The following is a 106,016-nucleotide window of genomic DNA, read 5'->3' on the forward strand; positions in this document are numbered from 1 at the left end:
AATTTGTTTCTCTTCTCTTTTTCACAGTAGCTGAGCCCTTTGGCAACCTCATTAACTGTGCGTGAATGCCCCAGTTTTCCTGCCAGGACCCAATACTGCCAGCTGGAAGTAACCATTCTAGTCACTATGCAATTCTTACATCCTCAGAGTTGTTTGCATGATCCAAGGTCATACAGATTTTTCTTCCATTTCTTCTTTTATAGCCTTGTTCTTAAATGTGTTCACCACTCCATGACTATATAATGTACTGTGATCACAATCCCTCCCAATTCTCTTCTCACTGAACCGCATCTTTTCCACAAGTCCCTCCTACTTTCAAGTGTGCTCAACTCCATGTATGTATGAGGGGGCCAGAGGTTGACTTTGGGTATCATCCTCTATCCTATCTTTTTTTTTTTTCTTTTTTAAGACAGCGTTTCTTTGTGTAGCTTTGGAGCCCGTCCTGGTACTCGTTTTGTAGACCAGGCAGGCCTTGAACTCAGAGATCCGCTTGTCTCTGCCTCCTGAGTGCTGAGACCAAAGGCATGCACCACCACCACCCAGCTTCCCTCATCATTTTTATTCCTAATTTTTTAAGACAGCATTCTCTGTGTGGCTTTGCCTGTCCTTGAACTGCCTGCCCAGTACTGGGACTGAAGACATGTGCCATCATGCCTGGCTCCCACATTATTTCTTGAGACATTTCTTACTGAACCTGGAGTTTGTCACTGTTTCAGCTGGAGGGGCTGGCCAGCCAGTCCATGAGGCCCTCCCATCTCTGGCTCCTGTGGGGGCTGCAGGCACTCACTGCCATGCCAGCTTTTATGTGGGTGCTGGGGATCACACCCAGGTTCTTGTGACACTGCAGCCATTTCCCTTGCCCTTCTTAAGTAACTTTCAAATAGAGACAACTGTCATCTGTTTTTTTTTTTTCAACCTACAATTTTAAACATGTCCCCTAGAAAGCTGCCTTTAGCTTCTAAAATAATTTCAATATATTTGTAGAACTGCAGCATCAGCCAATTGCCCCCAAACAGCAGCCCGCAATTTATAAAGTACTTCCACATATATCAATGCAGAGCCCTTCTCTTCTTTCTGCATTTCCACATTTCGTGTCTCTTTCAGAAAAATGTATCATCTGCTTACCGGGTTTCTGGTCTAGGAGTTAATATGAAGAAGCCTCTGACAGAGTTCACAGTTAATACACCAGGAAGGTACACAGAAATACAAAATAAAAGGTCTAAGTAATACAGTACAGTGGACTCAGTGGGAACACTGGCATGCTCTGGAGGCCACATTCAGTCTGAACATTATTTGGGAAGATGTTGGCAAAAGCTGAGTAAGTATCAATGCTGGATTTGTTGTTGTTATTGTTATTTTTTAAAGGCAGGTTTCTAGATACTGAAGAAGTCAAAAACCACTGAGCCCAAAGGAGGACTAAGCAAGGTGTGTTGGGAGTCACTGCAGCCTCCTATTGCTAATACACAGGGGCAGTTGGGGAGTGACAGGAAATGAGGCTGGAGAGGTGAGCAGATCCTGGGTTTTAAAAATCCGCATAGCATTTTACAAAATGAATATATTTGAAAATCTTGCAAGTAAAACCTCACACTCAGGAGGCTGAGGCAGAGGACTGCCATGAATTTGAGGTCAGCCTATGTTGTGAGACCCTGTCTTGAAAAAAGGAATGGCAGTCCTGTAAGAATGCATAAAAACTGAATATATTTCTCACCACTTCCCTTTCCTAGGACAATTTTTTCTTCCCTATTATTTGGGGCTTGGCATTAGAGCATATCTCCATAGTAAGTAAGGATCTGTGAGAGCTAGCATTCTAGTTGCTTTTCTTCAATGACTCTAGCTGAGGCACAGCCCAACCATGGGTCAGAACAAGGCCAGAAGCAGTGCAGGAGGTACCCAGGGCCACTAAGCAGTACTCCATCTGAGAGTGGACTCCTGTTGGTCTGGGTATGAGATGGAGAATAAAGGACAAGCAAAGAAGGGAATGGAAGGAAGACTCCACTATGATGTGAAGATGGGTGGAGAGAGGCAATGACTCCAGTAGGTGAAGAGAAAGACAGGAAAGAGGGTGAGGAAGCAAGGAGTAGGGAAGGCCAGAGGCAAGAGAAAAGAACAGATAAGCTTGGTGGAGTGATGATCTCTTGCCAAGAAACTCACGAAGTATATCAATTAATATGGAAACATCTCTGCAAGGTAAGTTCATTCCCTTTTTTATTTGAAGAAACTGGGGCTCTTGTCAGTTAATGTAAAATCTAACCAGTCTAGCAGATTGGTTATGTATCTTTTACTTCAAAATCTGCCACTTACCCAGTGTGGCATCCCACCTTCCAGTTTGAAATAAAAAACACCTGGACTTTGGACTTAAATCAAGCCCTCTTTTGTGCCTCTAGGCATGTTAGCCACCTAGTCTGAACCTTAGTTTCCACTACTTAAGGACACTCCCCTCCCTCTTTGGTGGTACAGGAAGTATTGAACACAGAACATCATCTGCAGGAGCACAGATAAAGGACTGCTGATTAAGCAGAAGCCCCAGCTGTGCTGTTTGTTTTTGGTTGTTGTTTTTTGAGACAGGGTCTTATTATGTACCCCTGACTGTCCTGGAACTTGCTCTGTAGCCCAGGCTGGCCTCGAACTCAGAGATCCGCCTGGCTGTCTCTTGAGTGCTGGGGTCAAAGGCGTGCACCACCCACCTGGTTGTGCTGGTGTTGTTATCTTCATTGCTAGGGCTGAAGAGAGTTCAAAGACGAAGCCCACAGACTACCTGAAACTACTCAGAGCAGCTGCCAAGGCTCCTGGTGTTCCAGAGTGTCTTTGGTACAAAGTCTGGCAGACCACTTCCACTTGAATCCTTCTTTAGGGACCGTGAGGCCATCCCAGTGTTGGCTGAGATGGCATGCTAGCCATTGCTTCACTAGGTCACTCTGCTGCCTATGGAATACTGTTTGTGTGGTAATATTGTGTTCCCCAAAATATTGTGCACCCTAATAAACTTATTTGGGGTCAGAGAACAGAACAGCCACTAGACAGACATAGAGACCAGAAAATGGTGGCACACACACACCTTTAATCTTATCACTTGGGAGGCAGAGATCCATCTGGATCTCTGTGAGTTTAAAGCCACACTGGAAATAGCCAGGCATGGTGACTCATGCCTTTAACCCCAGGAAGTGAGCCTTTAATCCCAGGAAGTGATGGCAGAAAGCAGAAAGGTTTATGAGGTGTGAAAACTAGGAACTAGGCTGGTTAAGCTTTTAGGCTTTGGAGCAGCAGTTCAGCTGAGATTCATTCTGGATGAGGACTCAAGTGGCTTCCAGCTGGGCGGTGGTGGCGCACGCCTTTAATCCCAGCACTCGGGAGGCAGAGCCAGGCGGATCTCTGTGAGTTCGAGGCCAGCCTGGGCTACCAAGTGAGCTCCAGGAAAGGCGCAAAGCTACACAGAGAAACCCTGTCTCGAAAAACCAAAAAAAAAAAAAAAAAAGAGAGGCTTCCAGTCTGAGGAAACAGGATCAGCTGATCAGCTGAGGAATTGGCAAGGTGAGGTGCTGTGGCTTGTTCTGCTTCTCTGATCTTCCAGCGTTCATCCCAATACCTGGCTTTGGGTTTGATTTTATTAATAAGACCATTTAAGATTCGTGTTACATTTCTGCACTACTGCAAGGCTTGCAGCAGCACGCTCCCTCTGCACATCTTACCTGAATTAGAGGATGTAAGAAAGCTGGAGACTACTTCAAAATTCTCAAAGATGCTCCAAGGGAGTGAAGGGCTGAGGTAACTTCCATGGAGCCAAACAAAATGAGCACGAAATAGTCAAGTCTCTGTTTTCCTTACTTACCCCAACAGCTTGCCAGATGCCAAAAGAATATTATCAACTTCCAGATTATTTGCTACAGAATCATGCCTCACCCAGCTTATGAATTTACTTCAAGAGTGTACAAAGATTACAAGGCCATCAAATAAGCAGTACTGCAGAATTCATTAAAGGAAGAGGGTCTGACAACAAGCCTGCAATCCTTCAGTGTTTCCTAAATCCATTCCTCTCACGCTATTAACTGCTTACTCATAGATCCCCACTCCCCGCAGGGGAGAGCTTCTACAGCAGCCATGTTTTGGGAAAACCAGTGCCTAAGATTCTTAGTCAAAGCAGCTTCTTTTTGAAGTGGGCAGCAGTCGATGCAGACTCATAACTGTCCAAGTCCTGGGAATAAGTGACTGTCTGGTGCTCAGCCCTAAATGGGTCATCTGTATCAACCACTGGCAATACTCAGGGGATCGCATGGAAGAGGGGTGTAAGAGCTAGAGGGTAGGGAGGAATCTGGTGAATGGTCTTCTGTTATGGTCATTGCACTCATGAACTCCAAGCAGCTATGGTACCACCCCCACCATCCTGCACACTCACACAAGATCAGGTCAGTTAACGTTCCAGCATGGATAAGGTGGGGCTTGAGGTGACATCCCTACTTGATTGAGGAGGTACCAGCACTTGACATCTGCTGGGGGAGGAAGCAATCATTTTTCTTCAGGGCTGTAACCTCTGCCCAAGCTCCCATTGATGGCTGCATAGCTATGTATCTTCAGGGAACACTAACTGGACTCAACCGGTTTTAAGAAAGAAAAGAGGAGCAGTAAGGTTAGAAAGAAGGGCAGGAGCTGATATGATCAAAAGACACAGTATACATGTGAAGCTGTCAAATAGAAAATACTATTTAAAATCTTTTAAAAACAAAACAAAGGGCTGGAGAGATGGCTCAGCAGTTAAGAATACTGGCTGCTCTTGCAGAGGACCAGGGTTTGGTTCCTGGCACCTGATATTCCTTTTGGCCTCCATGGGCACCAAGCATGCACACAGTGCACATACATACATGAGGCAAACATTCATACACACTAAAAATAAATCCTTTTTTTAAAAAAAATTTCATTATCAATAGTGAAAATTTGAGGCTCAAAACCTAGCTCTTATTACTTTCGCTTTTGATTATCTCAATGCACTGATTGTAAAGACAAAATGAAATACGTACTTAGCACAACATCTGGCATGTGGCTCCCTCTGTGGCAATTCCCCAGAACTTCCAAACTGAAGATGACCTGAATGGAAACTGATACTCATTTTGAATTTGGGGAGGAGGGTCTGTTTGCAATAAACATCTAAATTGAGTGTTATATCTGGATGCATTACAGAATCTTCAGAGATATGATTTAGGCAAGGTACAGTTTGTCTTTCAACAAATACAAATTGCTTCAACTAAAGTGATTCTGGATTGTGTCTGCATGCTGAAGCCTAGATCTGTCACTTAGGTATCCCTGTCTTGAAAAACAAAACGAAACAAAAATTAATAGAAAAAAAATGTATTATATCAAACTGATAATGTAAAGTCACACTGACTACTTGAAAATTCTGGCTTAAATGGGTAGCAGACAAACTCATGTGCACACAAAGGCAAAGCATTAAAAATGAAACCTACCCAGTAGTCTGCCTTGGAGAAGGGCTAGCTGTACATCATGCAGACAATTAAGATCTCATGTTAAACACTACAAATCTCCCCTAAATTCTGATTGAGTTTTATAAATTCCTGTTAGAACTGAGAGAGTAATATATCTTTTTTCTAAAGCAACACTCCAATACTTTGCATTTCATACATTTTAATAGTTTTATTTGGCAAAGAGAAGCCTATGAATTTTTTTAAAAAACATTTCCAGAGGGAACACCTTTTACCATAAAATAAACTGTGATTTGGGAGGACAAATCTCAAATGTATATATTTTGACTCTGCCAATCTTAGAATTAGTACAAAAAAGATAATTTGTTGAAATTCTTTAAAAATGTAAAAACCAGTCCAGGCAACATAGCTATACAATCTTGCTGTAAAAGTACTTATATCAAATTCTGCCCAAAATATTTTTGCAATATACTAAACTTAGTTTCTCAAGTCACTCTTCACTGACGGCTGGCTTTTCCATTTTCTGTTGTCTCCATCCTGAAAAGTTTAGAAGGGGGAAAATGAGATGATAAGTTAAAACATTTACTAGAAATCTGTATTTTTACCTACTTTTACCCATTGGAACTAAAATCTAACCTATTCACAACAGGAGAATGTGAGCACTTTAAGAAAGGGATTGAAGTTCGGGGTCCTCCAGTCAGTCCGACCTCCTCACTGTGCACATGAGAGAGAGCAGAGCCTGTGAAGATCAGGGAACTTCCCTAAGATTCCTCCCCATACCACCCTCCATTCTCCAAGCAAAGAGAAGGGAACTCTCCTCTATTTAGTCAAAGATTTCTACACAAGAAATTATTTTAACAATATACTGTAGGAGTATTTCTTCTTAAACTGATTAAAAAATACTCATGTCTGAAATTTACTCTAACACTTAACATTACATATATTCAGCATGTGATTTTCCCCCTGAAAACAGTGCTATAAGCAATAGATAGTTACATAATTACAATCAATAAACTGGACCTTTTATGAGCACCAAAGGTCTAACAGGTTAATCACTTTCTCCTTAGAGGCAGTAGGTATTAGCTCATAATAGCAGTTAAAAAACAAAAAACAAAACAAAACAAAAAACTGCTGACCACAAGCAAGCAATTTTCATTTCGGGACTAACAATCAACAAATCAGTTTCCACAGGAAATTACACAAACCCATTTTCCTCCTTAAGGTGTTGATATAACTCAGCTCTGTTATTGACAGAGTTCAGACGTCCAGCAAACTCCTGGTGCTTTCTGGAATTGGCAGTGTTGATTCTGTTACTCCACAAGGATAATAAGGACACTGGCCCTGGTGTTAGAGCAGAAAGAAGAGAAAAACTAAATGTAACAAACTTAACTCTCACTTCCGTTGTTCATGTTATACTACTCAGGCACTGTACCCTGCCAGGAAAGCTCAACCGTTTCAGCAAATGCACAGGGCACTTAGAAGAACTAGCCTTAAGGGCAGTGTGTTCACCAGGCACACAATTGGCTGGGAGGATGGAGAGGGAGAAGTCTTCTCCAGAACAGATCAAACAGGAATGCTGCTGGTCACAAGACACAGAGGTTTAGGTTGTAACGTAAAATGGAAGACATGAAGGTGGGAGAGGGAAATATAGGGGCGGAGGGCAGCAGGAATTGGTCGTATGATTCAGATACACTTTTTATATATGTATGAAATTGCAAAGAATAAAAAAAATTCTTTCAAGTATACCCAAATTTCTCATTTTAATCCACATGTGAAGTAGACAATGATTTAAATCCTATCATTTCTAACTCAGGCAATAGCCTGAGAAGTGGATGTAGGAGGACTTTTCTTTCTTGCTAGCCAGTTCCCAAATAACCACACAAAAACTTATTAATTATAAATGATGGACCAATAGCTCAGGCTTGTTACTAGCATCTTACATTTTAAATTAACCTATACTTCTTATCTATGCCTTGCCATGTTGCTTGGTACCTTTTCTCAGTACAGCGAGTTCATCTCCTTCAATCCATGTCTCCTCGAGATTCTGAGACTAATCTAAGTCCAATGGGAACAGTTCCTGTGATGATTCCAGCACAAAGCAAGGATGGGTCTATAGCACAGAACTCTGTATCTCTTTTCTATTTCCCATGGTTTGTTTCTTTTCTTTCTATATCAAAACTTAATTCTAGTCTACATTTTGTTAACAGCAGCCCATACACACACAACATATACATATGCATATGAAGAAGTTAATAAGAAACTCTCACAACCCATGGTGGGTGCCTCTTTTTTTTTCCGTCAGCCAGTTCTCAAATAACCACACAAAAACTTATTAATTATAAATGCTCAGCCAATAGCTCAGGCTTCTTACTAGCTAACTCTTGTATGTTAAATTAACTCATATTTCTTAATTTATGTGCTACCACATGGCTCATGGCTTGTTACCTCATTTTCTACATGTCCTGCTTCCTCTACATCTGGTTAGCGATGGCACCCTTCTTCCCAGTGTTCTCTCAGTCTGGCTTTCCTGTCTGATTTCTTCCTGCCTAGCTATTGGCCAGCTAGCTCTTTAGTAAACCAATGAGAGTAACACATCTTCACAGTGTATAAAAGGATTATCCCACAGCAAGTGGACACCAGAAGACCACCTCAAGGCGACCTCTGATTGCCCAACTGCAAGGAGATTAGGGAATTGAAGCATCAGTGTGTCCCAATATACTGACAGAGCTCTGAGGAGCAAACCAGCATGCCTGCTCCAAGGATGACCAGCCAACTGCAAGCAAGGCTGCCCTGCTCTTGCTATCTAGGAGACACACAGGTACTAGGCACCAGATAGTCTGATGATTTCCCATGGTCCCTAAGAGGACTGAGCCCAGGTAACTTTCAAGGACACTAAGGCCCAGAATGACATCAGGAACTTGAGTCCAAGCCCCATCTTTTAGACCTAGAATTACTTCAAGAAGAAATTAAGTTTCTCAGCCTATAAATAAGATTAATGATTTTATGGTAAAAAATATGGTTTATAGCAATATCTTCACTTAAGCTTGGTCAGGCCACATCTTAATTTACTACTAAATAAGTATCACTACATTCTTCCCTGGATACTATGAGTTGGGTGGAGGGAGAACAGCACATATCTTTTTTTCTCACATGTAGAATCCACACTTTTATGTGATGTACATACATACATGAAAGTAGAGGGGGGCTACTTAGGAGAAGAGAGGACTGTTGAGGGGAGAGCAGGGACAAGACAGTGTTGTATGTGGAGGGAAACTATGAGCAACACACTATAATGTACATAATACAAATGTCAGAATTAAAACAATGACTTTGTTCATTAACTGAAAAAATGAGTAACGATAAAGGGGCTTAGGAAAAAGTCTGTCTCCATAAGCAGCACCTGGCAGTTTCAGGACACAAGCAGATTTCACCTTCTAGTTATAATTTCTTTTGTACAGACTTTACATGAAGCACTTCTTTTTTTAAAAAGTCTTCATTATATGAATGTACTGCTACTATTTTTCTTATTTATTTATTTTTTGAAATGTTGAATGATGTCTGTGAACAGACTCTCCTATCTGATATCCAGACATGAGGAGCTCTTCCTCATAGACACAGTGTGAAGTAATACTGCACAAACAAGAGCTGTGCTGAAAACTGCCCCGGCTCCCAGGGCTGTCCTCACCTTTAGACTTTTCCATGTGTGGTGTCTCGTCCATTTCAACAAGAGGTTTTTTGTTTGGAGGTTCTGGGGAGTCAGGTGAGTCCTTTATAACCTCTGCTTCGGCCAACTCTTCTTTTCCTCGTTCTAAAATCCCCTTCAACCTTGCAGAGGGACAGATAATGAAGCCAAGTTTAATTTACAAGTCTATAAATGGCCCAGTAAGTACACTATCTATGTATATCAGTTTTCACAAAATATTTGATCTCACAAAAGAATCTAAAATATCATATTAAAGGATTTAATGAGTTCAACACAACTTTACTTCCCTTTTTAGCAGTAACAGTTCAGGGATTGGTCAGATAAATGGGAAAACCAAACCAGAAGAGAACTTAAGTTAATAGTTAAAAGTTAGAAACAATGTAATGCCCAGAAGACATTTCACATTTTAAAAATAAAGAAAAAAAATCTACTCAAATTACAAATAAGATTATGACCTTATTGTCATGTGTGGTGCGGTCTATGTAATGGGGAATATGAAAGATAAGATCCAACAAATGCAAAAGGATCTTCAGACTCAGAAACAGCTTGATACCTCTCAACAGTGGATCACTAATAGTCTGATATGGAAATAGATACAACCCTTTTTATCCCCTCTTTTCTTCCTTTTCTTAGCCCTACTACTAATTGTACCTGGCTCCCAGGGCTGTCCTCACCTTTAGACTTTTCTATTATGAACCTCTTTGCTAGTTTTCTTCAGCAACAGATCCAAAATATTTCTAATCAAACTCTGAACTAGTTAATATTACAGGATTACCAGCCCCTATCAACAAAGCCAGAGATGTGCAGAACCTGGTTACATCCTGAGGAAGAAGAGCACGATTGTCCCAAGAACCTCAACGCCCCAATTCAGCAGGAAGCAATCTAATGATGACTTCACCCTCTTTCCAACCCCCAGCTGTTTATTACTAAACAAAAAAAGTGGGGCAATGTAGGGAAAAGGGGCTGGCTAAAGAAACCCACCCTGACCCTAGAGCCCAGAACTAGGAAAAAATGGCTCAGATCAGGGCAGAAAGAAACACAGTTTGGCTCAGTCAGATCAGAGCCATCTCTGCCCCTGGCCAACTGACTTGTGAAACCAACCAATCACAGAGCAGGACAGTAGAACCCTGGGCCCCAAGTCAACCCCTGGTTGACTCCACCCCCAAGACATTCTGTGTAAATGCCCTGCTTGGTCAGTTAAAAAAAAAAAAAAAAGGCTGTTCTCTCCACCCTGGTAAAGGCAGCTACTCTCCTGGACCCCTCCTTCCCAAATAAATCTTTCTCAAATGAGTTTTGGGTGTGAAGATCTTCACTCACTGGCGCAGGGAAGATCCTTGCTGAGATGTCCCTCAGTGGACAAAACAAGGGAGAACTGAAAGAGCAGAGCAAGGAGGAGCTGAACAGAAGATCTTTGCTTAGACTTCCCTCAAGGAAAGTACAAGACAGAGCAAGAGAGAGCTAAAAAGTAACACTTCTTTCTGGAGCCAGAGGAGATTGCTACATTTCTGCAGGGGTTTCCCCTTTTGCAGAGTGAAGCAAAAGAAGCAACATCTTAGGCTGGAGACGCAGAGCTCTGCTACAAAGGCCCCTTAAGTGGGGGCTGAGCAAAGCTCAGCTGAAGCAGCTCTCCAGGAGAGGAGCAGGATTGCTATATCCTGCAGGGAGACCATCCTCCACCACACCAGGTATACCCTGACTTTCCCGAACAGTCAGGATACCCTTCCCTGCTGAAGTTCCAGTCCTGACTTTTCTGAGAAGTCAGAAAAATTTCCCTTTCAGGGTTGGGCTGTTTCTTTGCAGTTCCAGCTGTCAGAGCTGTGCTAAACAGCTCCAGATGTCCGGGACACCTTCAGGGCAGAGCTATTGTTCTGAGCAGCTCAAGGAGTCTGGGATATCTTGCCCTCCAGGGCTGAACTGTCTCCTTGCAGTTCCAGCCGTCAGAGCTGCTCAAGGTGTTGCCTGACTCTCCAGGTAGTCAGGACACCTTTCCCCAGAGTTGTTGCAACAAATTTACTCACATTGTTGGTGCCAAAACCCGGGACCAAACCCACAGAGTTACAACCAATTTACGTACAGAATGTATTTAGGTTTGATTACTTGGAAGCCTCTAAGGTTTTTTTCTTGAGATGGGGTCTCATTATATAGCTCTGGCTGGCCTGAAACTCATTACACAGACCAGGCTGACCTCAAACTCACAGAGATCCAGTTGCCTCTTTTTCCCAAGTGCTGTGATTAAAGGCCCTACTCTAAGCTTTTATTAGGCTTCTCCAGCAAGAGAAAAACTTCTCACATATGCACAAGGCTGTACACTGAAGGTCAGTTGGGGCTAAAGTAGTTCTTTCCTCTTCTGACAATTGGCAGGAAAAAGTGCACTTCTTAAACTGCTGAGACACAAAGTGTTCTACCTACCTAGAAATGAACAGGATCTCCAAACTGCTCTATTTCTACAGAGCAGTGGTGAAGGTAGTAGATGTGGAAACATGTATGTGCAAGGAGATCTGTCATGAATTAGTAATTGTGAAGGCAGGGGCTATTTGTTATACAGTTGTGTGTGTTTGAAATTTTCTATAATGAAAAGTTCTGCTGTTTTTAGGGACATGTCCCAGTGCCACTAACAGTACTCAACTAGCTGTCTTGCCTGATTTGTAGCAAGAAGGTAGAAGATAATACATTTACAATATTCATTAAATTTTAAAACTTTTAAAATGAGGTTGGAGGTGGGGGGCCAATATATGCACAATGGCATGTGTGTGAAGGTCAGAGGACACCATTCCAGGGTTAATCCTCCTTTACCATGTTGGTCCTAGGGATCCAACTCAGGCAGTCAAGGACGGCCTCAAGTACTTTTATTCCATGAGACATCTTGCTGGCTCACAATGTAACATTTTATTACTTTTTATAGTTTTTATAAATCAACCTTGATGTCACTAAGAGCAGACATCATGCTGCTCAGAAATGTCAGAATTAGGATTGTTCCAAAGGGCAGCTTGCATTAATTCATATAAGATAGTGCCTTCCACACTTTGCTGTGGTCACTGAAGTGTGGCCTGCCTCTAATATAAGGCAGAATGTTCTTTTAGAATGGGATCTTGTGACAAATGCCTGGCAAATCACTCACTGAACATAACATTATGTTTTCGAAATTTACAATATTCAAAGTGCATACTGGCATCATATGTCATAATAATAACAAAAAACTAGTTATGAAAAATTAACACAGTTTTTTTTTTTACCCTAATGGTAAAAGCTTGCACCTTTTTACAGCAAAGAAAGACACTGTAACTGAAGTGCAGTTAAAGAATGGACAAGCTCTTATGAGATGGAGTGCTACCAGCAAAGCACAGGCACAGGCGCCTGCAAACAAAACAAGTCACCTGTCTGAGTCTGGCCGGGGCTTTTCTGGTCCGTGCTCCTTCACTGCTTGCTCTGACTTGTCCTCCCTGTCCTCTCTCTTCCTCCCTCGCTTCTTCCGCTCTTCTTCTTCCGGGGGCTTGCTCCGACAGGCCATCAGACACTCCAAGACTCTCTGATGCTTCTCTGAGTTGCTGACATGGGCTCTGACAAGAGTCTCTAATTCATTCCACATGATACGGTACTGTTCATCTCTGGAGTAAAGGTCAAACGCATTCTCAGAAATGCTCCTTATGTTTAAACATCTAAACATTAAGTGCTGCTGACCTCACTTGCAATGGCAAAGGAAACAGAAGTAGAGATATTTTTCTTTCCTTTTACTGCATAGTTAATGGCAGAAACCAAGTTACACTGTAGCAGTGCCTACTATCGTGTGTCTCCCTCATACCTACAAATACATACATATACACCCCCTCAGATAATTTATACATGAAGAATTATCTTACAAAATCACATCCATTAAGTAAACATGACATGTGAAAAAGTAAAGAAAACAGCACTACCTCTTAGGGCCCTTTCCTCTGGTACCAACTGTAGAAATAGGAAGAGGGTCATTTTTCCTTTCCATATCAACCAAGTTATATATAGTTTTCTGACAGTTTAACACGTCTTCTTCTGTCAAAGATTCTTTCACAATAACACTGGCTAATGGTACTACCTGTTAGGTTAAAAAATGAAAGAAAAAAAAAGAGAAGGAAAAGAAAATCTGTCTTGAAAACCAAGCATCACAGCATTAAGAACAAAGTTGATTTAAAACTGGCTTAACGAAGGGCACAGGGAGGAGCATGTAACTGCTGTTTCTCTCCTCAGTCACTAATTCTTCAACCGCAACAAACTCATGTTTCCTTTCTTGAGAAATGGCACCAATTACAAACTTTTCAAATTTTTTCTACAAATATGTTTATAAGCACACACTAATCAAAAAAAAAAAGTAAAATGAGACTCACCGCTTGCATGTTGAAAATGGTGGTTTGTGAAATAATCATGGGCCAGTAACGGGTGTGCTTTTCTAACTGATCCTTTGCACGTTCCAACGGGATCTCTAGACTTGCATCGATTTTATATCTGGGGTCTAGAAAAGGAGTTAACCTGTTTTCCCTCATAAATTCACCAAAATCCTAATGATAACCAGATAAGACACAATTAGAAATAGTCTAGTGTTGCGGCACGGGTTACATCTGACAGTCATCCCTCATGTCCTGTCCTGTGACTGTCGGTCAGCACAGCCCTTCTCTAACAGTGCCCCATCTCAGTGCTTGCCCCGCCTCCCTTCAGGTTGACGCCTATCAACATTTACACCATGGAAGTGAAGCATGGTTTAACCGTTTTCTTTCAGGTGTGTGTGAGTTAATCACATTGCAAGTCCAGCTTGCTTATGAAAAAGATGCTTTGACAGAACATCAAAATGATGAGTGTTAATCTCTGGATAATGGAATTACAGGTAAATCAGGGTTTTTGTTTTGTTGGTTTTTAGATGTTTGTACATTCTCAGTTTTCCATAATGAATACTGACTGACTTTCAGCCCCTTAAAAATAATTACTCAAAAAGCCTAATAAAATATTTAAGTTATATAATACTTGGTAGTTTATCAAGTATAGTTATATACATAAATCCACATTTAAGTTCCACAACCATCACAAAACAAGTGGCCCTGAAATATCAATATATGCAAAGGAAAGCACTCATTTCATCTTTTCTGTAACTCCAGTGTTTCAGAACCCAGACACCTCCTAGTAACTCACTACATCACATGACAGAGATGACACAGTGATGTTGGTTACGGAAACAACCGTCAGCTTCGTTGAGACCACTTTCCCCATAACCTTAACATAGAACAAACAACTCTTGCTAAGTGACTCGAAACAAAATCTACAGATAATAAAGCTTTATGCCAGGGCTGGAGAGATGCTCAGTGGTTAAGAGCACTGGCTGTTCTTGCAGAGGACCCAAGTTAGATTCCCAGCACCCACACAGTGACTAACAACTGTCTGGAACTCCAGTTCTAGAGGACCCAAAATCCTCTTCTGGCCTCCAAAGGTACCCACCATGCACACAGTGCACAACCATACACAGAAGCAAAACATACACATAAAATAAACATCTTTTTAAAAGTCTCACTGTAATCCGGTAGTCTGTAACTCTTCCTCCACAGCCTTCACTAATCGAAGGCGGATCTTCTAGAATGGATCGAGAACTGCTAAGGACATGCAAAAAGATCTCTCCTCCATGGCTGCTAAGCATGTGACTGATGACTTTGGAACCTGACTTTCGTGGCTGTTCCAACAACACAGATCGACCTGTCAGAAGCCAGATCAAGTTGTTAGTAACAGAACTCAAACAATCATATTTTAATCGGCACAGCTAAGCTAGTGTATCTACACGTTCCTAACACTTAGTTTCTCTCAGACTCTTTAAAGTTTACATAGTTATATGGCTAGTTTCCCAAAAACAATTATAATGGCATGTTTGTATGCTGTACTCAATTTCCTCATAGACATTTAAAATGAAAATTAAACTACCAAGAAATTCTCAGGTTATTAAGCTATAAAGTATTTGAGGAAAAGCACAGTCTCAATCCTTCCACAATACTACTTTGGTAGCACAGCTGTTGTAAGTTCACATGCCAAATGCTATGAATTTGGATTTTATATATTCTGATAATCAAACTATACTTAATATAACAATGAAAAGAAACTTACAAAAAAGACAGATTTTTTTTTTTAGATCAATAGCTCCAAAACTTAAGATTATCCTGTTACCAGAAGAGCTTGGAAAATTTAGAGGATAGAAATCAATAATTGAGATGTAAAATAAGTAAAATAAACCATAAATTTTAGGTCTGGGTAAGAATCATATGGTGAGATGCTGGAAATATAATATTTATATACAATAAGGGTGAATTATTCAAAGAAAACTCATCCACATATACTATTTAATTCAGTGGGCCAAGATGAAGGTCTGCTATTCTAGCTTCCAAATAAGTGTCAACTCACACTTTAAAGATCAAAATTTTAACAAAAATTCTTAAAACTATGTTGGATAAAACTTACTTAGATGTAATAATAGCCTGGAAATCAGAAAGAAAGTCATTTTCTGACCCTCAGCAAAACTGTCAAAGGCTACTTCCAACTATGGTGACAATAAAGACTCCACTCAACAGTAGCTGCAGTTAAGATGTTAAATTAGGAAAATTACCATTGAGGAGAAAATTAGTGAGGCAGGAAGAAGGTCTACTATTTACATCTACTGGTGAAATCCGATAAGCTCCAGTGCAATAGTGTAATTCTGAAACAAAAGAAAACACTGATTTGAAGGAATATAATGAAATATCCTACAGTTAAAAGAAATTCATGGTCTGGCATCAGTCAGAAGACCTCTGGCGTGCTCTGGCCCCCAGTCCCGTCTACTCACCAATGCTGTTGGTCCTGGGTGTGCACCACTTCAGGGTCACTGTCTCTTTAAATGGGCCTTCTCTACTGCTGCCGCCTGAGTGGCTGTCACCTTCAGAAAGTTCACAGAAACACTAATTGTACTAAAGAGTCACCAGCTTCAAAGTAATAGCTATTTAATTTTTCAAAGTAAGCTTAAGCTCTGGAAGAGAGAAGAGCTCTATGAGAACACTCTTTTTACAGAGTCTGGAAAAAAAGACCAAGTAGAGGATAGATTTAAAACTATATTAACATCAGTAAGTAATTTCCCTTCAAATTTTTCATTTTATTTTTTCATTCACTAATTTAATTTAGGTTGCTGCTTTAATAGTCAAAAATAAAATTTTTACAAACCTCAAACATCGTAACTGTCTCTCCCTGCCTATGCCAATAAATGATGGACAGTCAATACTCAGAAGGTTTAAAAGTCTAAAATGCACAACTAAACCCGAGCGTGCTTCTTCAGAAGATGTGTAAAGGTTCTGGAGTAAACATGTAAGAAGGCAGAGCAGCACCTTTCCCTTCATGGAACCTGCAGTACCGTGGACAGACCTGTCAAGCTGACAGTGGTGAAGAAGCTACTACACAGGGCTAGGACGGCCTCCAACAGGGAGCTACACAGCCTCCAACAGGGAGCTACACAGCCTCCAACAGGGAGCTCTGACCGATGCTAAGACATGGAAAAAGCCTCTTTCAGATACGAAGATTGGCTTAAGTTCTCAGAGGATGGTGAAGAAATTAAAGAAACGGAGGAAAAGCACCCAGGCAGAGAGAACAGCGGACGTCAAGACCGTATGACAGCAGGGCGGCAGAGCAGAGGATCGAGCACTGTGGCCTGTTAGACACCAGAGCCATGAGAACATGGTGGATACATTCTCAGTTCACTGTCTTCCTTGAATGCTAGGTAAGAAAACAATGGGCTTCACTCAGGAAGTGGTTAATGGTAGCAAAGATACAGATATGGTTGTATTTGAGAGACACAAGATGAAATCAAGGATAATAAATTTGATATAAAAAGTGTCAGAAATACAGAGATTGTGGGAGTGGCCAATCAATGACTGGTCCAGCCTGAGACCAATGCCACGAGAGAGGGCCCACCCCTGACACTGCTTGGAGCTCCAAGACCCAGAGGCTGGGTGGTCCAGAGACATAGGATAGAACCAAACAGGACTGAAGTAAAACTAAATGTCAACGTAATGATGCTTAATGATATTCTGCTATATTCATAGCTCAGTGCCTAGCCCAAGAGTCATCAGAGAGGCTTCATTCGGCAACAGGTAGAAACAGATGCAGAGACCCACTGTCAAACATTGGGGAACCCTGCAGAAGAGAGGGAGGAAGGATTGTAGGAACCACAGGGGCCAAGTATATCACAAGAAAACCCACAGATCTACTACCCAGGGCTCATAGAGACTGAACCAACAACCACTGCATGGAGCCGACCTAGGTCCTCTGCATGTATGTGACAGTTGTGTAGCTTTGTCTATTTTTGGGACTCCTAACAGTGGAAACAAGGGCTGTCTCCGGTTCCTTTACTGGCTTTTGGGATCCTATTCCTCATATTGGGTCGCCTTGCCAAGCCTTAATTACAGGGAGAGGTGCTTAGTCTTACTGCAACTTGATATGTCATGTTTTGTTGCTATCAATGGGAGGCCTGCCCTTTTCTGAACAGAAACAGAGGAGAAGAGGATGGGGGGTGGGGCACACAGGGAGGAGGTAGGGGGTGGGACTAGGAGGAAAAGAAGGAAGGGAAACTGCCATGGGGATGTCAAATTAAATAAATAAATAAATAAACAATATGTCAGAGAGGCACCTCAAAGATGATCTTGGGGCCGGGCGGTGGTGGCACACGCCTTTAATCCCAGCACTCGGGAGGCAGAGCCAGGCGGATCTCTGTGAGTTCGAGGCCAGCCTGGGCTACCAAGTGAGTTCCAGGAAAGGCGCAAAGCTACACAGAGAAACCCTGTCTCGAAAAAAACCAAAAAAAAAACCAAAAAAAAAAAAAAAAAGATGATCTTGGAAGTCTGTCTAATGGAAATGGAAAAACAATTAGACTATCCACTGAAAGTGCCAAGTGTCAGCCACAGAGGAATGCTGAGTTTGAGATGGAGTGCTGACGTGAGGCAGTAGAATATAGATATGGAGCTTTAAGGGAGATGCCTGGGCTAAAATACAATCTGACTACTAATTGAGATCCCACTCAGTCCCTCCTCAGTGAGGCTTACCAAACCTCATGCAGCCTCCTAGTGCTACAGGAGTATAAAGATCTTATTTACTTATGCACACATGTGTGTAATGTATAGGGATGAGGGTGGCTAGTGACTCCTGGGACCCACCTGTCTCTGCTCCAAACTGTGGCTTTACAGGCTTCTCATAGGTGTTGGAGATTGACCTTGGGTCCTTCTGCTTTCACAGCAAATGCTCTTACTCACCAAGCCCTCTCCACAGGAAGAAATACTTTCATACCCAAGGCTATTTTATACAGTCTTCTGAGTTTTAAAAAAGAAAAACCTTACAAACTGGAATCACCTCTTGGGTTCTTAGCAATCTCCATGAGTTACACTTTCAAAAACACGTTCTCTACATTCCCTTACTAAACATTAGTAGATACATTTATCATAATAGTTTCTCTCCTGGTAGTAATTCAGTCAGTGAATATGAAGACACACAACCATCGCCCCAGCTGGCTCACAATTATGCTTCAGAATGAATGTGCACAACATGCTCAACATCAGTCATGTAATTCTATCAGCATCAATTTACAAAGAAGAACCTCCGGAATTTAAATGGTCTTCAAACCTTAAAATGTCACTTAATTTTAGGAGTGAACAGAATATTACAATTCATGCTGCTACAGCATCTGCAATTTTTAAACAAATAAAGTGAAGCATAGAAACACAAAAATTTTCTAAAGAAAGCTCTTCCCTCCTACCCCAAAGCATGAGGGTCCAGTGATGGAAACCACAGCTTGGAGATGAAAGTCAACTTTCATCTTTCATCACAGACTATTAGTTCATGGACACTGTCTTAGCTTGCTGTCCGTTGCTGTGATAAACACTGTGACCAAAAGCAAGTAAAGAGCTTACTTCAGCTTGTAAGTTAGAGTCCATCATCATGGGAAGCCAAAGCAGGAACTCGTCAAGAATCTGAAGGCAGGAACTGAAGAAGAAGCCATGGAGGAATGCTATTTCCCTGGGCCTCCTCAGCTACCTTTCTCAGATATACCCCAGATCTACCTGCCCAGGGATGGCACCACCCACAGCAGGCTGGGCCCTCCTACATCAATTAGCAATTAGGAAAATGCCCCACAAACATGCTGTGGTGGTTTGACTGTAACTGACCCCATAAGCTTAGGGAGAGACATTATTTGGAGGTGTGGCCTTGTTAGAGGAAGTGTGTCACTGTGGAGGTGGGCTCTGAGGTCTCCTATGCTCAAGCTATGCCTAGTTTAGTTCACTTCCTGTAGCCTGTAGATCACGATATAGGATTCTTAGCTCCTTCTCCAGCACCATGTCTGCCTGCATGCCACCATGTCCTGTCATGATGAGAATGGACTAAGCCTCTGAACTGTAAGCCACCTCAATGAAATGTTTTCCTCTATAAGAGTTGCCATGGTCATGGTGTCTCACCACAGTGATAGAAACCCTGAGGCGTGCCTACAGGCCAATCTGAGGAAAGCAATTTTCCAGTTGAGAGTCCCTCTTCCCAGGTGGATCTAATTTGTGTCAAGTTGACACAAACTATGATGGTGACATTGCAGTTTGGCCAAGGAGGAGCTCAGTCTGTGTGTTTGGCTTGGTCAGGCCTCTTACCACTTCTCAGGAAATCTACATGTGCATCTTTGTGGTGAAGTAGCTCCACGTCATAGTTGGCCGATGTGTTGGCATGCTGCTCTTCCTTTAAGCAAAGTTTAAGACATTTTAGTAACTTGGGTTTGCTTTCAAAATAATGAAACAAATTACTCACTTTGCTTTTTACTTAAAGTGAGGTCAAATACAATCTGTCATAGTTCATAGTTAGCTAAATAAGAGGATGGTTTGCCCAATCATTTATTTAAAGATGCAACACTTTCCAGCAGTGTAGTGAACTCTACTTTAGAACTATTAGTGGAACATAGGCACTGAGGTAATGACGTTCTCATGTCAGAAGTAACATAAATGACTCTTCTAGAAATTTTGAGTTTGTTTAACTACAAATGTATTTTCTTGTCAATAGTTTTTATACCCAAATACAATATCATTGAAATAGGTATGTAAGTTGAACTTAAAATAGATGTTAAAAATAGGCAATAGCATCTTTAAATACTTGCAGTGAGTTAATGAACACAATTATTTAAAGTGGCAAACACTAATAAACAAGCTTAGTAGCTTGTTTTGGGCATTATCTACTAACAGAGAGAACAGACTACAGTGTCAGGTCCAAGAAGCCAGCTGCCTGCTGCCTTCCCACCAAGTCTCTCACTTACAACTCAGGTATAAACTAGAGTTTGTTACACTATTTTACTTGTTCACTGCCTCTCATCAAGTCATTGTAAATGGTCTCCTGGAACTCCTAGTAAAGAATCAGCCAATGAAGTTGGGAGGACATGAAAAATGAAAAGCTAAGATTTCTTATGCAATTTAGTATCCATGGGATAATGGCAAAAGAACTGAAAACAAGGCTGGGTAATATGAGTCACATCTGTGATCCTAGCATTAGGGAGGCTGAGGCAGGAGGATCACATGTTTCAAATCAGTATGGACTATAAAGTGAAACCCTGTCTCAAAAATAAGGAGCAAAAAAGAAGAAATTGAAACTGGATTCCAAGAAAGTCACCATGAATTTTAGGTAAGAGTAGTCACTGTACAGACTCAATTTTAGTAACAATTCATTTAAAGCTTGTTATGACCAGGCGTTTTGCTGGTCCTGACAACTTAATGACAATATGAATAGAGTGACAGATTCCTAAGAAAATCCACTGCTGAAACTATATATTCTCATCCATGGCTCTTTCCCTGAAGAGTACTAAATTAACTGGAAGCCATGAGATATTTTCCATTAGTCAGACCTACTACCTATCAACATCTTCACATTTAGGTGGGTAAGAATGAAAGTATGGAAATAAAAGATCCACTCAAATATACAAAGTAAAATCTAATAACACAGCTCTCAGGAAAAGAATCACAGATAAATAATTTAAAATACAGATTTTGATAAAAATAATAAGAACATAGTTCTTAAAAACCTCACATGACATGTTCTTATTAGAAATAGTAACAATACAAACATTTGTTCTGTGATCCTTTCTTTTTGATTCTCAGTATTTACTAACCTGTTCAAAGACACTGAATGTGGGCTAGCAAGACAAAATATGATACAGGGAGAAAAAGTAAAGGTTCAATTAAAGCGAATAAGGAATATCAAGCAAATAATTAAAAAGTACAGAAGAGCTCTCAGAACTGCATACCTTCATAGGAATATTTGTGATGGTTGTTGAAGCCAAGTCAAAATGTTGCTGGACTAGAACATTCAACTTGGTAGCAAGATGCCGCCCAGCTCGGACACTGTGGACTTCACTCGTCAAAACCGGGGACAACTGCAGGAAAGTACCCAAGAGAGATAACCCACAGAACATTACTTTTAGTACTGAGTGGCTTTTTACAATGTGTGTGTGTGGGGTGGGGGTGTAAAAGCTAGCCAGGGTAATTATTTCATCAGTGAAGGTTCATCTGTAACATATATAATCTGATTACTATACTACAAGCCAGGAACTATGTAAGCCATTGGTACGGCCACAGTACAGACAGTCACTGCCCTCTGAAAACCTAGACTGGAACCATTCACTAAATATAAATGCATATTTTTTAACTTCTGCTTATTGATATGCAAATAGAGTTGAAATGACATAGCGCTACTGTAAGAAAAATAATTCAATCTATAGAGAACAAAACCCACAGATAAAAATTAAGAAGGATCATGGAAATCACCACAAATATCTGGCTTCATTACCAGTAAGAGGTAAGGCAGCAAAAAGTATTGGTAAACTAAAGCAGGGCATGGTGATGCACTCCTTTAATCCCAGCACCCAATAGGCAGAGGCAGGCAGATAGGATACACAGAGAAACCCTGTCTCAAAAAAAAAAAACAAAAAAACAAAAAAAACCAAAGTATAATAAACTAACAAAATTTTATACATTCCAAGGCAATAATAATACAATTAATTTTTTTAGTTACTAAAAAGGAAAACCAACATATTATATCATTAAGAGGCATAAAATAATCAAGAAACCATCTAAAGTATGACAAGAGTCAACAACTTGAAAGTATCACTTAAATAATTCAAAGACTAAAGTAATAGTGGACATGGTTAAATTAAAAATACAAAATAGAACATTAGCAGATACTACTATACATTTACTATAATTACATAAATGGATAGATTTACATTTCTAAATACAGACTACCAATAAAGGTGTGATATGAATACACTTACTAACCAACAAAATTATCTTTTCATTTAAAATGTCTTTATTTCTTTTTTAAAGTAAAAGTTGGAAAGTAGGTTTTCCCTGAACATATAGGTTGGTTTCTTTGTTATCAGAGATTATTTTATTAGAATGTACTGTTTTCTCAAAATGGGTAAAAATTAAAGTTACTGAGTAGTTAAAATTCACAGATCAGAATAAAGTTTATGGACTTGCAACACATTATACTAGATTAATGCCAATGATGAAGCAAAACAGGAGACACTTATATGTCCGACATAGAGGTTTGTTTTCAGACATTCAAATACTTTCTTGGCAGAAAGACACAGCAATGTGATCAGTAGCTGCTGTCATTTTCAGCACTGCTTAACCCTAACTCAGCCGTCTCTGCCTGCAGTGCTTCTACACTTACTTCTTTTTTAGGACGGTCAGACACAAGGCTATCTTCACCAACGGGGTAGGTGTGAATCAAGACCAACTCACAGTTTTGAATCTGCATGAGACTTAAAAAAAACTTTCACTTAAAATATTAGAACAGACATTGTAAAGAATTCAGGCAAGCAAACTACTTCAATCTCATCATAATAAACAGCGTATGACTCTAGACAGATAATGTATGACCATGACCAGACACTACTGCTAACACTCTGAGCTAAGCAGTTACATGGTATACAATTGTTGTGTTTGTATAAATACTTATCGATTACACAAGTTTAAATGAAATGTGAAACTTTTCTCTGTGTAGTTAAATAATACAAACACTGACGGTGGGTGCCAGAGCCATGTACCAGGGCCCTGCTTTCAACCGAAGTCACTGAGGCAATTCTGCTACTGCTGCCACTACCAGAACCGAGTTCAGAAAAAGCCTTTCTGTGGAGTAAGAAACTGTACAAAGCAGAGAGGTACCCAATTATGTGACAATCTTTGCATAATAAAAATCTGTTTAAAACTGAGAAATAACAATAAAGATAAAGACCTTATAATTTTCTACAATTATCACAAAGAAAATGAGTATCTGTATATTGAATTTCTTTCCTTTTTTTTTTAAGGACAAAAATCAGGCAATACTAATCATTACCTATAAATGATTACTTCTAAGAATATAAGACTAAAAAATTTCTGCTATGTTTTAAAACTGTATTTTTTCTTATTTATGGGAGGGAGCACATTGTGCACATGTGAAGGCCAGAGAGTAACTTCCTGGGAAGTGTCTCCTTCTACCATCTAGGTTCTGAATTCATACTGTCAGACTTGGAACCTATTCTGCCATCCTTTAGGAAGTAAAGAGAGGCCAGAAAATAAATAACCAGTCATGTCTATGTGACAACTTCATAAAAGTCCCAGAGATAAAGGGCTCAAGGACTGTCTTAGGTTTCCATAGCTGTGAAGAGACACCATGACCATGGCAACTCTTATAAAGAAAACATTGAACTGGGGTGGCTTGCTTAGTTTCAGAGGTTCAGTCCATTATCATCATGACAGGGAGCATGGCAGCATACAGGCAGACATGATGGTGGCTATATCTTGGCTTGTACTGATGTGAACTGAGATACTGGGTGGTATCCTGAGCATAGTAAATCCCAAAGCCTGCCCCCACAGTGACACGCTTCCTCAAACAAGGACATGCACACTCCAACAAAACCACACCTCCTAATAGTGCCACTCCCTATGAGATAATGGGGGCCACTTACATTCAAACTACCACAGGGATCTTCTGTAACATGAACATATCCACACACTGTGAAGACAGCACATTAATCTCTCAGGAGTAAAAACGCCTGCACTCAGGACTTTCCCTGCTTCATCGGTATCCTACATAACACACCAGCACTCCCCGTGTTCACAGCAAACTGTCAAACATGGGGCTGCGGGAACACCTGTTAACCAGTTAGCAAGTCAGCCTGACACTGGCTTCTGAGAGGGTAGGAGAGGTATGTGATTCTGAGGAACTGAGCTCTTCATCTGTAGGGGCTGTAATAACCCCACAGAGCTGATGTCTTAACTGCAGGACACCCAGATGCTATCCATACAGTGCCAGGACTGTTTGGTGCAGGAAAAAAAAATCCAACACTTTTGATCATCCCTAAATACTACTATGAGTATAAAGCAAGAATGTTTTCTTTCTCAACTGTTATTATTTAAAAATAAATTCACACAATGCAATGAGCTGCTACATTTTGAACTGGTAAATAATGAGTAATGACATCCACAATCAAAACAAATATGCATTATAAATTTATGTATTATTTTATCATTCTGAGCACCTTTCTTGTGAGAAGAAAGTAATATTCTAAAATGTAAGGAAAATGAAAAAAATTCTGATCAAACTTATAGTTTTAAGCTAATTTATTAAGTAAGAAAAATCAAGGAAATGCTACCAAACACAAAAAATTACTGCAAATAAATATGAAATATACATCATGTGAAGTTAAAGACAGTTATTTCATCTACAAATTATACTCACTGATCTGAATTTGCAGCAAGCTTGTTATGCTCATGAATTGTTTCCTGGACACAGTCTTCGAGCATCCGTACGTGACTATCACTATGTTATTAAAGAGAGAAAAAGGAACAAGCAGTAAGAAAACGTCAAAGCCACTATTCAGCTGCGGTATGCTGACACTGGCATTTAAAATTACTTCAGCAGGCCTGGAGGGAGTGCTCGGAGGTTAAGTGCAAGTACCACTCTTGCAGATGGCCTCAGTTTGGTCCCCAGCACCCAACCAAATCTAGCAGCTCACAACCGCCTGTAACTTGCCTTCTAGCCTCTGTGGCACCTGTACTCATGTGCACAAGACCCACGTACAGACACATACGTACACATAATTTTAAAAATTTACTTCAGCAAAGACTATCTTGAGCATAATATCAAACTATTAGATTAAAAAAAATCAGTGAAGAAAAAAAGTCTCATCAATTTACATAATAATCTAAACAATTTTCACCAAGATGATTTTTTGTGAGACAGTTTTGCGCTGTAGCCCTGGCCGGCCTAGAACTCATTCATTACCTTGGCTACATTGGCCTCAAACTCAGAGTGATCTTCTGACCCCTGCCGCCCAAGTACTAGGATTACAGGTATGCATGAACATATGCAGCTCATCAAGATGAATTTTCATTTAGAAGTGAATAAGCCCAATCTCAATATTAAAGGCAAATAATAATAATAAAAAAAAACAGAGAAATCCACTTGCATATTCTTACATCTTTATAGGCTACTCACACTTTGTAAAATAAAAACATAATCACTGTGATTAACAACCCACCTTTTTGCATTTGTAATGCAGATTATCCGTCCTCTATTCCCAACTCGTTCTGCATTCTCCATGAGTAAAGTGCGCGCCTCATGTTGGTACTCAGTAATTTTGCAAAGGGTCTCCACTGCTGCAACAAGCCCATGCAGAATGCTACAGCACTCTGGATCTGCCCGAGGGTTAGGGGGGCCCACAGTAGCCAGTGCTGCCATGAGCTAAGCAAAGGGAGAAACAACCATGTTGACAATATGACACATTAGACAAAAACATACCGAGAAAACTACTTAAAAAGCTTCTTTAAAAGGGGCTGGAGAGATGGCTCAGCAATTATGAGCACTGGCTGCTCTCCCAAAGGACCCAGGTTCAATTCCCAACACCCACATAACAGCTCACAACTGTCTGGAACTCCAGTTCCAAGGGATCCAACACGCTCACACAGACATACATGGCAGAGCACCAATGTACATAAAATAAAAATAAATAATTTACATATATACATATGGATACAAACTCCCATAACAAAATACTAGCAAGCCAAATCTAACAACATGCACACACAAAATCATACACCATGACAATGGAAGATTTCTATCAAGAATGAAAGTTAATTTAGTATCAAATGGGGAAGGGGAGGGGACAGAGGTTGTGAGAGAGAATACAGGCAGGGAGAGACAGAATTACAGCATATTTTCAGGGTAATATAACCCAATACAGTAGAAAACTTTCTAAAATATAGACATATATGAAGGAGATCTAAGTGAAATCTCCGAATAATGGGGAAGACAGAGTCTCAAGTGGCCATCTCTTGTCACCAAATAAAGCTTCCAGTACCAGGACTGAGTTACATCTAATTGTCTGCCAAAGGGGCCCCATGGGAATCCCCAAACAACCCAGGCTGTTGCCAAGACTATAGGTTACTACTGTCCACAAACTGATGACGAGGCCCCATTGCTGAAGACAACACCTACACAACTCACTGAACATGGGTATGTCGAGCTGGTGCCTACAGAGCCTTCACCCCTACATTCTAACACCTTTAGTGCAGGAAGGTACTCTGCATGTTCTCAAAACACCAAGATCCTTTATCTACAGTGTTGTCCTACCTGCAAAATAGGCTAGGATAATGGTGGCACAAAGCTTGCAGAAATCTATAACTGATTTGACTTAAGGCCCATTCCATGAGCTGGAACCCTTAGCTGATATTGCTTATGTGACCAAGAACCTGAGACTAGAAAAATCAGGGACCTAGGGTAAAACCAAATAGTGGTCTAGAAATATGTAGTGATAAATGACTCATAATGGTATTCTGCTATACTCATAGATTAATGCCTTGTTCATCCATCATCAAAGAAGCTTCCTCTGGATAGATAGGAACAAATACAGAGACCCACAGGCAGACACTGCACAGGAAATGAAAGACCTTGGAACACTGTGGTGGTTTGAATAAAAATGGCCACTACAGGCCCATAGGGAGTGGCACTTTTAGGAGGTGTGGCCTTGTTGAAAGAAGTGTGTCACTGGGGGAGGTGGGCTTTGAGGTTTCAGAAACTCAATCCAGGTCTAGTGTCTCACTGTCTCTTCCTGTTGCCTGTGAATCCAGAGGTAAAACCCTCAGCTACCTCTCCAGCACTTGCATGCCACCATGCTTCCCACCATGGCAATAATGGACTAAACCTCTGAACTGTAAGCCAACCCCAATTAAAGATTTTGCTTTATAAGAGTTGTCATGGTCATGGCATCTAGTCACAATAATAAAACCCTAAGACACACACTCAGTCCTAAATGGGATGTCTTTAACTATTCCCCTCAGAGGTCAGGGAACCCCTTGAAAAAGGAGGTAGAAAGAGTGTAAGATCCAGAGGGGATAGAGGACACCAGGGAAACAAGACCCCCTAACTCAACATGAGCAAAGCTCATATGAACTCACAGAGACTGAGGCAGCATGCACAGGGCCTGCATGAGTCTGCACCAGGTCCTCTGTGTTTATATTTTAGTTTCCAGATTAGTGTTTTTATGAGATTCCTGAATGAGTGAACAAGTAGGTCCCTGATTTTTGTGCGTTCTCTTGGTCTCTTTTCCTTCTGATGGTTTGTCTTATCCAACTTCAATGTAATAGGTTTTTAAAAATCTTATTACATTTCATTTTGTTATATATTAAAAAAAATCAATCAACAAATGAAAACCTAGTCACTAGTGTAAAGGTTAACAATTGAACTGTCATTTATACATGCTTAGAGAGGGAAAATCAGTTTTCTCCAATGGAGTGACACTAGATATATCAACCATTCCAGGACATTCCTCATGATCAGGAGTAACTAGTTGACCAACATATAATGGACTCCACAGTTTTTTGTGTGCTTTTATTTGGTTGCTGTTTGGTGGTTTGTTATTGTTGTTGCTTGTTTTGGGTGGTATTTTATTTTACTTTATTGGTTTTGGGGAGGGTTTGCTGTTGTATTGGGTTTTTGTTTGTTTTTTGAGAAAGAAATAAAAGTTGGGTGGGTATTGAGGGGGAGAGGATCTGGAAGGACTTGGGGTAGAAAGAATAGGATCAACATATATTTAAATTTAAAAATTGTTTTATTTTATTATTATTATTATTATTATTTTTTTTTTTTTTTTTTGGTTTTTCGAGACAGGGTTTCTCTGTGTAGCTTTGCGCCTTTCCTGGAACTCACTTGGTAGCCCAGGCTGGCCTCGAACTCACAGAGATCCACCTGGCTCTGCCTCCCGAGTGCTGGGATTAAAAGCGTGTGCCACCACCGCCCGGCTTAAAAATTGTTTTAAATAATAAAAAATAAAATAAAAGGGAAAAGAAAGTTAACTTAGCATAAAAACAAAGCTAACGTAAGACACATTACCAATAAAATCAAACCCCCATTCACTGCTGGAAGGAGGTAAAAGGTGCAGCTTGACTGTCAAACAGCTTGATACAGGTTACCAAATCACCAACCAATTCCACTCTTGAGTGTGTATCAAAAACAAAAAATGAGAAAGGGGTCATCATTTTCACATGAAAACCATATACAGGTGTCGCAGCAGGATTATTCATAACAGATGCAAATGTCCAATGCCTGACAGATAAACAAAATGAGGTACACATCTACCCAATACTGGTTAAAAAAAAAAAAAAAGAATGAAGAGAGCTAGAAAGAAGGTTCAGTACTTTTGCTACCTAATGAATCAAGCATGACAACCTGGGTTCAATGCAGAACCATGTAAAGATGGAGAGAAAGGACTCCATAAAGCTGTCCTGAGTTCCACATAAATACACAAACACACATCATGCACACACACAATTAAAAAAAAGTATAAACATCACCATGGATGTCTTCAGGCAAGCTTTATTTCCTAGATATTTCCAATATATCACCACAAAGTGGTTTTGGACTAAAAAGAATGTTAAACATTGTTACCGGATTTGAACATTACACAAGGTACACATGTGCTAAACATCGCTTTGTACTGCGTTTGCACACGTCATTTTTATGTCACATAGAAACCTTCACAGGGTTCAAGGGAGCCAGAGCGATTCAGCTTTAGCATAAAAATAAGAAAGGAGGGCTGCTAAATGGCTCAGTAGGGAAAGGAGCTTTCTGCTAAGCCTGACAATTTGAGTTCGATCCCCGGGACCCACATAGTAGAAGGAAAAGGAGAACTGCTTCATAAGGTAATTTTACATACATAAAGACAATATACTGTACATACTTTTTAAAGCTAAGATAGTTTATTTATTTGTTCATTTGTTTGTTTATTTAGGTCTCAGGGAACCCAAGCTAGGCTCAAACTCTATGCAGCTGAGGACAACCTTGACATCAGAACCTGCTGCCTTCAACTCCTGCGCTAAGATTGCAGGCATTCTCCCCACACTGGGCTTTATGCTGTGCTACAGATGTGAATGCCGGGCTTCAGCCTACTATGGAAGTGGAGCTGTTCAGAAGGACACTGGCTCAGCTCTCTTCAACTACTACAAACAGGTTTTAGCACCACTAATCCAGAGAGGAAATGAAAAGTGGGCAGTGCTTTAACAAACGACTTGTACTTATTATGGTTTAGGTCAAAACAGCCGCCCAGGCTCTTATGTCTGAACACTTGGACCCCAGCTGGTGGCACCTTTTTCAAGGCTGTGAATCATTTGGGTCTAGGTGCCCACAAAGCAAATGTAAGCCACTTAACACGGGGCTTTGAGGGGTACTGCCTGGCCCTGCTTCTGGTCTCCCTCTCAGCCTCCTGATCTGCCAACCTCACATTCCCACACAAACAGCTCCAAACAGGGCTGCCCCACCACTGTGCCTCCTCTGAAACTGAAGCAAAGGAAAGCCTGCCTCCCTCCCGATGCTGCTCCTGACTGGTATTTTGTCACAGCCCTGAACAGGAAAAGTAATGCACAAGCTTATGAAGCACATGTAAGGTGCACATGTACGGAATCAGATGGAAAAATTAATTAGATGGACAATGTCTATTTAAAAAAGCTCAGTGGTAGAGCACTTGCCTAGCAAGTGCAAGGCCCTGGGTTCAGTCCTCAGCTCTGGAAGAAAAAAAAAAAGAAAAGAAAAGAAAAAAGTAACCAAAAGAAAGAAAAGTATATTTATAAACTACTATATAGCCCAGTAATATAGGAAAAGCTTAACAAGTATTGGTTTATAAGAGGGGATGATATATTTCCTTGAGAATGCAGCAGAAATAAAACTCTGGAGTCAGATATGGATTGAAATTCTGTTCAGCCTTTTATTAACTATGTGACCCTGGTCAATCTCTTCTGGCCCTTTTCCTCACCTAACCTGAAAATAAAAATAATAATAGAACCTGTTCCACAACAGTGGCACTCTCAAGCTTTATTTAACAGACAACAATAAGACCCAAATTCCTGCAGTGTGACCATTTTTTTTTTTTTCTGTAAAAACCACATATACAGGCTAGAGATGTGTGCCACAATGGAAAGACTGTAGGTCTTGGGCTCTGTGCCTGCATGGGGAAGGAATTATAGCAGAGAATGTCTAAAGTCCCTCCAACCTAAATATTTACAACCAGCTGACTTTACTCCCTATTCATGAGGATTTCTGACAACTACTTGTGATAAGAAGAACCAAAGCACAATGTACTACATCCACTTTATACAAAAACATCTTGAACATCAGTGATTTGCTAGAGTTGCCCTCATAGTAGTTTCTTCCTGATATACTCACAACTTCAGAGTGTTGAAGGAGGTACTAAAGAAGGGTTCCTCCCAACACTGGACATTCATGTACTTTTGCTTGACTGGGTATGTTGGGTTTGGTTTTTTTGAGACAGCATCTGTCATAGCCCAGGCTATCCTCAACCTCACTATGTAGTCTAGATTATCTTGAACTCCTGACCCTCCCTGCCTATTCCTCCTGAATGATGGGATTATAGGACTGAGCCATCATGCCCAGCAACTTCTCTTCCGGTCATATACTATGGGATCTACCGCAGAGGTGCAGAAAAGAAGGCCTATGCAAATGTGTGCTCATTTTTATTCACACAGTTAGACAGGCTCCAACGTTTTTTCATGATACTTCCTGAAAGACAGTGAATACTAAAAATATTCTGGAGAGGTAAAAGTATAAAGCCAAGCCAATAAAAACCCTATTTCTTCAGTGACTTATCTCAAAACAATGACAAGTTAGACATGCTTACAGTTTAAACGACTAATCACAAATATTTAAGACCAAACATTGTGATAAGCAATTTTTCTTCTTCCTTCCTTTCTTCTTTTCTTTCTTTGGCTTTCAAGACAAGGTTTCTCTGGGTAGCCCTTGTTGTCCTGGATCTTACTCTGGAGACCAGGCTGGCCTAGTGGCCTAGAACTCACAGAGATCTGCCTGCTTCTGCCTTTCGAAAGCTAGGATTAAAAGCATGCACTACCACTGCCCAGCCAGATAAACACATTTTTTTTTTAAAGTGATCTATTAAACTCACCTTGGAAGGGATTACTTCCATTGAAGAACACCCATTAACAGAAAAAAAAATTTAAATGAATTAATTCAAATGGTGTATTCAAATATTTCACTAATCCCTTTCTCTCATGTTGTTCATATGCATTAGTGAAGGATTTAGTAGACTGACATCTTCTATCCAAACTAAACAATAGCAGGAAACAAAGCTACCAGAAACTCAATGTTCTTAAATAATAGATGATAAACTTAATAAATTTAGCCTAAATTTATCTGTGCTCCCTCCACTAAGACCACAGTAAAGTAACCTTTAAAAAGCATAAATCTACCAGTCCTGATGGGGCAGGCATCTAATACTAGCTAATGGAGGTGAGGCATAAATCCAACATCTGAAACATCTACAAAGGGGATCCAGTTCATGGTACAGTGCTTGTCTAGCATGCAGGAAACCATAGGTTTAATCCCCAAGAACACTCCTATCACCACCACAATAAAAAAAAGCACAAAATCCACAGATAAAAGGAGATAACAGACAAGTAAGAGCAATATGAGAAATGTCAATGAGAATTATAAAAATGAAAAAATGGCAATGAGCAGAACAGGACTGAACAAGCTCAAGTCTAGGTATCTACAGGGGAAAAGACAAGATGATGATACACTCTATAAAACCTGAGAGACATTTCAGAGTAGGAAGCTGCTGTGTAATAATCCCTTTGTACACTGTGAAGATTTGTCGCTGTAATTGGTTTAATAAACAAGCTGAACAAAATAAGGTTAGGCAGGAGAGCCAAAATGAGAATGCTGGGAAGGAGAAGGGCAGAGTCTGGAGTTGCCAGCTAGACACAAAGGGCGCAGGAGATGAAATTGCCATGCTAATAAAGGTACTGCCACATGGCAGAGCATAATAAGGAATATGGGTTAACTTAAAAATGTAAAAGCTAGTTAGTAATAAGCCTGAGCTATTGTCCAACAATTATAGTTAATATAAGCCTCAGTGTGTTTATTTGAGAACGGCTACGGGACAGAAAAACTCTGCCTACAGGAGGCACCAAGCATCACACAAATCAAGGTTGAGGAAGGTGCTGAAAAACGTACACATAGCCTGAACTCAGTACACAGCACACTTTGACTCAGACCCTAACCCATTAATGAATTACCTTTCCCACATCACCACACACAGAGAATCACATGTACCACACATGTACACCACTGAGCATAGCAGAATATAAGGGCAAAGCCCTGAACTAGCACTGCCCAACAGAGCTTTACGAAAGGTTGCATATGTTCCTTGTTTGTCCTATGCCATACAGGAACCACTATCTACCTGCGGCTTACTAAGCATCTACAAAAGACTGGCAAAGACTACAAAAGAACTATAATTTCAATTTTAAGTTACCACACAAAGCCAAAACTATCCTTAGATAACAAAGTACTGGATTAAATGTAGCAAGATTAAACACTCTCAGAGTCCACCTGTGAGTGGCAGAACCTGACAGTGAGGTGCACAGCACACAGGTAAAACAGTGGAGTGCCTTATCTGGAGACCTTGCTTGCAGGGTTATAAAGAGATGATCTGTTGACTGACATTTTGAGGATCCTTAAGAAAAACAACTGCCTTATACCACAGTGAAGCCCAGTCAGGAATATCTATCCACAGCTGAGGATCTTCTAACCCACTGGTCAGTGACTTGCTGATAAACAGGACTGTACAGCCACAGTTCAGCAGGCATTTAGGTAAAGACTCAACATGGAAAGAACTCTGGGAACATAAAGATCAAAACTGATCTTCAAATAAACCCTAACAACCTCCATTTTTAAAATACATATACAACCATAAAACAAGAGAAGACTGACAAAAAGGGCATAATTAGAGAACAAGGATAAGCTCTTGGAAATTAAAATACAGTCAAATAATTTCCAAATAAGAGTTACAAGTTCAAATAGTCAAATAATACAGGTGCTCGATAAGAAAATGACTTTAGGCCGGGCGGTGGTGGCGCACGCCTTTAATCCCAGCACTCGGGAGGCAGAGCCAGGCGGATCTCTGTGAGTTTGAGGCCAGCCTGGTCTATAGAGTGAGTTCCAGGAAAGACACAAAGCTACACAGAGAAACCCTGTCTCGAAAAACCAAAAAAAAAAAAAAAAAAAAATGACTTTAATCTAGGAAGTCCAACACCCTACTAATAGATATTCTAGAAAAACACAGAACACAGACACAAGAACAATATCAAAGATACAACTCAGAATTTTCTCTGAACTAAAGAATGTAAGGTCCAATCTAGCACATGAGAAAGACCCAGTAAGGCGCATCACTGAACACCTTCAGAATATAAATGAGGAAAGAAAAGATTCTGAAAGCGTTCAGAAATTAAATGACACTGGACTTCTACAGCAGCATCAACAGAAGCCTGAACACAGTGGAGTGAGACACAATTCTGAGAAAGTATTACCTCTATATTCAAACTATCGACAAAAAGAACCATGTTACATGAACTGTGGAGGCCACACTCTACCAGAAAAATGATCACAAAGAGGAAACGATGTGATATGGGAAGCAGTAGAGCACGGTGTCATGCAGTCAGTGCAGACTGGGCTTCAGGAAACTGCTGAATTATCTGATACATTTGAGGAAAAAGAAATACAAAGAAGCTTTGAGAGATGTGAGCAACAACAGGTATATAGGGAGGAAAAGGAGATGATAAATTCTACAAATAAATAATCATAAACAATATTTGGCATAGCAGTGAACAACACTTTAATGCAAATGTAGAATTCTAAACAAAAATTCTGATATAACAATTAGAAAAAACAAGGGAAAGGCATGAGTGGGGATGAATCTTAGTAAATCATCACTAACAATCAGGATAAAGTTTAAAACTAAGAACTCAATAAACAAAACGTGTTATATAGAAATTACATTTAACATGTAAATTAAAACCAGGAACTAGAGCTGAGATTTGCTTGGAGTGAGTGGGACAAAGAGCTGTTTTTCTTTTCACATAACTTGGGATTTTAAAACTCTGCAAAGATACAGGAATTTTTTTTTTTTTTTTTTAAGTAATCATTCTTATAAAGTTTTACCACATTTAGATAGTTTTCAAAACCTAAGCATACCTCCTGTAAGTTTTGGTCTTCTTGAGTCCAAGAATTTAAAACATGTGCTCCCGAGTCACTCACAATGAAATTCACCTAATAGATATTAAAGAAACAATTAGTATTCAACTCTAATTTCACTCAGTTGCCATCACATTGTAAAATAACACACAATTCCTAACACTGGCAACTATCTGATTCATTCATTCTGAAAGTGTGAATGTCTAGTACATGTAGCTGCTATTCAGCACTGAGTATAAGGGAATGCAGTAATAGATAAAACAGTTCTGTCACACATGGAGAATGTCTGGGGTAGAAAATGTGGTAAAGCAGTGTAGGAAGAACACAAGCAAATAAATGAAGTGGAAACTTTCAGCGAACAGTACATGCTATGAGAAACAACTTGGTTCACTACTCAAGATCAGGTGGTAAAAGATGGGCTCTCGACAGAGGCAGCAACGGAGAGGACTACAAATCGACTATTGAACCAGTCATAGAGGAAGCCAGGGATAGATGAGTCCAAGTAAGCAACAGAGAATGCAAAGGCCTTTAAATTGAAATGCACACCCAAAAAGGAAAATCCAGAATAAGCAGAGGGTTTGGAGATAAGCCTGAAGAAATAGGCAGAGCACTGAAAGCCATCAAGGCACTGACAGCCAAATAATGGACACGAACTCTATTCTTTTCTTCCCCTCAGTGAAACACAAACTTAAAAAGTACTGTAAGTGATGAAAGTACAGGGCACTAGTGTAACGCTTGCCTAGCAGGCAGTGTTAGGTTGGATCCTAGCACCACAAAACAAAGCCCTATCTGGTAAGATGAAGACCTTTGCCAACAAAGGACCTGACCTGCTGGGTCCCAGCTCAGGCTGCTGCAAATAAAATGGAATACTTGCCATCTACTTGCAGCTAATCCTGAACCATTTAAAATACCGAAACCCAAAGGTAACTCTAATATTTGGAATCTTTGTCAAATGTCAATGTCTCTTCTTACTGATTAAAACAGCAACAACAACAAAATTTTTAGCTTTTTGGAACTCATAAGGTGGCACATGTCTTTAATCCCAGCACTTGACAGGCAGAAGGAGGTGGATCTCTGAGTCTGAGGTCAGCCTGGTCTATGGAGTGAGTTCTTGGACAGCCAGGGCTACAAAATAATAACTCGCAACATTCCTTCCACTTGAGATACCAGTTGTTCTCAAAGTTTAGTGTCTGCTCCATACTTGTTACAAATATTTTATATATAGCCTAGCATGCATAGTACTTACCTCACTGGACTGTTAGATAGACCAGTAAATATAAAGTATAAGTATAACTATAAAGCACTTAGGAACCCACCTAGAACTTATAAGTGCTCAGTATTCTTTAGCCATCATTACTGCTAGCCATAATTAAATACTCTACAATATTAATCATAAAGGGCAATTCTGCATAATTTTTAACTATACAGTTAAAATCTACAGTAAATCCACATAACTTTTTACATAATTAAATACATTCCAAGTCATTATTTTGTTCATAACACTCACCAGCTTTTTGAAAGGAAATATGTCATACATTATTCTACAATATTCCATGGAAGATTCTACTGAGCAAGTCCATAAGGATTTAGAGATGGGAGCCAAAGGGATGATTCCTTGGGTCCTATTCTTCACAAGCATATCAAACTCTACATGCTGTCTGCATGACTCTGCCATGTACGGGCAGTGATCCACAACAAACACCGTCTTATGAGATTCAGAAAAAATCTTCATTTTGTTTTAATCTGTTAAAGGACAAACATACTAGTCAAATGTTGATACATAACATTTATCACTTGGGTGTGTTTTCCTCAAGATTTGGTGGGGAGCCTAAGTTCCAAGAATTCTGTCCAACAAAGGGCAAGGTTATGGTGCCAGTTCAAGGGATGAGCTATATCGAACTATGCAGTCAATTTACCAGACAAAATGAGTCCATAACTTTTTTCTTTCACAAAGTACTTAAAATAGAAGAAAACATCTGTACACATTATCTGTATTTGATTCCTATTACCTATATATCACAGATCAATTCTTCAAATACATTTATGCGCCTCCTTGCTAGGGGCTGAGGGAAAATCCACAGGAAAAGACTGACAGTCAAGTACAACCCCAAATAACACACATCTCTTAAGGCAACCGCACACTGGGTCTTCCCATGAGCCCAAACCCTCATCCTCCTCAGGCAACTTGCAAAACACCTTAGTAATTCACCGTGTATCCCAAAACAAACAGATGCTGAGGAGGAAACACTCCTGAAACTTTTTCTTACAAACACAGAACATGTGGTGCACTCCCCTGCTTCGCTCATAAAATCTTACACAGAACAGACAAAAAAAATCCACATTCTGAAAGCACATGGGAAGCAGAACACGAGTGTGCACGGGAACAACCATCCTAACGGTCCCACTACTATCTCTGCCGCTCTGCAACGCACCGCCCTCCACGCAAAAGTCCCTCTCAGCACCTCCTGCACACCTGGCTGGAGGTGGGGGGGCGGTGCACAAGGGGAGCGGACAGGGAAGCCCTCGGCATCGAGGTTCGCTTACTTTCGAGCCTGGTCCTGCAGTGAACGAACGAAGGCTGAGGGAGAAGGCTGAGGAGGGTGGGTGGGGAGTCGGTGCACAGCCGGAGTCTGGTACCACCACTGGCAGAGGGCTGCCCCGCTCATCTCCCAACACACCGGCTTCCTAAACGCAGGAGCGCGCGCATGCGCGTGCACGCACAAGAGCGCACTCGGGCTGGCGCGTGCGCACGGCGCTCTCGCACGGCCCCGCCATCTTCCCTTCCCCTCCGAGGAGAGGCCGAACCGGAAGAGGGCGGAGCTAGTGAATGGGGGGGGGAAATGCCTTCAAAGATGGTCGCCAGTTGGGACCGTTGGGAAGAATGGCCAGGACGGCCTGAGAGGATCCCCAAAGCAAAACACTAGCCGCGGCCCGGAGCAAGCCGGCCTCGGCTCTGCGGAAGCGGAGCGCAGCCCCTAACCTCTCCTCCGCTTCCAACCCGCCCGTAGTCCCTGGGAAACCACGCGAGAGTTCCGAGCCGCCGAGCAGAAGCTTGAGAGCAGGACGGGGGGCGGAGCGAGGCGGGGCCTGCCCCCGCCCCGCCCCTCTGCCAATCGGCGGCGAGCCGCTAGCCGGGGGTGGGGGAAGAGAACACGGGAGTCGGCGGAAGTCTCGCGAGGCCTGTCGCTCCGCCGCGGCTGCCGGTCGCGGAGGCTCTGGACCGGCGCGGAATGGGGCCGAGGCGCGCGGGCTGCCGCTGCGAGCCGCCGCCGTGTGTGCAGCGCTGTGCGTCTTCTCGCTGAGCGGGCGCGGCGAGGGCGCGGACACTGCCCCTGGGCGCCGGGGTCCCGCGGGTCCTTGTCGCCGCTGACGGCTGAGCGGGGCTGAAGCCGCGGGAGTGGAATAGCACGCGTGGGCGAGTCCCCGAGCCCGGCTCCCTCTCTCCGTGCTCCCGCTGAGCTCCGGTCGGGACCCGAGGTACGGAAGTTCCACGAACACCCCAAGCCCTCACTCACCGCAGGGCACCCCTTCCGGGTTTGTTGTCTTCCGGCCCCGGCCACTCGGGAGCTCCGTGGGCGGTGGCGGGAGGGACTTGTCACTTGAGTTTACCTCCGCACACTGGACCGTGTTTGCGACTCGGACTCAGCCACAGCCCTAAGGGAGCCGCCGGAATTGTTTTAATCCTGCAGTGCCCTTGCAAATTCTGTTCCAAGTTGAAGAACTGGTTTTCTTCAGAAAGGTGTCCGTAAGCTCCGAGTGTGTGCATCCCACCCTTTTTCAAGAACAGTGCAATTCTCTGCTTTCAGGTGATGCGTGTGGACAGGATGCTTGTGTGTATATGTGATCCGCAGACCTTTCTTTATCCCATTCTGAGGTTTTCTTTGAAAGACGCATGTTTTTATATTGCTACTTCCATGGTCAGCCACTAATTAACAAGAGCGAGGACTCTCTCTTTTTTTCCCCGCTTTTCTTCTGTATTCCGACCCTGATCGGCAGTGTCCACGCTCCTTTCCAGACCACGGACCTCAGAATTGTCTGAGGTTCTGTGTTCCACTCACCCCACCCCAGGTTATTTCTTCTTTTACGGTGACGGTTACCCTTCCTCCACCCCAAACGGGTGCCCCTGCCTCCGCCTTCCATACTTACTGTGAAATGCATTATCTCTCTTGAAACTTTTTCAAGTTCTAATTTAAGCATATTGATTCGTCAGGGCCTTTTACCGTACTATCTCAAATCGTATTTTACCTTTTTAGTGTCACCTTGTTTCTGCCCCTAATTCTTGACCATCCACCCATGCCAGGCTGTTGAGTATTTCCTCAGACGTGCCTCCCATTTCCACCACTGTGCCTTTTGTACGACCGTGTAGTCTGTTGGGATGCTTGCTTTTCCTGCTGTTGCACCATCTATCAAAACCCAGTTCATAGATCATTCTTTTTAGACTCCCTTGGGTGGCATTGATAATACAGTGAGCTCCCAGAGCTCTTGATAGTTCTGCAGTATTTATTAGGATGTATTTGTTCAATTATTTGTCTCTCCTGCCAGCTTGAACATGAGTCTGGGATCATGCCTTACTCATCTTTAAAACAAAAGCTAGTTCAGTGTTGGCACATAGCAAGCATTATTTATACATACATATATACATATTTATAATGCAATCATTCTAAAGAATCTGCTGTAAAAATTCTCAGTCCCTTAAAAATAAGGACATTAAAACCCAAAGGGACTTTTTTATTTTAGGGTCAGTGCCCTTAACCTGTTTTGAATATGAGCAGCCCTGTATTCCTAACATACATGTAATTGTACTTTCGCTATTAGTTGATGGGAGATTGTATATAATAACAAATGCATGTGCATGCACACACACATCATGCCTTCAAGTGATTATGCTAGTATCTTTATATTTGACAATTAGGATTTTATATGACACAAATGCTTTTGATAGTGTTCATATATGCATTCATGCAAAGATCCATATGTTAGAAATAACTGGTTTAGGTTAGGTTAGTTCTTCTTTGGATTGTTAATTTGAACATACACACACACAGCCTAGCCACCATTCTAGAGAGCATGTAAATTGGTTTTGATTTGTTCTTTCAAATTTTGTGTTCCTTTTAGATTTTCTTCATAAAGCTCCAAGTACATTCATGTCCATGGAGTAGAAATTATCTGTGCATTCAAATAGTGCATGTGTCAGCACAAGATGCTCATTTTTATATGTCATTTATTGTTATGGGATATTTTTTTTAAAATTTATTTATTATGTACACAGAGGAGATCTCATTACAGATGGTTGTGAGCCACCATGTGGGTGCTGGGAATTGAACTCAGGAACTCTGGAAGAGCAGTCAGTGCTCTTAACCTCTGAGCCATCTCTCCAGCCCCGTTATGGGATATTTGTACACTGTGTGAAGGTGTATTGTTGTGATTGGTGTAATAAAAGCTGAACAGCCAATAGTTAGGAAGGAGGTATAAGCAGGATTTCCTGGGAGAGAAAGGAAGAGGAGGAGAAACTAGCCTAAGCTAAGGCCAAGCTTTCATTAATAAGTCTCTGTGTTATTTGTGAGTTGGTGGCCCAAAGAAAAATCTGACTACAGTTTATGTACATTTGTTTTCTTGTTTTTTGTTTGTTTTTTTGAGATTGAGTCTCTCTACATAGCCCTGGCTGTCCTAGACTCTGTAAACCATGCTGGCCTTGAACTCACTGATAAACCTCTTGCCTCTGCCTCCTGAGTGCTGGGATAAAGGTGTGTGCCACCATACCTGGCTATCTATATACATTCTTAATTTCTTAAAAATATTTCTCTGAGCCGGGCGGTGGTGGCACACGCCTTTAATCCCAGCACTCGAGAGGCAGAGGCAGGCAGATCTCTGTGAGTTCGAGGCCAGCCTGGGCTACCAAGTGAGTTCCAGGAAAGGCGCAAAGCTACACAGAGAAACCCTGACTCGAAAAACAAAAACAAATTTTTTTTTCTCTGAAAGACTTGAAACACATTTTTATTTTGTTATTTCCATGTGCCAGTTAATACAATATTATCTAACTACTAACATTAGAGGTACCTGCCTGAGCAATAAAAATTTTAAACTAAATTTTTGACATTTAAAAACACATCTGTCATATATCACACCTCATTTGTGTATCTCCAGCAATTGAATAATGTGTAAATCGGTTGATAAAAGAAGCAAGAGTTACTTGAATTTCTTTCTATTTTTCTTAACTAAGAGCTAAAAGTAAACAGCTGGCAATTGCTGTTGTGGGTGGGAGATGGTTTCTCCTGAGTCAGCAACAGCACTAAGCCATCTGTCAGAATCGGGCTGCAGATGTCTCAGTGATGGAGTGGGTGAAAATGTGGCTAAAGCAGGAAGCAAAAGAAGAGAGAAACTTGTTTCTTAAAAGCATACCCCTGGAATTTCAGCCCACCTGCATGAAATAATTTAAATATATTATGAGTAGTTAAGACAAGCACTGAGAAAATAGGCAGGTAAATTTGAGAATATTCCTTTTTTAAATTGGAATCTGTGTTTTTTTTTTTTAATTTAAAACAGAATATGGAAAAGAGTATCTCTCCCACATTACTTACTAGCTAAAAAGGGAGAGAAAGCATCTTTCAAAAAGAATGGCAAAGCAAATTCATATTATAAAATATTTTAAGCTTTTTTGAGGTTTTGCAAACAGGAAATGAGTACACAGGTTTTCAGAAGCAGCGTCACTGTTTTTCTGAAATGTTAATAAAATTAGGCATTGAGTTATCTGTTTATGATTCTTTCTGGGTAAATGGATTTTTATACTTCTAAGATGTAAAAATGTAGTTCACTTTGTTAGTTTTTGTGCAGCCTAGAGAACATTTTTAAAGTAGTCCTTTTTTTAAAAACCCACCATGTTCATTGCTTAATTTAATGTATACTTAAAACGATTGCTAGATTTTTATAGTTATTTGAAAAAATTAAAATTTTGTTGTTTTTTAAATTGTTCTTCATATACATCTCCCTTGGCTGACTTGAAAAAATTTAAATCTTTTAGAAGTTCCATTTTGTGGAGTCAGGGAATTTGTTCTTTCCGCCTCAGGATGCTGAGACAGTTTCTACATAGGAAGAAGCAAGTGGGGCCTCGGGACCAGCTTGGCTGTGGAGGTCCAGTCCGGGCCCTCCTGGCTCAGCTCCTGCATTTGGAACCCTTGAGTTTATTTCCTTAGTGGAAAAAAAGGAGTAACATTTCAACAAAATAAGATGGTATTCTTCAGGTCCAGAAAGCTACCATTTTCAATTAACTAGAATTATTGGGCTTGACAACCTGACAACAATGTTGACAACCTGAGTTTGACCCTCAGCCCAGACGGTGGGGGGAGAGAGCCTAGTCCAAGTCGCATTACCTAGCAGTCTGAGTAGGGCTGTGATGGATGTCAGAAATTAAAGGACAGTAAACATCTTTCCATGTGCTCCCCCCCATCTGTGTATCTTTTAGTCTTTTGTGTATATTAAAGTCTTTTGGCCATTTTTAAAATTAGACTTCTTCTTGCTACGTTGACATTTTTTCTAGATGAGTACTTCATCGGATGTATAACCTGGACATGCTTACTCCAGGCCTCCTTTGTCTTCTCCAGACTGGCTTAGCTGGTAGTCAGTTTACCATCTGGATGAAACCTGATTTATCAGTGGTTTGTATGGCTTACATAAAGTTTCATGCTTTCAGTATCACGCCTAAAAAACTTTGACTATCTCCAGATTACAGAAATTTTTCTTTGCCCCTTTTTTTCCCCTTATAATATCACCATTTTTCATTTTATACTAAAATTTGTGCTCCATTTTGAGAAAAGCTTTCTATAAACCATAAAGTTTTATATAAACCAAATAAGAATTGTGCTGTGATTACTTTCCGGCATATAGGTGTCTAGTTCTTCCAATGCCATTTGTTGAAAAAATACTAACCTTTCTTTAAAAAAAAAAAAGTGGGTATGTGTGTACACACATATGCGGGTGCCCTTGACAATCAGAAGAGGGCTTCAGATTGAAACTCGGGTTAGTGACACTTGTGAGCTGCCTGACAAGGGTCTTGGTGTCTAAACTATCGTCTTCATAGCTAAGCGGCCAGCACTGTTTACCACTGAGCATCTTTCTAGCACATAATGCTCTTTGACTTGCCTTCAAACCTTGCTCTTTCATCCTTTGACTTTGTGTAGCCCAAGCTGGCCTTGAATTCACTATGTGGTAGTTCATGCTAGCCCCAAGCTTGCTGTGATATGTTTGTTGGTTTTTCTCCTTTTTTAGGGGGCGGGGGCTGCCACCCAGGTCCCAAATTAATTACACATGGAGGCTTAGTCTTAATTATAAATGCCCGGCCTTAGTTTGTCTTGTTTCTTACTAGCTTTTCTAACTTTAAGTTATCCTGTATATCTTTTGCCTCTGGGCCTTTACCTTTCTTATTTCTGTAATCTTACTTTCACTATTACTCCATGGGTAGCTGGCCTGATGTCCTCCTTCTCTGGCTACTTCTTTTCTCCTCTCAGATTTCTCTCTCTGTGTATTCTCTGCCTGCCAGCTCCGGCTATCCTTTCTCCTGACTCTATTGGCTGTTCAGCTCTTTATTAGACCATCAGGTGTTTTACACAGGCACAGTAACACAGCTTCACAGAGTTAAACAAATGCATCATAAACAGAAGTAACACACCTTAATATAATATTCCCCAGTAGTGATCTTCCTGCCTCAGCCTTCTCAATGCTTGAATTACAGGAGTGTGAGCATCACACCCAGCTCCCTTTGCACATTTTCAGAAATAAATGGGTCACCCTTCTGTGGGCCTGTTTCTGGGTCTCTGTTCTGTCTCAGACTATCAGAGCAGTCTTGTTGCTATGCTTTATGCAAAGTGAGCCTTAAATCATACACTTGGATATCTCTGCAAGATGGTTTTGGTGATTTGGGTTTCCTTGCTTTTTATAGGAGTTAAAAATCACCTTGTCAGTTTCTAGATGCATTAGACTGATAGTTGAAAACCTATTGAGTCTTTAAATCCTTGAGCACAGTATTTTCTCCACATATTTAGATCCCACTTCGTTTTCTGCTAGCATTTTGTAGTTGCCAGCATATAGATCCTGTATATATTTTGGGTATGCCTAAGAATTTCATTTATCTATTATATCAATTATAATGTATATATAATTATGAATGTAGCTTTTTAAATGGTTCTAGGAACATTATTATATCTTCATTTCTTCTTGTGACATTTTGTCATTGGTGGGTTCTCAGGAATTAATTCATTTAATATACATTACCTAATTTTTGTATATTTAAACCTGTTTCCAAATTGTCATTGCTAGCTTATAGAAGAACAGTTGGTTCTTGTATACAATGGACATGCTAAAATCATAGATTGTAGGAATTTTATGTTTTACATTTTTAGTCTTTGAAAATTTCATAGACTGTATTTTGATTATATTCATCCCCCAATTCCTCTCAGGTCTTCCCCACCTCCCTCCCCACCCAAGTTTGTGTTCTCTGTGTACCTCACTTGACTCCTGTCTCTTTTTAAACACATTGAGAGATGTTGTTTTTATTCTTTGGGATTTTCATTGTAGCAGCATGGACTACAAATCAGAGCAGTTTTCTTGTATGCACCCCAGTTGATACTTTCCCCCTATCCTTATTGCCCTAGCAACAAGATCGGTATTTAGAACATCCTTAGCTTGTTATAATTTTAGTGGGGAAAGTATTTAGTCTTTATACTATATTCATGAGAAATTTTATTCTGTGGGGGTTTTTTGTTGTTGTTGTTGTTTTTGTTTTACTTTTTGGGTTTGCTTTTTGTTTTTGTCGGAGCTGAGGCCTGAACCCAGGGCCTTGCGCTTGCTAGGCAAACGCTCTACCACTGAGCTAAATCCCCAACCCCTATTTTGTTTTTCTCCTAGTCTTTTTGTATGGTTTTGGTGTCAGAATAATGTTGAGATCTTTTAAATGCTGAATTGGTTTATGAATCTGAAAGTATTTTTTCTTTTCTTTCCTTTTATTTTCATTATTTATTTGTTTGTTTGTTTGTTTGTTTATTTGAGATAGGGTCTTTCCTTGTAGATCAGGCTGCCCTGAAGCTCATAGAGATCCATCTGCCTCTGCTTCTGGAGTGCTGAGATTAAAGGTGTGTGCCACCATTCCCCACCATATAAGTGTTCAGTTTCCTTAAAGAAATTGTATAATACTGTTTGCTTTGTTTTGTTTTCTAAGATATGCCTATATTGACCTGCCTGACCCTTGAACAAGACATGATTTTATTTCTTTTGATGTTTTGTTTTTTAATAAATTTTTAGATTTATTTGTTTTATTTTGTATGTATGAGCCTTTTGCCTGCATGTATGTATGTGCTCCAGGTGCATGCCTAGTGCCCATGGACTTCATAATAGGGTCTCGGTCAGGTCCCCTGGAACTAGAGTTAGGAATGGTTGTGAGCCACTCATGGGTACTCACTCTACAAGAGCAGCAGTGCAGTTGACTGCTGAGCCATGTCTCCAGCTCTTGGTGTATTGTAGGACTTGCCACTGAAGCTCTCTGGATGTGGAGCCTCTTTTGCAGGATATTTTTAAACTCCAATTTCTTTACTATTTAAACTTATTAGAAAATAGCTATAGGAGTTTGGTTATGTAACTCCAGTGACTATAATAGTTATAGGTGTATTACCAATTATTTGTTTCTTCTTGTATGACTTTTTGTCCTTTGTGATTTTTGAGGAATTAATCTTGTCCTAGTTAGGGTTTTTAATTGCTGTGAAGAGATAACATGACCAGGGCAGCTCTTATAAAAGAAACATTTAATTGGGGTGGATCACTTACAGTTTCAGGGTTCAGTCCATTATCATCATGGCAGGGAGCATGACAGCATGCAGGCAGATGTGCTGGAGCTGACAGTCCTTACATCTTGACATCTTGACTTAGAGGCAACAGGAAGTCAACTGACTGTCACACTGAGAGAAGCTTGAGCAAAAGAGACCTCAAAGCCCAACCCCACAGTGACACACTTTCTCCAGTAAGGCCACACCTCCTAGTAGTGCCACTCTCTTTGGGGGCCATTTTCTTTCAAACCACCACAAATCTGTTTAATCTTAATTATCTAATTCATGTATATAAGATGTATTATTCTTTTCACATGTGTTTAGAGTGAATTATGGTTCTACAGTGATTTCTCTTGTTCTTTAAGGGACTGGGAGTTGAGACAGACTGTAACCCAGATTGGACTCCTTCTCTTGATGCCCCTGCCGCAGACTCTTGGGTACTGGGGTTACCAAATTATGGGCCACCACTGCTGGCTCTTCATTTGTTCTTGAGTTGGTTATTCAATCTCTCTTGGGATCTCTCTCTACACATACCCCACCCCCATTACACACTCACACCACCCTCTTTGCTTTAAAGAACCGGCCTTTGGTTTTACTGGGTTTTACCTTCTATTTACTTGGGGTTTGTTCTGCTCTTTTCCTACTTCCTCAAGGTTGGGACTTGGATAATTGATTTTAGAGATCTTAGATTCTAATACAAACATTTTATGTGCTATAAGTTCTGTTGTGAAATATTATTTTAAGATGTGTTATATTTGTTTATGCTGTGGAACATTTGTTTTAATGATGCAAAGATGTGTCGCATTCTTTTATGTTGCATTTGTTTAACTCTGTGAAGCTGTGTTACTTTGCCTGTCTAAAACACCTGATGGTCTGTGAAAGAGCTGAACAGCCAATAGGGAGGCAGGAGGAAGGATAGGTGGGGCTGGCAGGCAGAGAGAATATATAGAAGGAGAAATCTGGGAGAAGAAGGTGCTAGAAAACAAGAAAGAGGAGGATGCTAGGGATAAGACACCCAGCCAGCCACCATGGAGTAAGAGTGAAAGTAAGATATAGAGAAAAGGAAAAAGCCAATAGGCAAAAGGTAGGTGGGATATTTTAAAGTTAAGAAAAGCTGGCAAGAAAAAAGCCAAGCCAAGGCTGTGCATTTATAATTAAGAATAAGCCTCCATGTGTGATTTATTTGGGAGCTGGGTAGTGGGCCCTCAAAAGTCCAAAGAACAAAGAGCCAAAAGAGTAAGTAAAAGAGCAAAAACAACCAACAACAAAATTTATCTTAAACCATTTTATTGACTTCTTCTTAGATTCTAAGATTTCTGTTTAGTTTTTTTTTCTTTTTTTCTTTCTTTTTGTGTTTTTTCAGGGTTTATGTGTGTCTGTGTGGGTATGCACACATGCACTGGAGTATCTGCAGAGGCCAGAGTGTTGGCTCCCTGGAGCTGGAGTTAAAGATGGCTGTGAGCTGTCTCCCCACCCCACCCCACGGCTGCTGGGAACTACACTACAGTCCTTTGCAAGAGCAGCAAACACTGTTAGCCATTCTCTTTTAAAAATTATTCTCCTGAATTCTTTGTTTCCTTACGTATTATTTATTTGAGTCAGTGTCTCACTGTAGTCTAGCTGTCCTATAACTCACTGTGTAGACCAGGCTGGCCTCTAACTCACAGAGATCTACCCAGCTTTGCTGAATTCTATATCCAGCATTTCTTACATTTCTCTTTTTTTTTTTTTTTTTTTTTTTGGAATCTGTTATAGGCAGGGACCCCTTGTTTTTTCAAATTTCTGTTTTGCTTTGGAGATTAGCCTGTCAATCAGCCTCCACTGTGAGACCACTGTGTGGGTCCCAGGTTATCCTTCTCAGCAGCTGTGATCACTGCTGGAACTCGTGTTCACCTCCACCTTGCAGAGGGGAGGTTTACCCTCTGGACTGTGGCCCCTGTGCAGCAGATGGCCAGCCTTTGTGTTGCTGCTGCTACACTGCCGCCCAGGCCTGGCCTCTTCAAGGCTCCTCTCTCTCTTGCTGCTGTTAAGTGTTGCCCTTGGTGACTCCTTCAGAATGCAGCTGAACACCTGATGCTTCTGTTCCTTGTTCAACCATCTCAACAGCCCCTTTAGTGTCTCTTTAAAACATACTGAAAGTTGCCTATAGTGGCTAATGGTATTCTCTGTTGAAACTTTTCCCTCCCATAAGAAAAATGCAGGAATTGAGATTATGTCACTTTACATAACATTCAGTAGCTCATCCAGGAGGAGGTTGAGACTTTGACATAGCAAAGCACACAAAAGCCAGCTTGGCTGTTGTTTTGAGAGAGAGAGAGAGAGAGAGAGAGAGAGAGAGAGAGAGAGAGAGAGAGAGAGAGAGAATAGGGCATAAGGAGAGTCTTAGATTTTCATTTAAGTTCATAGTATCCCAACAGAAGACCAAATAATGAAGAGTTTTAGAAAGTGAGGCTTAAGAAGCACATCTAGAATGCAGTGAGAGTAAGGTACGGTGATACGCTGGCTTTGAGTCCTGATTTTAATTTATTATTGGTATTCCTTTAGAAATGAGCTGCACAATCGAGAAGGCACTTGCTGATGCCAAAGCCCTTGTCGAAAGGTTGCGAGACCATGACGATGCAGCAGAGTCTCTCATCGAGCAGACCACAGCCCTCAGCAAGCGTGTGGAAGCGATGAAGCAGGTTTGACTTTCCTTGCTGACTCACTTAAACAAACCTTCATTGATACTTGGGCAACACTTAAATCATAAATGTCTTAGTCATTGTTCTATTGCTGTGAAAAGACACCTTGACCACGGCAACCCTTACAAAAGAAAGCATTTAATTGGGCTGACTTAGAGTTTTCAAAAGTTTTGTCCTTTATCATCATAGGTATCACCATGGCTGCTTGCAGGCAGACATGGTGCTGCAGAAGTAACTGAGTTCTACATCAGCATCCACAGGCAACAGGAAGAAAGAGGCTCCTGGCTGGAAATGGGCTTTTTGAAATCTCAAAGCCCATCCATCCCCAGTGACACACTTCCTCTAGTAAAGCCACACCTAATCCTTTCAAATAATGTCCCTCCCTGGTGACCAAGTGTTCAGATCTACGAGCCAATGGGAGCCATTCTCGTTCAGATACCACAGTAAACCACTACCTGGTCAAATCATTTCTAATTAGAGTTTTCAGGTCGCCTCCCGTGTGTGTGTGTGTGTGTGTGTGTGTGTGTGTGTGTGTGTGTGTGTGTGTGTGTTTCACTTTGGAGTAGGGTATATTAAAATGTTTTGGTGATATGTACATAGGTAGGTTTATTTTCAGATCTATAAATTTTATCCCTCTTCTGACAGAAATGCACATTTGAATTAAAAATAAGTGAAATTGTTAAATCTAAATGCATTTGATAAAGACCAGATAACACATTTCACTAATATTGGCACACATTAGATATTTTGCTGTATTATATAATGTCAAGACGTTTATACTTTTTATAAAAGTGCTTGGGTGTTATTTAACAAGCAAATAGTTTTTTTAAAATGATGTAAGGAAATAGCTAATTTTTATCCTATGTAGTTATTTCAAGTTCATTTTTGCTAGCATGTTATAAATCTGTCATTTACAGTAGGAATTAAGTAGGTTTTGCTTTTTGCTAATAACATGTGGAAGAATCTTCCAGTAGATGATTAAGTTCACCTACTGTGTAAGGCATCCCCCCATAAAGATTTCTAACTTTTAAGAAAGCAGCCCTATCCGGGCAGTGGTGGCATACACCTTTAGTTCCAGCACTAGGAAGGCAGACACAGGTCTCTGAGCTCAAGGCCAGCCTGGGCTACACAGAGAAACCCTGTCTCGAAAAACAAAGAAAGCAAGCAGCCCTGAACTGGGGCTTTTTGGAAGTCACCAGAAATAGTGGATGGAGCAAGTTCCCTGTGACTCTTTCGCTGCTGTGTCCCTAAAGCCACCTGCTCTTTGACCATCCAGCCTGATGGCAGCGATTAATGTAGACCTGGGAGTGATTTGTTTTACAAAAGGAGTTTGACACCTGAAGTTAAGAACCAGGAATGTGAGCCAGGAGGTGGTAGTGCTTGCCTTTAATCCCAGCACTTGGGAGGCAGAGCCAAGTGGATCTCTGTGAGTTCAAGAACAGCCTGGTCTACAGAGCGAGATCCAGGACAGGCACCAAAACAACACAGAGAAACCCTGTCTTGAAAAAACAAAACAAACAAACAAACAAAAAAAAACCAGGAATATTATGATGAAATCATTGATAGCTATCCAGTAAGAATGCCTCAAGAAAAATGAATAATTCTAAAGTTAAATTCCTACTTTTTAAAAAAAATCAAAATCCAGCCAGGTGTTGTGGTACACGCCTTTAATCCCAGCACCTGGGAGGCAGAGGCAGATGTATCTTGTGAGTTCAAAGCCAGCCTAGTCTACAGAGTGAGTTCCAGGACAGCCAGAGCTACATAATAGACAGACTTCATCTCAACCCCCTCTCCCCTCATCAGCAGTGCTAGGGATGAGACCTGGGGCCTCGCTCATGCTAAGCAAACTATACACCCGTCAGTATCTTTCTAGCTGCCCACCCTCTCAACCTTGGACCCCCTCAGCTCCTTTCCCAGTAGATTTGCCTGCTCTAGGTACTGTGTGTGAGTAGGACATGAGATACGTGCCTTTTGTGATTGGCCTTTTATCACGTTTTAAAATTCATCTGGGTGTAGTATGTGTCAGGTTTTGTTGTTGTTGTTTTCTCCTATTCATTGCCCAGTAATACTGCAAGGAGATACATGGTGTCCTGTTTCTTCTCTCTTCAGTGGGTGGGTACTGAACTCTTCTTTCTTTGTCCTATTATGAGTAATGGCACAATGGACATTTTCTCTTCCTTAGGAAGGAATGTTGGGTCATATAATACTTCTGTTTAAGTCTTGGAGGGTCTGCTCATTTATATTCATATATAGCAGGTAAAAATTTACAAATACTGACTTCCCATATGTTGTACTTTAATCTTTTCATTAGTATCAGGAAGAAATCCAAGAACTTAATGAAGTTGCAAGACATCGGCCAAGGTCCACACTAGTTATGGGAATCCAGCAAGAAAACAGACAGATCAGAGAATTGCAGCAAGAGAACAAAGGTAAGATATATTGTCACGAAAGAGGACTTTCATCTGCCATTGTGGTACTGGTGTGGGACTAATTCGTATGTTCACAAATCAGAGGGGCTAGAGAGATGGCTCAGTGGTTAAGAGTACTTGCAGAGGACCTAGTCCAATTCCCAGCACCCACATCAAGCATCTCACAGCTGCCCATCATTCCATCTCCAGAGGACACCTTCTTCTGAGGCACCGGGCACATATGTGGTGCAGAGACATACATGCAGGTGTTCACACATACACATAAAATAAAATAGAATTCTCTTTTTAAAGGGGAAAGTAGTCAACTCAAGTTTCTTTTTTTTTATATTTAGTCTCATTTTCTGGTCTCTGCCTAGATGGTACTTACTGCTGCTTTATCCAGTCCTCTCTGTGAAGGTCTGCCCTGCTTGGCATCATCTTGGCTGCTTCTCCTCACCATCTGCTTTGCACTGTTTTTGTTCCTGTAGAGGAACTCCACTCCCTCCTCCGTGTCCCGGCGTGGCTGCGCACAGTCTCTGCCGTGCTGTCTTAACTAGAGACTTTCACTCTGCCTTTCCCTCCATCCTTCAACAGAAGCATTAGTCTGAACTTCCCAGAATAAAGACCATGATGCTCTTGCTTAAACATTTGTTTTTCTTTCCTTGTACAATTGACCTTCAGTCAGTTCCTGGTCTCTTTTCTGTCCTCTTCCACGCTCTCCTCCACACACCATTTGTTCTGCCATTGCAGATCAGTTTCCTGGTAGAGCCTTCACACTGATGCTCCTTGTTTAGGATTCTCATTCCTTCAGTGTTCAGCCTAAGTGCTCAGGTTCATCGCAGTGTTAGACTTTGGTGGAACTTTCCCCAGTCCAGCCTCATAGCTCTGAAATGATTTTTAAGAAATGAATTTTAAGTGAACACTTTAAAACCTAACGAGAGATGTCTCCGTGGGTCAAGGGCACTTGCCACCAAGCCCGACAGCCTGCATTTCATTCCTGGAACCCCTGGTAGAAGGTGAAAGTCAATTGCAAGTTGTCCTCTGACCTCTGTGCATGTGCCATGGCGCGCGCGCACACACACACACACACACACACACACACACACACACCACACACACAGCATAAACTTTTATCTCAATAGAAAGTAATGAAGATGGGCTGGAGAGATGGCTCAGAGGTTAAGAGCACTGACTGCTCTTCCAGAGGTCCTGAGTTCAATTCCCAGCATCCACATGGTGGCTCACAACCATCTGCAATGAGATCTGGCACCCTCTTCTGTATACATAATAAATAAATAAATCTTAAAAAAAAAAAGAAAAGAAAAGAAAGTAATGAAGAGCTTTGATGCATGTTTTCTTTTCTTTTTTTTTTTTTTTTTTTTGGTTTTTCGAGACAGGGTTTCTCTGTGTAGCTTTGCGCCTTTCCTGGAACTCACTTGGTAGCCCAGGCTGGCCTCGAACTCACAGAGATCCGCCTGGCTCTGCCTCCCGAGTGCTGGGATTAAAGGCATGCGCCACCACCGCCCAGCACATGTTTTCTTTTTAAGATATTCTGTATGTCACTGTTTTGATGAATGTTATATAGAAGAACATAGTTTATATAATCTTAACTTATTTGAATAAAGCACATTGTTCTTGATAGAACTTCGAACATCTTTGGAAGAACACCAGTCAGCCTTGGAACTGATAATGAGCAAGTATCGAGAGCAAATGTTCCGGTTGCTAATGGCTAGCAAGAGAGATGACCCGGGTATAATAATGAAGTTAAAAGAGCAACACTCAAAGGTAAACCAGTCTACAAATTTGACTTGAAATGGAAACTGGGGGCCATTCCTTAACCTGTGTTCAGATTCTTTCAGTGATGTATAAATACCTCCCTCCCCATCTTTGTTTCCACAACAAGGTTTCTCTCTATAGCCCTGATTGTCCCGAAACTCACTCTGTGGATCAGGCCGCTCTCAAACTGATAGAGATCCTCCTGCCTCTGCCTCCTGAGTGCTGGGACTAAGGCCGTGCGCCACCACACCCAGAAATAGCTCACATTTTTAATTGGCATTTTCTGTTGTTGTCATCCTCTCTGCCCATTTCTTGTTGTGTATTGTTTTCTCCTTGGCTTATTCTTCTAACTCCCATTGCTCCCTAGTAACAGGGTCTCTCTGTGTAGCTCTGGCTGTCCAGGAACTCACTATGTAGACCAGGCTGGCCTCAAATTCACAGAGATCCACCTGTCTCTGCCTCCCTATTGGTGTCCTTAGTAACTTTAAAATGTTGTTTCTGTGTATTTGTGTGTGTGTGTGTGTGTGTGTGTGTGTGTGTGTGAATTCAGAAATAAACTATTGTAAAAATAAAAGTATGTTGAGTTTAAAATTATTTTTTAAGATTCTCTACTTTTAAGTTTTATTTTTTCCAGTAAATTTGTGTACTGCTACCTGTTACACAAACAGGAACTGAAATGCTTTCAAAGTCTGCAAGCTGCTGAGTGTAGATTGTTTTCCTGAAGAGTTCAGTCTGAGTGGGGACAACTTATTTTCATGAAAAACCATGGGGTTGGGGACACTGCATGTAGTTGACATCCTTTTAGAACCAAAGCTGGAGTGGTCAGTATTTTCGTAGTCATTTACTTGGGGTCACTTGGGGGCAGTTGCTGTCCAGACACTGGAATAGTTTACATTAAACTGAATTCTGAGTGCCAGTGGAAATAAAGATATTAAACTAGATTGGATGACTGGTTCTTACCTGTTTCAGGCAATGGTGAAGTAACCTACTTACAACTAATACTATTTAAGAAGTAATGATAGTTATAAGATACATGTATTTCTCAATTATTGACACATATTTTGGATTCTTTAAAATATTTCTTCCAGTTGGGGTCTATAGTATTTTTAAATTATTCCATCAGAATTTAATAACTAGTAATATTCTTTGGGTGACAGTTATACATATGAGAGACTGTAATAGCTACCTCTTGTGTCAATTAGTAGGAGAACAAAGAACTAAAATTGGGTTTAATATTATCTATTTATAATACTCATGCCCTAACAACATGGAAGACTGGGTATTTAACTGGCCTTTTGAATATAAAGTCACTGGTTAATGTCAATATTGTTGTGGAGTATCTCAATGTATATCTAAGCCAGGTATGGTGCCACACAGCTCTTTAATCCCAGTGCTTGTGAGATACAGGCAGGAAGGTCAGGGTCTAGGCCAGCCTGGCTACATGGGATGCCCATGGGATGGGCTTCTACTCTCCCTCTCCAAACACTAAGTAAATGTATAACTAAGTATAAAGAAGAATTGAAGTGCAGTCTTGAGATTCCAAAAGGCCCTTTGTTTTACAATTTGAAAACCAAAATTTTGAAGTTTTAATAGAAGAGTAAATACCACCAAAAAATTTTATAGACTAAGATCATGTTAGTCCCATATTGTAGTGACTGTGTCAGAGCAAATGTTTTCTGAAGCACATTGAGAGGGAGAGGCATAGCTCCATGGTAGAATATGTGCTTAGCGTACCTGAACCCCTGAGTTCAACACCCCCCCCCAGAAAAGCCCATTGGGTGTACCATTCATCAGTGCTGTCCCGTTAGTTAAAAAAGTTAAACACTTCCTAAATAGCCATGAACCTTCCGTTAACATTGGTTGTGTAGATTGAGTTCATCTAAGTGCTGATCCTTGCCTTCCATAAAATGACTGTTCAGTTATTTGCTATTAATTCTAACTAATACATATTAATGTTTGTGATTTTGATTTTTCCCAAAAAGGAGACACTTTGGCTCAGTAAATCAAACATTTAACACCCTGCATTGGATTAGTCGTTATGGGCAAGAGCGAGATAATTGAAGGAATGGGTCACATTGCTGTTGAGCTTGCAGTGTAAGGGGAGGTTGAGAAACAAACGTAACTCTAACAGGTAGAGTGTGGGGAAAATGAGTCATCACTAGAGGAGGAGGAGCAGTATCAGTTTTCATAAACAAAGTGGACTAATATGCCTAAACATAGAAATAATTCTGCGACACACTTTGGGGAACACAGTTGAGTATAGCTGCACTTTGGAGCATGTGTCCTGCTTGAGGCTACAGTAATACAGAAATTTGCACTCACCTAGAGCTTTTTGAGTCCATATTTAAAAATCACTAGAAAACATAACTCAGTTTCATCCAAGTACTTATTTTTACATTACTTTTTTAACAGATACCTTTTTGGAAATCTTAAAAAAACAAACATTCCAACAGTTGGCTAACACGCATGAACTAACCACTCATTCAGTTTTTAAATTACGGATGAATTCCGTATTAACATTATAATGACTCTGTACTACAGATTGAAATGGTACATCGTAACAGCTGCGAAGGATTCTTCCTTGATGCATCTCGGCACATCCTTGAAGCACCTCAGCATGGACTGGAGAGGCGGCACTTGGAAGCAAATCAGAATGTACACTAAATCAAACAGTCAACTTTGGCGGGGGTGGATGGAAGTGGGGTCCATTTTAAAAGTTGTCTTATTTTGAATTGCCCTTCCAGATTAGATCAGCAAATAAATGAAATCAATCGAAGAATGGTGTGCTTTTCATGGCCATGCTGCTGAGTCTAAAACTCTTTGTCCTTAATGCTCTGTGTGTCATGCACAGGATGTAAGCCACTGTGTATTATGTGACAGATTTAGAGCTGTTTACCGTCTTTTCTTTTGTTTGCTCTTACTAGACATCACTGCAGTTTTTGTTGTTATAAAACTGCTTTACTACACATTAAGTGTTTTCTTACTCAGGAGGCAGAAGCAAGGAGATCTGTGAGTCTGAAGCTGGATTGGTCTATGTAGCTATGTAGGGTTAGGGTTAGTATGCAGTGAGACCCTGTCTAAAAAAAGCAAAATATTTTTTCTTGATAATAACTTTAGCCTGGTATTATAAAAGGCTGATCCATCAAACTTAAAGTTTGGAAGTTAGATTTTAATTATTTGTAGTTCTTTGGTTTGAGTTCACAAACAGGAATGCCTTTTGCATAGACATTATAGCTATACATAGTGACGCTTTCTTTCTTGTTGAAGTGTTGAAGATCTGGGCTGTTGCTGCAGAGTAGAAATAATAAATATTACTTATCTATTGCTAATGTATTGTTGATAATGATTAATTATTATAATAAATAGGACAGACTTGGAAATGGAGAGAGATCAAGACAGTTTCAGGATGATGTGCCGACATTTGGGCTTGGGAGCCACAGTTCTTGCTTTGGGTCCCAGAAAAGCAGTGTGGTCCTTCCAGTGAGTGAGTGAGTCATTCACTGGGCCTATAACGCACACTAAGCATTGTTTTGTTTTTTCCTATGATCTTTTTAAAACAGACTCTATACTGAAAAATCAGCACCCTCTTTTTTTTTTTTCTTCCATTTTTAAAGGCAAGAAATTATTGGCTTCCTATGTGCCTTTTAAACCTATGCTGGTGCCACAGTACTGACCAGTTATAAATTGAGAAAGCCGTTGGTATTCAGTTTTTCAGTTCTCTGTATGTGTGGCCTCTGTAACAGGGTCTTAGGGACTTTGCGGTGCTACAGAGAATGGTGAGCATTTGCCTTGGTAACAGCTTTGCTACCACAGGCTAATCCAGGGCTGTCCAGTACACCTTCCTGAATTGATGGCATCTGTGTATCATGTGGAAGGTTCTTAGCCACATGTCACCATTAAATACTTAAAAGTGTCACCCATACAAGTGAGAGACAGAATCACTAATTTTTAACATACTTGGTTTTCATTTTAACTCTACTGTACTTGACAGAGCAGATAGTTCTTTATGGCGTCTTCCAAGTGCTTCCATTACAGAGATTCTCCATTAAGACAGGTTTAGGAGTGTAGCCCTGGAATCCATCCCTAGAACCAAAACCTTGGGAGGGCCTACATCTTTTTCTTGAAGATTATTAAATGGGGTTAGGGGTGTAGCTCAGTGATGGAATGTTTGCCTAGTCTAAAGGTCCTGGGTTCAACTCCCAGAAACACATATACAAATATTAAATATAATTACCAAAGATAGTTCTGTTGTATTTCCATCTTCCAGTTTAACAGTTATGTGGGTTCTTTAAGGTCTTGATCAGCTTCAGCTGTCTGAAAGACTTGATGTTCATTTGGGGATTTTTTTTCATTGAATTTCAATTTTAGCTTTTGTATTAATATAGTAAATTCTATTCCCAATGAAGAATGATGAATAGAAACTATTTATTGAGAAAGTGGGCTGGGCAGTGGTGGCACACCTTTAATCCCAGCACTTGGGAGGCAGAGGCAGGCAGTTCTCTGTGAGTTCGAGGCCAGCCTGGTCTATAGAGTGAGTTCCAGGACAGCCAGGACAGTTACACAGGAAACCCCACCCCCCCAAAGAGAGAGAGAGAGAATGATTATTCAAGAGCTTCTGTCCATTTTTAAACCCCACTGTCTGTCTCCTTTGCTAAACAAAAGCTCAGAAGTTCAGGGAAGGTATCTTAAGAGGAATTGTGCTTCTTTTACCTGGCTTAGTGCCTGACATGTCATAGCAGTGCAAAAAACAAGGAATGAGATAGAAAGAATTTGTAAAACAATAATACAGGTGTCTATATCATGTAGAAATTCTGTTTTTGTCAGGGAAAAAAAAGGTTCGTGTTTTAATACTCCATAGCAATTTGTTAATTTTGCTCAATAATTCTTATTCAGCAAACTCTAAGTAATAGACAGATATAAACAATACACTTCCTGTTCTCGAGGAGGGCTATGGTCTAGAAAGGCTCTTGGTTGACTTGGGATCAGCATATAGGCATTACTCCTGTAGAGGAGACTGAATCATGCAGACTTGAGGGAAGAAAAGACACTGCCTGTGCCAGCAGGTTTTTATCTTTCCCATCACTTTAACCATAGTACATGCAGCTGTGAAAAAGAAAATCTCCTTGGTCATTGTGAAATGAATTAAGTATTTTGCTATAGGGATGAGTTACACTGTGATGTGTATCCTTAATTCTATTCTTTTTTTTTTTTTTAATCTCTGTGTAGTCCCAGCTGTCCTGGAACTTGCTATGTAGACCAGGCTGTTCTCAAACTCAAAGAGCTCCTCCTGCCCCTTTAATTCTATCCTTAACACCGATGTGCACCAGCGTTGTCATGATTCATGTTACAAGGCAACATAAGGATGTCCTACTTGTGTTGGGTGGCAGTGCGGTTCTATCAGAAGAGAGAACCCAGATTAAGCTAGCGGAATCTTTCTCTCATCTCCATGCCTCCCCTCTCTTCCAGGAGTTGCAAGCACATGTGGACCAGATCACCGAGATGGCAGCAGTGATGAGAAAGGCCATTGAAATCGACGAACAGCAGGGTTGCAAGGAACAGGAGCGAATATTTCAACTTGAAGTGAGTTTTAAACTTCAAATACGGGTGGAAAGTATCCCTGCAAACATTCAAGCAAAGAACAGTCCCAGTCTTAACACACACACTCTTTTTGAGTTGGTGGTAATGATTTCTGAGTCTGGACGCTGGTGATAGTGTGAAATAGGCCATTGGGTAGTAATGCAAGAATCTGGGATCATCAGTGACACATGAATACATCAGTACTTGAGAAAGTTGATTTTTAAGACAGGTGTGGTGGCGCACACCTTTAATCCCAGCACTTGGGAGGCAGAGGCAGGTGAATCTCTGTGAGTTCGAGGACAGCCTGGTCTACAGAGCAAGTTCCAGGACAGCCAAGACTACACAGAGAAACCCTATCTTGAAAAGAGAAAGTTGAGTTTTGAGTCGATTGTTCTCGTGTGTGTGTGTGTGTGTGTGTGTGTGTGTGTGTGTGTGTGTGTGTGTGTTTGTGTGTGTATGAATTTCCTTGATTTCATAATTTTTAAAACTCAGTTCCTTGTGCTGAAGATCATACTGATCTAGAAAAATGTTACTATGATGCACAAATAATGCCAGGTGTGGTGCTCCTGTAATTCTAGCATTTGGGAGGCAGAGGTAGAAGGATCAGGAATTTAAGGTCACCCTCTGCCCCCAGTGAGTTCTAGGCTAGCCTGGACTACATGAGACCCTGTCTCAAAAAACAACAGTGGGGCGAGAGAGCTGACCCAGTGGATAAAAGGTTACCATGAAGCATGAGGAGCTGGCCCTGGACCCTCAGCACCCGTGTAAAAGTCAGAACAGTAAGCTTCAGGTTGCATAAGACACCCTGTCTCAAAACATGAAGTAGATTGCAGAGAGGAAGACTCCTGGTGTCAGCTTTTTGCCTCCACATGTGTACACACACACACACACACACACACACACACACACACACACACAAAACACATAAACCCAACAATGATCAGTAAATTCCTTATGGATGGCCATAAAACCTATTTCTGTCTCTGAGCATATAATATGCTCCCATTTGTATAAGGGTAGATCAACAAAGGACCAGAAAGCAAGTACTTTGGATTTGCAAACTGAACAGTTTACATTTGCTCAGATTTATCATGGTAATGAAAAGCAGTCACAGACAAAGCAGATAGGCAGGACTATGTTGAGAAACAACCCTAGGCCAAACTGTTGAGACCTAGAAAGTGAGGCCAAAGACAGCTGTAGAGAATAGGTTATAAGATGACAAAATTTCTCACGATTCCAAATAATCATTTACATTTCTTTTTGAAAAATAATACTTCAGTTAGTTTTGCTGATCTCACATTTTGCTGAGGGAAACATATAGTAACTACTGCTGAGTGATGAAATCTACCTCAAGGTATTAATTATTCATATAAATTTATAACTAGCATCAGTTTATGTGGTTGTTACTCATCTCCAGTCTGTTCACAGAACAAACTAATCTCTGCCTCTTTACCTGTTCCATCTGCACACATTAAGACTTGCAGCTCTGGGGAGGTTGAATACTTACTTACCCTATGTCTTTAATAGCATTTGAAATCTGGTTTTCGTTTTTGAGACAGGGTCTCACTGTATAGCCCTGATTGGCCTAAAACTTGCAATGTACACTAGGATGGCCTCAAACTCAGAGATCCCCCTGCCTCTGCCTCCCAACTGCTGAGATTAAAGGTGGGTGTCACCACCCAGCTTTAAAATCTTAGATTCAGGTTGTGAACTGCCTGCAGCACCTAGTACATCTGTCCATTTATGTGGTCCCAGAGCCTGCTTCTCATGCCACACCTTCATATGTCTGTTTTAAAATACATTTTCCTCTTAGAGGTACCTTGTAGCAATCTTACAGGTGGCCAAAAAAGCGGTTTCTGTCTCTGCACATGTAGTGCTTTCCCATTTGCATAGGGCGTAAGCTATCATCAGTTTTGCTTGTCTCCTTATAGCAAGAAAACAAAGGCTTGCGAGAGATCCTTCAGATAACTCGAGAGTCCTTTCTGAACCTGCGAAAGGACGATGCATCTGAGAGTACCTCTTTATCTGCATTAGTGACTAACAGTGACCTGAGTCTGAGGAAGAGCTGAGTGGCTTTCTGCGTGGTCACTAGGATGGGCCCAGAAGTGAGTGGATGAGTGAACATAACCCCAACTTCAATCAGCCTTTTTTCCTCTATAGTATGTCCAAGTACACTGGCAAAGAGACAGAACAGAAGAATGTATAATCAGTGGTTGTAAACTAGATTGCAAAATATAAAAGAAAGGAGAAGCTGAGCCGCGGAGTGAACAGTGAGTCTTCACAGTGCTACTGAGCACTGCAGTTTCAGAAGTGCTGTTGGCTTCCTGGGTGATACATGGGCCACCCTGAATACTCCCAATAAACGTTTGGAAATCCTAAATTATCCCAGCTTTACATTGTAAGTTTCGCTGTGGTTTTCTGAATGGGAGACTTTGTTCTAAGTCTGTCCTTCCTGTTGAGTCAGAACAGGTTATGGACCACGAGACTTCTGCCTTCGTGGTTATCTGTCAACCTTCTCATTGTTCAGTCTCTGTCAAAGGCTCTAGGGATGTGTTGCTCACCCCATACACTGAAGGCATAACTTACAGTATACCTAGTTCCCATAACTTTTAGCTAGCAGTTATCCATGACTTGCTTGAGTGTATGCAGTACCATCTCAGGAAGGAAAGAGAAGGAATATTACTTTCTAAGAAAGACAGCCATATATAGACACATTTAGTAGGTTAAACTACTCTGAAAGAATGTTTTGGTTCTTGGTTAACAATGAAACTGGTTTTCCTCCTCTGTACTTGATGTTTAAGGATATGAGACAGCTCACTAGTGGACAGTTAACATATGTAATGTAACAAGATGGGTATGGTTGTCTCCAAGTAAATTTGGAATTCCTTTGTTTGTATTTAATGAATTACCCTTCAAATACTTAAAAAGTAGATGCAAGTTCCAAAAACAAAGTTCTGGGTCTGAGTCTAAGCTCCATTTTGTTCTTAGAACCTGTGAGGTTTTCCCTACAACCTGTGACTCAGAAAATGAGAACAAAGTGCAGACCCATGGACATTCTCCTTTGCACTTAGGATACATTTACAACATGTGAAGACACAGACGTGTGCTTGAAACCCAAGCTGTTCTTACTGTGTAGAGATCAGAATAAAAGGATAAAAGATTGTGAAATGTGGTTAAAAATGTATTTATACTTGTGTGTCAAGTACATACTAAAATTAGCACAAATAGAAAGTTCTACTTTAAAGTATATCACTTAAGTAAGTATTACTTTGCATTAAAATTTTACATGTAATCTCATATATTGGCAAAATTCAAAGGACTTTTCACTTGAGAAATTTTCAGTCTTGTTTGAGGTGAGTGGGGTCACAGGGCTGTTAGGGAAGGGCCAGTGCTCCAAACAGTTAAACAGTTCTCATGCAGGGGCCTTACTAATTTATACATCAGTGAATTTATTTTTAAGATTTTTCTATTGGTTTTTGGAGAGTACCCTTAATTTAATGGTACATCCGTCCACATAGTCTTATCCCGGGCCAGAACTTTAAGAGAAGAAAGCCTGCACAGTTGAGGTGAGCTGGAGGCAGTGAGTTGAGCAGCTCTATTGTGAAATGTTACTTGAGAAGTAATTATTTTTATAAAAAAAATATTTATCCTTTGTCTTCTTGGATATAATTTTACGGTTGTGAGTCCTGAAGGACATTTGCTTTGTTTCTACCAAGTTTTCCACTGCCCCCTCCCCCACAAAAAAAACCCAACTTTAAGCTTACATCTAAGAGTGTGTGCTGAAGAGGAGCCTATTTTATCAATAAAGATGAGTGTTTAAAACTGGTATGGTCTCAGGTTTAATTTTAAAACAAAGCTTAACATTTCTTACACAATTTTTTTTGAAGCTTATTCTCTTTGCAGGAGGGGTAGGCGGTGCGGGGGTTTGACCCCAGAGCTCTGTATGTAAATGCTCTATCACTAAGCTGTATCCTCGGTCCTTAGGCCTGTTCTTTGTGTGTGTGGGGTGGGGGACTATTTGTACCAGTGTATGAGGGAGATGTGTTCATGCACATGAAGGCCTTATTCTTGTACGGTGCTGTAACTCCCCTCAATTCTTCTGAGGCCTCACCCATCTATAACCTAAGGAGTATTTTGATGCCCTGGGATTCTCAGGCTTAACAGCTCCCACTTGGACCTCTCACACCTTCCACACTAATCCATCTCTGCCACAGAGACATTTCAGACTGAGACTGCCCAAAGCCAAACTCTTCCTCCCCAAACTTCTTCAGTCTTCCCCATCCTTACAAGGGTGGCTGCAGGGTACAAAGATGGTGGCATCTTAGACCGTAGTTTCTTTATATCTTGCATTGAATTTGTTAGCAAATCCTGCTGGCTGTATATTCAGAACATCGGTGCTAGCCCTAGTGCAGACCACGGTATAGTGGATAATAACATACAACCTCATCCCTGACATTCTCCATTTCAGCAAAATAAATCAACTAGCCCACATTTTCAAACAACCGAAGCCTTCCTCAAGTACCAGCAGTTAACCCTGTATTCAGGATAGAATTGCTAACTGCTGAAACACAGGCCATTCTTCTCAAGAAGCTGGGGCCAGAAGACTGCATGGGGACTTTCAGTACAACTGCAGGAAATCGAGCTGCTTGGTTGGGATCCAGGCTACCTACAGAGATTATGACCACAGACTTAGCACTTTCTGTTTGTGATGTCTTTAAAATACAAGAGCCCTGTCAGTTCCCACTCTCAGATTTTAGCAGGAATCTGTGGCCAAAAGCTCAGTGTTACTCCAACAGTTTCTCAAATACCAGCCTGCTCTGAAAGGGGTTTGTGTTAACTCCTGCTGTCAAGACAAAGGGAGTAAGTGCACAAATGCAAATCCCCACACCCTAATCAGGCTGTGAGCATCTGGAGCCTTTCCACCATGACCTACGCTGCCTTAGGCCATGCTCGTCTCAGACAACTTGGTTATCCTCAGCTACATAGCAAGCTCAAGGCCAGCATAGGCCACATGAGATCCTGTCTCAAGAATTAAATGTAGGGGCTGGAGAAATGGCTCAGCTTTTCCAGAGGTCCCAGGTTCATTTCCTAGCACCCACATAACAGCTCACAACTCTCTGTAGCTCTAGTTCCAGGGTCCAACACCCTCACACATGCAAGCAAAACACTAATGTATATAAATAAATCATTAAATATTTTAAAACTCGGGAGGCAGAGGCAGGTGGACCTCTGTGAGTTCAAGGCCAACCTGGTCTCCAAAGCGAGTTCCAGGAAAGGCACAAAGCTACACAGAGAAACCGTCTCGAAAAAAACAAAAAAAATTCTTTTAAATTAGTCGGGTGGTGGTGGCACATGCCTTTAGTCCCAGCACTAGGGAGGGAGAGCCAGGTGATCTCTGTGAGTTAGAGGCCAGCCTGGTCTACAGAGCGAGATCCAGGACAGGCACCAAAACTACACAGAGAAACCCTGTCTCGGAAAAAGAATTTTTTTTTAATAAATTTAGATATACATATATATGTAAACTGTAATATATCACCCTGTATATCCTTTACTTCCTATTAGCCTTAAGCTAAGTTTTTTTAAACAACTATTTTCCAGATTAAATAATTTTGTTTGTAAAAGTACAAACATGGCCACTATAAACTTCTAGAGACATCACAATAAGGAGGCCTAAGCATTTTTCAAAATAGGTATTTATTACAAAAGTTATACAAGTGGAATTAATAAAAGTTATTATGAAAATTCAAAAATAACTTGTATTCTCCCTCCAAGAAAGCATATTCTGCCTTTTACAGCTCTGACTGGCAGTGTGTTCCGACAGTACAGAGAACTGCTCTCCAACATTCCACACCACTCAAATACAGGCGTGTGACAGAAGCCAGAGTCACTACAGTAAAGTCTTTTTCAAAAAACAAGTTCATTGTGAAGCTAGACACTAATAACAGAATAAGAATTTGTTGAAACAAAAGTGGTTCATTTTGTCATTTTTTCATTATGTTTTATCTTCAAAACATTTCAAAACCCAAACGGAAGACTCCTCCCACTACCTGTGAAGAGACTAAAAAGCATCATCGAGGATTCGGTGGACGCTTCACTAACCACTGGTGAAGCACACCACAGCCACAACCAGCTGCCACACGCCAGGAAGCCGGCTCAGCCCACAACCCCGAGAGGGAGGTATGGGCCCTGGGCATTGAGAGAGGCCCTCTATACAGAACCCAGGCGCCCTAAGGAGCAGCTCCCCAGTGTCTCCACCCTAGCTGGCTCCCCCTGCGCTGCAGAGCACCGGCCTCCAGAACACAGTAGCAGTCATTAGCAGTGACCCCACAGGGCGCTGATACAGCTGCTTCCCACAGCACCAGGAGGTAAAAAGGTCTCCTGTTAGTGACACTCAGAGGAAGGCAGCAACCACTCGTCCTGACAAAATACAGTCCACTCTTCATCCAATGCAGCCCTCAACACTGCCTTAAATGGCCCCAAACAAGAACAGGCCACCATCTGGGCTGATACAATAAAATAACTTAGCCATACAAAAGTTCTATTATCTTTAATAAACTGAGCTATTTTCAATTACAGAAATAATTTAGTTATATAAATTACCACTTTAAGCCTCAGAGGCAAAACAACAGGGAATTTATGTTGATACATTTTAGGATAGTTTCCCACAGCTTTAAAAAAAAAAAAGTTTAAACATTGAAAGAAATGAAGGGTTCCTGATTTAAAACATAAGATGCAGCCAAATAATCAGACTGCTTTTAATGGAAAGAGGGATTGTTTTTCCCTTAATCTTACCATTCAGGGACCTAGGATCAAATTCCTAAACCTCTACACATGAAGCAAACAAAAACCCAGTGCCAGCCTTTCCCTCCACAGGTTCAGACGAGTCAAACTGCTCGAGAAGCTAGCTGTAAGAGAAAACCCCAGGGCTTGAAGGAGAACTGACACTTTTATTTTTTGGTATATTTTATAAAACACATCAATCGTATTTATAAACCAAGGGTAACTTCTCAGGATTGTGGGAAACGAGGCAAAGCATTCTACAACCAGCTGTTTGGTGGTTTTTTCTCACCGTCACCTAGAATGTTCTAACTCACTACTGTCAACGGGCACCCACCCTATCACTGACCGTAGCTGATCCCGCACTGGACCTGGACAGCTGGGCAGCGTAGACGAGAACCCCAGGGTGAGGCCCACTCAGCCGTCTACAGAAGCAGGGGTGTCCGCTCTCCGGCCGGCTGTTCCTTCTGAAAGAGCTCTTTAATCTGAGTGAACCGGCCATACAGCCTCTCTCTCAGCGGAGGGATATGGTGGCTGGGGTCCAGAATGTTAGTCACTCTGCGTTCTCTCTCTTGCTTCCACAGCTTGTAGGGATGGGGTGGGAAAGGTGGCTGTCCCCTTTCTCTTCGGATCTGCAGTGTAATTCCACTGACAGCCAGCATCCCCCACACGGCCAGGACCAGGAAGTCTAAAGGAAAGAAGTAACTTTGTACTCATGTGCTCATGGAGACGGTGTCTCAATCTATAGCTCAGACTATACTTAAACTTTGGTAATCCTCCTGCCTTGCCCTCTTGAATACCAAGATTATAGACATGAGCCACCAAGTCCAGATATTTTTATTTTAAAAAAAAAAAAAAAACCACAACTGTAGTCAGGTGGTGGCGCACACCTTTAATCCCAGCACTCGGGAGGCAGAGGCAGGGGAATCTCTGTGAGTTCGAGGCCAGCCTGGACCACAGAGTGAGTTCCAGGACAGCCAGGGCTACACAGAGAAACCCTGTCTCAGCCCCTCCCCCCAAAATTGTATATTTTCAGTGTACGCAGAGTCCTGTGTGGGAGCTTGAGTAGGCAGCAGGTGTCTGTCTTTATGGCTTGGCACCGTCATGTCTGGACAGCTCTCCCATTAACCCTGATCCGACAGAGCAAGCCCACCCACTGGAGTTACACATGCACTGTCCAGCCTGCCTTTCACCTGGGTTCCGGGACCTGAACTCAGGTCTTCATGGTACGGAGCAAGCACCTGACCCACTGAGCAATCTCCCTGGCCCCGAGTCCTTCTCTTTTTATCTTTCCTCACCCCTTTTATTCCTTTTTCTTTTTCATTTTGTTTTTAGGATGGAATTCTGTAGCCTGACTTAGAACTCACTATGAGCCTGTGTTAGCCTCAAATTCATGGCAACCCTGCTTCGGTCGCTGAACGCTGGGAGTGTAGCTGTACACCACGACACCTGCCTCTGATTGTTTAACTTCTAATGTGCAACAGGCCAAACCCATGTCTTCCTTTCCAGGGTTGGACTTGTGTCCAAACATGTATTTCTGCACTTACAAGTAAGGTGTGAGGAGATACCACAGACTTCTACTACAGGCATCCAGAAAGTCAAAGCAAGTGGTGAAAAGTCGGCTGTCTTGCTCCCTGGAGCTCCAGCCTTACATGAGTGTGCAGTGCCCACAGACATGGCTGCCCCAGTCACTCTCCACATACACCAGTCCACTCCAGGGGGCAGGGTGGGGGCAGACTGCTCATACAGGGAACACAGGATGGCGTGAGATGATGCCCAGATTCCAATGAGCATCCAGCAAAGACGTAGCTATGGGAACGCCATTGCGTGTGCTGGGTGCAGACTTTCCAGAGTGGCTGCCTTGGAGTCACCCAAGCTCTTGAAGACAACCTTTTGCCCAGGCTCTGTAATTAAGCCCAAAAACTCACTGGGTCTCCACAGGGAACTCTGGTGGAACCATCCTTGTAGTGGAGAACTTAGAAGGACAGGGGTAGATACCTCTACTCCCAGGGAGAAAATTCTCTGAACACAAGGTCTCCACTGCTGACCTCTCCTCCAAAGGGGAAGATCTGGATTGTTGCTAAGTAGAGGCAAAGATTTGCCCTAAACATTCCCAACAGGCCCAGCTGTGCCATTCCTAAGCCCCCAGTTCTAAGACACGCTTTCCTGAAATCAACAAAACTTGAAAACTCTGTAAATGTGTAGTGCATCATTTGTTTCCTTTAAAAGGTAACAAAGGCCACCGTGTGTTGGGGTTCACACCTGTCATCATCTCTGGAAGGCTTGAGACTGGGTGATCCCGGTGAGTTTGAGGCTAGCCTCGGCTACAGAGTAAGACCCTGTCTCAAAGACAACTTAAGATAGAAAGTCAGTAATGGACAAAATTGTCTAATTAAGGCAACTACATGATCACTAATTGAAAATAAACAGACTCTTCATTAAGGAAATGAAGGAATGCATTTTAAATTAAATTAGAATACCTTTCTCATTCCTCATCTGCCCCACCCATGGCTGTCAAAAGCTTCCCCATCTGAGAATGGACAGGTCTGCCAGCTAACAAAGTCCGCTTAGAGTTTAGAAAGAGACATTTGAATCCTTTGCTTATTGGCAGAGCACTCTCATGGCATCTGAACTGTGTTTCATCTTTCAGCCCCAGGTGATGCCTGCGTGCTCCTGGTAGGGTGGGTTAGTAGTCGGCGCACCTATTCGAACATCACTCTGATTTCTGGATTCAAGAATCGTACCGTTAGTCTGGAAGGGCACTCTGATGAAAGCCCCTCGGAAACCCGTGTTGAGAGCTCTCCTGAGGACGTTCAGAGTGATGTAGGAGAGGCTCGTGGACACGTAACTGTCAACAGCCAACACCACGGAGTAGGAGCCCACAACGCCACAAGCCAGGATGTTCAGCTGTGGAAGAGCAGAGGAGACAGGTGTCACCCACACAGCAAGGCCAGCCTCAGTTCTCACCACCGCCTGGTGTTAGGGAAAGGACCCAAGACTTAGCAATGACAAGCGGTAGTAAGAAAACAAGGTAATCCCCACATTTAATGTCCAGAATGGGTTTTATTCTTTGAGAGTTCCGACAGCGTTATTTTTATCAAATTCTTTCCTGTCCCCTAACTCCTCCTGGTTCCTCCCACCCCCCATAGTGGGTTCTTACCACACTGTTTAGGCTATCAAAATAGGGTTGGCTCAGTGGTTCAGAACACTTGCTGCTCTTGCAGGGGACCTGGCACCCAAGTGGATATTCAGATCTGACAGCCTCTTCTAGTGTCTGTGGGCACCAGGCATATGCTAGGTAAAAAGTTAAACACTGTACATTGATACAGCCAATGACACCATTCCGTAGGATTCTGCTACATGGTGACTGGCCCTCCAGGTCTGTGCAGTACACTTTGATGTCTGAACCATGGCAAAATTGTCTAACAATGTCCTTAGAATGTAGCGCTGCCACCGAGCAATGCACAGCTAGACTGTAGAAAACAATCTTCCCCAAAGAACTTCCACAATAAAATCTAATCAGGGACCCACTCCGCAGAGGCGGCTAAAGCTGAAGCCTCTTTGGGCTGCTGCAGTGGAGGAAGGTGGTTGGCTCTGCTCCCGGTGCTGGGAGGCACTGATACTCTGAGGGACAAGGGGCTGCACAGATGCCAGACAGACAGACAGATGATGAAGATGGCATCCTTCCTGATTCTTTATCCTCTTACAGGAAACAGGCCAGTAGGCTTATCTACCTGACAGCCCTCTGGCTGACCAGTCCACGCTGGTCAGGTCCGTTAAAGCTGGTCCAGAACACGCTTACTTGGCGTCAGGCCTGTCAGTTCCCTCTCTTTGTTTAAGTGGACCAGTCCAGAGTCAGAGGAGGGAGCCCACCCCAGGCCACCAGAGACAGTTCGCAGTCCCAGCCCTTGGGGGTTGAGATGGGTTCAGTTTCCCTTCCACACTGGTGTGTTGTCTGTGTGTGTATGGGGTGTGTGTCCCCTCCATACTGGTGTGTCTGTTTTTGTGTATGGTATGTATATGTCCCCTCCACATTAGTATCTGAGTGTGATGGGGAGGGGTCCCCTCCATACTGGTATGGTGTGTGTTTGAGGTGTGTGTCCTCTCTGTACTAGTATGGTGTCTATATGTGGGGGTGGGGGGAGGGGTTCATCCCCTCCACATTAGTGTGGTCTCTGTGTGTAAGATGTGTGTATGGGGTGTGTATGGGTTATGTATACCAGCACTTTCGCTTTTAATAAAACTTGCTAAGAGTGTGACTTCTTTCCTGCCTTTTAATTCTTTAGTTGGTGGAGAAAGCAAACCTGACTTGAGACCCTTACATAACCACTCTGTTTGAAGAAAAACAAGGACAAACACACATGATAATCACAGAACTTCCTCAGCTCAGATAACCACAGATCCCTCTGCTGTGGGATGGTCTGTATGTCAAATGTGTTGCTCTGATTGGTCAATAAATAAAACACTGATTGGCCAGTAGCCAGGCAGGAAGTATAGGCGGGACTAACAGAGAGAAGAATTGAGAGAACAGGAAGGCGGAGGGAGACACTGCCGCCATGACAAGCAGCATGTGAAGATGGCGGTAAGCCATGAGCCATGTGGCAAGGTATAGATTTATGGAAGTGGGTTAATTTAAGATGTCAAGGCCAGCCTGGTCTACAGAGAGAGATCCAGGAAAAGCACAAAGCTCCACAGAGAAACCATGTCTGGAAAAACCAAAAAAAAAAAAAAAAAAAAAAAGAAAAAAGAAAAAAGAAAAAAAGAATGGGATAGCTAGAAGCCTGAGCCATTAGGACAAACAGTTTAAATAATATAAGCATCTGTGTGTTTATTTTATAAGTGGGCTGTCGGACTGCTGAGGCTTGGCGGAACCCGGAGAGAAAACTCTCCAGCTACACCCCTCCCTAGCCAATACAACACAAAAAGGATTCAATGAGTGATTCCCTGCAGGCTGGAAGGGCATGTTAATGAGTGAAGCCAACTGTAATGAACACTCACTATTCTTAGGCAGCCCATGAAGATGACGGGAATGAGCAGAGCTATGCAAGAGAACGACACCCAGTACACTCCATCGTCATGAAAAACCTTCAGATTTCCTGGAAAAACATAGAAATCAAGAATAAACAAGATGTTCACAAATTAAATTTCACTGTCTCGGTGTCTGTTCACAAACACAAGGCTTAAAGTGCCAGCCAGGGAATGCGCTGGCAGCCAGCACACTGGTTTTCTTTAATGGTCAGTGTAATCAACACACACCCTGTGTCTGTTGGTTTGTTTGTTTGTAGACAGGGTTTCTCTGTGTAACAGTTCTGGCTGTCCTGGAACTCTCTCTGTAGACCAGGCTGGCCTTGAACTCATCGAGATCCATCGCCACCTGTCTCCGCCTCCCCGGTGCTGCAATTAAAGGTGTGTGCAGCCTCACCCAGCTGACTTAGTCTCTTTTTAAGGGCATGCTCTAGAAAGTGGAGGGGACCTAGAGGATGACATGAAGAGGCTGCCATACACACCCCCTGCCCTCTTCCTCAGCCCTGTGGCTCGGGTCTGATTCCTACCCCCAAAGTGGGAAGATTGGATTATACTGTGTGAAGTCTCCTTGTCTCTCTTCCAGCTCCAAGCTTTCATGATCTGTAATGGGGGGGGGGGGGGGGATCCCCACAGACAACATTCAAAGTCAAGATTTGAACCACTAAGCCAATTCCTGCTCATGAAGAACTCCAGGACAAGCTGGCATGGGCCGCCAGGGTGTGGGCCGCCAGGGTGCGCCATGCACTTCCTGCTGCTACAATCCAGTGGGCAACACACCTTGGGTGACCCAGAGCTACGGGGGTCCTCTTCTACAGACTAGGTTAAAAAATCTGCATGTGGCCGGGCAGTGGTGGTGCACGCCTTTAATCCCAGCACTCGGGAGGCAGAGGCAGGCAGATCTCTGAGTTCGAGGCCAGCCTGGGCTACCAAGTGAGTTCCAGGAAAGGCGTAAAGCTACACAGAGAAACCCTGTCTCGAAAAACCAAAAAAAAAAAAAAAAAATCTGCATGTGGTGACAGACACCTGCACTCCCAGACACTTGGGAGGCCGAAGCAGGTGGGGTGGTGCATTCAGGAGGCAGAGGCAGGAGAATCTCTGTGAATTCAAGGCCAATGTGGTCTACACAATGAGTCCCAAGCTAGTCAGAACTACATAGTGAGATCCTGTCCCCAAAGGGAAAAAAAAGTAAACAATTTTTAAAAATTGGGTCTTCTGCAAGAGCAGCTAGTGCTACAAACTGCTGAGCTCTCTCTCCAGCCCCCATCAGATTTTTATAACTGATGGAAATAAATAACTCAAAACAAGAACTTCAAATAGAAGGAACCCTGCAGAACCAGCCTAGAGCTGCCTGAGGAGCACTTGGAGGTGGAAATGACAAAGGGCGGAGTGGAGACCGATCAAGAGAACACTGGTCACAGCACCAGGTTTCAAGTCAGTGCCATCAGAGCAGCACTGGTCATCGGTGAGACATACTTGGCATGACGCTGAGGATTTAAAATGTTCAAAAGGTCACTGGCTCACACCTGTAATCTCAGGTCAGGTCAGGAAACAGAAACAAAAAGACTGGCATGAGTTGAAGCCAGCCTGGACTGCAAAGGAAGACCTTGTGTCAAAATAAATGGAACTGAAAGAAAATTTAAAAATAAAATAAAAATAAAACCTCTGTTCTGCCCTACGAGCCCCGTTTACCTACCCTGCCTGTAACAGAAGTCCACAGAAAGCCATCCCTGAGGACATTCTAAGACCCCTAGGAAGGTGCTCTGAGAAAAGGACTCAATCTGAGCTGACCTTCTCTAAAAGTGCCAGGCCATCAGAGCACGTGCCACGGCTCTTCAGAAGGCAGAGATACGCAACACGCTCCAGGATCCTGATTCCTGACCAGCTTCAGTGCGCGCGTGGTGTACTCACACACACACACACACACCACACACACACCGCCAGCATGAGAGTCATTGTCTCCTACCCAGAGGAGTGAAGAAAGTCCCAGAAGAGACGAGGAAGCCCAACACGAGTCCAACGCACAGCATGCAGAGCATGAGGGTTCCAAACCGCCACCATGAGGCTACCAGGAAGATCCCACCGACGCTGCCGGCTACAGCCGTGAGGACCAGACGCACTGCACATGGGAGAAGCGCAGGAAGGTGGATCAGTGGGCTTCAACCTCAACTTCAGCCTACATGTCCTTAAAGACACTGTCACCCCAGGGCTGGGGACAGACCAGCTTGGTCAGGAAGAACCTTAAATGGGGGTTGGGGGGAACGGCGTGATTGGGGAGGCTGAGGATGTGGCTCCGTGGGTCGAGTGTTTCCTGGCGTGAAGCTCTGGGTTCCATCCCCAGCACTAATCTGAAGGATCAGAACTTCATGGTATCCTCTGCTACGCAGTGAGTTCGGGGCCAGCTTGAGTTACATCAGGCACAGTCTCAAGAAATAATGAAATGGTTGAGGTATTTTCCCCCAGTGGGGAATGTGTGCTATCTGGAGCCTTACTGTGTAGCCCAGGCTGGCCTTAAACTCATGCTGACCCTTCTGCCTCCGCCTGACACCTACTGGAGTAACAGGTCCATGCCACCACCCAGGTTTTCTGTTTCTGTGGCCCTGGGATCTTACCTGGCCAGGCAAAAGCTTTACTGGTGGACCACTCCTGGCTTGTACCTCTTGTTTGTTTTTGTTTGTTTGATTTTTGTTGGTTTGTTTTTCTAAGACAAAGTTTTTCTGTATAGTCCTGGCTGTCCTGGAACTTGCTCTGTAGACCAGGTTGGACTGGAGCTCAGACATCCCACTGCCTCTGCCTCCCGAATGCTGGAATTAAAGCTGTGCACCACCACCGCCCTGGCTTGTTTGTTTTTTGAGACAGGTTTCACTATGTAGCACAGGCTACTCTCAGATATTTAATCCTCCTGCCTCAGCTTCCTGAGGGCTGGGATTACAGGCGTGTGCCCTGGCACTAATTCTTTGTTGTACCCAGGAGAGCAAGCCGGGATGTGGAGGTGGAGTGCTGTTCCAGGCACAGGTTGCCCCTCATCCCACACTTGATGCTTATGACACACAGCCCCGGGTAAAGAGGGGAGGCACAGTGGATGCAAACCCAGCAGCTTCCTGTCTGCACATCCAGCTAAACCGTCACCGGGACTCACCGTCATACTCCAGGGGCGTCAGTCTGGTGATGAGGATGTAAAAGAAGAACCCCAGGAAGATGAAGCCAATGAAGAATAATTCTAGCAGGAACCATCAGGAAATGGGAAATAAGTGAAAACGTACGTCAGGCTTCTGCACAGCACAATGGAGGCATCTAATCTACAAGTCTGTGCGCAAGCATCTAGAACTCATACACCAGGGCGTTCCCAGAAGAACAGTTACCGGGAAGGCAGGGAAACGTTAAAAGTCAGTATATAACAGTTTTATTATTAAATGGATAATCAATGTTCTAGGCTGCATCATCAGACACTAGCTGCATTGGCCTGTGCTGTACCTCTTACATAATTTAATTGCTAATTTCATGGTTCATTTATCATGTTTCTCTCTTCTTTGAGAAAGAGTCTCCTTTATGTAGTCCAAGCTAGCCTCAGAGTAGCAGAATGAGGGTCTATGTGGGAAATGGTACCTGTTTTCCAGAATCTGTGTCCAAAGAAACAAATGAAGAGCCCAAGCAGGGCAAGCAGAGTGAAAAACACTTTGGTGGATACTCTTCCTTAAAAATACATAAATAGATAAATAAAAATTAGTGGGTCAATGCATCTTCATTAATCAATAAGCAAAGCAGGATAGAAAGGAAGATGAACTGGCTTGAGAATCGTTAACTCCACACAAGATCAATGTTCTTAAAAATATCCTTGTTCCCCTAATGAATTAATCTGTGCAGGTGATTACGCCCAACCGCTGCTTTTTATAACAAGGAGAACCAGACAGCGCATGCTCCTGGCGCCCACGCTGTTTCGTTAGGAAGGGTATGGAACCAGACAGCGCATGCTCCTGGCGCCCACGCTGTTTCGTTAGGAAGGGTATGGAACCAGACAGCGCATGCTCCTGGCGCCCACGCTGTTTCGTTAGGAAGGGTATGGAACCAGACAGCGCATGCTCCTGGCGCCCACGCTGTTTCGTTAGGAAGGGTATGGAACCAGACAGCGCATGCTCCTGGCGCCCACGCTGTTTCGTTAGGAAGGGTATGGCAGAACATGTGCCTACGACAAGTCTGTGTGGTCAACAAATAAACTGCAGGGAGAAAAGTGGGGCGACTCAGTCAAAGAAAATTCCTCAGCTAAACCTGACTCAGCCACTGTGGTGATGCATGCCTGCCATCCCAGCCCCGAGAGGCTGAGACAGGAGGATCACTGCGTATTCAAGGCCAACTGTGCTACAGTCAGAGTGAGGCCTGTCTCAGAAACACTGAGCAGTGGGGGCTGGGGAGACAGCTCAGAGGGTAAGAGCATTTGTCGCTTTTACAGAGGATGCAGATCCATTCCCAGCACTGACATGGTGGCTCACCAACAGCTCTAACCCTAGCTCTATAGGATCCAATGCCCTCTTCTGGCCTCTGCTGGCACTGCACTCACAGAGTGCAAAGACCATGTGCAAGCAAAACATCCACATACATAAAAGTAAATAAATTGCTCTGATGTTTTAAAAAAGATAGCCCTTATCAAGAGAAAACACCATTCACCAAATTCACCTTCCTTGGAAACCCTTCAAAATGAGCATGAGGAAATGATCCTTGTATAAGTACAGATGCAAAACACCTACACACTCTGAAAAACTTACAAATTGGCCACAAATTCAAATACATCAATTGCTCCAGAGTGCCCAATGGAGAGAGCGTGAGGACATGTGTTTAAGCTACAGATGAAAGGCATAAGGCCAGTCTGTGAATCAGGGCAGATCCACAGGACAACTGCACGAAGGATAAAAACGCACATTCTGCTTCAGAACGTGGGTGACTGCCACCAAAACCATGGAGCTGGGTGGAGAGTTCTGCCTGCCTGGTTTTTCTTCACATTAAAAACCTGGGGGCGAAGCAGACAGCTTAGCTGGTGAAACGCCCCCCAAGCCTGAGGAGGGGTTCAGGTCCACACCCACACAACAAGTGGATGTGGCAGTGAATGCCTCCCTGCTGTTGTGGAGGTGGAGAAGAGGACCACGTGGGGCTTGCCGGCCACACTAGAGAGCTCCAGGTCTGTGAAAGACTGTCTCAAAAGATGATGTTGAGAGTGACATAGGGAGATATCCAACACCAACCTCTGGCCTCCACACGCACACACATGTACACACACATATGCACACACACATGAACACTGTCTTAGTTACTGTGCTATTGCTGTGAAGAGACATCATGACCACAGCAACTTTTAAAATAAAGCACTTAGTTGGGGGCTTCCTTACAGTTTCAGAGGGTGAGTCAGGAGCATCATACCATGGTGGAAGCATGGAGGCCGGCAGGCCTGACCGGAGCAGGAGCTGAGAGCTTACATCTTACCCACAAGCTGGAAGCAGAAAGAATGGGACTGGGCCTGGCGTGGGCTTCTGAAACCTCAGTGCCCAGTAATACACCTCCTCCAACAAGGCCACACCTCCTAATCCTTCCCAAAACAGTTCCACCAGCTGGGGACCAAACATTCAAATATATGAGCCTATGGTGGCCATTCTCATCCAAACCACCATCTCACACACACACACACACACACACACACACACACACACACACACACACACACACACACGAAGTAGTTTCTAGTAAGTAGCATGTAAGATCACCAAGATAGCGGGGTTGCCCGAGACTATACAGAGTTACCCATTGTTCCTGGCACGGGAGAGGAGCTCTCCTCTGTCACAGACCCAGATAGAAGGGTAAGGGAAGAATTACTCACATTAACCTGGGGGTGGGGAAAACGTCCTAAGAATCTAAGCCATGTATGGTGACAGACGCCTGTAATCCAAGCACTGGGGAGGTGGCCGAAGGGACCAGGTGGTGAAAGGTCATCCTCAGTACAGAGCAAGTCTGAGTGATCTCAGAACACCCCTAGAAACATTGTATTTAATTTCCCATGGACAGTATAAATCTTGCTCTCCTAGATAAGATTTTTTTTTCTGTGATTCACAAGTTTTTTATACTCAAGTGTCCTCAAACTCAGAGCTCCGTCTGCCTCTGCCTCCTAAGTGCTGGATTAAAGGCGTGTGCCACTGCTGCCTGGCATGTAAAACTTTTTTTAAAGTTAAAAAAAAAAAGCTACCAATTAATTAACTGAAAATGTAAAAACTAGAATCTAGATGTAACAGTGGCAGTGTGGACAAAGAGTGAACAAGTCAGACAAGCCAAAGCTTGCCTTCAGCCATCAGGGACCAGAGCTCTGACCCACAAGCCAAGGCCTGCACGAACCAGCAAGGTGGGCACACCCTCCCTGCTGTGTGCCCTGGAAGGGCCTGTTCCCGTTAAACTTGAACTAGCATCCCCAAGAGTCTCCACTTGGGCTTGAAGGACAACTGGGCATGGAGAGGGCGGGCCTGGGGACCTACCAGCAGGGGCTCAGGGGAGAAGGCTGGAGGAACCCTAATGGGCAAGCTCACACTCAGGAACCCGCTCTTTCTCTCAAGGATCTTGAGCAGGGGTGGCTGTGTTTGAGTCAGGTGACTGTCTTTGTGCGACCAGGTTCTGGAACCCTCTTCTGGGCCCTCTGTGCACATCCTTGCAAAGTTTAGTCTCAACAAGGGTCTCTAAAAACTCCGATGAGCAAGAACTAGCCTCCCTGTTACCTGACTGCACTAAATATTTAAAGGGATCCCCATCCTCTACCCACCCTCAAAGTGACATCCATCACCTTGGCGCTCTTCAGCAAGAATCCTGACACTGCACTTCATACCGAACCCCACCCCGACATCACCCCTCGGTGACCCTCCTTCCACCAAATCCCCTGCTAGCTGATTATCAATCCCACCCGCTTGCGCTGTCTTTAGAGCTAAGTCCTCCACCTCACTGCAGTGACATCATCCCATTGGAGGAAGCCCCTTCCTTCGAACAGTCAGTCTTCCTCACAGCTTTACCAAGAGTCACTGGGGGCAGGATGTCAGCTCAGTGGCGGGGCTGCCCTGCTTGGCCGGCATGCACAAGGCCCTACGTTAAACCCTCGGCACTACAGGATAAATTACCGAGGAAGGAAACGGTTGAGACAAGGGTCTCATGAAGCCCAGGCTGGCCTCAAATTCTCTACATGCTGAGAATGACCTCAAACAACTGATCTAGCCTCTACCTCCCATGTGCTGGGAACACGGGTCCAAGTGTTTTTAACAGTGGATACAACTCTAGCAGAGGGAAGAAGCTAACCGCTGGCTCTACCACAACCAACGACTCTTTAGAGGGAAGCCCCTTGTAAGAGCTACTGGACTTTCTCCCACCCTGTCCTGTTTGCCCTCATGGCATCAATGACCCCCATGCTTCGAAGCCAGTGGTGGCTTTTCAACAGAGCTTCTCCTCAGCTTTAGCGCGGTTGGCCACATTTGCTCTTGACATGCTTTCTCAAACTGCCCTCGTGAAACATCCCTTTCTGCCCCACCCCACCCCGCTCTTTCTCAGCCACCTCAGCAGGACCTTTCAGGTCCCGCCTTCTCTCCTTTTCCACATTCTAACTCCCAGCAGGAAGCCAACAGGCTGTGGCCGCACATCCTGAGCCAGATATTCTCCAGTCCTAGCCATCCCTCCAACCGTGGACTCAACATCTCCATGGCAACGTCTCATGGGGCTCTCAAACGAGCAGGTCCCAAAGTGACTTTCAAAGCGTGCCCCAAGCCCACCGCCAAGGCCCTTCCTTTGTTAGTGCGTCAGCTCTCCCTCTCTAGTGGCTCAAGCCAAATCTAAGCCGCAGTTTCTTTTCCTATTGCTGGGATAGAAGCAATTTAACAGAGAGAGCGTTGCCGGGCCATGGTGGTGCAAGCCTTTAGTCTTAGCACGCAGGAGGCAGAGGCAGACAGATCTCTGAGTTTGAGGCCAGCCTGGTCTACAGAGTGAGTTCCAGGACAGCAGGGCTACACAGAACACAGAGACATTCTGTCTCGAAAAACCAAACAGAACAAACAAACAAAAAAGACAGAAAGAGGAGGGGGGAGGGTGAGCAATTCTTCTGGGTCACATTTCAGGGGTGCAGCCCTTCACGGTGGGGAAATCGCAGTAGCGGGAACTTGGAGAGCTGGTCATACTGCACCGGCAGTGAGAAAGCAGAGTGACGAACACCTGGCTAATGCTCAGCTCACGTTCCCCACCTTACACAGTACAGGTTCCTCATCCGGGGAACGGTCCCGCCCAGGTATGTGTGCATGCAACTTACTCTCAAGTGACTGGGAAAGACAGGCATGTGTGCACTGTGCACACACAGTAAAGGAAGGGAAGTAAACAGCACTGCACAGTAACTGACCCCAAGAAAGCAGGGTGAGGAGCACGCACACTTCTTTATATTACCTTCCATCGTTCCTGTGAAATTATCTCAAAATAAAGTGTAAGCAGGTGCACCACATGTGCACACACCCCTCATAACCTCTCTCTGACATCATTCTCCTTAAACCACAACATCCCTCATCTGCATCACTCCAGGAGCCTCCTGACACATCTGGCTGTTTCTGTTCTCCATTCTCTTTTCTCCTCAGGCACCGGGTGACCCCAACAGCGTCTGAGTCAGATCAGGATGCCTGCCCTATGGTCAAAACCTTCCAGTGCTTTCTGTCTCCTCTGGAAGGAAAACTAGAGCCCACTCTGCCCCTCAAGGCCAACCTGGAGCCACCACCCCGCACCCTTGGCCTCACAGCTCCTGTCCTCCAGCCACTGCTGTTCTCACTGTCCTGCTTCACACCTCCAGGCAGGTGTCTAGGAGCAGGGCTCGGCATGGCTGGCCCTCTGCCTGGCATGTACGGTGCCCAGACATGCTCCTGCCTGCAAGGAAGGCCTTCACCAGCCATGGTGGCTAAGACCTGTCTCTCATCTACATGCAACTGCTCCTCTTCCTGCTGTTTTTTCCTTTCTGGTACCCACTAGCTTCTCGTGTGTGTGTGTGTGTGTGTGTGTGTGTGTGTGTATGTATGTGTGTGTGTATACACATATTATAAATATAGCATACCTATCTTATCTCCCTCACCAAACACACACACACACACACACTGTATATGGCACACACTGTATATGGTGGGGAAACTGACCCCCGGTAAATGTTTGATGCTCTGGGTTTGTCTGTTGTTGTCTTGGCACTCTAGTTTTGCACTGATCTATTCTGCCGCCTTGCACGGAGTATAGTAATACGGCGCCTTTTTCAGATTGATTTACTTTATGTGTCCAGTGTTTCGCTTGCATGTGGGGCTGTGCACCACATGCAAGCCTGGTGCTCACAGAGGTCAGCAAGGGGAATCAGAAACCTTGGGAATGGAGTTATGGATGGTTGTGAGCTGCCAACCTGGGTCCTCTGCAAGAACAAGTGCTCTTAACTAGTGAATTCAGCCCTGATGCGGGGGTGGGGGTGGGGAGTGGGGGTGTCTTACAATTGTAACTGGTGAATGAGTGAACGAAAGCTAGACAAATCATTTTTGAGTAATCTTAAGCTTCACTAGTGGAAATTGATTTTTAAAATCAAGGAAGAATTTGTCCAGGTTTAAGTCCAGATACTCACCAGGAGAAATACAGTTACCATCCACTGACTCAAAGCTGCAGGCATATGTGTGCACGGGAACATAAGCAGCAGATGTATTGAGGGATGGATCCCTGACGATGACATTATAAATGACCCCTTGTCCCAGGAGGGAAGAGAAAGACACAGTCGTTTTATCATCCGCTGTTAGGGTAACCACCTAAAGACAAACATAACAAGTGGTGTTTATATGGCTTTTTTAAAGCTGTGGTCACCTGCACAAGACCTGCACAAAACCAAGCCAATCCACACTCCAGTATGGAGTCCCCAGGAGCTATTGACATGTGATGGCTTCTGGGGGAGGGAAAGTCAGTTTCTTTTTTTTAAAGATTTTCTTTTCTTTTTTCTTTTTAATTTATTTATTTATTATGTATACAGTGTTCTGCCTGCATGTATCCCTGCAGGCCAGAAGAAGGCATCAGATCTCATTACGGATGGTTGTGAGCCACCATGTGGTTGCTGGGAATTGAACTCAGGACCTCTGGAAGAGCAGCCAGTGCTCTTAACCGCTGAGCCATCTCTCCAGCCCAGATTTTATTTTTCTTAAGGGCATGTACATGTGTATGCATGCATGCATGTGTGTGTTCGTGTGTGTGTGTGTGTGTGTGTGTGTGTGTGTGTGTGTGTGTACTTGCATGTATGAATTCGCACTTGTGAGTGTCAGTACCCATGGAGTCTAGAAGAGGATGCAGATCCTTTTGAAGCTGGAGTTACAGGCAGTTCTGATCCACCTGATGCAGGTGCTGGGAACTGAATCCAAGTTCTCTGCAAGAGCATCCAGTGCTCCCAACAGCGGAGCCATCTCTCCAGCCCTGAGTCAGTTTTCTTTAAGAGTGTAGCTCCGGTAGGTTGACCATGCTCAACTGGATGGCTCATACCCACAAGTCTATGGGAGCACCAACTGTCCTCCGTGGGTTATTTGAAATAAACAAAAGACAAGAAGTTGGGAAGGAGTGTGTGGGGGGGGGGCTGTGGATCTGGGGATTGTTAGAGGGAGGAGTTGGGAGTGAATATGATCAAAATACATTGCATTCATGTATGAAATTCTCAAAGAATTTGTAAAATATGTTAAAACTATTAATACCTATTTGTATATCCTTCAGTGGTTTCTCAGTTTTTAGACTTTTCCCTTTACACTAGCCAGAAGTTCTTATCTAAGTTACTGAAGTGTACAGAAAATTATCACCTACTTCTTTTCGTACCTCAGGATGATGAGGTCACAGATATGGCTGCAATCAAGACAGAATTGACTTGCTTCTCCTCAGATGTTATCATGTCAGAGCAGCCAACCCAGCCACATGAGCTGCAAGAAGACTCACCTTGACCGCACTGGCCTTCACTTGGGGCACCTGGGCCATCCTTTGAAGATGCTGGAGCAGCGAGGCCTCAGTGAGGTCGCCCTCAGGCAGAAAGTACTGATACACATCATACTGCAACCTCCACCTGGATTCCTGGCCCGTGCCCACGTCACACGGTGGAGGCTCCGCACCTCTAAAGCCAACCAACAAAACTGAGCATCAGTCCCTTGTGGCTCAAGTCCTGTCTATGAGAAGGAGCCAGAGCTCTCATTTCAAACTTCTGCAGACACAGTTCCAAGTTTAGGGCTGTGGAATCTAAGTGGTGCTGTAGAGAAAAGCAGCACACAGCGATGGGCTGGGTTTATGTTGCCCAAAATTCGTATCTGAAGTTCCTGCCTCTAGTGTGACAGTATTAGAAGTTGGCTTTGGGGAGATAGTTAGGTCATAAGGGAGGAACCCTCCTGAGTGAAACTGGTCCTTACAGACGAGGCCCCAGCAGATCTCAGGCACTCTTCCCTTCTCACATGGACTCAAGAAGAAGTCTGCACCTGCAGGAGGGGCCCCGCCAGACCCAAAGGTGCCGCCCTCATAGTGTGAGAAAAACTTCTGGGTGTGGTGCATGGCTGTAACTTGGGAGGCAGGAGGAGGGTCAATGCAAGTTCAGGTCAAGCCTGGTCTACACAGAGACTTCCAAGCCAGCCAGGGACACGTGTAAGCAAATAAACAAATGCCTTTAAGTAAGTAAATTAGTAAATTTCTGTTGTTCATAATCCACCCATGGAGTTTACAGTACAGACAAGCCTTAATCTAAAAATCTGAAACCTAAAACTTCTTGGGCTCTACTATGATATCTGAAGTTTCAGATTTGTTAGTATTTTGGGTTTTCAGATTATTTAGGGATGTTCAACCATTAAGATCTATGGGAATTTCAAACACTTCTGGCCCCAGATGTTTCAGAGAAGGGATGCTTATCCTATTCTCTATGACAGCAGCATTGACTATCACACACACACAGAGGCCGACATCGTTGAAAGAAAAAACAGATTCTGAAGCAGGCTGGGCCATTGATACTGTATCATACTGTATCATGTGGTTACAAAGAGATTTGATTTGATTGTTTGTGTGTGTGTGTGTGTGTGTGTGTGTGTGCACGCCTGCACTTGTGAGTGTGAGTACCCATGGAGTTCAGAAGAGGGAGTCTAACCTCAAAGACCCCAGAAAATAAAATAAAATAAAATAAAACAAGTGCTTCTTTATTAGAGCACCAGGACTAAATAACAAGAGCACTCCCTAGTCAGCACTGTGGGGGGTGGGCGGGCAGAGAGCTGTCAATCGGTCCTTACTATTATATTAAAGTGGAAACTGAGGCAGAGTTTTGGAAAATTAAATCCTTATAAGGTGTAAGAATTTAGGGCTATGCAATGCCCTAAATATTTAAATGCTATATTTAAAAAGCTATATTTAAATGCTTTGAGAAAACTAAGACAGAGCTGGAAAGATGGTTCAGCAGTGAAGTACACATATTTCTCTTACAGAGGACCAAGCTCAGTCCCAGCACCCACACTAGGCCGCTCACAGTCACCTGTAACTCCAGTTCCAGGGTGTCATGGAAATTAACTATGTAGAGATGTGTTACATGTGTTTATGCTGCGGAATATTACTTTAACTGTATAAATGTGTGTTGCATTTGTTTGTGCTACCTTTGTTAAGGATGTAAAGATGTGTTGCATTTGTTTGTGCTACATCTGTTTAATTATGTAAGTATGTGATGCATTTGTTTCACCTTGCTTGCCTAAGGCACCTGATTGGTCTAATAAAAAGCTGAATGGCCAATAGCTAGGCAGGAGAGGGACATTAGGCAGAGAGAATAAGTAGGAAGAGAAATCTAACTCCAGAGGGAGAAGAGAATCAAAGATCTGAAGAAGATGCCCGGGGCCAGCCATGCAGCCACCAGCCAGTAGTCACAGAGTAGGACATATAAAAAGAAAGATAAAAATGTAGATGAAGAGAAACAGATTAAAATAAGAGCTAAGACAAGGCCAAGCATTCACAACTAATAATAAGTCTCCATGTCATGATTTGGGAGCTTGTTGGTGGCCTAAAAGAAAGTCTGCTACCCCAGGGCATCCGACACCTCTAACCTTTACAGGTATTCATATCCACACAGACACATACACACTTGATAATAAAAATAAATCTTAAGATGCACTTCCAAGCTCACGGCAGGCTCACATCACACCTGTCTCTTCAAATAAAGAATTCAAAAGAATTAAGAAGGAGATTATTCAGTATAAACAACAGCTCAAATATTAGCATTGAGGTTTAAATTATGCCAACCCTCCCAAACAAAAAGCAATCCAACTTTACTATAGAAAATGAGGGGCTTGAGGCAGCTGGCTGGACCTGTGCTGCAGCCATGAGCATCCTAAGCGGGGTTTTGGCAGAGGTGGAGAGGCAGCCATACCTTGCATAGCCTAGGTTTGCTGGTGCAAACTTGATAGTTGTTTCAAAAAAATTATAGTCCAAGTAAATGTTGGGGTCGATATCTAAATCAAACTCCAAATTACAGCCTCCAGGAATGGGATCTGCATGAAAAACGGTGAGATTAGTAACCCAAGAACTCTCATGCTCCAGGAAACAGATCCTTCACGAGAACTTCCTATATAGCAGTATGTCAACACACAACACCAGTGCTGCTGCTGGATCATGACTGAGTCATGACAGGTTCTTCATCCCCTTCCCCGTCAAAATGTCTTTTTCGAACCCAGGCTGTATGCACTCTACCACAGAGCTGCTCCCCAGCCCTACCCCCAAACTTCCACAGTCTAAATTTCCTCACCCCACTTCACTTAGCCGTCACTGTGGCCTGTCTCATCCCCACGCTGTCGAAAGAGCTCCGACTCGCCACTGCTCTGTCACTCTACTCTTCTTCCTGTAGCTCAGGCTGGCCTTCAACTTGCCATGGAGCTGACTCTGAACTGTCAGTCCCCCGTCTCCACCTCCCCTGTCCTGGATTACAGGACGCGACACAGTGGCCAGTTTTCTGGACATGGAACCCAGGGTGTCATGCATGCTGGGCAAAGCCTGACCAACCAAGCGACATCATCAGTCCCTCTAAAGATGAAACAGACAGTGTTCCTCTGCCCAGACCCTCTACGCTTCCTCTGAACCCACCCTGGCTCTGCATGCAAACTGTGTTCAAGGCTCTTCGCTCTCAGCTCTAGATACTCCCACTGCTCACCACTCTCCAAACCCTGCACCTTCTTTAGGATAAGCTTACTGCTGCCTCTGCCTAGAATAACATGGAACTATGAAGGGCTGGTTCTAATGCTGCTTTCTCTGCCGCTTATACTAAAACACTCTGATTAAATAAACTGCAACTGTAATAAACAATATTACCAGGATAATTTTCCTTAGGTTTCCACAAACAAAGCTCATATTCCACAGATGAACTTGGGAAATTACCTCTTTCTGAGTAGGAGAGTGGAATGGCCACATTTTGAACAGGCTTGGCATCTTTCGTCTCCAAGTACCAAGTGCACATAGTCTGCTCGGGTCTAAGGATGAAAACCAGCCCTCTGTCATTACCTGTCTCTGAGGTGCCCGGAAGGAGAGTCTGCATTTGGGAAGCAAAGCCACCATGAAGACAGAGTTGAGAAATCACATACACTGCAGAGCTAGCCAGTGTGTGCAGCCCTCTCCAAACCCCGCAAAACAGAAAAGAAAAAAATCTTCGTAGCGTTTTCAGCCCTATGTTCACATATCCACACCTTCGCATAGGAGAATTCTCTGAAACACATCATCATTGAGGGCTGGAGATGGCTCAGTGGTTAAGAGCACTGGTTGCTCTTCCAAAGGACCTGAGTTCAATTCCTAACATTCACATGATGGCACACAACAGTTCCGGGGGATTTGATACCCTCTTCTGCTCTATGCAGGTACCAGGCACATTTGTGGTACACAAACACATATTCTAACAATATACCCATATAAAATAAATAAATAGAAATTTAGCAATATATACTAACTGCCTCAGTAAATTTGAACTGCTGTAACAAACTACCACAGGTTTTAGAGTTCATAAACACAGTAGAGTGAGGAAGGCACTCTTGGGGAGCCTGTTTTATAGGGGCGCTATCTTATCGGTAAAGGCTTCCTCACGAACACCTCCCAGTTATGGTTTTAAGTATCTGTATGTGTATATATTCGTGTGTGTGCAAGTGTAATATATGCATACGCCAATATGTGAGCATATATGTGGAAGCCAGAGGTTGGCACTGGGTGTCATCCTTTATCCCTCTCCAATTTATTACTTTAATTAATTTATATATTTTTAGATTTATTATTTGTTTCATTTTATGTATACGAGTAGTTTGCCTGCATATATGTATGTGTACCACGTGCCTGCTTGGGGCCCTCAGAAGTCAAAAGGTCTCCTGAGACCGGAGCTAAAGATGGATACGCACTGTCCTGTGAATGCTGGGAACTGAACCCAGGTCCTCTCCAAGAACAACAAGTACTCTTAACCACTGAGCCATCTCTCCATCCCCTCCAGCTTATTTTTTAAGACAAGTTCTCTCACTGAACCTGGGGCTCACTGATTGGCTAAACCGACTAGCCAGTGAGCCTTGTTTCCACCTCCCCAGTGCTGGGTAATGAACCCACACCAGACCTGGCTGGGTTTTTTTGTTTGGGTGGGTTCTAGAGATCAAACTCAAGCCCTATAGACTGGGTCATCTTCTTGGTCCTCAGTTTCCATCTTTTAAAACCAAGACACTAGGGGTCAGGGTGTAGACCAGCAGTAAAGCACTTGCCTATCAAGTGTGACAGCCTGGGTTTCATTCCCAGCTTGATAGGGGGAAAATAAACAGAAACTCTAGGAATTATACATGGAATTTTTCAAGTACTACACAGTTCAACTGAATTAAGATTTATTCTGTCAGATTCTGGCTAACAACACAAAACAGGAGTTTTGACCCCAAAGAGTTCAGTTTACAAAAAGCTTTTGTCTTAAAGATTATTTATTTAGTCACTTATTTTTATTTTGTGTGTATGAATATTTTTGCCGGCATGCATGTCTGCATACCACATGTGTGCCTGGCACCTGTGGAGGCCAGAGGAGGGCATCGGAGCCTCTGGAACTGGAGTTAGGGATGGTTGTAAGCCATCACATGGGTACTGGAAACCAAACCCAGGTCCTCTGCAAAAACAGCCAGTGCTCCTTAACCACTGAGCTATTTCTCCAGCCTGTTGGCAAACCTTTCCCTTTAAGACAAGAGTTCGTGTTGGCCAGGCAGTCAGCCTCACTAGGCAGCTGAAGCTGCCCTAAACCCTCAGTCCTCCTGCCTTGGAATCAGAACGCTCTCTTAAAGCCAAGAGAATGAGAAGGAAAAATGCAGCAGTTGAGTTTCAACTTGGCAAGCCTCAGAGAGTGGTCAGAGCGTAGGGCCAGTGGCTTCAAAAGACCCATTGCCATGACAACCAAAAAACAAAACACAAGAGCACCACTGCCATCAGAAGGGGCAGAGAGAGAACACGTCTTTCACACAGTCATTTCTAGAACCCCATGCAGTTCTGTTCCTCTAGACAGTCTGTGAATCAAGGGAACGGAGGGCAGCCTAGGCAATGAGATCCTGTAACTAAAGATGACTGAGGCCTCCTGGAGACCAGGCCCACACCTAAACAGACACCAGATGTGAACACACAAGACAACATTACAGAGATGATCTCTTTATGGAATAATCCTTTCTACTTACCTTAGTAAACGAAACAGTGGTGTTCTGATACTGCGAGTGTATTTGGAAAAGAAGGAAGGTCACATTGCTTGAAATATGACGCAGAATGGCCCCCTGTGGAAAGGGCCTGCTGAGCAGAAAGTATGTAAATTTTCCCACAGAAAATTCAAGGAAACCTACAATGGAAAATTTTCTCGTTACAATATTGTACCTCTAGTATCAGTTTATGGAAACTTTACTCATAAACAAACGTGCACCGCTAATCTCACCCTCAGAACCCCCCCCCCCCCGAGTCAGGTATGGTGGTGCACGCCTGCTATCTCAGTACTGGGGAGGCTAAAGCAGAGGGATCTATGTAAGGGCAAGGCCAGCCTGGGCTACAGGCAGATCAAGAGCCTGATGTTGGGTGGTGGGTGTGAAGCAGACATAGACATTGAATTCCTGAGCTCACAGCAGCCATGGTTGCCTGGACTAGGTCTGCATAGGACTAGCCTTGTCAACAACGATGAACAGGAGGGGCTGGCCCTACCCTCCCTGCTGAACCAGGACTGATGCATTCTAGGATGGCACTCTCTGCAGCTGTGGTCCCACCATTCAGCCCATCAGTCTCCAACAGGTACTTCCAAACCCATGTATGAAAATGACAAAGAATTAAATTCATTTTTTAAAATGACCCTCTCTTAAGAATGCAAATGTGCTTTCTGGCCTGTCTGCTGCAATGGGGTCAGTTTTCCTGGCCCTCATGGATCACTAATGTTCCACTGTGCTGGGAGCTCGCAGCTCATATCTGTCATCCACTTTCTGGTTTCATTCCCACCCCGACCCACCCCACTCCACCCCCCACCCCCCACCCCTGGCACACACACACACACACACAGACACAGACACACACACATTTCCCCTCATGTTCTCCATTTGGCAAGTATCAGCAAGTACTTATAAAATCACTCTGTACCGAAAACTTGTGCAAACAAATTCATTACAGCCTGTCTATCCAAGGCACATGCTATCATCTCTTGGGCTTGCTTCCAATGTGCTCTAGAAGATGTTCTGGTGGCCCTTGTTGTCTCCATGACACAGACTCTGAGCCAGAACAGCTCAGAAGGCCTGGAAGAGACTGAGCCATTTCTAGAGATATGTTGGTGGTCAACGTTCCTTAACCTAAATCTTTAACCCAGAATCTCCAAGACACCAACATACTAGAGGGACAGTGGAGGACCACGGACCAAAGGCTCAGCAGTTAAGGCTGCTCTTCCAGAGGACCCGGGTTCAGTTCCCAACCCACAAGGCAGCTCAGAACTGCCTGTATCCAGTTCCAGGGGATCCCTCTTCTGGCCCACCTTGATTGCTAGGTATACACGTACTGCACAGACCACGTGCAGGCAAAACACCCACACAATAAAATAAAATAGAGTCCTTAGAAAGAAACGCAGGAGCGCGGTAATTAAAATGATCAAACAACTGGAAGCTGATTGAAGAACCCGCCTGACTCCGTTTTAGAGGCAGGACACATTGCGCTGTGTTTGTAAAAACAAGTTTCTATTGCTGTGAGAGCTGAGCTGCCCTGATTCCTGAAACCCAACCCTCCCCAGCCCATGACCTTGATTCGTTTTTGAGAACACCCTGACCGTCCCTGACCTCCCTAATCACATGGTGGGTGACCACATGAGTTTTTTAAAATTTTTTTTGTATTTCCTTATTGTCTCATTGTCTCCCTTCTGTAAAACTACTAGTGATTTTACTCCTTAAAAGGGCCTAAGAGATGGATTCGGGACTGCTCTCAACTTAGGAGGCAGTCGCTTGCCAGCTCTTGGTGCACCCCAATAAAAATCAAGTTTGCTTCAAATTTGGCTCAAACTGTGGTAGTGGTCTTATTCTCACCTTTGGGATTAACACTGATAACATGAGGAGTGATATCATCAGTGAGAGAACATGTCAAGCAGTCAAGTGGTGCTGGAGGATGTGTTTCTGTATGCTGTGAACATATGCTGTTCCCATTGGTTAATAAATAAGCTGCTTCGGGCTATGGCAAGGCAGCTTAGAGGCAGGTGGGAAATCCAAGGAGAGAGACAGGAAAGAGAAAGGTGGAGTCTGAAGAGATGCCAGCCTGTCACCCCAGGAACAACATGCCAGCAGACCTGTAAGCCACAGAACATGTAGTAAAACATAGATGAATAGAAATGGGTTAATTTAAGATATAAGAGCTAGCTATCAAGAGGCCTGCCATAGGCCATACAGTTTGTGAATAATTTTAAGCCTCTGAGTGATTATTTTATAAGTGGCTGCAGGACTGAGGGGCTGGGCAGGACAGGAGAAACCTTTTGACTACATTTGGTGCCCAGAAGTGGTTGCAAGAATTTCCACCCAAAACCTGAGAAAGCTTTAAAAAGAGATTCTAAAATGGAGCTAAAAACGGCTTCCTGGTTCTGTGTCTCAGGCAAACTGTGGCATTTGGACTTGACCTACAGCATGGCAGATTCCTGCTGCGGTACACAGAGCTATCTCTAAGCTGCGCAGCATGCTGCATGGCGGATTTAGCTTTTACTCATACAGACAGAAAGGGTTTGTGGGCCAGCTGCACGCTGCCTGGTGGCAGCAAGGCCCCAGAGTTGGCAGTGTAAGCCGGACTTCCCTGGATATCTCCACCACATTGGGAAGTTGAGGTGGGCAGAGTCAGCAGCCAAGGCTGCCACTTTTTGTCCTAGCTACTCAGTTTAACATTTTAACATCTCTCCTGGGCAGAGAAGGATTACAGATTCACAATGAGACAGATTCAGATGGAACAGTTTACAGTGTGTGAAAAAAAATGTATGTAGGCTTGGAAGAGAGAGGAAAAGGAATATATGCAGTTATATAAAGAAATAGATAGTTTTAAAAAATAAAGTCTTTAAAGAAACAGTAAAAAGTAATATAAAAGTTAAGCCATGTAATGTAGCATGAATCTTAAAAGTTCTTATTAATGAAAATAAAACCTGGTGCCAGTTATTGGGGTGAATGTTGGAAGATCAGAGAAGCAGAACAAGCCACAGCCACCTCACCTTGCCAATTCCTCAGCTGATCCTGTTTCCTCAGACTGGAAGCCTCTGTGTCCTCATTCAGAATAGGTCTCATCTGAACTGCTGCTCAAAAGCCTAAAAGCTTAACCAGCCTAGTTCCTGGTTTTCACTCCTTATATACCTTTCTGCTTTCTGCCCTCACCTTAAAGTCATGAGTCACCATGCCTGGATGTTTCCAGTGTGACTTTAAACTCACAGAGATCCAGATAGATCTCTGCCTCCCAAGTGACAGGATTAAAGGCATGTGTGCCACCATTTTCTGGCCTCTGTATCTAGTGGCTGTTCTGTTCTCTGACCCCAGATAAGTTTATTAGGGTACACAATATTTTGGGGAACACAATACCACCACAATGTAAAGGTAGAAATTATACACAGAGTCTGGATTATATTGTCTTTGGGATTTTTAATTGCAATTTTTGATTGTAAAGGCTGCTGAGTTAAACCAATATATGTATTTTAAAGGTATCTTGACTTCAAAATTTATGTTTAAGGATATATTGCTTTGGAAAAGAGGTTCTGTTTTTGTTTCCACAGAAGATGAGAACCTGTGGATTGCTTCCAAGCTAATATGGTTTGATCAACCAAGACGCCCCTGAAAGGTCAATACAGCCTCACATCTAAGATTTAACTATAATTCTTAATTTTCTCAGGATCCCCATAAGAATGCCAGTGCCCCAACCCAGCAGGAAGTAGTAGGAGAAGCTATGCCCAAATTCCCAAAATATTATTTATAAATGTTTATTTTTATTAAAAGCAGGTTGACTATAAATGCAATCTCTTAGCCGGGCGGTGGTGGTGCATGCCTTTAATCCCAGAACTCGGGAGGCAGAGCCAGGCGGATCTCTGTGAGTTCGAGGCCAGCCTGGGCTACCAAGTGAGTTCCAGGAAAGGCGCAAAGCTACACAGAGAAACCCTGTCTCGAAAAACCAAAAAAAAAAAAAAAAAAAAATGCAATCTCTTTATAAAAAAGAAAAGGGGATATTATAGATACGATAGGACAAAAGGGTAGATTATTGAATCTATTTTTAAAAAGCAACTTGTTTGAAATGTTTCACATTGCTATGGATTTTAGTTTATTGATACAAATTTAAAGTTCATTTTGTAATAATGCATGTATATTTCTACTCTAGTTTAAGGTACTACATTTGTGCAGCTCATTTGAAATTGTAATGTATAATTAAGAAATACAAATTAATTATTAGTCATCCATGATAATCTAACTTATAGTCACGTTAGTTAAGTTTTCTTCGTTTACATAGATATAGTGCAATTAGGTAGATAATCTTCAAACACTTGAAAAACCTACAGAATATGGCATTTAAATGTTTTAAGAACTTTGACTTTTCTGAACTATGAGACATGTCTGCTCCTGGCAGCACCAATCTACTTCAGAGAAGATGATGGGCATCAAAGAATCTCCTTATGGAGTTTACTTTCATTGTGGCAAAGGTAGCCATTTGGGCAAGAAACTGTTCTTGCCTGGACTGCTTGACAAAATGTTGTATTGACTGGACATGCAGGACCCATAGAAAGGTGACCCCTGAACTTTGCTTGGTGAAATGGTCCTTTAGGTTCCTGCTTCACAAAAGAAACTGCCAGACATTCTACAGGACACAGAGAGAAGTGACTGAGAGACTCTAGACCTGTAGGCTGAAGAATGGATGCCTCAACATTGCAGAAGAACTTTGGGTTACTGTCCAGGCAGCCAGCTGTCTCTGTCATTCTAGATTTTTGGAAGTTGCTTATAATGCACTTTCTATTTTCTTAGGTAATATTTATCCTTCTGGGGTCTTTGATGGAGTTAAAGACTAGATAGTTATAATTTTCCTTGGTTATGATAAAAGATAAATTAGATATGAAACCTTAGACTCACAAAAATAGGATAGATGATAAAAATATTTTAACTTTGCCAAATACAAATAGACTAGATATTATAACTGTAACTCTTGTTTGATAACTGTTTGTTATATATAATTTTACTATATATAAAAGCTATATATAAATTTTACTATATATAAAGCTAAAACCTTTTTGATTAGACAGAAAAGGGGAAGTGCTGGGGGATGTGTTTCTGTATGCTGTATCCCATTGGTTAATAAATAAGCTGCTTTGGCCTATGGCATGGCAGCTTAGAAGCATGCAGGAAATCCAACGAGAGAGACAGGAAACCGAAAAGCAGAGTCTGGGGAGACACCAGCCTGCCACCCAAGGAACAACATGTCAGCAGACCAGTAAGACGTGGAACATCTGGCAAAACACAGAGTAACAGAAATGGGTTAATTTAAGATATAAGAGCTAGCTAGCAAGAAGCCTGCCACAGACCATACAGTTTATAAATAATATTAAGCCTCTGAGTGATTATTTTATAAGCAGCTGTGGGACCTTGGGGCTGGACAGGACAGGAGAAACCTTCCAACTACAAAGTCGCTTTCTTTACACATCTTTTTTTCAAGTTTCAAAGTGTTCTTATCAGAAAGAAATGTCATGATCTGACGAAAGCTTCCAGCTTTGATGGCTTCACGGTTCAAGTTCTGCCTTGAGCCTACATTTTAAATTCATTAAAACAACAACAAAACACACACATACACACACTAAAAAGCTATGTTCAATTCCCAGTGCTTAGAAGGAAAAGAGACATTAAACAATATGGGGACTCTCAGCACCTGTCCATTGCTTCCCCTCGCACAGACACCCCACAGCTGTGCCCTGGTATGTGTATCATCATCCCTCACATCCACAGGATACAAGTCCCAAACTCTCCAGACTACTAATCCCTGCCTATGCCTCACATAAAATGGTACACGCAGTAGGAGATGAAGAGATGGCTCAGTGGATAAGACCATTTGCTGAGCAAGCATGGGGACCTGAGTTTAAATCCCAGCACCCACATAAAAAAGTCAGGCACAGGCACATACACTTGTTATTTCTATGCTATGAAGAGCAGAGAGAGAGGAAGGTCGCTGTGACTTTCTGGCCACCAGTGTAGCTCCAGGTTCAGAGAGAGACCCTTTCTCAAGGGAATAAGGTAGAGAGCAGTAGATCGGGCACCTGACATGCCCCTCTGGTTTCTATGTCCACCTGCTTGCCTGCACAAGTGCATGCACACATAACATAGGTATTTTAAAAATGGTGCTGTGATAGACATCTATCCACATGCATAATTTATCTGTATGTTATTTACGTACCTAACATAAGTGCTACGCCACTATATTGCTAGAGAACAACAACATGAAAAAGTCTGTGCACGTTCAGCACAGATATACTTTAAAAAATTATTTTCACTCCACAGCTAGTTGAATCTGCAGGATACATAGCTTGTGGGTATGGAGGCCAACTCTGTGTTGAGGACTTAGTATCAAGATGCATAATGCTTATTTCCACATATGTGCAAGAAGAAGGACAGGTAAATGTTTAAAACAGACCACTTACTAAAATTTAGGCATCTGTCTCTGTCAATATTGATAAATATTGAAGCTGTAGATCAGTGATAGAGCATTTGTGTATCATGTGTGAGGCCCCGGAATCCATACCAGTACTGAGGGGGAAAGAGTAAGTCTAACTTGGCCCTTTTTATTATTTATTTATTTATTTATTTATTTATTTATTTATTTATTTATTTTTGGTTTTTCGAGACAGGGTTTCTCTGTGTAGCATTTGGAGTCTGTCCTGGAACTCACTCTGTAGACCAGGCTGGCCTCAAACTCACAGAGATCTGCCTGCCTCTGCCTTCCAGTGCTGGGATTAAAGGTGTGCGCCACCACCGCCCGGATAGCTTGGTCCTTTTTAAAGCTATTTAGTATGCATTGTGCATGCATATCATATTGACTAAACACATCTACTGATGAGGATAAATGCTGCTATTCTAGTACGAAAACAAGAAAAATGGCTATGCATGGCAAGCATACTTTTAATCTCAGCACTCAGAGGTAGAGACAGGAAGAGCGGGGCCAAGATTATCCTCAGCCAGATAGTGAATTTGAAGACAGCCTGCATTACATGAGGCTCTCTCTCAAAATTTTACCAAAATAAACTGGTTCTGTTTTGTGGGAGTGTTCTAGAAAGCTTATAGGTCAGATGATAAACTGACGTGAGGTTTTTGCTGGCATGTAGTAACAGATGGCCTTATGGTTAAACTGTATCTAAGGTGTATTCCTGTCTAAAAAGTCATAAATGAAAGCAAACAGCTTGACACTATATAGAGGGTAGGACTGAAAGTCTAAGCCTCTGCCTCCTTCAAGAACTCCACCCAGCCTTCCAGGAAACACCAGAACTCTTGCTTGGTGTGGACTGCATTTTCAGAGACTGTGCTTCATGGAAGTCCCGCCCCCACACGCCTGTAGCAGGAACCAGGCAGATAGTGAAGGCGGCTGAGGAGACACTGTCTATGGCATCTAAAACCTGGTCCTGTTGTTTTAATATCAGTAACATTAAGAACGGGTACCTTAAATTATTTCTTCTTTCCAACACAGCTCCTTATTTATCACATTTTCTATAGTTATCAGAATTGTCCTTATCATAAGGAAATTACAATACATCTTGGTTGTTTGTGACAATCACGTGGAGGTGACGTGTTGCCAAGACTGAGCCATACCACTTAAATAAAAATCCCTAGCAGTAGCTGCAAACATGAATTTAAAAACAAACACTCATTCAAACAACATGGAGAAGGGCTAGGACTATAACTCAGTTGGTAGAGGGCTTGACTAGCATGCTCGAAGACCTGGATTTGATCACCAACAACGCAGAAGCAGGTGTTGGGTGCTGTAATCCCAACACTGGGGAGAAGGGTGTAGGCAGGAGGGTCAGAAGTTCAAGTCAGGCACAGCTATGTGGGTCATTCAAGGCTAGCCTGGCCTGTACAAGACCCTGTCTCAAAAAACAAAACAGAAAGCTCTCCAGGTAACTGAGAACTGCAAACACCACGTTCGGTGACTACGAGAGACTTACATATCCCTCTCCATTCTTAACTGAGCTCTTTTGTGTGTGGGAACGATTGGCCATCCGGGAGCCACTGCACAATGTGTACAGAAGATTGCATTTCAGCCCAAGCTTGTGTGGTTTCCCTTCTAGCGATGCGGGTCCTTGTCACATCTGACGACCCAGCGTGCGGCACTGTACCAGTCGCCTGGCAGTAAGTGCTTGTTCAACAGAGACCCAATACGGGACCCGAGGCAAGGTATTTATTTCTTCTGGGCCTCTCCTCTCTCACGGTAAAAGGGGGGTAACTATGCTACAGAAGCCGCTGGGCTTCTACAAGTACCAAACGAATGGGGAAACGGTTTTATAACCATCAGATGCTGCATAGTATGGATCATGAGCTTCCTTAGCTTGCCAGCGCTTTGGAGATGCCCCCCCCTCAAAGAAAAACCAAAAATATCCAGGCATTCTCAAATTGGCCCTACAGAGAAAGTAGTGGGGAGTGGGGGTGAGCATTTCCCGAGATGCTGGGCCTGTCATAAGCAGCAATGAGGGACTTCCACAGGAACAATGAGAGATACTCAGTGGTGGGGCATGGGGGAGGGCTCAGTGGTAGAGCTTGCTCAGGGCTCTGGGTTCAATCCTCAGCATCACCAAAAGAATCCAGAAAGAAAAGAAGGGTAGGAAGTAACTGTGTGTGCTAACATATGAGGCCCTGGGCAGAGGACACAGAGGACACACACACACACACACACACACACACACACACACACACACACACTCACAGAGAGAGAAGTCAAAACAGCTTTTACTGCACACACGATAGAAACTCCATTTAATTCCCCTTGGTTTGGTTTTGTTGTTATCTGTTTGTTTTCTGGTACTGGAGATAAACCCAGAACCTCTCAGCACTAAGCAGGCAGTCTACCACTAAAAACCACACCCCAGCCCCTCTCTAGTACTGCATTTCAGGAAGGGCCTAAGTTGCCCACGTTACCCTTGAACTGACTCTACTGCCAAAATGGGCCTTGAAATTACAACTGCCTCAACTTCCCAAACAGTTGGTCTGGAAACTGCATTTAATTTCTTCTCACAAAAGAGACTTGGCAAGAGAAGACATACCCAAAATACATCCTGCAGAAGTTAACAGGAGCCTAATTCACCTCCAGGCCATCTGGAAAAGGAGTCACCAGAAGCATCTGACAGGCATAATTAGCTCTTATGACTGGGGGTGGGGTGGGGAGGGAGAAGACAGACTGCACATCAAAGGGCCCTAGAGAGCGGCAGCCCAGTCAGGATGGCAGCTGACTCACACTGCCCTCGCTCGGCCTCCGCTTTGTCTGACATTCTAAAACCAACCCCACTGCCATAGAACAGAAGGGACTGTTTTTCTATTTTCACACGCACTTCCCATCCTTAATCAGACAGAAACATTTTTCCTTCCACTAACTCCATTCTAGAAAGGCCTTCCATTCCTAATCTTTTCCTCTTTCCCAATCAGACCCCATCTTAACATGCCAACTCCTTCTTTTCCTGCGTAACTAAAATGTACCTCACACTTCCCTCCCTGTCGATCACACGCGTGCGCGCACACACACACACAGCAGGCAACTTTTGGAGTGCCAACGAAGTCTAGCTTTCCTAATTCCTCCGTCCAAACACTCTGAGCAAGAATGACCCAGCTACTTCAGCGGGCGGGCATTCAACTGTCTCTCACAATTTTTATTTGTTTGTAGGTTGTTGGCTTGTTTTGAGATAGGGTCTTGTTGTGTAACCTACACTGGCCTTGAACTGGAGGCAATCCTTCTGCCAAAGAATTACAGTTCAGCTACTGATTACTTGTTTTTATCTTCAGATGAACTGTCATTAGCCCAAAAAAATTAAAAGGCAAGAATCAGGGATCTAGTTGAGTGGTGGCATGCTTGCCTGGTATGTGCAGGGATCAGGGTCCACTCTTCAATTCCACAAATAAATGTATAAACTAAAAGGACACACAACAATGGCCTTTCAAACACTTCTGGAAGAAAGTTACCACGTGCATCTATACACAGAAGCGCCCATGGCCTACTCAAAGCACTTCCCAAAGTACAAAAGGTGCGCCCCACTCACTCTTACGGGGTGGGTTTCCAGGTGAGCAACTGGGCATGAATCTAAAACAAAAATGAAAGCACCTAGGCAAGCAGAGACTGGGACTCCAAGAGAAGGGGGATTATTTAGACATACAGACGGTCCCCCCTCACCCCTCCCCCAGCTTGTCAGAGGAAGCAGCTTCTCCAGCCACCCCAGGATCTCCATCTCTCTCCCAACCCTCGCTAAGCATCCAGCCACCACCTGGGTGCTCGGCCCCTCATCCTGCTGGTCTCCGGCAGATCCTCCTGAATTGCAGAGGCTGTCCAGTTCCTGCCACTTGTATCCTAACAACCCAGCGGCTTCCCGGAGGGTCATCAAGCCTTCTGCTGTGGCTCCGTGCTAGCCAGGGGGGGGGGGGGGGGATGTAAGTGTTTCTGGGCTGCTGAGTCGAGTCCCATCCCTCTCCCGCAGAAACAACAGTAACAGGGCAGAAAGGACAGCGCAAGCCCAGGCGCCTGCCATAATCAGAGGTGAGAGAGTAACAGAAAATACTATTAGTACTGAAACTCCAAACTAGAAATAAAAAAGTTCCTGGCCCTCCAGACTCAGGGACTCTTCTAGACCAACCCAAAACTCAAGCCCTCCGCTCTCTCATCTTCTTCAGAAGGCTGTTTCAAAGGCAAGGATTCACAGAAAGACAAGGGAAGCCTCATGCTGTGAAAGTTTTGGGTTGTTTTGAGATAGGGCCCCATGTAGCCCAGGCTGGCCTCATATTCCTTATGTAGCTGAATCTGACTTTGAACCACCTTTGGTCTCCACCTTGTGAATTCTGGGCTCTGGGCATGTACCGCCACCTGGTCCCTGTGGGCTGGGGGTGGAAATCAGGACTTCCTAGGTGCTAGACAAGCACTCTACCAACTAAGCTGCATCCCCAATTCCCCCTGGGCAAGGTGTCCTTTTCAAAAAGGGGCTCTGCTGAAGTGTAAGGGCCTGCAATTTCCAGGGCGCCACACTGTTGTACCAGCTGCTCATTCCTGCAGTGAACGTCTTGAGCCTCCAGAGGGGAAACCATTATCTCCAGAGGCTTCCAGGATTAGGGAACTCAGCCAAGGAAAGGCACACTGCCAGAGGCTAGCGCTTCCCCCTTCTATAAGCCAGAGTTTCCTTCAAGAAATTGTGTGTGTGTGTGTGTGTGTGTGTGTGTGTGTGTACATTCAAAACACATGTATTTGTACTTTTCAGCATTGGCCTTAGTTGTACGAAAAGTTCCTAAAATTCGGTTCTAACCAAGGCTTTTCAGAGATAAGCATCCGGGGAAAAAAAACGATCCCATCGCCCAGAAAACTGTTCGCTGTCTTTGCTACTTGTCTCAAGCTCCAAACAAGGAATAACTTCACCAGAAGAAGCATGTGATCACCAGCCTGGCACTTTTCATATTTCCCATTAAAGCCCGCCTGCACCCCCAGCAGTCACTTAAAGCCTTTTCACTCAGCACATGACATAAGATTTCAGGTCCCATCTCAAACTGCAAAACTTGACCCGCTTGCCACCTGCTGCTTGGAATGCCTTAGTTCCTCGACAGACGCGGCTGCCTGTCGCCGCCCAGGCATTAGGTCTGGTTTTAGTTTTTGTTTGTTTGGGCGGCAACTCCCACTCCCCAGGCTGGCCTCGAACTCCTAATCCAACTGCCGCAGCCTCCAGGGTGCTGTGCCAACAGGAGTAAACTGAGAGGGCCGTTTCAGCGAGTCCACTTAAAACCGCAAACATGGCTGCTCCCTACAGGGACGAATGTCGGAGACGGGGCTACTTATCTCTTCCCGGTTCCCAGCCCCCGTGAGGCGCTGACAGCATGGCCCAGGTCCCGAACCCGCGGCCGGCCGGCCGGAGGCGCGCCTGCTGCCCGGGGAGGGCTGCACAGACGCGGGCGGCCTGCGGCCTTGCAGAGGAGCTCACCGTCGGTGGAGTTCGCCTGGGCCTCGGCGGTGCCCGCCGCCAGCACCCCCAGCACGAGCAGCCGCAGCCGCCACATCGCTGCGGGCCGGAGGCGCGGGCGGGCCGGGGCCCCGCGCAGGGTCGGGGTGCTGCCCCCCGGGCGCCCGCGCGCACCGCTCGCCCGCCGCCCAGCCCCGCCAGGCGCGCTCTTCCGGCCGGCCGGCCGCGCGCGTGCCCGCCCGGCCCTGCGGGCGCGCGCCTCCTGCCGGGGCTCCCGGGCAGGCGGTGCTCTCGCTTTGCGCTTTGCGTCTTTCCTTTTTATTTTATTTTATTTTTTATTTTATTTTATTTTATTTTATTTTATTTTTTTATTTTATTTTATTTTATTTTATTTTATTTTATTTTATTTTATTTTATTTTATTTTATTTTACTTTTTGAGACAGGGTTTCTCTGTGTAGCCCTGGCTGCCCTGGAATTCCCTCTGTAGACATTGCCGTTCTCGAACTCAGTGATCCATCCCCCTGCCTCTGCTCGCCTCCCGAGTACTGGGATTAAAGGCCTGTGCCACCACGCCAGGCCTATCGTGTCTAACAGTGCAAATTAACTTTCTTTTTGAGCCCAGGTCTCATGGAGCCCAGGATGGCCTCCAACCACTATGCTGTGGAGGCTGGCCTTGAACTTCTGACCTGTTGCCACTTCCTCCCAAGGGAGATAAACTTGTAAACTAATGAATATTACTTTATTGAGATAGGGTCTTGCTATGCAGCCCACACTGGCCTGGACCTGACGACAGTCCTCCTGCCTCAGCCTCCCCAGGGTGCGATTATAAAATGGAGTACAAACAGGTTGTTCAGTATCTTAAAAAGCAGTTATGAAAAGGACATTGGAAAAAAAAAACCTTAAAAAACAAGCAAAACCTGGACTTGAGTTAATAATGTAACCAGTATCACTTTTTTTTTTTTTTTTTTTTGACATGTGTTTCAATGTAAGATGCCAATAACAAGGCGGGCAGTGGTGGCACAGGCCTTTAGTTCCAGCACTCAGGAGGCAGAGGCAGGCAGATATCTGTGAGTTCAAGCCAGGACAGCCAGTGCTACACAGAAAAACCCTGTCTTGAAAAAAAAAAAAAAAAAAACATGACAGCAATAATAGAAACTGATGTGAAGTGTGAGAATTCTTGTGATTTTTTTTTTTGTAAGCCTAAACCTTTTCTAAAATAAATCAATTAACTTTTTAAAGGAGGAAGGCAGAATGGCTGGTGCCTGTAATTCCATGCTTGCTAAGAGCTGGCAAGCAGGCTGGGCTACATAGTGAGACTCTGTCTCAAAATCATCATCATGATGATAAAATCAATAAGCAAATTAATGTAATGGCAGTAATGCACTCACTCTTATGCAACACCGTCTAAAGCAGCAGTTCTTGATCTTCCTAACACTGCAAGCCTTCAATACAGCTAGCTCCTCATGTGTGGTGACCCTAGCCATAACATTATTTTCATTGCTACTTCATAACTGTAATTTGCTACTGTTATGAATCGTAAATGTCTGAACATCTGACCTAAAGTGTTCTTGTGCTTACGGGTGTGCTGTGAAAGCTAGCATGAAGGTATCCATCACTTTCAGGGAATGGTAAGAGAGGACACACATCCCAAGTCATCACACCAGTCAGTAAGCATGTGCCTGCGTCTTTCAAGTATCAGTTACACACATGTGATCCTTTATTTGATAAAGTTTTTGGTTTTTTTGTTGGTTTTTGCAACATAGGAAAATTGCTTCCTCCTGCAGCAACTGCCTGAGCTACTACAGCTGCCCTCAGAGCTGCGTCTGAAGTGTGTGCTGAGTTAGTCCTGAGCACCACAGCAAAAAATGAAAGTTTTGTCTCCTCTAAGCTAAACATCCTTGAAAACTCCCAACCTCACTCTGACCTTCTCAAGTCTCATGCCCGATGTGCTGTTGAAGACACCACAGTCCATGTACAGAAGAGGGTCAAGGGGTTCCATTAGGGGTGCGTCCGGGGCAGCTGCCTTGCTTTTCTGTTTGAGTTTTAAGTTTCTGTAAGGGTGTTTGGTCTGAATGGGTGCTTGTGCACCATGTGCGTGCAGTGCCTGAGGAGGCCAGAAGACTGCTTTGAATCCCCTGGAACTGGAGTTAGAGATGGTTGTGAGCTGCCACGTGGGTGCTGGGAATTGAACCCAGGTCCTCTGAAAGAGCAGCCAGTGCTCTTAACTGCTGAGCCAACTCTTTAGCCCCTAAAAAAATCTTTTATGGTGTGAGTGCAGCACTTTAACTAGATAGAAAAACTAGCCTCAAAAACTGGCTGAGTGGAATGGCCCAGTGGCGGACCTGTTGCCAAGCCAGATGACGTCAGTGTGATTCCTGAGATCCACGTGGTAGAAAGAGAAGTCAGGTTGCCCTCTGACTTCTACTGTGGTATGTGTGCAACCCCCTACACACACAAAATGAGTAAATAAATAAAATGTAAAAATAAAACTTTAAATCAGTGTCAAGAAATGTTCAAAGTGTTGTTTGTACGAAAAGACAAGTGCTTGACATTAGACCAGATAGCCTGTGATAGCCTGTGATAGCCTGTGATAGCCTGTGATAGCTATGCATGCTATGTGACCCTTAGCAATGTTTCAGGAAGTAACTGACTTATTCGAAGTGTTTAGGAAAAGACAATTGATTTATGCAGCAAGTATACACGGGGTTTTCTTTCCTTTAAAATATGCACTTATGGTTACGTTCATAGAAAGAGAGGTTTCACATATATTATATGTATATCATATGTAATCAGTGTTTAAAATACTAACAAGTAGTTAATGATTTTCTCCGCATATTTCTATATTAAAATGCTATGTTTAGGATCTGTGTCTGTTGAATAAGAAAATACGATTTTTAAGAGATATGATTAATTTTTAAATCTTGCTTATAAGAAAACATTGTCAACCTAACCAGACCCAGAGATTCTCCACAGACTGCTATTCTTTGGGAAGAATAGAGAGTTGCCACGGGAACAGACACTGCAATGGGGTGCACAGACCATAGTAAACTAAGGGCATGAAAAGGCTGAGGAAGGGGAAGTTATTACAGACAAAACTAGAAGAGTTGCATCAGCCGTTTTGAAACAGGAGCCCTTCGCCATAACGATGAATAAAAAGAGTGGTGACCGTTTGAAGCGGCATTCTGCGGTGGGACAGTTTCTGGGCCTGTGTCCTTGCATAAGGGTGCTTTTGAAAACTGCAGGTGTGCAAATGCACATGTGCATGGAAGCCAGAGGCAGGTCTCCGATGCTGTTCCTCAGGAGTCCATGCTGGTTTTTAATTTTTTAAGATGGAGTCTCCAACGGACCTGGGGCTCACACACTTGGCTAGGCTCTCTGCACAGCCTCAGAGACTGCCACAGCTTCAGAAAGTTCACGGCTTCAGTTTAAACGTATGCAAACATTAACCGGGCAGTGATGGTACACACCTTAATCCCAGCACTCAGGTGACAGAGGCCGTGAAGCTCAAGGTCTACAGAGCCCCTGAGTTCCAGCACAGCCAGGGCTACACAGAGAAACCCTGTCTCAAAAACAACAAACAAAAATGTATAGAAACATTTGAGTCTTGTCTAGAAGGAAGGCTCTTATGATAGCTTGGATTTTAGGAGTCTCCCAGCAGTCCACATGCCTCAGACGTTTCTGCAGAATGTTACTGCCGGAAGGTGACAAAAGTTTAAGAGGTATATTCTTGTAGCAGGAATCTTAAAAGTTCTTATTAATAAAAACAAACCCGGAGCCAGGTATTGGGGTGAACGCTGGAAGATCAGAGAAACAGAACAAGCCACAGTTATCTCACCTCGCCAATTCCTCAGCTGATCCTGTTTCCTCAGACTGGAAGGCTCTGAGTCCTTATCCAAATGAATCTCAGCTGAACGGCTTCTCAAATGCAGCCTGAATGCTTAACCAGCCAAATGCTTCTAGTTTCTGGTCTTCATGCCTTATATATCTTTCTGCTTTCTGCCATCACTCCCTGGGAGTAAAGGCTCACTTTCTGGGATTAAAGGCGTGAGTCACCAAGCTTGGCTGTATCCTTGAACACATAGAGATCCAGAGGAATTTCTGCCTCTGGAATGCTAGGATTAAAGTCATGTACTACCACTGCCTAACCTCTATGTTTAATATTGTGGCTGTTCTGTTCTCTGACCCCAGATAAGTTTATTAGCCTGCACAATATTTTGGGGAACACAAAACCACCACATTCCCCCCTTTTTTTGTCTAAAATTAAAAAAGCTTTTAAGCTTATAACTAATACAAGAAAAACTATGTCCAATAAGTATATACAATATATAGTCAAGAATTACATTAACGATGTTTAGTCCATTAACATTTGACAGATTCAGACAAAAAAAAAACCTTCATTAATATATAACAATGTCCAGTCCAGTAACATTTGATAAACTCAGACAAAAATTTTCATTACTTATCCTATTTAAAGCAAGTAGTTCCTTTTTAAAATTGTTATCCCCTTAAGGGCCACCCCAGTTACTTAAGGTGACCCCTCCTAGAATATGTAGTAGTATTGTGTTCCCCAAAATATTGTGCACCCTAATAAACTTATCTGGGGTCAGAGAACAGAACAGCCACTAGATACAGAGGCTAGAAAATGGTGGCACTCACCATTTTTTAATAATTGGCCTTTTTATCTTATCATATCCATATTCTTTTTTCTTTTCATAGCAGATTCAATAATCTACCTTTTGTCATTTTTATATCTTCCCTTTTTTCTTTTTAGAGTAGATTCAATGATCTACCCATTTATCTTATTTCTTTATCTTTTTTTTTCTCAGAGTAGACTCAATGATCTACCTCATATCTATATTCTTTTTCCTTTTCCTTTCTCTCTCTCTCTCTCTCTCTTTCTTTTTTTAGATTTATTTATTTATTATGTATACAGCATGTATGCCTGCAGGCCAGAAGAGGGCATCAGATCTCGTTACAGATGGTTGTGAGCCACCATGTGGTTGCTGGGAATTGAACTCAGGACCCCTGGAAGAGCAGTCAGTGCTCTTAACCTCTGAGCCATGTCTCCAGCCCCTCTCTCTCTTTTTTTTTTTTTTCTTTTCTTTTTTTTTAAAAAAAAAAAAACAAAACCTCTGAATCTAATCTCCATGTTCAGCTTTTTTCCTGACCATTAACAATTAACAACTTGTAACCAACCATCATAAATAATGACAATATCCATAACTCATTAAACGACCAGAAAACCTCCCATCCCACCTCTTGGGAATATGGGCATCATTTTCTTAAAATTACTTCCTGCTTTTTAGGGGTGAAGACATCTTTAGGGAATCCTGAAAAGAAAATTTTTGAGTTAATTGTCAAGTCCTGTATCATTTGTCCAGTCTCTGCATATTGAGAAAGTGCAGGGCTTGTTTCAAGTCCTTGTTCAAGTAGTCTGTCAGGCTGGATCATCTCAGCTAGCCATCTCAAAACTGTCCTGAGTAGTTTGTAGTCCAAAGTCGATATTTTGGTGGTATTAATCAGCTTAATGGCTTTACCATAGTCCATATGGAATCATCGTTGCGGGATCCTGTCATCTTTCTGAAGATTTCAAAGTTGCTATTACACATGGTCTTGGTTCCCTGCAGATTTTTTTTATTTTTAATTTTTTTTTTTTTTTTTTTTTTTTTTGCCTCCTCTGTGATTTGGAGCAAATACAGTCTGATAAAAGTCTGTCTCTCAGAACCAGGAATGTTCTTCCCTAGAAGAGAAAATCTTCACAGCAATTTCTCCCCACCATTTGTCTTGCCAAATTTTTCCAAACTGACCTTTGCCGATACTTTCTTGTAACATGATGGTCCTGGCAATTCTTCTCTGAACCAGCAGCAGTAAACCCTTTGTCCTGGGTAGCAGCATCACCACAGTCACCAACATGATGAGAAGGAGCCACAACGTGGAGCAGCAACCGCTGCCTCCCTGATTCCACCGCCACTGTTTTGTGGCCAGGTTCAGCCCTGGTCGCAGCTTCTCCTAGTTGGCCTCAAACTCGGGATCCTCCTGCCTCTGCCTTCTTCAGTAAATCCAACCAGTGTGCCACCACAACTGGCTGAGTGTAGCTTGGGTCTGAGCTGGGGCCCGCAAGGCCAAAGGCGAGTGACTTTTTCTTAAAAGTTCTTATTAATGAAAACAAACCTGAGGCCAGGTATTGGGGTGAATGCTGGAAGATCAGAGAAGCAGAACAAGCCACAGCTACCTCACCTCACCAATTCCGCAGCTGATCCTGTTTCCTCAGACTGGAAGCTTCTCAGGCCTCATCCAGAATGAATCTCAGCTGAACTGCTGCTCCAAAGCCTGAAATCTTAACCAGTCTAGTTCCTGGCTTTCACGCCTTATGTACCTTTCTGCTTTCTGCCATCACTCCCTGGGATTAAAGGTTCACTTCTTGGGATTAAAGGTGTGAGTCACCATGCCTGGCTGTTTCCAGTGTGGCCTTGAACACACAGAGATCCAGGTGGATCTCTGCCTCTGGAATGCTAGGATTAAAGGTGTGAGTGCCACCATTTTCTAGCCTCTGTATCTAGTGGCTGTTCTGACCCCAGATAAGTTTATTAGGGTGCACAATATTTTGGGGAACACAATACTACTACATATTCTAGGAGGGGTCACCTTAAGTAACTGGGGTGGCCCTTAAGGGGATAACAGAGTCCAGGCCCCTTCTCCTCTCTCTCCTTGTGTGTCCTGACCATAGAGTGAGTTCCACCATTACAATCTGCTGCCACTTGACCCTATTAGGCCAATCAGTAACAGGCAGAACCTCTAAAACCATGAGTAAAATATCTTTTGTTGACTAGTTGATTATCTCAGATCATATTACAGTATCAAAAAGCTAACACAGATCCACAGCCTTTTCAGGACTCTTCAAATAGTGCACAGATAAGCTAGGAAAGCCAGCAGTTGGGGTGTCTGTGTGTGTGCTGAAGTAGATGGGCCTAGAAGAAGACTCACAGGTATCACTTAACTTTGGCCAAGAATCTTTGGCCATTGCAACATGGGTTGTCTTGAGGTGGCCCCTATACTGCCAACACTCAAGTTCTCTTGGGCTGAAAACTCAGAATTCTTTATTAAGCCCACTTAATAAAGTGATAAAGCAATTAAGCCCACTTAATACAGTGATAAACTACAGCCTATCAGTCAATCGCCATCTGTTTTTACTTTTCCTTCAGAAATGTTTGATCAAGCTGACAAGACGGCTCAGCATGTGAAGTGTTTGCTGTACATACTGAACAATCTGAGTCCAATCCCTAGGACTCACCTGAAATAGAGAACAATGTTCTTTGACCTTTACATGCATGTTGTAGCATATATACACACACATAATGCATACACACAATAAATAATTTTAAAATGTTTTTATTTTTCTGCCCACTTTTTTGTTTTTTTTTGCTTTTGTATAGTTATATGTATGGGTGTTTTGTCTACATGCATGTCTGGCCTCAAACCCAGAGATCTGCCTACCTCTGCCTTGTGAGTGCTGGGATTAATGGTGTGTGTTACCATGCCCAGCTTTTTGTTTGTTTTTGGTTTTTTGAGTTTCTCTGTGTAGCC

General features: G+C 43.0%; 3 protein-coding genes across 10 annotated transcripts; 1 reads left to right on the forward strand and 2 right to left on the reverse strand.

Moving 5' to 3' along the window:
• Positions 1-5,614: 5,614 nt before the first annotated feature.
• Positions 5,615-37,840, reverse strand: Ints13 (integrator complex subunit 13). Of its 4 annotated transcripts, none has more exons than XM_006986631.4 (18): positions 37,264-37,469; positions 36,227-36,462; positions 34,720-34,794; positions 25,703-25,905; positions 24,901-24,981; positions 22,849-22,939; positions 21,419-21,547; positions 19,785-19,869; positions 15,956-16,045; positions 15,740-15,829; positions 14,663-14,841; positions 13,491-13,661; positions 13,047-13,201; positions 12,507-12,737; positions 9,115-9,254; positions 6,635-6,770; positions 6,066-6,143; positions 5,615-5,966 (listed from the first exon to the last, which is right to left on the reverse strand). In XM_006986631.4, the coding sequence occupies exons 2-18, from the start codon at positions 36,449-36,451 to the stop codon at positions 5,927-5,929; spliced, it is 2,199 nt and encodes a 732-aa protein (XP_006986693.1). In that variant the 5' UTR covers positions 36,452-36,462; positions 37,264-37,469; the 3' UTR covers positions 5,615-5,926. The 4 variants fall into 4 exon arrangements, with proteins under 4 accessions (XP_006986693.1, XP_015860644.1, XP_006986694.1 ...); XM_016005158.3 differs by having other exon boundaries at positions 15,740-15,847; XM_006986632.4 differs by lacking the exon at positions 6,066-6,143 and having other exon boundaries at positions 37,264-37,840.
• A 216-nt stretch (positions 37,841-38,056) lies between these two features.
• Fgfr1op2 (FGFR1 oncogene partner 2) lies at positions 38,057-81,467 on the forward strand. 4 transcript variants are annotated; one of them, XM_076568309.1, is made up of 7 exons: positions 38,057-38,196; positions 48,072-48,208; positions 50,520-50,637; positions 52,259-52,401; positions 54,934-55,047; positions 57,859-57,972; positions 80,631-81,467. In XM_076568309.1, exons 2-7 carry the CDS (start codon positions 48,074-48,076, stop codon positions 80,745-80,747), a joined length of 741 nt encoding a protein of 246 aa, XP_076424424.1. In that variant the 5' UTR covers positions 38,057-38,196; positions 48,072-48,073; the 3' UTR covers positions 80,748-81,467. The 4 variants fall into 4 exon arrangements, with proteins under 4 accessions (XP_076424424.1, XP_006986695.1, XP_076424425.1 ...); XM_006986633.3 differs by lacking the exon at positions 80,631-81,467 and adding an exon at positions 59,901-61,795; XM_076568310.1 differs by lacking the exon at positions 54,934-55,047.
• Positions 63,645-98,641, reverse strand: Tm7sf3 (transmembrane 7 superfamily member 3). 2 transcript variants are annotated; one of them, XM_006986676.4, is made up of 12 exons: positions 98,453-98,641; positions 86,478-86,632; positions 84,187-84,337; positions 83,186-83,306; positions 80,743-80,914; positions 79,406-79,583; positions 73,375-73,461; positions 72,908-72,988; positions 71,735-71,887; positions 69,745-69,842; positions 67,491-67,653; positions 63,645-65,434 (listed from the first exon to the last, which is right to left on the reverse strand). In XM_006986676.4, exons 1-12 carry the CDS (start codon positions 98,526-98,528, stop codon positions 65,172-65,174), a joined length of 1,698 nt encoding a protein of 565 aa, XP_006986738.3. In that variant the 5' UTR covers positions 98,529-98,641; the 3' UTR covers positions 63,645-65,171. The 2 variants fall into 2 exon arrangements, with proteins under 2 accessions (XP_006986738.3, XP_076424423.1); XM_076568308.1 differs by lacking the exon at positions 98,453-98,641 and adding an exon at positions 87,412-87,451.
• Positions 98,642-106,016: the final 7,375 nt, after the last annotated feature.

The sequence above is a fragment of the Peromyscus maniculatus genome, chromosome 3 (assembly GCF_049852395.1).
Source record: "Peromyscus maniculatus bairdii isolate BWxNUB_F1_BW_parent chromosome 3, HU_Pman_BW_mat_3.1, whole genome shotgun sequence".
NCBI classification, from domain to species: domain Eukaryota; kingdom Metazoa; phylum Chordata; class Mammalia; order Rodentia; family Cricetidae; genus Peromyscus; species Peromyscus maniculatus.

Coding starts and splice junctions, on each gene's coding strand:
- Ints13 (XM_016005158.3), bottom strand. CDS start 36,451: ATGAAGATTTTTTCTGAATCTCATAAGACGGTGTTTGTTGTGGATCAC. Junction 15,848..15,955: donor ACCCAGGACCAACAGCATTG/GTGAGTAGACGG, acceptor CCTTCAAATCAG/TGTTTTCTTTTGTTTCAGAA. Junction 6,144..6,634: donor CACCTTAAGGAGGAAAATGG/GTTTGTGTAATT, acceptor TCATGTGCACAG/TGAGGAGGTCGGACTGACTG.
- Fgfr1op2 (XM_006986633.3), top strand. CDS start 48,074: ATGAGCTGCACAATCGAGAAGGCACTTGCTGATGCCAAAGCCCTTGTC. Junction 50,638..52,258: donor ATTGCAGCAAGAGAACAAAG/GTAAGATATATT, acceptor TGTTCTTGATAG/AACTTCGAACATCTTTGGAA. Junction 57,973..59,900: donor AGCGAATATTTCAACTTGAA/GTGAGTTTTAAA, acceptor GTCTCCTTATAG/CAAGAAAACAAAGGCTTGCG.
- Tm7sf3 (XM_006986676.4), bottom strand. CDS start 98,528: ATGTGGCGGCTGCGGCTGCTCGTGCTGGGGGTGCTGGCGGCGGGCACC. Junction 86,633..98,452: donor CCAGGCGAACTCCACCGACG/GTGAGCTCCTCT, acceptor TTTCCATTGTAG/GTTTCCTTGAATTTTCTGTG. Junction 73,462..79,405: donor TGGTAACTGTATTTCTCCTG/GTGAGTATCTGG, acceptor TGTATTTTTAAG/GAAGAGTATCCACCAAAGTG.